At 34.5% G+C, this 120,176-nt stretch overlaps 9 protein-coding genes across 15 annotated transcripts; 5 read left to right on the top strand and 4 right to left on the bottom strand.

The window, feature by feature from the left end:
* Positions 1–28,222: 28,222 nt before the first annotated feature.
* On the top strand, positions 28,223–30,027 carry LOC140832943 (molybdate transporter 2). The gene has a single exon (XM_073197262.1). The coding sequence runs from the start codon at positions 28,399–28,401 to the stop codon at positions 29,806–29,808; it is 1,410 nt and encodes a 469-aa protein (XP_073053363.1). The 5' UTR covers positions 28,223–28,398; the 3' UTR covers positions 29,809–30,027.
* Positions 30,028–32,699: 2,672 nt separating this feature from the next.
* LOC140808751 (protein FAR-RED IMPAIRED RESPONSE 1-like) lies at positions 32,700–33,955 on the top strand. Its single transcript, XM_073165982.1, has 2 exons — positions 32,700–33,581; positions 33,878–33,955. Exons 1-2 carry the CDS (start codon positions 32,700–32,702, stop codon positions 33,953–33,955), a joined length of 960 nt encoding a protein of 319 aa, XP_073022083.1.
* Positions 33,956–50,353: 16,398 nt separating this feature from the next.
* On the top strand, positions 50,354–51,874 carry LOC140832935 (molybdate transporter 1-like). The gene has a single exon (XM_073197248.1). It carries the CDS (start codon positions 50,363–50,365, stop codon positions 51,740–51,742), a length of 1,380 nt encoding a protein of 459 aa, XP_073053349.1. The 5' UTR covers positions 50,354–50,362; the 3' UTR covers positions 51,743–51,874.
* Positions 51,875–56,372: 4,498 nt separating this feature from the next.
* Positions 56,373–64,890, bottom strand: LOC140832928 (katanin p60 ATPase-containing subunit A1). The gene is made up of 7 exons (XM_073197238.1): positions 64,568–64,890; positions 63,721–64,195; positions 61,682–61,879; positions 60,533–60,777; positions 57,378–57,536; positions 57,155–57,242; positions 56,373–56,820 (listed from the first exon to the last, which is right to left on the bottom strand). The coding sequence occupies exons 1-7, from the start codon at positions 64,687–64,689 to the stop codon at positions 56,539–56,541; spliced, it is 1,569 nt and encodes a 522-aa protein (XP_073053339.1). The 5' UTR covers positions 64,690–64,890; the 3' UTR covers positions 56,373–56,538.
* Positions 64,891–69,187: 4,297 nt separating this feature from the next.
* LOC140832911 (D-glycerate 3-kinase, chloroplastic) lies at positions 69,188–72,525 on the top strand. Its single transcript, XM_073197208.1, has 12 exons — positions 69,188–69,450; positions 70,143–70,474; positions 70,653–70,732; positions 70,820–70,871; positions 70,941–70,982; positions 71,059–71,137; positions 71,224–71,255; positions 71,330–71,398; positions 71,679–71,753; positions 71,842–71,958; positions 72,038–72,088; positions 72,165–72,525. The coding sequence occupies exons 1-12, from the start codon at positions 69,240–69,242 to the stop codon at positions 72,306–72,308; spliced, it is 1,284 nt and encodes a 427-aa protein (XP_073053309.1). The 5' UTR covers positions 69,188–69,239; the 3' UTR covers positions 72,309–72,525.
* Positions 72,526–72,673: 148 nt separating this feature from the next.
* On the bottom strand, positions 72,674–77,236 carry LOC140832917 (protein CDI-like). Of its 2 annotated transcripts, none has more exons than XM_073197225.1 (2): positions 76,075–77,236; positions 72,674–75,043 (listed from the first exon to the last, which is right to left on the bottom strand). In XM_073197225.1, the coding sequence occupies exon 1, from the start codon at positions 76,906–76,908 to the stop codon at positions 76,090–76,092; it is 819 nt and encodes a 272-aa protein (XP_073053326.1). In that variant the 5' UTR covers positions 76,909–77,236; the 3' UTR covers positions 72,674–75,043; positions 76,075–76,089. The 2 variants fall into 2 exon arrangements, with proteins under 2 accessions (XP_073053326.1, XP_073053320.1); XM_073197219.1 differs by lacking the exon at positions 72,674–75,043 and having other exon boundaries at positions 75,906–76,932; positions 77,019–77,235.
* Positions 77,237–81,509: 4,273 nt separating this feature from the next.
* On the bottom strand, positions 81,510–100,328 carry LOC140832881 (N-terminal acetyltransferase A complex auxiliary subunit NAA15). Its single transcript, XM_073197157.1, has 26 exons — positions 100,141–100,328; positions 96,663–96,741; positions 95,538–95,620; positions 95,286–95,435; positions 93,863–93,978; positions 93,229–93,334; positions 92,580–92,651; positions 92,382–92,497; positions 91,719–91,851; positions 91,292–91,369; positions 91,154–91,207; positions 90,987–91,057; positions 90,369–90,423; positions 90,153–90,248; positions 85,601–85,729; positions 85,407–85,489; positions 85,083–85,313; positions 84,765–84,894; positions 84,581–84,685; positions 83,954–84,085; positions 83,634–83,690; positions 83,372–83,469; positions 83,195–83,253; positions 82,998–83,109; positions 82,813–82,913; positions 81,510–82,185 (listed from the first exon to the last, which is right to left on the bottom strand). The coding sequence occupies exons 1-26, from the start codon at positions 100,189–100,191 to the stop codon at positions 81,977–81,979; spliced, it is 2,706 nt and encodes a 901-aa protein (XP_073053258.1). The 5' UTR covers positions 100,192–100,328; the 3' UTR covers positions 81,510–81,976.
* A 1,089-nt stretch (positions 100,329–101,417) lies between these two features.
* On the bottom strand, positions 101,418–105,450 carry LOC140832889 (DNA-repair protein XRCC1). 4 transcript variants are annotated; one of them, XM_073197170.1, is made up of 8 exons: positions 105,301–105,450; positions 104,632–104,882; positions 104,356–104,544; positions 103,515–103,626; positions 103,294–103,376; positions 102,877–102,969; positions 102,332–102,418; positions 101,418–101,842 (listed from the first exon to the last, which is right to left on the bottom strand). In XM_073197170.1, the coding sequence occupies exons 2-8, from the start codon at positions 104,821–104,823 to the stop codon at positions 101,531–101,533; spliced, it is 1,068 nt and encodes a 355-aa protein (XP_073053271.1). In that variant the 5' UTR covers positions 104,824–104,882; positions 105,301–105,450; the 3' UTR covers positions 101,418–101,530. The 4 variants fall into 4 exon arrangements, with proteins under 4 accessions (XP_073053271.1, XP_073053295.1, XP_073053278.1 ...); XM_073197194.1 differs by having other exon boundaries at positions 104,632–104,851; XM_073197177.1 differs by having other exon boundaries at positions 105,002–105,442.
* A 7,395-nt stretch (positions 105,451–112,845) lies between these two features.
* LOC140832871 (histone-lysine N-methyltransferase ASHR2) lies at positions 112,846–115,572 on the top strand. Of its 3 annotated transcripts, none has more exons than XM_073197136.1 (2): positions 112,846–114,125; positions 114,809–115,572. In XM_073197136.1, the coding sequence occupies exon 1, from the start codon at positions 112,941–112,943 to the stop codon at positions 114,114–114,116; it is 1,176 nt and encodes a 391-aa protein (XP_073053237.1). In that variant the 5' UTR covers positions 112,846–112,940; the 3' UTR covers positions 114,117–114,125; positions 114,809–115,572. The 3 variants fall into 3 exon arrangements, with proteins under 3 accessions (XP_073053237.1, XP_073053243.1, XP_073053252.1); XM_073197142.1 differs by lacking the exon at positions 114,809–115,572 and adding an exon at positions 114,707–114,724; XM_073197151.1 differs by lacking the exon at positions 114,809–115,572 and adding an exon at positions 114,246–114,263.
* Positions 115,573–120,176: the final 4,604 nt, after the last annotated feature.

Here is a 120,176-nt window from a genome sequence, read left to right as displayed (position 1 = left end):
GTAGGAGTCGTTAAATGCAAAATCATGATTAAGTTGGTGAATTTCAATCTTACTTATTATTATTTTTTCATAAACAAATTTTTTGTTTTGTATGGATTTTGTTAGTAACTACTAAATCTTATATATTAAGGGAATTTTATTACTTTGGTTATCAAATAAGCATGAGAGAAAGGGTGTATCTGCCAAACAATAAAATAATTGGGGTGAAAGTATCACATGAAAGAAATTAGGGGTTGAAATTCGAATTAAGCGGTTAAGTAGACTATAGGAAACAAACATGAGAGGCCACATAATGGCTAATGTTTGGTATCGATGGCTCAATTTTAATTCACAATTGGTACACTCTTCTAAATACTTTGTCTCTCAAGGGACCCTTTTGATGTGTGAATCCATGTGCTTTTTTTATATATATATAAAAATATTATTTTTAAAATTTTTTAGGGGAAATAAATTATTTGTCATGTTGCCTTCATTATTTAACAAGCCACCAGATGTTGGTCAGCATTAAATTTGTTTCCCCCTTATTTGGGGTAAGACAAAAATTTAGGTGAGACGGTTTTACAGGTCGTATTTGTGAGACGGATCTCTTATTTGGGTCATCCATGAAAAATATTACTTTTTATGCTAAGAGTATTACTTTTTACTGTGCATATCGATAGGATTGACCCGTATCACATGAGACACACTTTTCGGGTAAATAATGAAAACAACATCCTCTAATTTTCTTTGTAAATTTGTAAAAACTTCTCCTAAAAATCAATTACATAATAGGAGAACACATCTATATTTTTTTGTTACATAAAAAAATTCTTAAATTAAGAAAAATTACTATTTTGGTCCTCCACGTTTTCCATTTTGTCATTTTGATTATTGATTTTGAATTTCAATCTTGTTCATATACCTTTCTATTTTTTTATTTAGTTGATGTTTCGATGCACACCTCAACGTTATGTTTGTACCACATCGACGCCACATCAACACTCTCGAAAGAAAATAACAAAATGGGCATGAGATTTTAAATTTGATTTAATAGTGTATTGGAGTCGTGAACCACTCTCCATTGGATCTTTCATTGGTGAATCTTGTTCTGATTTTCGTGGAATTTCAGTATCTTGTTTGTGACGATGTGGGTATCAATCATTCATCTTGTTTCTGGAGAAGAACTTTTATACCCATTACATTTTATTAATGTATGATGTACGAGGCCTAAGGGTCCTGTGGTTTTTTTTTTTTTTTTCTTTCTAAATTTGAGAGTTTATGGGTCGTCATTTTTCGATATTTCTGTGGTTTATTATTTCTAAATTATTTGAATTGACTATTTGATTCCAAAAGAGAGGGAAAATTATTTATTTATCCCGCTGTGTGATTTTCTGTGTCAAATATTCATTGTTTTTCCCAAAAAAAGTGATATCAGAGCAAGGTTTGAGTAGATCTCTTGTGAGACGGTCTCACATCTTTATCTGTGAGACAGGTCAATCTAACCGATATTCACAATAAAAAGTAGAGTAGGTCTCATGTGAGACCGTCTCACGGATCCCAATCTGTGAGACGAGTCAACCCTACCTATATTCACAATAAAAAGTAATACTTTTAGCATAAAAAGTAATACTTTTTCATGGATTTTCCAAATAAATATCCGTCTCATAAAATACGACCCGTGAGACCGTCTCACACAAGTTTTTGTCTAAAAAGTAATGCTCTTAACATAAAAAGTAAATTTTTTTATTGATAACCCAGATAAGATATCCGTCTCACAAAATACGACCTGTGAGACCGTCTCACACAAGTTTTTGCCGCAAAGTTTATCTGGATGTTATTTTTGTGCTATTTAAATGAAAGAATCCGATAACATTAGTAACAAACACTATGATAAAACTCACAGATACTAATTATTCAATTTGGAAATCGCGAATGGAGGATTTACTTTGTTGTCTTCACTGCGAAGTTGAACATGAAATCAGTTAGTTGATAATAGTGTCTATCAGCATGTTGCCACTGAAACGAAAGTCAGCGTGGATTGCGAAATTTTGAGAGATATTTCGTTATATGAGAAGCAAAATGCACAAAACCAAGATTTTCTTTTCAGAAAGTTGATGTATTTCTGTTACATGTATAGAAGGAACTTCAGTTTTCTCCTGAATTTAATCTCCACTGATATAATTGATGATGGAGGAAACAATAACCACTTTGGTGAAGGTAAATGGAAAGCACAAAGGGATCTTTGATCGTCGCCGGATCGGATGAAAGAAATATAGTTCTCTTTATTTGATGGAGGCCAAGTCTTATGGGGGATGGTTGATGATTTGTCTTGAGCACATGATCTAGAATGATATGCATAAGCTCTCTCATAAACAAATTTTTCCTATCCTAACGCGGAAAAGGATCCAATGAATTTGAAAGAATTGAACGAGGAGTCATATGAGGTGAAAATCTCATGAAACTAATCCGCTAATGAAAGTTACAGATTCGGTCAAGTCTATAAATATGGAGGTATGAAACTCATTATCTAGATGAAAACAACACATAATAATTTTACTTATATTTATATTTATGTCATATCTTTTATCATATGATATTTAATGATTTAAGAATATTTTTTTAAGAATTTTTAGTTTTTTATTTATTTAAGTCATTTAGACTTTATATTATATAAAGTTTTACAAAAAAAAAAAACTATTTACTAAATTTTAAACTATATTTTAATTACTAGAGTAAATAATTGTCAAAACCGAATAAATTGAACCATTTTGTTGAAAACTGAACTGAACCGAAGGAAAACTGTTCGTATATCGGATTATATATTTTTAAAATCGAAAATAAAAATAACATTTCTACACTGAGAAGAAGGTAAGACATAGAAATATTTTTCTAAGTTTGAGTTGGATAGGATTTTCGAGGAGATGAAGTCGGTTTGTATAAATAGTTGTATAAATCAAAATCTTCAATTTAATACATTTCTACACTGAGAGGAAGGTATGACAAAAAATATTTTTCTTTTGAACTTCTTGAAAAAATCTCATATATTTTACTAACTGTCGTTTACTTTCTGAATTTATCAATACTATATAATAAAGCATCTATCTCTTAAAATAACTACTTTAATTATTTTAATATATGGACACAAATACATCTTCTTTCCGTCTATAAAAAATATTATAAGAGTCTACTTTAGTAAATTCTAAATATAATTAAATTGATCATAATTAATAACTTAAATTTTTTAAAAATAATTAGGTTAAAAATTTAGGCATGGGGGTGGACAGGGATCCGGTTTTCGGGGGTTACTCGATTAGGTCGGATAGTGATTTTGCTACCCAAACCTGGGTAAGTTCGATGTTGGGTGTGGGGGTAGTGCCCACACCTAGGATCAATGGCTAGGATTCAATCTCATGGGGAAAAAATTTAAAAAAAAAAAAAAAATTGGGCCAGAAAAAATTATGCCCTTGGATGTAACCCCGTAGGCACTGCCTACAGGGTAGGAAGGAATAATACCCAAAGGTGACCTAACTCTTGTGACTATCCGACTAGTTGGGTATATAAGCTTCTAATTCCTATCCCGATAAGAAAAGGAATTATGGAAAATTCATAAAATAAAACCCTTATCTCAACTCCAACATCAGTTTGAGCTTAATTTTTTTTATATTGAATACCAAAAAAAATTAACTTAGCAAAATACTAATCAACATTCTCACTACCTCAGCTCGATTTACTATTATCCAGGGGCGGAGAAATTACATGGAGCTGGCTCCATCCCATACTGTATTTAATAAAATAAATATTTGACTAAAAGTTTTAAAATAAAAAATATGTAAACATTGACTTCATGAAAACATGGAACATTAGTATTTAATATTTAATACCTTCAAAAACATGGAGCTAAAACACTAGTGAAATTGTGCTCTTTGATTTTTCTTAATTTAACTTATTATGGCTAACTAAATCAAATCAACATTGCCGACACTAAATAATTATTACTTTAATCCAGTAAACCTCGAACAATTATAATTACTCCAAAACAATTCCCGAAGTTAACATATAACAATCCTAAGATATAATACATTTAAATGTAACTCATTTACGTAATTTTGAATTTTTCAAAAAATCCTACAAAATTTTATAAATTTGCATTTATATTTTCTACAGCATCTAAACATCCAAATAATAAATAATCAACACGAAAAATTGAAAACCCTAATATAAAATCTGAAAATTCAAAATAATGCGCAAATAAATTCCGAAAAATTATCAATACCTCTAATCGCCTCGAATATAGTACCTACAATCATCAATATAACATATATCAATTATTGGAATTCAGAAAAACCAAAATACACCCGAATTTCGAAACACTAAAAATCTGAAATTACCTTTAAAATTCGAAATCTAAATTAGAACAACAAGAACGAGCTGTAGTAAGTTTAACATTAAAATTTTCTCACGATTTCCAGTGAAAACGACGATCGATAGGCGACAATCGATTTCAAGACGAAAAAGAAACTAAGAAAATTTGATATTAAAAGAAAGTTTATGTCGCATGATTTTCGAATCTACAATCGATTTTGAAAATCAACGATCGACGGTGAAGTTACGGTCATTTCAAGTAGCGAACATTGTGATGGCTTGGGAGAGAAAATGAAGATGCAGAGAGTGAATAAAAGAAAAAAGAAATTGATTGGGCTAGTCAACAAATTTTTAAAATAAAACATACCTATTATTTTTTTTAAAAAAAATTAGGTGAGGTTAGAGCCCAACCTAGCTCCCAACCTAGCTCCGCCCTTGCTATTATCAGCAGCCAAAATTATGAATTTTCCAATAACCGGGATTCCAATTAAATTCAAATCAAGAGCATATCATAACTTTGGGCCGCTCCATTCAAGACCAGTCCCATATCTTTTCAAAAAAAGAATTGATTTTATGGGTCCCGATCAGGTACTTTGAGTAGGAATTTTCTACTCGAACCCGATCCGACATCTAACTCGATTTATCCGAAAATGAACCAAATCGGATCAGGTACCAAAACTGCATGATCCTATTGCCCCTCCCTACCTGCGTGAGTTACTAGCATCTTAATCTTATTGTTAAATCTAGTTGGTTGTATACAATGTCGAGTCCGGTTAATGAGATCTTACCTATGTGGGCACTACCCTCATTTCATTTCATTTCACTAGTTGTCTGCTGCACTCGACTTATTGTGAATTAGAATTTGGTTACTAACCCAGCTGAAGTCACTTCAGTTTTTAAATCTGCAAATTTTATAAAAAGTTTATTCACTTCGTCTAAACTTTTTTTTTTTATCCTGACACCATATTTTTGATTCATTACGATTTTGTGACACTATATTTTTGATTCATTATGATTTTGGTTCGTGATCAAATTTAATTTTTAATCATATATATTTTTATAATTTTAATCATTTTTTTATCGAGATTGTTGATGTGACACTACACACGTAACCGTCACATTGGTGTCATATCAGCATCACATTGAAAAAAATGACTAAAATTGTCAATAAAACAAAAATAACATACTAAAATTACAAAAAGACAAACATATATAACCAAAAATACATTTTTCCTCATCTTTTACCTTTTCTTCTGTTTCAGACTAAAATGAGTTGTTAACTATCGACAAATACCAAGACTCCTTTTTTACAAAAGAAAGTTTTTTTTTAAAAAAATTAAGAATAAATGTGTAGTTGAACAATTATTTTACAAAAACATTTTTATAATTAAAAATAATTAAGAATGTGGTTGGACAAATATTCAAAAAAACCTTTTAATTGCATTTTTTTTCCTCATTTCTTCTTGTTTGCGTTTTATATCCTTTTGACGCTCATTTTTTGTTTTACAAACATAGAAAATGCCTCTCAATTATTTTTTGAAAACTATATTTGGAAAACATTTTTTAAAATAATGAATGCATAAACTTTTTACAAAAATCTCATATAAACATATACTTTAAGTTTTTTTTTCCACTAATAAAACACTAAAAGTTTTTAAAATATTTGTTCAAACGAAACCTACATGTTAGATTATTGTTGCTTCGAGACTTTGAAGTACATATATAAATACATATACTTGAGCTCGAGTTTCAAAAGATATCCACGAAAAATGTCATTTAATTTCTATGAAGATGATTGTTGAAATACATAGATAATAAGATTAATAAGGGCAAGATAGTAATTATAGTATTTTAAGGGTAAAATTATTTTTTTCAAATTTAATTTTTTTATCAAAATGCTCGATACGTCAGCAATATTTTTCGTCACATCAAAAATTTTCATGTTGTTCCAACACTCAAGCAAAAAAATATTAGACTAGGTCTCTTGTGAGAAGATCTCACGAATCTTTATACGAGTCAACCCTATATATATATATATATATATATATATATATATATATATATATATATATATATAGTTTTGATATCCTGCACACATACCATGCACACCTTTGTGAGCACCGATGAGATGTCACTCACCTATTGGATGCGCAATTTTTCTATATTTCATCACATCCAATAGGTGAGTGACACCTCATCGGTGCTCACATAGATGTGCACGGTAGGTGTGCATGATATTAAAACTAATATATATATATATATATATATATATATATATATATATATATATATATATATATATATATATATATATATAACAAGATGTGTTCTTCATTTGTCGGCCACGATAAACTTCACCTTTTGAAAATATTTTTTGAAGATTATTTTTTCAATAATAATAATATAAATTTTCTAGAAATATTGAAACACTGGTTTGGAATACAAGATCCTGTGTATTATTTGTCCCTCAACTTACATCTCTATGCATTTAAAATAAAAATTATGTTGGGAGAACAAAGGCCCCCACCTGATCACATCAACTCAAATTATAGAAGCTGGCAATGATCGAAATCAATTATTAATTAAAATGAAATTTTAATTATGCTCTCTAGTCTGAATTTTTTAAATTAGGAATGACAAAGCTAATCTTCGTAAAGGGATATATATTTGTTTTTTTTCAAAAATTTTATCATTTTTCTAATGTGACACTGATATAGCATACATATGCAGCACCGACGTATGTAATGTCACATCATCTTTTTCGTTGAAACATAACTAAAGTTGTCAAAAATAAAAAAAAAATATAGGACTAAAACTAACATTTGATAACATAGAGGACCAAAATCACAAAAAACATATATACATAAACAAAAATGTAATTTTCCTTTTTATTTATCCAACAAGTTAAAATTCAAAATGCATCATAAAATAAATATTACATATTATTAGATACAAGAAAAATAAAGAAACCACGAGTTACATGTGGATCTAGGCATGCTTAAAGGGTCGATTCGACCTGGAACCAGATCTGAAACTGAATTGGAATCGGAATTGGAACTGACCCATAAAGTCCGAAATTAGAACCGGTTCGCCCATACAAGTTTCGGAACCGCACAGAGCCCTTTTGTAAATGGGGTGAAGCGATTTTTAAAATAAAAACCCATTTGAAATAGGTTCCGGTTTTAGTTTCAGGTGGGATCCGGTTATACCATATTCAAACCAAAACAAGATATGGAATCAATTCGGATTTTAATTTAAAAAGAAGTAGCAGATGGCCCAACGGCTATGGCCAAATTTGTTTTGAAATTTATTTTAAATTTATTTTTCCTCCACACTTGTAAATATGTGATTATTTTTCAATATTTACACACAAAAATCTCATTCTTCCAATTCTAGATTTCTATTTACTCAATTTCCAATTTGCTATTATTTTTCAACGCATTTTCTATTTGTTTTTATTTTCTACACTCATTCACTAAATTTAATTTCAATAGCATCATCTTCAAATCGAAATTTTGATTTTGGGGAAGATTTTACCTAAATTCACGAATTTGCCAAAGTCGAATCTGTCCACGAGGAGAAAGAGACTATGGACCTTCTCAAAAAAGATGGTGGGAATTTTCGAACATCGTCGTCCTCCGGAGGAAGCAACACCATGATGAGTATGATGAACAGTGAAGGGCTGATCAAAACGAATCAAAGTTTAGGATCACTTCAATATTGAAAAAAAACCGAGTATGGATAACTCTTTTGTTGTGTGTAGAATTTACAAAAATCAACATTCTTATAAAAACAGGTGGTAATGCCGGTGGTGTAGGAAATTTGAAAAAAAAAATTGGTCAAGATAAATAAACTTGACCTCAATAATTTACAGTCACTCGATAGAGAACCAACTCAATAGAAATTAATATTTCCACTGTTAAAGGTTTTGCAATTACAAATTTTTTTTTCGAAAAGTCATTGTTAAGTTTTTTACGAAATGTTGTCAACCTTTTGTAATAACAGAACAAGAAAGTTTCGTTGAATTACTAACACTATTCAACTTGGTTTTAACAATATTTCTAGGCACATGGTTAAGAAATATTGTTTTGATATGTACAAGAAATACAAAGATGAAAAGAATATATGTTATATGATTAAAAATTAAAATTCACTATTGTTAGGATCGAAGGCTTACCATTAGGTTAAAAACTATAATTGTTAGTCAAGACGCAACTTTATTTTTTTATACATATGACAGCGCAGAGTACTTCTATTTGAGTACTAATGTGTCGGGCTGTTAAGCCCATGAGTTTGGAGATGTGCATATCTATTTTATAGTATTGTGTCATATCTCTTAGATATCGGTCTTACCCTTTCTCTATCGTCGGTCATCTCTAGCAGAGATAATATTACGCTGTTAAGATTTGATGTCACTTTTTTACGGCTCACCTAACTAACTATATCAAACGACACAATGTTAATAGCTTGACGCACTAAAACTGTGGTGCATTTTGAATTAAAATGGTTTTGTTCCAAATTAATTTCACAATAAATGATAGCAATTATGTCATAAATGAGAATTGAATATTAAAACATGGTGACTGTCACAGGGGTTATTCACGCATCACTTTTTTCCGAGTTTCTAACCCTTGTACGGCTTGAATCACGCACTGATTCAATCAGCCAACCTTTCAACACTCGTGTTTAATTATTTAGTGGAATATCCAACGCACAGAGCCAAGCAAACCAAGCCAAAATGTGCAGAATGTAAAGCACACAACAAATTACGGGCAATGCCCAACCTTTGCATTCATCCTCATTCAGAATTACAAAAAGAAGCCTAGGTTTGCACACAAAGAAGGCTCACACTCGTGAATCCCTTGTGCAACTCAAGGCCAAAGCATATAAACACAATACAATGCAGAAAACCGAAATTAATTGTCTAGGACACCTATCAAATCTGCATGGAGCCAAGTGTAACTGCCATGCACAACTGCCCTGTCTGCATGCCACTTGTTTCTGAATGTTGCCAAGTGTCTCTAACTCCCAACAACTGCTTCAAACCATCAGAAATGACTGTCATGTGTCCCCAAATCAGCCGACTCGAAATGGCAACCAAGCTCACTATTGCCAACACCTTTTCTGCACCAAACACATCCCCAGAATGTGCCAACTTGTTCATATACTTTGCCAACTCAATATGCCTAAGTTATGTAGGACATAAATAAGTGTTAGGCATCAACACTTTGCTTCATGGCACTCCGCATTCATGCCATGAAATCGAGCCAACTTTAAGGTCTAACAAACCACCCCCACTAGAAGAACTCGACGTCCTCGTCGAAACCCCTAGCAAGCTCTTCCTTGTCTCATAATCAGCAATCTCATCTTCAAATTGCCACAAATTAACATTTCGGATCCAAGTAGCATCTGCCTCAGAATCGCCCACCCACTGGACTAAGTAATCAACTCTTCGATTCTTCTTACTTTGACCCAAAACTCTGTCATCCAGAATTCGTTCAACTTTTCGATCAAACTCATACCGAACAACTGGCGGTGCACGACTTGTCTGCACTATAGTCTGATCTTCCTGAAACTTCTTCAGAAAACTCACATAAAAAGTTGGATGAATCTTCAATCTATCAGGCAGCTTCAACCTGTAGGCAACTTTCCCCACTTTAGTCATAACTTCGAAGGGACCATCATACCGAGGAACCAACCCACGATGCACCGTCTTTGCACTGATTTTCTTCCAAATTTGAGCAGTTAACTTCAAAAGAACTCGCTCACCAACCTGGAATTCAACATCCCTTCGACCTTTGTCCGCATACTTCTTCATTCTGCGTTGGGCTTTGGCCAAGCTATCCTTTGCTTCATCCAACAACTCTTGCTTTGCTCTTGCAAACCGATAAGCAGCAGGACAATCACCCCCACTTTTCTGCAAAGCAACTTCATGAGGTGTTGTTGGTTGAAAGCTATACAACAACTCAAAGGGACTCAAACCAGTAGCCGATGACTTGGGCAAATTATATGAGAATTGTGCAACGTCAAGCAAATCTGCCCAATTACGCTGACTTGCTGTCACATAATGTCTCATGTATTCCTCCAACAACTGATTCATTCTCTCCGTCTGCCCATCAGTTTGAGGATGATTGGCAGTAGAGAACTTCAACTCTGAACCCATCATGTTGAACAAAGCAGTCCAAAACCTTCCCGTGAACCTTGTGTCCCTATCACTCACAATATCTTGCGGAACACCAAAGTATTTGATAACATTCTTGAAAAACAACTCGACAGTAAGTTCAGTGGAGCATACCTTTGGAGCACCGATGAATACTGCATACTTTGTAAAACGATCCACCACAACGAGAATGGAAGCCAAACCATTCACTTTTGGAAAGCCAAGAATGAAATCCATAGAGACGGACTGCCACGGCCGCTCGGGGATAGGCTATGGTTGCAACAATCCTGCTTCTTTCAATCTTTCCGTCTTGTCCAGTTGACAAACAAGACATGTTTTGACATAATGTTCCACATCTTCTTCCATCTTTGGCCAATAATAAGTCCGAGACAACAAGGACAACATTCGAGCAACACCTGGGTGACCAGCCCATTGTGGATCATGTGTTTCTCGAAGTAATTCCTTTCGAAGAGGGCCGCTTGGAACATAAGCCCTATTTCCCTTGGCAAACAGAAGCTCATCTTCGATCCAGTATTTACGAATCTCTCCATTCCGCACTTGATCAATCAACTTCTGTTACACTTTGTCAAGAGGAGATGCCTCACGAATTCTGCCCAAGAAATCCGACTCAATAACTGTCAATGCTGCTACATAGTCATGTACAGATTTTCGACTAAGAGCATCAGCAACTTCATTATGCTTCCCGGCCTTGTGAACCAACTGAAAATCGAACTCACTTAGGAATTCTTGCCAGCGTGCTTGTTTAGGAGTCAACTTCTTTTGAGTCTGAAAATAAGTGTTGGCCACATTGTCTGTGATTACAACAAACTTTGTGCCAAGCAAATAATGTCTCCATACCTCCAAACAATGCACTACTGCCATCATTTCTTTTTCATGAGTCGAGTACCTCACCTCGGCATCCTTCAGTTTCCGACTTTCAAAGGCAATGGGGTGTCGTTCTTGCATAAGAACTCCACCCAAAGCACGGTCCGATGCATCTGTAAACACTTCAAATGGCTTGTCAAACTCAGGCAATCTCAGCACGGGTTCTGACACAATGGCCTTCTTGAGAGTTTCAAATGCCTCCACACACTGAACCGACCAAACATATTTGTTGTCTTTTCTCGATAAGTCAGTCAATGGTCCAACAATCCGAGAATACCCCATAATGAATCTCATGCAGTAATTGGTTAAGCCCAAGAAGGACCTTAACTCAGATTCTTTCGTCGGGACAGACCAATCAACAACCGCTTGCACCTTCTTTTTATCCATGTGAACCTTTCCATGGCTTATCACATGTCCAAGGAAAGTAATCTGATCCCTACAGAATTCACACTTCTCCTTTTTCACATATAACTCGTATTCTCTAAGGCGGGAGAATACATCAGTCAAATGCATCAAGTGATCTTCCAAAGACTCACTATATACCACGATGTCATCCAAATACACAACCACAAAACGATCCAAGTACTCAAACAGTACATCATTCATCAAGTTGCAAAACGTTGCCGGAGCGTTTGTAAGACCGAAAGGCATCACAAGAAATTCGTAAGAACCATACCTTGTGACACAAGTGGTCTTTGCCTCATCTCCTTCAGCAATTCTCACTTGCCAATAACCTGATCTTAGATCGATCTTCGTGAAGCATCTGGCCTTTGACAGCTTGTCAAATAAGTCTAGGACATTTGGAATAAGGTACTTATTTTTGATAGTAACCTTATTCAAAGCCCTATAATCGATGCACCTCCTTAGCGTCCCATCTTGTTTCTTTTGGAACAGCACCGGTGATCCGAAAGGAGCCTTAGATGGCTGAATCATCCCACAATCCAACAACTCTGTCAATTGTTTCCTCAACTCAACAAGTTCCGAGGGACTCATTCGGTACGGAGCTTTTGCAGGCACCACTGCACCCGGTTCCAATTCAATCTTATGATCAACAACACGTCGGGGTGGCAAGGACCTTGGCAACTCCACGGGCATTATGTCATGGAATTGCTCAAGTAAAACAGCAACTGCATCGGGCACTTCTTGGTACACATCGAGCTTAATTTCGACCATGGCTGCAACATAGGTAACATCACCATGTTTCAAGCCCTTCTCAATTTGAATTGCCGAAATCAGACCTGCCTTCCTTCCGGAGATTGTAATCACATCGTACACCCTTTTCACGAAAGAAGGATTATTAACATCCGCAATCAATAATCCACCCAAGTGTGGCATCACTGCAACTTGAGCTGCAACAAAGAATTCATTGCCTAGGATGACATCAAAGTCATCAAGAGGAACAGCCATCAAACCGCACTGTCCGGACCAACTCCCCACCTTAAGTTCCACATTGGTCACCCCCTTGATTGGCTTTGCTTCAGAATTCACTGCCTTTATTTGACTCGTGTGTTGGGCAAGTTCCAAACCCAATGACTGAACTTCTCTTTCAGCAACAAAGTTATGTGTTGCTCATGTGTCCACCATGGCCAGAATCTCACGACCATTGATGAGGGCTTTCACATACATTAAGCCCTTAGATTGAGACGAATTAGCATGTAGAGCGCCCAACCATTGTAAAGGATTCACCAACGAGGGACCATCATCTTTCTGTGCCTTCTCCTCTTCGGCCACCAATGCAGATAGTTTCTCCTTCTTTGGACAATCTCGCATTCCGTGGTCACCATTGCATATGAAGCATCCATGCTTCGTTTTATCAAAGACATAAGTTTCCTTGGTCTCTTTGGTGATGCTTTCACCGCCTTTCTTGCCCTTATTTTTCCTAAATTTGTCAGATTTGACAAACTTATGCTTGCCTTTGTCTTTCGTATCATTTCGCTTCGGGACAACATCAATAGCACCAATAGCTTTGAAATCGACCAACCTATCGGCAGCAGCACGGATAGCAAATCCTTGACTCCTTGCCTTCGCAATTCAGCTTGAGCCCAAGGTTGCAATCCTGCGAGGAAATTGAAGAGTTTGTCTTCCTCGGACATATCCCTCACATCCAACATCAACGAACTGAAATCCTTCACATAATCCCGAGTAGTTCCAGAATGCTTCAATTTTCGAAGTGACTCCCTAGCAAGCCACGAAGTGTTGCTAGGCAGGAACTGCTCTTTCAATTCTCGTTTTAGGTTCTCCCATGTCTCAATCTTGTCACGGTTTGCACTAGCATCATCAGATAGACGAGCCCGCCACCATAACTTTGCATCCTCGATCAAATACATGCTTGTGATCGATACTTTCTCTTCATCAGGGACTTTGGCAGCCTGGAAATAAGTTTCCATGTCCAACAGAAAGTTTTCCAACTCTTTGGCACTGCGTTTTCCACCAAATGGCTTAGGATCAGGGACTTTGAACTATGTTGAAGCAGATGCATGCCCGATCGTTCCAGTACCAACGGCCTTCTTCAACAAATTCAACTCAAGTTCAAATCCATCACATCTAGATTCAAGATCTTCTCCAACAGACACCATTCTTCGTTCCACAAATTCCGTCAGATCTGCAATGCTACCAACATTTGAATCTGCAATAGCATGCAATCCTTCAATTTGCTGGTAAAGCGTCTCTGTGGGTGATCCGGTTGGAACAACAAGGAGCCCTTCGATCCTTTGCATTCTAGTTTCAAGTTCTAGAATACGATCCCGCGCCGAAGTATTGTTCGTTCCTGAAGTGCTAGACGAATCTGCCATGATTTGGTCGTCTGCAACTTCAACAAATTCGAGCAAACCTGGCTCTGATACCAACTGTCACAGGGGTTATTCACGCAGCACTTTTTCCCGAGTTTCTAACCCTTGTGCGGCATGAATCATGCACTGATTCAATCAGCCAACCTTTCAACACTCGTGTTTAATTATTTAGTGGAATATCCAACGCACAGAGCCAAGCAAACCAAGCCAAAACGTGCAGAATGTAAAGCACACAACAAATTACGGGCAATGCCCAACCTTTGCATTCATCCTCATTCAGAATTACAAAAGGAAGCCTAGGTTTGCACACAAAGAAGGCTCACACTCGTGAATCCCTTGTGCAACTCAAGGCCAAAGCATATAAACACAATACAATGCAGAAAACCGAAATTAACTGTCTAGGACACCTATCAAATCTGCATGGAGCCAAGTGTAACTGCCATGCACAACTGCCCTGTCTGCATGCCACTTGTTTCTGAATGTTGCCAAGTGTCTCTAACTCCCAACAACTGCTTCAAACCATCAGAAATGACTGCCATGTGTCCCCAAATCAGCCAACTCCAAATGGCAACCAAGCCCACTATTGCCAACACCTTTTCTGCACCAAACACATCCCCACAATGTGCCAACTTGTTCATATACTTTGCCAACTCAATATGCCTAAGTTATGTAGGACATAACTAAGTGTTAGGCATCAACACTTTGCTTCATGGCACTCCGCATTCATGCCATGAAATCGAGCCAACTTTAAGGGTCTAACAGTGACTCATGTTTGGATATGGCCTAGAGACAAATTTGAATAAAAAGCATAATTGTTGGTTCAAGTTCCAACGTTAATCATTTATAAAACTGATATATGGAAGGGTTATATAGTCTTTAGAGTAAGTCTCATATGAGACCGTCTCACAGATCTTAACCTGTGAGACGGGCCAATCATATCCATATTCACAATAAAAAATAATACTCTTAGCATAAAAAGTAATATTTTTTCATGGATGACCCAAATAATAGATCTCTCTCACAAAATACGACCCGTGAGATCGTCTCACACAAGTTTTTGCCTAGTCTTTAATAGGTGCATGATTTAAAATTTTAATTATTAGTCAAAATCTTTAGACTTTATTTCATAAAAACTATTAATTATAGGAAAATTTATTAGTAAAAATCTTTAGACATTGTTTCAACAAAAAATTATTAATTATAGGAAGTAATCTTCATAATATTTTAGATATAAAATCTTTTCCCCCCAATCGTAAAAAATAATTACAAGATATATTCTATAATTTTCTAAATGTTCGTGATTTTCATATATTTGATATTCAATGCAGATTTCACGTGGCATAAAATTATATGGAGTCAATATTGTATTTTGGTTTCGTAAAATTTCACTTTATCTCAAAATTTTCATCACGTTTTTTGTAAAGTTTTAATTCAAAATGCACCACATTCTCAACATTTAGCACCTCGACGGAGAAAATCAATTTGGTTCAAATATTGATATTGGGAAGCCAAAAATAAATGTACGACTATGGTTTATTAAAAAAACAAAAAACAAAAATAATCTACTTCTCGACCCAAGCAAATCAATTGAATAGTAACAATAATAACTTTGTTCAAACTCAAATTTGTTCCCGAGCTTTTCGAGTCTACTGAAAAATATTTGATTTTTATTCGAAATTATTGAATTCGAGTTAAACTCAAACATTTTTGATTTTTTGTTCAAACCAAACTTGAGCTCAAGTTATTTTGTTTGATAGTTTGCGAACGCATGTGAATAATAATATTTTATTAATATAATATAATTATATATTAAATAAAATATATTTCAAGCCTTTATTTTCGAATACCTTATGAACAAGTTTTAATTTTTCGAGCTGAACTCGAACTCAAGATTTGATTCAAACTAAATTGGAGCAAAAAATATTAAAATTTTCAAGCTTCGAATCGAAATCGAAATCGAAATCAAGCTCGAATCACTTGTTGCAGGCAACGTCACATCGAATGAAAAAGATGTCGAATGAGTTGAAAGATAAAACCCGACTTCTTCTATTTGACATTATCATTGTACATTTTCTAAATCAATAAATTTAGTTCGACCCATTTACACAAATGAAGGAGGATGTGAATATCTTACATTTGATATTTAATAAAATTAAGCACTCCGGTCTTTCCTTCTCTTCTTAATACAAATATTTTCTTTTAGTACAACTAAGCATTAAAAGTTAATGGATTTAAAATTATGTTATATTTGAATATTCTGGGAACTAGTATTGGAACAAAATTCAATATTTAAATCCATCATAATTATTCGGATACTCGTAAATTCCATAGATCGGAAGTTTCATTCTTCCATATTTTCTTGTTTATAGGCTAATATAACGAATTTCGGATAATTTGTGCTTTATTTTTCAAGATTCAGTCCATTTTCACCACGAATTGGAATTCAAAATTAAGTTGTGACTCTGTTAGAGTTTCGAACATGAAAAATTAGAAGCGTGTCTCACTATTTAACAGGTGAACCTCAAGTCGAATTCAAGTTTCCGAATCGATTGTCGCAAAATTTTCATGTTCATTACGTATAAGAATTGATATCATGAACATCTATTGTGAACACTTAGACGAACACCATTGAGATGACTTCCACAAATCGAATATACAATTTCATCACATTCAATAGATGGATTAGATAAATTGATAACCACAATTGATATCAGATTATTTTTTCCATTTTTCTGAAATATTTATTTCATCTCATTAATAATATACCAAATTAGTTTTTAATATCAAAAATTTCAAAATAATAATAATACTACAATAGCATGTTAGCAATTAGATAGCGAGTATAGAACTTTGTTTTTCAAATGTTTTTAAAGCTTTCTTTATCTTAAGTTTGGTATAACAAACCAACTTTTAAAGATTGGATTGATGTCTCAATTTTGACAAAAACTTGTGTGAGACGGTCTCACGGATCGTATTTGTGAGACGGATCTCTTATTTGGATCACCCATAAAAAAAATATTACTTTTTGGCAAAAACTTGTGTGAGACGGTCTCACATGTCGTAGTTATGAGACGGATCTCTTATTTGGGTCACCCATGAAAAAGTATTACTTTTTATGCTAAGAGTATTACTTTTTATTGTGAATATGGGTAGAGTTGACTCTGAGACGGTCTCACATGAGACTCACTCTTACTTTTTATTGTACATATAGGTAGGGTTGACCCGTCTCACAGATTATGATCTGTGAGACGATCTCACATTAGACTCACTCCTCAATTTTTTAATTGATTTTCATAAAAAAAAATGATCTTTTGTAGTTTTTATTTTATTTTTTTAATTTTTTAAATAATAACCTCATTTAACATGATATAATCAAAAGAAAGATTCCAAATACAATCTAATTCATAACTCATAAACACTTACATGATTTTGTAGTATATTTCAGAGCTGATGAGACCACATAAAGTAACAAAATTTGAGAGAGAATAGAGAACTTTTATTATTGTGTATGAAAATGTTTTATTACCAGGCTTATGCCTCCTTATATGGTATTAAAATTAATACTATTACCAAAAGTTGGACTTCACATAATATTCTAGTATAGTGGATATATTATTCTTCAACTATAAGACATGACATAAAGCTAAATTATTTAAAAAACGAGACAAAAATGAGACTTAGTGGACACATTCCACAAATAATCTTTCGTGTACTATTTCTACTACCACCTCATATTATGTCATGACAATAGAAGAATCATTGTGGTTTTTTAGGAATTTATTAAAGCAAATAAGTTTTCATCTTCGTATGGATCTTGTGCATCCTGAGTTTCATCAATCATATTAGTGTCTTCAATAATTTTATCTTTCCCTTTGAAAGAAGATAATTGAAAAGAAGTTTGAGATATATCTCCAAAAACTTATGACCACATATCAGAAATTGTTCTTTTGTCCATGTGCGCATTCAAGAGTGTGGCATGTGTAGGAGTTTCTAAATATAAATTCTTCACGACTTCTTTTGCAAGTCCTACTGCAATTATTCAATGGCGGACATAGGTTTTTTTTTAATCATAGGTGAAAAAAATCTTCATTTCCCCTCCATTTGATTAGAATTTTTCGAACAAGAATAATAGGAGTGAATTTTAATTCAGTTTTTTTTTTTACTTGGTCTTGTAGACTGTATTCTCATTTAATAATCCAGTGAACATTATAATTAATTGAAAATTGTAATATAACAGTAAGTGCTTTAAGCTGAGTATTAGTTTGTTGAATTTTTTTTTCAAATATGTTTACATTACGAGATAATATAGTAGACATTAAGCCCTATAAAAAGAAAAAATGTTTTAAACTAGATCGGTATGAATTGATTATTATCTTCTAATTGGATTTTAATCCACTATGAATGTTTTCTTTAAGAGTTTTCATAAATAATAGAATTATCTCAAGTCTTAATATAATCATGATAATTGTACATATTTGACGAGTAGGTCTCATGTGAGACCGTCTCACGGATATCAATCTGTGAGACGGGTCAACCCTACCCATATGCACCACAAAAAGTAGTACTCTTAGCATAAAAAGCAATACTATTTCATGGATTACCCAAATAAAGATCCGTCTCACAAAATTTGACCCGTGAGACCGTCTCACACAAATTTTTGCCATATTTGACATAGCTTGAAAAGTATTTAGTTGTCATGCTTGTCCCAAAGATAAACCCCAATTGGCAGCCGATATTACTTTTTTAATAATTATTTTAGAAAATACATAGTCTTTAGCTCGATCCATATATTGAGTTTCAATATATCCAGTTTCAACTATAATTGTTTCAAAGTAATCTCTTGTTTTTCTCCCATAAATTGGTTGTAAATCTTTATTTAAACAACTTTGATCTATATGAATCGGAAATAGACCTTTAAGATAATTATCAACATGCATCAATTTATATATCCTGAAAGTATATAAAGATAATTATCAACATGTCAGCAATGTTAAATGAAGTTCATTATTTAAAAAAATTTAAAAAGAAAATAAAAGCTACAAAAGATCATATTTATTTGGTTGAAAATCAACTAAAATATCCTCGTTAATAAATTTTGTGAATAGAGATGCCAACTTGATGTGCTCACGTATATTATCCCTAAATTCAACATATTCTTTTGCTTGAATGAACTTTATTTGAGAACCCAGTTAAACAAATCCAGCCCATAAATGGAACATTGTCAGACCAAGCTCCAATTGCCAAAACGGGCCAAGTAGTGTAGAAAACTTATTTTTGGATTTGGTCCACAATTATTATTATTATTATTATTATTATATATAGCTGTGTCGTAGGATCATCTCACAAATACTTTTATGTTATATATATAACATTTTTTTATAGATGATTCAAAATAAGATATCTATTTCACAAAATTGTTTTGTAAGACTGTCTCACAAATACTTTTGTGTTATATAAATACAAGGTAAATATTTATCAAATATATATATGTGAAAAGAGGTCGTGTCTCGGCCACCACACGAGCGATCGGTTGGTTTCGAGAGTTTGGGTCTAGAACGTTTGTCCGAAGCTTCATTCAGTTCTACTAATGATTTCTAAGAACCCGAAGATGCTACACTGCACCAGGATATCTATATCTCATGCTATACACTAAGATGTATTCAAATATACATGGACCCTATGCAAAATTAAAGCGAGACACATATTTCATATGTCGTATAATCAATTATTTTTGTAAGAGCTATTTGAAACATTGTTTAAGGTAGCTCCTGTCCATGTACAAAAAAGTGAAGGACATAATGAGAAATAATTCCAAAGGTGGGAATGTTTTTGGGATTTTATCCATTTGAGGGGCATTTTTTAGGTTATGTCTTACTTTAGATATTTTCTTTTACACCAGTGGAGATTCTGATTTTTGAGTTTGTGACAGAATTTATCAGAGACCACATATTTTTTTTTTAATCAAATTTTTGCCCCCAAATCGACACAATATCGGCTAGATCCGATCGGACCGATCCACTTCGGAATGCTAGTCCGTTCTGGAGTTCTGACTTCGCTTTTAATTGATTATGAGAAACTCGTATAAATTACTTTCACACAGCTTTAATCACGTTGCACTGTTATTTATGAATAACAAAACATGAAATTTACACTAAAAATCCATTGTTCGCAAATCCAAACGGTACCAAAATTAAGTAGCAGTCGACGGATTATTAGTAATTTTGAGCTTACCTGAGGAGAGTCAACGAGAAACGTCGGACGCGAGCCTCGAGGCGATCGCCGAGTGGTACATGATATCGTGAAAGTTGGAAGTCTCGATCGTCTTTTTACGCAGTTCCCTCGCCTTGTCCTCCGTCAATCGCCCCCGCAAGCAGCTCTTCGAGTGGTACGTACCTGGATTTGGAAGTACCTCCTGATCCGGCTCCGTACTGAGTCCGCCGTTGATGTAGTCGGGTTCCGAAGACCAGCCGAAGAGAGGAGCCCACCATTTATTCGATTGGGCGGATCTCTGATTGGGGAAGGGTTTTCTGGGGTTAATCGGAGCAGCGGAGGAGAAGATTGGGGTGGTGAAGTGAGGAATCGTGGTGGCCATTGTAGAACCAGGGAGTGGGTTTTTGTTTGGGCTTGACGAAGAAGACGGAAGAAAATGGATAAGAGCTGCCTGCTCACTTTTGCGCTTTTTCTTTTGTCGAATTGATGAGTCAGCAGAGACCAACGCGATTATACTGTTTTTCTTTCGGTATTTCAAACCTAAGAATTTGGTTGAGAAATATAATGAAAATTATAGAAGAAATACATGAATACTGTCAAATTTAATTATACTGTTATGAACTCGATCAATATTTTTACAAAAAAACTAGAAAATAATGCTGAAAAACTAAAGGGATTCAACTATTGGAAGTTGAAATGAGAGCAACTAGTTGAGAGAATTTGCAAAAACTTTGTTGTAGTTTTTTGATGAATTTTGTCGAGAGAGATTTCTGCTCTTTACTGTTGGTTTTTGCTCAACTTCTCTGAGCACTTTTATGGCCATCTTCCACGATCATCAATCATGGTTCATGGGTTCGCTTCTTCAAATGTGTGCATCAACAAATTTCTTCATAGGCTTGTCAACTAGGCTTCTCACATTTGATGGGATTCCGTTGCCGGTTGGCTTCACATATGTTTGGCTCAACAATTGCCCTCTGAACCAATTTGGCTCGTGGACCAATTTGGTAGTCTAATAATTCAATCTATTATCTTAGCCCATTTACAACTATTGGGCCCAAATGCATAAATAAGAAATATATATGAGGAGGGGAAAAAAAAGAAAATTTGTTCTTCCTCCAAATTCAACTTTGTCCTATAATTTTCATGGTAAAAACCATATTTCAACCATTCCACTTCATCTTCTTCCCGCAAAATCCTCCAATTCTTCATCCCGTGTCCAGTATCACTGCCGAATACATCATATTTGTGACACTATCCAAGTTTATGAAAATCGCATGTTCAACCTCTTTGGCATCCAACAAAAATTTCAAGGAGAGTTATATTTCAACATTTTTTTCATTTTTTAAGCCACAAATGCTTTAGAATTTCTCATGTTTTCAGGCTCATGCACTCAAGTTATTTGGAATTTTGTGAGAATGAGGCTTTTGTTTCCAACTTTATGACTTACCTCATATTTTTTTGATTCAATAGTTTTGAAACTTCAAGCTATGATGTGAAACATTTTGTTCTTGTGGCTCATCATATTCAAATTGCTTGAGTTTTGTCTTGACTTGAGATCTTCCATGAACCGACTATTCTCATTGATTTCAACAATATGATTCATCTTCTGCAGAGCCTGATGTGTAGCTTTCCTCTTATGTTCTATTTTCTTTCTATCCTCTGCAGCAGCTTCTGTTTCAGCTTGTATTCGAGCCAATTCTGTATGCTTAGCTTTAGCTTGCAAACGTGCTTTCTCTTCTCTTTTATGCTTCTCAAGCTCCTCTTTCTCCGAACTTACATCTTAGACACTGACAACACCTGAGATACTGAAGTTTTCTTATTCAGCCACTGCCTCCACTGCTTGTTGGTAATATGAAACAGACCTGAGGAATAACCATTGAACGTTTTTCATGTATTCCCATTCATGTTGGTTGCACAGTCTTTGGACATTTCTTGATGTTTCATCGTGCACTTTCTTCGTGTTTTTCACTTGCTCGTGTGCATACTTATATCAATTACACCAAAACATTTGCGAAAGTTGCTTCAGGAATAACTTCAAATGCGTGAAAATTTTCTTGCCTCATCGATATTTCCACCCCACAACCTATTTTAGGCCAATAAAAACTTTTTTGGTTGATCTGTTTTTCTTGCATCCTTGGTAACCTCTTCACATCACATTCTTCTAAGTAAATGTCCTTTTTTGACTTTGTATGTTGTGCTACCATTTGATCATCTATTTTTGTTGATCATCACTCCAATTATTTTTCACCTCGTTCTCATTCTTTTTGCATGGAATTTAGTTGGAGAAATACGAGGAATTGAGAACCTCAAAGGCCAATGCTACCTTAAAAACCAATGATGATGAAAAATCTTGCTTTATGTGAGTGTCATTGGCCGATCCAAAAGAAAATTACCAAGCTTGGATGCATATCTTTGTAATATGTTGAACAAATATGTATGGAGTGCCATACACACTGAGAGGAAAATAAATACGTAGACTAGGGATAGAATTTATATTTTTTTGCACTTATTTTCCATGACTTGGCCAGTGTCTTTCTAATTTGTAGGCTTGAGAAAATGGCTTGAAAGTCAAACTTCGTTCTTGTAAACATATTGTTAATGATAGTCTCATAATAGTTTGTATTCTTGTTATAATATTTCTCATTGTTTTAACTTTCGATATGCTTAATTGATACACTTTTGTGATATTTTGTTAGGGTATATAATGTATAGTGTTAGGGTGTTGGAGCAAATTTTGGCTAAAATTGTAATTTTATTATATTTGAAGTTGTCTAGATGAAGCTTTAAAATAAGGACCAAAATAGAAGAAGTTTTGAAACTCTATATTTTAGAAATCCTAATTGTAGTATTTGATTCATTGGATATTTTGGATAGAAGAAAACTCTTATTATTGAGATATTTTTTTTTTTTGATTTTCTTACATATAGACGTTATATTTCCAAAGTAGGATTATATTTTATTTTAGAATTTTAATTTTTTTAATCATGTCTCCTCTATCTCGTATAGGAAAACACAAGAATTTATAAGTGGCTATCTCGATAATTCTATAATTAATTGTTTGAAACTGCATGAATGAATAATTTGTTGACTGATGACATATGGTACAATTGAATAGTGAAATATCTTTGAATCAAATTTTCGTAAGATTGAAGTCTTCCTTTATTACTCATTTTAGTTGTTTAATTCTTGTTTAGATTTTTTTTAGTACTTGCTAATTTTAGTTTCAGTATTTTTTTAGTTCACCAAAGAAATCTCTTTTCTTTTTTTAAAATTATATTTCCACGAAATAAAGAAATCCCCAGTTTACTATAGATCAGACTGTACTCATCATTATAATCGTTATATTTGAAAGTAGGAATTGAAATATAATGACTCGCCGACAGCAAATCAATATGAAATAAGTTATATAATTAACTTAAACTATTAATTAATGTCGAATGACATATCAATTTAACACATAAAATTTTCAATTAATCATCATATACTCATAGTGTGGGGGCCCGGACGCTAATCATGTTCTTAATCATCATTGAGACTAATTAATCAATTATAATAAACATGTTCTAATTTTTTTTTTAAATAATGCGGAACGTAGTGACATAAAAAAATATATACATCTCAGTATATAAACGTACAACTCCTATACCACATACATTTATTCAACTAAGGTTTAACATCTAATGTCAAGTGTCCAACCCTATCTCTAATCCAAGTCCGGAGCCTCCACTCTAATCACGATCTCTCCTCATCTCCTGGACCCTGAACCTGTCCAGCTGTTGTCAAGTACACATACAAACAAGACAACAGTCGGATAATTCCGGTGAGAATATAATCCAAGTATAAATCAACGAAGCATGCAATCATATGATAAACATAAAAGCATGGACAAATAACAGCAATATATATCAACAGCTGAAACATAATCAATATCAAACGGTCGACAATGCTCGTGACTCCACGACTCAGACTAGACTCGGTCCTAGCCTAGGGATCCCGGTTTCCAGACATTGGCATTCCATATCAACCAACAGTAATAGAAAAGACTCTAGTTCTATCCACGTCGATATAGTATCGATCACCAGTAATAGAACAAGCTCTGTTTCTCTCCACATCGGTATAGTATCGATCATCAGTAATAGAAGAAACTCCGATTCTATCCACATCGATCAACAGTAATAGAAGAAGTTATAATTCTATCCACATCGATACAGTACTGATCACCAGTAATAGAAGGAGCTATAATTCTATCCACATCGATAGCCAATTATCCGGTGACAGACAATGGCACTACCGCCAATACACTATCTCATGACATCGTGCAATGTGCCTGTGGCGATCCCACCACTATTAGGCACTTCTGTCATCAGATTACTCGACTAATACCTGCTATCTATGTATCAAGAGAACAAGTCATCGGATACCTGCTATCTATATATCAAGAAACAAATATATCAATCAAATACATGCAAATATCAATGCAATAAAATAAAGTATGTGATTTAGGGAAACTCAAGTCTAAACCGACTCAAGTCGATCTCCCAATACACATTGACTTATACCTTTCTTTCGTCGGTTTCCGGCTCAGTCGAAGTCCTGAACTCAAAGTCTGCCTGGCAATGACAATATCAAATAATCTCATATCAATATGCTATTCAAATCGATACAACTCTTATCAATCTGGATTTAATTCAAAAATCAACGGTATAACGGTACAATCTCAATATCCCCGTCAATACAACATCACCAGATAACAGTTACAATCCATAACCAATATCCAATGTGATCTATAATCCAGTCCCGTTTCAAATCTGTCCGGTATAAATCAATATACCCTAAAAATTCATAACAATTCCATAATCAGTCCGTTTCTCAATCTGACTTCGATTCTACGATGTCTAACATATCAAGAACATCATATATGAATCTATTCAATTATGACAATGAAATAATTTCAAAGCATGTCAAAACGTAGCAAAACTTACGTCAAGTTGTAGCCTACGTTGATAGGATTGCAGTACTGAAGTCAGATTACAATTCGGACGGACGGATTTCTCACAAAAGGCGTAAGGATTTTCAACACATATACATGAACCTTTTCTTGATTCTTTTTTGTTTATTCTGAAGGAAACAAACGTATATGTGTATATATATCCTAAGTTGCATGTTTCAGCAACGTGTCATTTTTTCTTGACTCTCGGTTGGCGCTCGGGCGGTCATATATTTTCGCCCGGGCGATTGCTCGGCGCTCGGGCGGTTGAAACTTGCCGCCCGGGCGCGAGGTGTTCTGCCTCCCGATTATTCCTTGGCGCTCGGACGGTCAAAAACTACCGCCCGTGCGCCACATCTTCTGTCCGAAGCATACACTTGTTGCACAATGGCGCTCGGGCGGCCAAACACTACCGCTCGGGTGCCACTAGTTTTGTCCACCACTTGTGCAACTTCACATGCATTGCTCAATCTGGTCTCGGGATAGCCCGAATATAATCACATCAATTCATAATCAATAAATCATATCAGATTAAAATGAATATAATAAATTAATATTTTTAATTAACCATCATAGACTCATAAAAAATTTAAAATCTTCTAGGATGACAATATAAATTTATTATATTCATTTTAAAATAATATTTTAGTATGATAATTTTTAAAGTTACTCAACATACGTATAACTTGGTGATGTAATTTTCAGAGAAAAAAGAATAAGTCGGTGTATTTTTATTATTTTATTTTATTTATTGTTATTTTAAAAAACATTTTAGTATACTGTATACTGATGGTCTTGTGTTCAATTCTTTCAATTGACATTAATACTATTGTCAACTCAACAAATGAGCCATCTAAACGAGCCGAGCTCGAGCTCGCGAGCTTATTAACGAACATATATGTCAGCTCCCAAGCTAAACATCCTTAGGAGCTCGAGCTCGCGAGCTTATTAACGAACATACATGTCAGCTCACAAGCTAAACATCCTTAGGCTTGAGCTTTGTGCTCGAAATCGAGCTCGAGCTTTGCTTGATATGATTAACAAATGAACTCAAACGAACTTTTTATCGAGTCGAGCTACGAATAACTCGCAAACGATATGATTCGTTTACATCACTAATTGGAGTAGTTTGAATAATTCGATTATAGTGTAATAAGTAGATGATGAATTTGAATTTACTTTATTTAGATTATGTGTTCGAAATGATGAATTTTAAATGACTTAATCCAAATAAGTGTAAAGGTAGAATGGAATAAATCGTTAACACGATCTTCATGCTAAATATCTAAAAGAGTAGCAGGATGAGTAATATACATGTATGTATATATGTATAAATATTGTATCAATATTATAAAATTTCTACTCACACGTACACATCACATTATCTTTGGAATGATTTCTTGTCTTGAAATTATATATAAAATTTAGTAAGATAAATTGAGTTGTTTAAATATTTCAAAAAATATATGATGAGATTATTTAACGAGTTAATTTTGTGAGACATATCTACTATGTTATCCAACCCATAAAAAAATATTTATTTTATGTCAAAAAGTATTATTTTTCACTACAAATATTAAATGAGTCAACAATCAACATGTCTCACTATATGTCTCATGTAAAACAGGTTTATATATCTATATCTGTGATATTGGTCGATACAGTCCATGCATATAATGCAATCTAATATTTTTAATATAAAAAATAATATTTCTTATTATCAGGTCGGGTTGGAGTTTTGTCTCACAAAATTGACATGTACCACCCTTTTTTCTTTTTCTTTTTTTTGTGTTTTTGATATGTACAAAAACCTTCTTATACATACATAGAAATATAAAAATTAAAAATTAAAATAAAATAAATATGCAAGATACATTATTTTGTTGCGGCAAAAAAAATTAAAACATCAGCAACAATCATATTTAAATCACTAAAGTATTTAATTTAAATGATAATGTATTTTTGCGTTCATCACACGACTTTTTCTGATAAAAGAGAAAAGTATTTACATACAACAATATATAAAGAAACAAATTGTATTCGTTTTCTTTATAAAAAAACAAAATGTGAAAATAAAGTTGGCAAAAACTTATGTGAGACGGTCTCACGGGTATTATTTGTGAGACGGTCTCACGGGTATTATTTGTGAGACGGATCTCTTATTTGGGTCACCCATAAAAGAGTATTACTTTTTATGCTAATAGTACTATTTTTTATTGTGAATATGAGTATTGTTGACCCGTCTCACAGATTATGATCCGTGAGACGGTCTCACATGAGACTCACTCAATAAAGTTTGTGTTGTTTCAAGAACTTATACGTTATGGTGCTTTATTTTATAAATAAACTATTAAAGTGTTAAAATTAACTTCTTTTAAACAACTTAAAGATATTAATATGTTATATTAAAAAATCTTTTTATGATAAAAAAGATCACTATAATATAATTTTAATATTTTAAAAAATAAATCTATTTTATATTTATGTTTAGAAAAATATATGTTCTTTGGAGAAAAATATTTAATATTATTTTTAATTTGTATAAATATAATGTTAATTAAAAAATTATAGTTAATAATTTACTCAATAAAATATTAACATTTTTTTTATATTCTAATAAAAAGTAAGAAAAAAATCGTATTTTAAATTTGATTAAAAAACAAAATCATAAAGTGATGGTTTAAAGAGCGAGGATAAAATGAAGATTCAAGAAAATATATAAAAATATGTTAGAGAAATGAAATATAAAAAAAATTCAGTCTCAAACAATTTATTTTAATTGTTTATAAATTTGTCATTTTTTATTTATCAAACAAACATCAACATGCTTTTGGAATCTTTCAAGAATCTATGAACCATGGATAAGTAAGTTGCCCCGATATTTTTTTTGTTTGGCTCAATCAATCGTTGAAGAGCCATTTCCCAACTACTTCCTCCGATTCTCCGCAGCACCGTGGAAAAATGATGAGTTTTTGTTGAAATTCACAATTCTTGATTCATTTTATTGAGTTTAGATTTTTACACAAATGGCTGAAGATTCCTCCACCACCATCCCTCTCCTTCACCGCCGCGTATCCGGGTGGTGCAGCCACCTCGCTGCTTCACTCCGCCCCAAGACCTCTATCTTATCCGAGCTGAGTGGCGCCGTCGGAGACCTGGGCACATACATTCCAATAGTGTTGGCGCTTACGCTAGTCTCAAATTTGGATCTTTCCACCACTCTCATCTTCACCGCCCTTTACAACATCGCCACCGGGGTCCTTTTTGGCACCCCGATGCCAGTCCAACCCATGAAATCAATCGCCGCAGTAGCCGTCACCGAGTTGCCACATTTAACGGTGAGCCAGATCGGCGCCGCCGGGATCTGCACTGCTGTCGTGCTCCTTCTACTTGGAGTGACTGGACTCATGTCCTTCATCTACCGCTATCTTCCCCTTCCCGTGGTCCGCGGTATCCAGCTGTCGCAGGGCCTCTCTTTTGCCTTTTCTGCTATCAAATATATTCGTTATAATCAAGATTTTACCAAAACCACGGCCACAAAAACCAACAATCCTCGCTCCTGGCTCGGGCTTGATGGGCTTATTCTGGCCCTGTTTTGTCTCCTCTTTCTCATTCTCACCACCGGAGATGGTGGTGTCAGCCGCAGCTTCGACACAAGTCCAAGTACCTTGTCAAACAAAGAGCGTAAAGTCCAGAGAAGAATTAAAATCTTGGCAAGTATTCCTTCTGCGCTGATCGTGTTTTTGGTAGGTTTGATTTTGTGTTTCATTCGTGACCCTTCTATTGTTAGCGACATAACGTTTGGTCCCTCGAAATTTCATGTCCTAAAAATCACTTGGGAGGACTTCAAGATTGGGTTTTTACGAGGCGCGGTGCCTCAAATACCCCTATCCGTTTTAAACTCGGTTATAGCTGTTTGTAAACTCTCCGATGATCTATTTCCTGGTACAGATTTGTCGGCAACAAAGGTTTCTATTAGTGTAGGAATAATGAATTTGGTGGGGTGCTGGTTCGGTGCCATGCCGGTTTGCCATGGTGCTGGAGGGCTGGCAGGTCAGTACAGATTCGGAGGGAGGAGTGGTCTATCGGTTGTGTTTCTAGGGGTAGGAAAACTGATTCTTGGATTGTTACTTGGGAACTCTTTTGTGAGAATTTTGAGTGAATTTCCAATTGGGATTCTTGGGGTGTTATTGTTATTTGCTGGAATCGAATTGGCTATGGCATCCAGAGATATGAACTCCAAGGAAGATTCTTTTGTGATGTTGGTTTGTGCAGCTGTGTCAATGACAGGATCTAGTGCTGCATTGGGATTTATATGTGGGATTGTGCTGTATTTGCTTTTGAAATCGAGGGAGATGGATTATTCGTGTTTTAGTTTCTGTAACACGACCAAGGGTGAGCCTTCAGGTGACGAAGAAGCTCTTGTTAATCCGTAATAGAAACTGGTAAATGGATTTGATCCGATGAAATCCCTCGTATCTTAGTTTATGTCAAATTAAGAAATGCAAACCATTAGCAAGTATAAATTGTGCTGTCAGGGAAGAGCATTCGCTTTTATCTGCTGCAATACATATAGATTCTGTTATGGGAATCAATCATGTGTATCATTTTTAGAAGACAACAAAGTTGTATGTTATTCAGTATTTTGTTGATAACTTTATCCAACAGTTAGCTTATATGAATTTGATTTTGATGTGTGGATTTTAAAATTATATTTGCTTCATAGTGATTTAAGATGATCTATTAAAAGACTCTGGTTGGACTCTTATTTTAAGTGTATTTCAAATCTATCCTAATTATTTACATAAATTAAGGAATGGGGGAATTTGAAATTAATCCAACATAAATTATCGGGAGATGGTAGGAATTATCTTTGAAAAATTGGGACCCAGATCACCTACTGTGCACAGCATCTTGCTGTGCACACATTGAATTTTTTTTATTTTTTTTATTTTTTCAATTTTTTCTCTCTCTTTCCATACGTAGTTTCTCTCCATTTTTCTCTCTCTTTCCCTACTTTGTTTTCTCTCTATTTTTTTTTTCTCTTTTCCACGAATATTATTCATACAGTTTTATATGAAATAGTATAAACATTTGTTTTCTTCTCGGCTATTTCATCTCGTCTTCTTTTATCTATTTTCTTCTCTTTCTCGTTTCTCCTCTCTCACTCAATTTTATTATTTTTTTTGCAAAAAATACTATAACATACAATGTTCGATTTTTTCTTCCTTTAAATATCTAAATCTTTTTCTAATTGTTTAGCTATCGAATTTTTTTATCTTCATCTTCCTATGGATCTTATGCATCTTGAGATACATATAGAGTATCAAACTTTGAGAGAGAATAGAGAACTTTTATTATTGCGTATGAAAATGTTACATTCTTATTACAAGCGTGTATGCCTCCTTATATGGTATTAAAATTAATATTATTACCAAAAGTTGGACTTGACATTATATTATAGTATAGTGATTATATTATTCTTCAACTATAAGATATGACATATAGCTAAATTATTTACAAAACGAGACAAAAATATGACTTAGTGGACATATTCCACTATACAAATATTTATTTTAACTCAGTGGTAACATTCCACAAATAATCAAATAATCGTTTCATGTACTATTTTTACTATCACCCTTATATTATGTCATGGTTATGTAAAAATCATTGTGTTTTTTTAGGAATTTATTAAAGCAAAAATATCTTCATCTTCGTATGGATTTTATGCATCCTGAGTTTGATCAACCATATTGGTGTCTTCAATAATTTAATCTTTCCCTTAAGAAGATGATTGAAAAGATGATTGAGATATATCTCCAAAAACTTATGTCCACATATAGAAATTGTTCTTTTGTCCATGTGCTGGACAGTTCTTTTAAGAGTGTGACATATTTAGGAGTTTCTGAATTTAAATTCTTAATGACTTCTTTTGCAGATCCTACTGCAATTATTAAATGGCGGTCACAGGTTTTCTTCTCGGCTATTTCATCTCGTCTTCTTTTGTCCATTTTCTTCTTTTTCTCGTTTATCCTCTCTGTCTCAATTTTATTATTTTTTTTGCAAGAAATACTATAACATACAAGGTTCGATTTTTTCTTCCTTTAAATGTCTAAATCTTTTTCTAATTGTTTAGCTATCGAATTTTTTATTTGATTTTGTTGGTTTGTATTTTTATGTTACTATTGATCTGAAACAAGCCAAAAAATTTATTCATACTTTCAGATTCTTGATGGATTTTAGTTCAAATATCGAATTCAAGCCTAAGATTGGTATGTAATTTGATAGTCTAGACGAGTCTTGGAAGTTTTGGGTTGAATATGGTGGGAAAACTGGATTTGGAGTTAGGAAGTATTATTTTAACAAGAACAAGAACACCGGATTTATAACTTCGTATAAACATGTTTGATGCAAGGAGGGTGTTCGTAAAAAAGACAAAAGAGAATCATCGACACTCAATCCTCGGCTTGAGACTCGAACAAAGTGTAAAGTAAGAATGGGCGTCACATTTGTGGATAGTAAATATAAAGTTAATGAGTTTATCGAAGAGCATAATCACCCACTCCATATTCAAGAAACAGTTAATATGTTGTCTTCCCAATGTAAAATTACAGAAGTTCAAGCCTATGAGTTTGATTTGGCATAGGATGTTGGGCTTAAACAAAATTCAAATTTGCAGTTGATGAGTAAGCATGCAGGGGGAATAGATGGTCTTGGTTATACAATGTTGAATGCTAAAAATTATATTCAATCCAAAAGACAAAGAAGTATGGTATATGGAGAAGTTGGTTGTCTGATGCGATATTTTCAACAACAATTATCTAAAAATCCATCATTTTACCATGCTAATCAGATGGATGTGGAAGAACAGATAACTAATGTTTTTTGGGCTGATGCGAGAATGCTAATCGATTATCAGTATTTTGGTGATGTTGTGTCACTAGATCCCATGTATTGTACGAACAGTGCATACCAACCACTTGCTATCTTCTCAGGTTTCAATCATCATAGAGGAGCAGTGACTTTTGGTGCAACACATTTGTATGATGAGACTGCATCATCATTTAAATGGTTGTTTGAAACTTTTTTAGAGGCACACAAGCAAAAAAAGCCTCTCACCATCTTCACTGATTAGGATCAAGCTATGGAAAAGACCTTACAGGAGGTGATGCCTGAGGTATTTCATGGATTTTGCACATGACATTTGATGCAAAATGGCATCACACTTGGGAAACTTGATGAAAGATGGTTCTCATTTCAAGAAAACACATGGCTGCAATCCACTTATTATATAAAGGAGAAATAGGTAGCTTGTTACATGAACATGGCTTTCACACTTGGTATGAGAAATACACAACTCAGTGAAAGTGTCAAATCTGATATCAAGAGTTGTATGAAACCCGACTTAGATATAATGCAATTTTTTAAGCACTTCGAACAGGTCTTGGAGGAAAAGCGGAACAATGAGCTAAGATGTGAATTTGAGACACGCCAAAAATTATCGAGATTAAAGCTAGAGAGTTCTCCTATGTTGCGTCAACTTTCTGAAATTTATACCCTCACTATCTTTCATCTATTTCAAGTAGAGTTTGTTTTGTTCGCAGCTGCTTACATAAAATATAAAAATGAAACTCAACCATTATTTGAATATGTTGTCGGGCGAATTGATAAAGAAGGAGAATGGAGGGTGACATTTAATCCTAGCACAAAGTTGATTTCATGTAGTTGCCGAAAATTTGAAATGACTGGATTATTGTGTTGTCATGCTGTGAAAGTATATGATGTGCATGACGTAAAAAAACTGCCAGAGCATTATATCTTGAATAGATGGACGAGAAAAGCTAGGAGTGGAGTGGTACACGATTGTATGGGCAATGAAGTCGAAGAAGATCCTAAACGAGAAAGTACAGAACGATATAGAAAAATTTGTATGATGCTCGTAAGACTGGCAAGCGAAGCCTCCGTCCACCCATCAACTTTCTCTTTGGTGCATAATTCGATATGTGATCTAACCAAGCAAGTCATGAAAATGCGTTTGACTGAAGTGAGTCAAGACAACAATGGTGGTGTCAGGACTTCATCGATAAGACCTTCTATGATACAAGCAAAAGGATTCAAGAAAAGAAATGGTGTGAAAAAGTCAAGAAGGTTGAAGAGTTGGGTAGAACTTCAAGCAAAACGAAGAAAAACAAATTTGAGAGTCGAGGTAAATTAACTAATGTTAATACTTTTTTGAAATAAAAATTATCTAGATTTCTTATTTTTACAATCATTGTAGGACATCGGAACACACGATGAATTATTCGTATCTTGTTCAGCACCTCCGGTACCTCATGCATGTCTTCAAGCAACTGGAAGTCAATTCAATTTCACTGAATTATTAATGATATGAACTTTAATGATATCTAGAAATTTTTTAGTGCGTAAAAATTTTAAGCCAAAAAAATATTAATTCTTATATGGTAAAATTGATTTTATAATATTTATTCTTATTTAATGTAGGCACAATTTGATCATCCTCACCATTCTCTTGAAGCCATGGATTTCAATAGAGATATATCCAATAATGCTCTTGAGTAGATTTTTATTTAAAGAATAGCCGATTAACATTATTAGTTGAAATGAAGTTTCAAAATGTATGAATTATTTATTTTTGATGGAAATGAGGTGTTGAATTTTAGTTTTTGATATTGCATGGTGGAATGTTCTAAATTTTAATTTAAGCATTAACATGTTAATAGTTTTATATTGTTAAAAATTTTGTTCGTTGCAAAAAAAATTAATAATACTCATCAAATTCGAAAAAAATGTTACGATTTTTCACATGTAAAAATTTAATATAGTAATTTTTAATTGTGAAATTATTAATTTAACATAAAAGAATTAAAATGTTTATATTATTTCATATAAAATTGTCTGCTAATGTTTGTGGAAGATGGAAAAAAATGGAAGGAAAACAAAAGAGAAAAGGAGAGGGAAAAAGGTGAAAAAATAAAAAAAAAATTCAATATGTGCACAGCAAGATGTTGTGCATAGTAGGTGATCCGGTTCGGAAAAATTGGCATCGACAGATTACCACACGCCGCATAAAATGAGATCGACAGCACGCTGCATGCCGTGGAAAACACAATATACAATAAAAACTATAATTTAATAAACCAGATAATAAATCGAATTTCAAATTATTATCAATCTATATGCAAACAATATCACAAATATCACAACATATTTCAAGAAACAATTAAGAAACGAATAGAAGCAAACTTCTTTATGTTTAATGTATTGTATACAACACATGGTGTCATTGTGTGTAATCAATACCTTTAACGAGTACATATGAGGCTGCGTTGACTAAATTACCAGCAAATCAATGATCTTTATCTATGCAGCATGAATGAGTATATAGATAAAGTAAATACCAAAATAAATATGAAACATAAATTATATTAAAATAAATATTGTTATGTGAATCAATAAAATCTTTAGCCACAAGTTAGCTTGCATGACATCCCTCTAACTATTTTTAACTTGCCTTATAACCAACTACCCATAAACTTTAATCTCATTGTTTCACGATGTTTCTCAAACAATGATACTGGCAAGGGTTTTGTCAGTAGATCAACAATATTATCTGTAGAGGCGACTCTCTCGACTGATATGTCTCATTTTTATACAATCTTCTGGATGATGTTGAACTTCTTAAATATATGTTTGGATTGCTAATGAGACAGTTTATTTGCTTGTGCAACACAAGCGTGTTGTCACATCACACCGAGACTAGATCAACTCCATTAGTAATAACACCTAATTTTTGGACGAAATTCCTCATCCATACAGCCTATTTCGCTGTGGTTGATGCTTGCAATGTATTCTCGGCCTTAGTGGTGGAATTTGTTGTGCTGTATTTCTTGAAACTCTTACAAGAGATAGCAGCAACATTGAGCATGAATACAAAAGTAGAGGTCAATTTTGAATAGTCCATGCTGATTGAAAGCTAGAATCAGTGTAGGCTTCCGATTTCAATTCTCCACCCCCATAACCATGAACAAATTCTTAGTCTTTTTCGAGTACTTAACAATATCTTTCACGGCTTTCCAATGCATTGGATCGAGATTCTTCTTATAGCTGCTAGTGACGCTAAGAGCATATTCTACATCAGGTCTTATAGATATCATACCATACATTATGTCACCCATAGTAGACGTATATGGGAGACTTGTTATTGTCTTTATCTTTCCATTTGTTTTGGGCACATTGACATAGATATAGTAACACCATGACATATTGATATATGTATCTCTTGGATTTATTAATAGAGAATCTATTTACTGTGGTATCAATATATGTGGCTTGGGTGAGCCACATCATTTTCGATATATCTTCATAGATTTGTATTCACAATATATATGATGCTTCACCCATATTTATATTTAAGAATTTGCTTGTTAGCCATACTTTAGTTGATTGGAATAATTCCTACCTAGTTCCCAATGAGGAGGATATCATAAACATAAATTACTAAGAATGTGACCGCACTCCCATTAACCTCTTATACACACACAATTTCTCATGATTTTTAACAAAACCAAACTCTTTGATAGTGTTATCAAATATGATATTCCAAATTCTTGATGTCTGTTTGAGAACATATATTGAAATCTGAAGCTTGCATATCTTATGCTCGCTTCTCACTAATATGAATCCTTCATCTTGATTATATAAATATCTACATTAAATATCTTCTACATCCATTTGTCATATTTTATAATCATATCATATTGTTATGACTGTCATAATCCTAACGAACTTGAAATTTGTGACTGATGAAAAAGTTTTCCTCATAAGACTCACTCTTTATGAAAACACATTTATTGGAATATAACTTAATTACTAGATAATTGATATACAATATATGTATATTGTAAAAACCTAACATAAATTATGATTAGCTATGATAAATTATGTTCTAGATAGTATTTTGACTTGACAGTGTCGCTTCATTATACTTGGCGTTTTCAAAACCTGTTATTTAATCTATTGATTTAGTCGTTGATATAATCCAAATTCTAGTAAAAACGAAAAGCATTTGTCTTTGTCTAAAGCATTTTTCAACCCTCTTCAACTTGTAAACCTTGAATTTTGAAAGTGACGTTTTGTGATACTTCAAATTTCCCCTAATTTAATTGATGGGGCCAAAATTTTACATTTAGCCTAATACCAACAAAAAAGTTATTAATCCTTATATCCCTATTCAATTGTACCAAACTAATTGATTATTTGATTGAATATATCTTTTTTTACGCTGTTCCAACCTCAAAATTTTAACATAGTCCATGTTATGGGATACATACACAAAAAATAATTTGTATGTATATGCACTCTGTTTGCTTCCCAGTTTCAACATAGACACAACGTGAGACAGAGCCAAAGAAAGTATTTTAAGTCCAATTCTTCAAGTTGGGAACCAACCTTAAACCAGCCAAGGAACTAGTGATCGCGCGTGTTGCTAACAACCAAAGGAATTTTATGATTATGAATTTCCATTGTTTTACAACAAAGAGACGGTAAAAAAATCATAGGTTAGTTGAGAGATATCTTTGAGAAGATACAGTTAGTTTTTATAACGAGTTAAACTCGGTGTAAATAGCTATATGTTTTGGTGCATAACATGATGGTGTAGCTATATGTATTATACTAGCGGACGATGCATACATGCATGCTGTTCGTGTAATGTCCGAGAATTAATCACTGTTAATTAAGGATTATTGATGTATAATTTAACGTGATTACGAAAGGGTCAACTGAGACACGATTTAAGATAATGTGTGGCCATTTATTTTGAATTTCAGAGTGTGTTGCCGAAGCAACACCGCACCCGCGCCCTTGCATGTACCGCACCCGCGGTGCATGGACAGAAACTTGGTCAGTTTTATCGAAGGGTGACCGCACCCGCGGTGCAAGTATTACCGCACCCGCGGTGCATGACCGCACCCGCGGTCTCGACATGTACCGCACCCGCGGTGCGACGTGTTGCGCGAAAATGAGGACACCTCATGACATGCATGCAATGATATATATATTGACTGTAATCCCTTCGAAAATCATTCAGAAAATTGAAGAAAAGGTCTGAGGAAGAAGAAAGAAAATCCTTACGCTTTTTGTGAGAAATCCGTCCGTCTGATTTCGAATCCGACTTCGGTATCGAGTTCCTAGCAACGTAGGCTACAACTGGACGTAAGTTTTGCTACGTTTTGATATGCTTTGAAATTATGATATTGTCAGAATTGAATGGAACTCATATATGTTGTTCTTAACGTATTAGACATCATAGAATCGAAGTCAGATTAAAAAACGGACTGATTTTGGAATTGTTATGATTTTCGGAATAGTTTTGGAGTCGACTTGATATCAGAATGTAATTATCATCGATTATGAGATATTGGAAGTGATATCTGATTGATATGATATGGCTGGATATATTGAGATTACGCCGTTATGTTGTTGAAACAGAATTTGATTGAATTCTGATTTTATCCAGTATGGATTGAGTGGTGTATTGATACTTGTACCCTCAATATTGTTATTGTCAGACTGAGTATTGACAGGCTTGGGGTTCGAGACTTCGACAGAGCCAGAGTATCAGAAAGAAAGGTATAAATTAATGTTGTGTTGGGATGACACAACTCGAGGAAGGTTTGACTCGAGTTTCCCTAAATCACATACTTAGTTTATTACATTGATTCTTGTAATTGATGAGATTGATGTTTGTTGTCTATTGATTTATAGCCACTGCATGTAATGACTGCTGATTCGCTAGTCATTGATTGATTTGCTTAGATACTGACTGTATGTATTGATTACTGAGTCGTTGAGTCATAGGCTGATTCGCCTAGTCACCGGCTGATTCGTCGGGTTATTGACTGATTCGTCTTATTATAGGCTGATTCGCCTAGTCACCGGCTTATTCGTCTGGTGATTGACTGATTCGTCTAAACTTATGCTGATTTTCTTAATTACAGGCTGAGTTGTCTGATTATTGGCTGATTCGCCTAATTACCGGCTGATTCGTCGGGTTATTGACTGAGTCGTCAATTCTGCGGCTGATTCGCCCAGACACTGGAGATATTAATTATATCGATGCCGTTTAGGGATTGATTCATTCCTATCGACTGAGAATCGATATAATTACCTATATCCAGACATCGGGATCCCTAGGTTAGAGTTGAGTCGAGTCTGGGACGACGCGTCGGATGAGTTGAGTCTGATACGACATGTTGATTTACATTGTTATGTCATTCATGATTATTGAAGACCTGAGATTGATTTATGTTTCTGATTTGATACATGTTATGAATATTTCTTATATGCTTTCGTATATGCTTTTATATGATTGCATTTATACATTGTTTATACTGGGATATTTATATCTCATCGGAGTTATCCGGCTGTTGTCTTGTTTTGTATGTGTGCATGACAACAGGTGGGGCTGGATCAGGGTCAAGAAGAGGATGAGAGAAGATTAGATAGCGTGGAGATCCGGGCTTCGAAGCAACATAGGGTTGGACACTTGATATTAGTTGTTAAACCTTAGTTGATTAAATGTATGTGGTACAGAACTTGTACTTCTATACTGAGATGTATATATGTTTTATGTCACTACGTTCCGCTTTGTATTTTAAAAAAAAAAATTAGAACCTGTCTTATAATTGATTAATTAGTCCCAATAATAATTAAGAACTTGATTAGTGTCCGGGTCCCCACAGTTCGTGTAGTGTAATGTAAAAATAAAAAAAAATTTATATATTGTATGTTGTTAATACTTTTTATTATTGTAATATTTGGTTTTATTTATGTACGAACAAAAACTTTGATCTTCTTCATCAAACCCTCTTTTTTTTTCTTGAAAGTTGCGATTCTTTTCTTATTGGTCCCACGTGCGGAATTTGAGATAATAAATCCGAAAATAAAGAATAAACTGGACACCGAGATTTACGTGGAAAACTCCTAAAAGTTATTAGGGTAAAAACCACGGGCAAGATGAAAAGAATTCCACTATAATATTTTGTGATGTACAATTCACTCACTGTGTTTCCAAAGAGAACACGCACTCTTTTAATACAGGAGAACAAACACCTCACAAATATTATAGAACTAATAGGATGAGAGAAAACTCGAAGAATAGATGATTTCAGAATGAGGGGAGGGGGCTCTATTTATAGAGTTTTTTGTTCGTGTGAAGACGATATAAAACGCGTCTTCTGAAAATTTCTTGTCATGCCAACTCGTCAAATATGCCAACCCCAATGTTTTTTTCAAAACATGAAAAACGTTTTGTCCCTACCTCATTTAATTTTTGCCGACATTTCTCCCACTTGGAGATTTGATTTAGAATCAAACACATCTCCACACATCTTTTCAATCTTGTCATTCACTGCTGCTTATGCTTCTGCTAGGCCACTTGAGGATCAACACCACCCAAACTTTTCAATGTTCACTGGCCTGGTCAGAACATCAGCATGTTGTCCTTCGTATGGATCTTCTGCATATCCAAGCTTCCTTCTTCTACTACTTCCCGTACAAAGCTAAATTGGACTCCAATGTGTTTCGTCCTGGAATGAACGAGACAAAGTATCTCGCTCCTCCTGGGGATACAACCGGTGCTCGCCAAACATCCGAATGAATCAGCTCCAATATACTTTTGCTCCTGACAGTAGAAATTTTAAACTTTAATCTGTGTTGCTTACTGGTAACACAGTGCTCACAAAAGGGTAGTGACACTTTTGTAATTCCCAACAGCAGTTTCCGTTTTGAGAGAATTTTCAACCTTCGTTCTGACATATGCCCGAGCTTTCTATGCCATAACACCGTTAATTCTTCTCCTGAACCAATTGATGCAACAACTAGTAACTGTCTCTTTGTGTGTTTCTCTCAAAAGTACATACAGATTTGCAGCAACCTTTTCTGCCTTCATAACCATAAGCGCGCCTTTCACAATTTTCATGATCTCATTCTCGATACGGGTTTTGCACCCGATATCATCCAATTGTCCCAAGGACAAAAGATTTTTCGTCAGTCCTCTAACATGTCGTACCACTTGTATGGTGCGAATGGTGCCATCAAACATTTTAATTTTGATAGTATCGACCCCAGCGATTTCCAAGACATGATCATTTCCCATGAATACAGATTCTTCTGAGATTGGTTCATAATGATCAAACCATTCTCTCTGAGACGTCATGAGCCAGGTCGCTCCTGAATCCATAATTCATGTGTCACAAAATTTGTGCCTGCCTTCTGCAACAGTTGCTGCTTCGCTGAATAATATTTCACCACCGCCTGAAGCACTTGCCAAATTTCCTTGAGAACTTTTCTCGATACTCGTACACTCTTTCTTGAAGTGCCCTTTAACGCCACATTTAAAGCAGTAAATATTTTTCTTCTTACTTCTAGACTTTGATCTACCTCGTCTTTGACTCCCACTGGAGTCACGGTCCATGAATCTTCATCTTATTATCGGTAAAGCCTCTGCCTGCTTCGAGGTTACCAACATATCTTCCTTATTCTTGCGCTGGCTTTCTTTTCGAGAACCGCAGTTAAGACATCGTCGAATCATAGAAAGCCCATAAGAATATTGTTGGTTATGTTGATGATAAGTTGATCATATGGATATGGTAAACTTTGAAGTAGAAGTTCCGCACGCTCATTTTCTCCTATTTTATGCCCCATGGAACTGAGTTGGGAAAATAGAGTATTTAGTGTATTGATATGGTCGGTCATCGATGAGGGTTCCGCCATCCGAAGAGTATAAAGCCTTCTCTTTAGAAAAATCATGTTGTGTCGCGACTTGACCTCGTACATCTTTGTCAGAGTATCCCAGATAACTTTGGTTGTTTTTATCTCAGAGATACTTGACAAAACTTCGTCTGATATAGCCAAGTGTAAATTGACAACAACATTATCATTCATCTCGTTTCACTTTCCATCGTTCGTAATTTCCACCGTCTATCTCTAATAGCCGCCAAACAATTCTTCTTTCTTAAAACTGCTTGTATCTTTATTTTTCATATCATAAAATTGTTTCCGTTGAACTTTGCTATCTCGTACCTGCCCGTCATTATGTCTACAACAATTTTAGTAGACTGAAAAAAATAATCTCGCCTTAATAAAAAAATTTCAAAAAAAATATTTTCTGATGTGGAAGATCAGTCTAGGCTGCAACCACAGAGCATACTCATAATTTTAAGAAATTTTAAACCTAGGCTCTGATAACACTTGTTGGTCCCACATGCGGAATTTGGATAATAAACCAGAAAATAAAGAATAAACTGGACATCGAGATTTACGTTAAAATCCCCTAAAAATTATTAGGATAAAAACCACGGGCAAGATCAAAAAATTCCATTATAATATTTTGTGGTGTACAATTCACTCACTGTGTTTTCAAAGAGAACACACACTCTCTTAATACAGGAGAACAAACACCTCACAAATATTATAGAACTAATAGGATGAGAGAAAACTCTAAGAATGGATGATTTCAGAATGAGGGGAGGGGACTCTATTTATAGAGTTTTTCATTCATGTGAAGATGCATATAAAACGCGTCTTCTGAAAATTTCTCGTCAAATATGCCAACCCCCATGTTTTTTTTCAAAACATGCAAAACGTGTTGTCCCTACCTCATTTAATTTTTGCCTACATTTCTCTGGTTGCCGGTCTATAGGTATTGATTTAATGTAATGATATATTTACATATAACGAGATTTAATTAACAAATTATAATATTTTTTCCATAAGAGAATAAGTTAATTTGCAATGGTATAAAGAAATAAGTATCTGTTCTGAGTTTATTAGACAATTTTTTAAAAATAGAGTAAAAAGAAGTATTGGTTAATTGAGAAATTTATCATTAATACAAATAAATAGACTTTCAGTCCAATGCACAATTGATCTTCTTCATCAAACCCTCTTTTCTTGAAAGTTGCGATTTTTTTCTCTGGTTGGCAATCTATAGATATTGATTTAATGTAATAATATATATATATTACATATAACGAGATTTATTCAACAAATTATAATATAATTCAATAAGAGACAATAAGTTAATTTGCAGTGGTATAAAGAAATAACGATCTGTTCTGAGTTTATTAGACAATTTTTTTAAAAAAATAGAGTAAAAAGAACTATTGGTTAATTGAGAAATAATTATGTCACTAATTTAGAATCACGGCAAACTCTTGCAATCAATCTAGGTTGTCTTAATCACATACATGCATCTTTGGTTGTCATGAAAAACGAGGAAATCATCTTAGGATTTAATAAGAAATTGATTTTCTATTATAAAAATTAGGACGTGATTGGATTCACAAATGAATTTATTTATTTTCTACATTTCATATTTGATTTGTGATACAAATTATTTTCTAGAATTTAATATTTGGAAGTTATGTTAAATTATTTTGTTTTGTTTTCAGTACAATAAATAAATAAATAATTATATAGAAGTGTACGTAGTAGTTCGTATAACACAAATATATATTGAAGCCCTAACTTTCGTCAAAATCCCTTTTTCTCCCATGGATACAACCAATCTGTTGAATTATGTTAACGTTGATGGATCAAGCTTGCACTAGATTAGCTAGAAGATATTTTTCCGTTGAGAAAGGGGAGACACCAAGCGTCGGATGTCGATAGTAGGGAACCTAATTACTTTAATGCACATCTCATACTATAATAAGATATTACAGGCACTATTATCTCATTGGATTGCATAGGATATCAGCGGCGACAGACGGCTGACAAATCCTCGACTACAATACAATATCTCCTACATGTGTCACAACTACCCAATCTCACCACTTAATGACCCTCATGGAGTCTGTAAACTCGTCAAAGTGTGCCTAACATGTAGAGTCATAGTGTTGTCTCGGGTCATAAATACTAATGGTGTATAATCATAACCACATAATTATCGATTCGATATATTATAACCACTTGGAGTTCCTAGGGAGGGTTGTTCAGTGAACTGATCAAGGGAGCACTCATCTGTATGTTTGAACATTTCTATATCCTTACCAATGAAACATGATTCACAATATCAAATATGCTAGTATCGAGCTCTAACGACCTTTATTCTTATTTTGGGAGGCTGAATATACTAGGAATTTGTTTATGATATATGGTAACTTAAGAATATATTTCATGAGTGTCATCATATGCACAACCTTATATTTATTGCATTATGGTATATTCAAGATCTTTATCTATACACCTTGCATTAATATACATATAAAGTAAATGCCAAAATAAATATGAAACAAAAATTATATTAAAATAAATACTGTTATATTACAAATGAATCGATAAAATCCTTAGCCACAAGTTAGCTTTGATGACATTTACTCTTAACAATTTTCTACTTGCCCTATAACCAACTACTCGTAAACTTCAATCTCACTATTTCGCGATGTTTCTCAAACAATGATACTAGCAAGGGCTTTGTCATTGGATCAACAATGTTGTTTCTAGAGGCGACTATCTCGACTGATATGCCTCATCTTCCCACAATCTCCCGAATGATGCAGAACTTCCTCGATATATGTTTGGAGTGCTTATGAGACCTTCGTTCCTTGCTTGTGCAACGACACCAGTGTTGTCATAGTATACCAAGACTAGATCAACTCCATTAAGAATAACACCTCATTCTTGGATGAAATTCCTCATTCAAACCGCCTATTTCGCTGCAGTTGATGTTGCAATATATTAAAACTTAGTGATGGAATCCATTATGTTGTCTTTCTTGGAACTCTTACAAGAGATAGCAGAAATAATGAGCTTGAACACAAAACTAGAGGTCGATTTTGAATTATCCATGTTGATTGAAAACTAGAATCAGTGTAGGCTTCCAATTTCAATTTTCCACTCCCATAACCATGAGCAGATTCTTAGTTATCTTCAAGTACTTAAGAATATAATTCATGGTTTTCCAATACATTGGATCTAGATTCTTCTGATAGCGGCTAGTGACGCTCAGAGAATTTGCTACATTAGGTCTTATAAATATCATATTATACATAATGCCACCAATAGTAGACACATATGAGATACTTGTTATTGTATCTATTTCGCCGTTTGTCTTGGGACACATTGACTTGGATAGAGTAACACTATGACACATTGGTATATGCCATCTCTTGGACTCAATCATAGAGAATCTACTATGGGATCGATATATGTTGCTTGGTGAGCCCCAATATCATTTTTTTATCTATATCTACGGAGCTGTATTCCAAATATATATGATATGTGGCGTCCCAAAACTCGTCACGTAATCATACAACATGTGATGGCATATGCATAAAATTTTCTTTTCAACGACATAATAATATAATGCATATATGACAAAATACTGCAATCATCACATTATCTACATCGCTGTAGCCGAAACAGTATAATAAATACACACATATAACTCAAATAAGACAATAAACTATACTGTCTCTATCTACTATCCACTACAGGACTGTTTGACTAGACACACCTAGTCCTTCACCTCTATCATGTCTCACGGCGTAGTTATGTAACATGTCCAACAGAAACAGCCCCCAAAGGGAAGCATATACAACAATCATTATCGTAATGCATAACAGTCATATTAATAACAACATACAATATAACTGAAATCATTACAGAAATACCCCATTTGCTGTTTTTGAACAATCAAACCATCAACAATATCAATGACATCACTACCATACTACTACAACAACAACATCAACGATACGTCACACTCCTACTCCGGCGACAGCAATATCGTCGATCGAACAACATCAACGATACATAACACTCCTACTCCGACGATAGCAATATCGTCGATCGAACAATATCAACGATACGTCGCACTCCTACTCCAGGGACAACTATATCATCGATCTAGCAACATCAAAGATACGTCGCACCCCTACTCCGGCGACGACAATATAGTCGATCGAACAACAACAAAGATACGTCTCCCAACAACGACAACCAACAACATCAACAATAATAAGCAACAACAAATATAATATCAAATCACTCAATTCCGGTGATTTACCATCGTTCAACATAATATTATTTATCAATACTAAACAATGACAATATATGCTCGTGCGTCAACACGTACCTGATAATCGAGTATATATATATAATATGGTTACATATTTGATCCTGAGGCTAGTGATGTATCTAAATAATTTAACAACAATTATCATATCATTGTCATCGTATCAACTTAATCATAATAGTCTCAATATATAACATCAAATATCCCAACAACAATTAATTCAACGAAATATAAAAATCGATTATAAATTCTTATCGTTCAACAATTTAATATTATGATGTATTTAATTTACAATACTACCATCAAATACACCCAAAATAACTAACTTCAAATAATATGCTATTTTACAATATCCGTTAAACTACGAAAACTTTATATCAACATGTAGCATATACTTCGTAGACTCTGAATATATAATCAGAATTACAAACAACTAACAAACAACTCTCCAATTTCAATCCAACGATTAAAATCTCTAATTATAAGAAATTACGAATAAATCAAAATAATATCAATATATTCTTCTCTACTTTGTTAAAATCATACACTATTCAACAATTTTCGATTTCTATATGATTTAACTATTTATCGGATTTATTCCAAAAATCGACGATTTCAAATATCACCAAAAAATATAAAATTAATGCCTCAAATTGAAGACCTTGTATCAACGGTTCCAGAAACGAAGTCGGTTCATCAATTGGATAAACCGATAAATCACAAGATAAAAAAAAATATAAAAACCCTATTTGTTATTTCTCTCTCCCCTCTACTGTAAATGTCGACGAATGAATTCCGAATTCATTTACAGAGTAAACTTTCAACTTTATCTTCTTCTTTTTTTCTCTTTTTAATATTATATTATATTATATTAATAAAATAAAATAATATAATATATAATATTTAACCTTTCAAACGCCGATATATCCATTTGACCAGTCAAACGATCAAATTTATCAAAACTCAAAACATGAAATTTCTATATCTTTGAGTTTGTATATGATCAAAATATATCATCTTTCATTCTTTAAAAATCATTACTTATTTAGTAATATCACATTACTAAATCAACAAATTGTGATATTTACTTCAAATATTACATGATACTTCACCAATATCTATCATGGAGAACTTACTTGATAGTCATATTTTAGTTTATTGCAATAATCATACATCATTTCCAACTAATAAGATATCAATCTTGCAGCTATAGATCTTCCCTCGAGATCTTCACCAAACCCTCTTTTCATTTCTTGAAAGTTGGGATTATTTTTCTCACTTCGGTGATCATATATTGGACAAGTATTTTAAAAACGTCTTTAATGTTTTATAAATAAAAAATTTAAAGTATATGTTTGGACAATATTTTTGTAAAAACCTTATGAATTTTTTTAGTGAATCGTTTTCCAAATATAATTTTTAAAGAATAACTTAGAGTTTTTTTATGATTTTAAAATAAAAAACGGATGAAACGAGTAATAAATTGCAAACAAGAAAAAAATGAGAAAAAATAAGTTTATAATTAAAATGTTTTTATACAATAGCTGTTCAAACATCTTCATAATTATTTACGGTCATAAACATTTTTTTTAAGAATAGCTCTTCAAATACATATTTATTCTTAAAACAATTTTTTTAAATATTTTTTTTAAAAAAAACTTTTATAAAAATATTTTATAAATATTTTCCCCAACGGAGTTTTATAATTGGAAAATGTGAAAAATATACGATGAAATCCAAGTATCTTGTTTTACAAAAAAAAGTCACACGAGATTGTCTCAAAAGTCAATTTTGTGAAATGAATATTTGACCAAACAAGACTCATAAAAAATATTATTTTTTATGTCAAAATTATTATTTTTCACTCTAATGTCCAGATATGGATCAGGTCACATGTCTCACAGTTATAGATTATTGAGACTACTCCTTATTTTATTTTTTGTGGTAAAAATTTTGGCCGATTATTAACATAAAAGTAATATATATTAATTCAATTAAATAAAATAATTTTATTGACCAATTTGTGTCCTCCATTTATCTTCAAAGTTTAATTAAAATAACTTCTGTGGAACGAGATTAGGGGGTGGGTATCTTCACGGGGCAAAGTCATATATAAAAGCATGAAATATGCTGGTTCTCACTGAGTTTTAAACTTTTATTTTATTTATTTTTATTATGGAGTAAAAATTGAAAAAATTAAAGCATGTTGCTTTCCAGTCTTCTTGTTAAAAACAAGTATTCAAAGTTTGCAAATAAATGAAATATAATTCTTGTTATAATTTGTATTGATTGACATAAATCGTAATTTTTAAAATATTAATGCACGGTGAAAGTTTTTGTTTTAACAAGGATCTTTAGATTTTAAAAAATTATTTAAAAGCTAAAAAAAATATTCAAAACGAACTCCTCAAATATATTTAAGTTAAAAATAAATAAAAGAAAACTCGATTAGATTCCCAAGAAATGACACCTTCTCAGGGTTGACATTTTATTCATTGTTAAGTATTAATGATTTAAGCATTATTCTCTTTCGTTTTTCAATCAATTAAATATTAAAAAAATGGATGTTAAAACTTAGAAGAAACCAAATTAATTATTGGGCCATTTGGAATGTTTCATCTAGAAGAATAAAAAATAATAATAAGATTTTACAATTCTATATTTTTATCATGTAAAAACATTAGTTCATCTTAATTAACCGATCAAATCCACTTTTAACTTATGGGGTAAATGTTTGTTGCTTCCCTGACTTTTTTTTTTAGAATGAATTTAGTTTGTTGGTTAGATTTCCGTGTATATTTCAACTCGATTTGATCAAATATCTTGATTTTTTAGATAAAATGTAACGTCTGAAAATCAGTTCATGTAGACCGCATGCATGAAAATTATTAAATTGCTAAAATATTTTAATTAAATGATTTTGGATGCATGAATGATATATTTTGAGTCCAAAGGTAAAATGGTCATTTTACTTTCCGGGTAGTACGAAAGGTCGGGCAGTATCCCGAAGAATCATAATACATGCTAAATGATATTTTAAAATATTTATGATGAAAATATGGGATTTTTTATGATTTATGATAAAGTTGTGTAATTTTTACTGTTAAAATGTTATTTTACGAATTTGGAAAGGACGCGATATTTTATGATTAAAAATTAAAGAGACACATTTTGAAGGATGTGAATTGACTGTGACAAAAATGATATGATATATGATTATTAGAAATATCGTGAGAGAAAAGGTCTCAGAGGGATCCCAGCGATCGTATTTCCATTTACGTCGGTGCCTAGTACCCGTCTCATGCACAATGGTGAGCTAAGACTGATCAGTCAACCGGAGATATAGTTAGTCATTTTCAAGGATCAAACTTCACCCAAAACGATAAATGATGGAAATTTTTATAATTTGATGATTTATGATTAAAATATGCTTACAAATATATGCTATCTTATTTTAAAAAAGTTTGATTTTTAATGCATGTGCTTGTATATGTATTATTTGCTACTCATGTTTAGAACATGCTGAGTCATCAGACTCACTAGGTTTGAATGTTGCAGGTGAGGATGAGATCGAGAGAGACGCTGACGTTTGAATAGATCGAGTCCAGCAGTACACTCCCGAGAGACATTATTTTCCACATTAACTTGATAGTTAAAGTTTTAAAGATTTTGTTAATGATTTTATTAGAGATTTTCTTGCTTTATTTTGAGATTAGTTTGATTTTGTTAAATGTCGATTTAGGGTTTTTGGTTAATTAACGAATTAAGGATTTTTATTCACTTGAAATTTCAAATGTTAAATTATTTTGGATGAGAGAAATGTTAAGTTATTTTAAATATGAATTTCGAAATTTATGTTTCAAAAAAATATTAATAGTATTTTAAAAGTTAAAAATAGTGGACGTTTCATAAAATATCTCTCTTTTTTTTAAGAATAAAATATAATTCCAGATATTTTGTGGCCTGAGAGAAAGTCAAAGCTTTTTCGATGGCTCAAACACGTTAAGTGGCGATTAGTGTAAAGTGACCCATCTCAACTATAAAGGCCATTTTATGTTTGAGTGATTTCTTGACCTTTAATTCCTTGTGTACAATTGAATGATTGATGCCAAAGTTTTTTTTTCCTTTTTTTTAAATGAATATATATATATATATAGTTTTTTTTTCCTTTTTTTTAAATGAATATATATATATATATATATATATATATTTGGCATCAATCATTCAATTGTATATATAAGAAATTGCATCAATTTACAACTCATAAAAATCAAACAACGTGGCTTTGTTATTGATATCAATTATCTATTACATTCAAATAAATGTATTTTGATAAAGAGTGAGTTTTATGAGATGCATACCCGGCTCTAGGGGTAGGCGCCCTAGCCAGCCGCCTAGGGCCTCTCTTTTTGTTAGGGCCTCTAATATAATTAGGACTTTAGTTTTGGGTTTTTTTAAATTTGAAAGTGGACTTAATCAATAAGAAAATCAAGCCCGAAAAAAAAATCATCAGTTTTTATGTGATATTTGTATATTTAATTTAAAAAAATTATATAAAACATTCACCTAAAAGGCCTCCAAATTTCTGAAGACGGCCCTGATGAGATGGTCGGTGAAACATGTTGACTTCATTCATAATTATCAAAAATAGTAATACTTTTGATACAAAGAGTGATATTTTTTAATTAATTGAGTCAGGTAAGTGATTTTTATCACGAAAATGACCTATGAATCTCATATTAGTTTTGTGTTTCATAAATTATAATTATCGATCCAATGTAAAAAAAAATATTTTCGAAACAAATAATTTTAAACTGAAAATAAATAGTAAAAAAGAAACCTTTATATAAAGGTCCTAAACGCATTCGATGCTCACAACAAATTCAATGGAGCCGCAATTCCAAAACCCGTCTCAAGACCCCGCCGAGAAGAGGTTTATTCATATTCCCAGCCCACTGCATGTCGTGCAAAAGGTGAAGGAAAACCTGATTTTTAAGTCCAAATGGGCTGAACTGAACGGCGCAATGGGGGACTTGGGGACGTTCATCCCTATTATTTTGGCCTTAACTCTGGCCAAGAATCTTGATCTCGGAACAACCTTGATATTCACCGGTGTGTACAACTTTGTCACCGGTGCCATCTACGGTGTCCCGATGCCTGTCCAGCCCATGAAATCAATAGCCGCGGTAGCCATTTCGAATCCCGGTTTCGGGATTCCGGAGGTCATGGCGGCCGGGATTTGCACGGGGGGGATTCTTTTCGTGTTGGGCGTGACAGGTCTGATGAGGCTTGTGTATAAGCTGATTCCCTTACCTGTCGTAAGGGGAATTCAGTTGGCACAAGGTTTATCGTTTGCTATGACCGCTGTTAAGTACATTAGATCTGTGCAGAATTTTGCGAAGTCGAAATCTGCTGGGGATAGGCACTGGTTGGGGCTGGATGGATTGATTTTGGCTATCGTTTGTGCTTGTTTCATCATAATCGTTAATGGTGCCGGTGACGAAAATGATGATTGTGAAATGAATGATACGAGGAGAAAGGGAAATTGGAGGAGAAAATTGCGAAAAACCATAGCTTCACTTCCTTCTGCATTCATCATCTTCTTGTTGGGTGTGATTTTGGCTTTCATAAGAGGGCCTAAAGCTGTTAAAGGCTTCAGATTCGGGCCGTCTTCCATAGAAGTTGTCAAGATATCCAAGCATTCATGGAAGGAAGGATTCATCAAAGGGACAATCCCCCAACTCCCTTTATCAGTCCTTAACTCGGTCATTGCTGTCTGCAAGTTGTCCACTGATCTGTTCCCCGAGAAGGACGTCACTGCAACATCCGTGTCGACGACCGTAGGGTTAATGAACTTGGTCGGATGCTGGTTTGGTGCCATGCCAAGCTGTCACGGGGCCGGAGGGCTAGCCGGGCAGTACAAGTTTGGTGGGAGGAGTGGAGGATGTGTGGCATTACTTGGTGTGGCTAAGTTCGTTTTGGGATTGGTCTTAGGCAGTTCTTTGGTCAAGATTTTGGATCAATTCCCTGTCGGAGTTTTAGGGGTCCTCCTGTTGTTTGCGGGTATCGAGCTAGCCATTTGTTCGAGGGACATGAACACGAAGGAAGCGGCGTTTGTGATGCTTGTTTGCACCGCGGTTTCGCTCGTGGGATCGAGTGCTGCACTTGGATTCCTGTGTGGGATGGTAGCGCATTTCCTCCTCAGGTTGAGAAAATGGGACAAGGGGCAGTCTTGTGCCACATTTTGGCATAATGAGAATCCATAGAAGAATGAATGTACGTGGTTTGCATTATAAGTACATACACCTTTGTCTTGTAATTTTCTTGTATTGTGTTTTGACTGCATAACTTAATTGTTGTGCCATCGTAACTGAATAAACTCCTACGTGGCATTTTTATTTATCTTTCAATTAACTTTTACTCCTTTAAAATAAGAGCGAGAGAATTAAAAATAAATACATTTTATAAACAGATCAATTTGAGAAAATATGATTTTTCAAAAACAAAAATTTAAAATTTAATGAAAATTTTAGACGTTACATAAATAAAGGAGAATGTTAATTGAATTCCAATTTTTTAAATACGCTCTCTAAGAGTCTCTTAACTAAGTAATATATACTACTGTTCATGTGCTTGCAAGTTTGTAACCACTTTTTGTTAAATACACTCTCTAGCTGGTTCGGAACCGGTTCCAAGATTTAATCTTGGACTGGTTCGACGACTTTTAGACCGGTTTTGGTTCGGTTTGGACTAGTTCCGGTTCCTTGACCGAATATTATTATTTTTAATATATAATTAATTTTGTTAATGAACATTTTTTTATTTAGTATTTCGACTGGAAACAATACTGAACAATCATAAAAATAAAATAATTGAAAGATTTATTTTACAATTGAAAGTCTAAAATTCATCACGATTTATTAAAATATATTTTGAATATTCCGGACCTTGATCAGAAATGGAGCTTTGAAATTCATTGATTCTGCAAGATTTCCTTTTTTTTTCGTATGCAAACCAATTTTGTAGGCACATTTAGCATGGAAAATGTTTCTAGCTTTAAATTAGTTCTTTGTTCACCAATTATCCTTCCACATACTGAAAATGCTGATTTGGAAGCAACACTTGAACTTTGAATTGGTAGGATATCTATTGCAATTGAAGCTAACATTGATAAAGTTTAGAATTTACTTTCTACCGATCAAGAATATCGAAATTCTCCGTAGTTTCAATATATTGACTTAGATAAATTTGAATCTCGTTGTAATTGGTTGTTGTCACCGATTTTCATTTGAACTTTTGTCGTTTCAGACTTTGAAAGAAGTTCAGTGCTCCACTTTTGCTTTTATATGTCGGCATCTCCTCCGGCTGTGCACTCGGTTCATCACATTGTTCACTAACATACAAATCAAACAATTTTTGGAGCGAATGCATGATTGACTTCTTCTGATCGTCAACATTCTTCCGAAGAAATTTCGTATAATATTAAAAAAAAACATCTGATCCTCCTTGATTTTGAGTAGGAACAAGTAATATTGCTAAACCATGCACAATTGGTATAGTTCCCCAATATTTTAAAAATTTGTTTTTTATATTTGAAACAAAATCACGCATAACAGAATCATCATGATATTGAATAAATTTATAAAACATATTAAAAAACAAAGCTAGAAACATCGTTGAAATAAGGTAGTTAATGCCAGAAAATTTTTAGGTTGCTTCTTTAAAAATTTCCAACAAAGAAACACATTTACTCAAAATATTCCAATCGTCGTCAGTTAGATTAAAGGTTGTATCGCAATATTAATATAATATGGAGTAACTAAAGCTTGAAAACGTAATAAAGTATGAAGCAAGTGATATAAAGAATTCTATCTAGTTTCAGTAGGAAGAGGAAATTTTTTAAATTTTATTCTGTTTGATTCGACTAGTGTTTTCCAGTCACGTCCATATCTTTTTTCACGTAATAATTTCTCACATAATTTGAATTTTTCTATTACAGTGGATATTTGCTCATCACAGGCACATTTACCACATAAGTTGATAATATGACACGCACATCTAGCATGAAGAAAATTACCATCTAAAATTAGTTTTAGTGAATCTTTTAGATATTTAATTGAAAGAGTATTGTCACTCGCATTATCTAACGTTATCCACATTATTTTATTTTGTATGCCATAAATCTTAACAACATTTAAGACATATCTAGCTATAGTGTATGCATTGTGAGACGATTCTAAATGATCTAGTGCTAAATTTTTTTTTACACAGTCCACGTTTCATCAATCCAATGACATTTAACAACAAGATATGATTCATATTTTAAATTAGTCCAAATATAAGTTGTCAAACTAACTCTACAAGAAATATTTGAAAGATGCGATTTTAGTGTTTCTTTGTATTCTTTATAAATACAAAACAATATTTCTTAAGTGTGTGCCTAGAAATATTGTGAAAACTAGGTAAGATAATACTAGTAAATTCAACAAAACCTTCTTGTTCAACTATTAAAAAAGGTTGACAACATTTGGTAACAAACTTTACGATAGCTTTTCAAGAAATTTTTTTTGTAATTGTGAAAGCTTTACCACTTGAAGGATTAATTTGTTGTTGTGTTGGTTCCCTAGCGAATTGTGGCGTATCAGGGTTAAGTTTATGTACCTTAACTAAATGTTTTTTCAAAGTACCGGTACCACCGGAACCACCACCCGTTTTGTAAGAATACCTCCTTTTGCAATTTTACAAACAGCGAAAGAGTTATTTGTACCTTGTTGTTCGATATCAAAGTGATCCCAAACTTTGCTTCGCTTTGCACGGGCTGTCGTCTTGCTCGTTGACATTGTGTTGCTTGCTCGATTAGACGATGAAGTCCCTACATCTTTGTTGGGGAGTTCCATGGCTTCTTCATCCTCGTGGCCAGGTTCGCCTTCATCAAAGTCGAGGATGTAGCCAAAATATTCGCCAAAGTCGGAGCGTATTCGCCACCACCACCAAAACGGTTTGAAGATGATGCCATTGAAATTCGAATTATTTAAATGAGTAAATTGCAAAATAGTAAATAAATAACAATAAAAATAATACTGATTATAAATAAAATTATAATACAATTATTGAATATATTTAGAGAAATGATAGCAAAGAAAGATATTGATCGTATAGAAATGAAAAGTTAAGAGAAAATTGATATGTGAAATATAAAAAATGACTTGTAATATAAGTGATTTTTGGGGTAAAAAAATTATATTTATTTTGGGGGTCAAATTGAAAAAAAAAATTGCACATTTCAATGGCCGTTGAACGGCTACTGAAATGGCTACTGAAATGTACAGCAGCCGTTGGCCCAAAGGCCTTATTTTTATTTGTTTTTTAAAAAAAATCGGTTTCCGGGTTACGGGTCTTGGTCCGGGTCCGGATCGTCCGGAACCCGTTGAACCGGTTCAGAACATGCTGAATCAGTTCAACCCACCAACCAACGGATTGTACATTGTTTCGGGTCCGGTTCTTCCATACTGGATCCCGTTCCGGGCTTAACGGACTGGTTTCCGGTTCGGTTCCGGCCCGAAACGGTCCATTAAGCATGCCTAGCTCAAGGCTGCTATTTCTTTAAGAAAGGTCAAACTCGTGCTCATAGACTAGTTATACATTTATTTAAAGTTTTTAAATATTGCTCAAGTTGCTGTTACATTCTGAATTCTGTTGTTTTGAAAAATAATTATATAAGACTTCAAGGGAAATTCACTATTTTATACAGCAAAAATATTGTTGAAAAATGAAAATAAAAAAAGTATATTTTATAAATTAGCTTATGGCCTATTGAACAATCAAATTTGAAGTTCGGTTTCAGTCAAGCTGGCTGGGCTTGCACTTGTGAGTTGAGTTCGAGTTTGAACTTGTATGCTCAACTTAACTTGAGCTGGGCTTGATAGCTAAATATTCGAGGTCAATTATGAAACAGTTTGAGCTCGAGACAATTCGTGTGCACCCTTAGTAGCATGCATGTAAATGTGCCAGGAATTTGCAAGAACCACCGACAGGTTTCATCTCTTTTCTTTCCTTCTTTTTTTGCATTGTATGCCACAGAGCATACCGGGTTGGTGGAGATGGTGCCACTGGGCATGTCTTGTGGCATGGATCATGTAGGGTTTATTTGCTTCGCAATTCGGAGATGTAACAGATCAGCTCAACGCGAAACAATCGGTTAGAGATTTTGCTGCTAGTTACTTAGGTCAGACACGACTATTTTATCATTGCTGCAGCCATGGTTGTTGGATTGGCAGTTCTTTTCGGCCTTGGGTTCGGATTCTTCATCAGGGCACTCAATTTCCGAAGGCGATAAGCGTGTAATGCATCAATCTTATTTAAGAATTAATTTTTGTGTTACAAAGTTATATGTGATCTTCTGTTGTTTTGTGTAATTTGATGTGTCATACATAGGCTATAATACAAGACTGCCAAATTAAAGTTCTAACAATTTCATGTTTCTGCTAATCACATTTATTTATTTATTTATTTACAAGCTACTAAATATTCTGAACTTGTTAGATGGGAATTTGGTGATGTTTTTGAACTTATCCATTTTGCATTGTTAGACATTATTGTACTACTAGTCCAAATTATGGGTATTTCGACCAATCTTCATTGATCGCAAGATCATCTATTTTATGAGTCTACAATTTGAACAAGTAATTTTATTTATATGTAAAATCAATTAATTATGAGGATTAGCATTTGAATATGATATGTTTGTTTCCCTGAGTTTTGAGGTATCTGTAATTTATTTTTTAAACGATTGTCAGTTGGCTTTAGAATAATTGTATTGCATTTGAAAAAATAATACATAGTATGTTGGTATAAATTTATATAATGAGTCGGAAGCCTCATCTCTCTCACAACACAACCAAACAACAAAAGATTGATATATTATATGTTATGTCCAATGTTTTACTGCCAAACAAGAAAACGTTGGAGGAAACAAACCAAAAGGAACCCCCACAAAACATTAAGACAACAGCCTAGTAAGATGGAACCCTGCTGGTACGCCCATGAGTACTAGTTGAATGAGCTATGCCGATCCGAATTCAGAAAACCACTTTTCGTGCTTTTCAATATCAGCAGCAGAAACACTCGGTTGGACTTTGGCTATGGCTTCCATGAAGTCACACATGGCAACAGGATCATTTGATATCTCGTCTTTGGACATGTTCTTGATCTCATCTCGTGTCTTTCCAGCTATTTTGCGTCTCATGCCATTCAATGAAGCGTCCCGACAAACATTAGTTAGATCGTCTCCACTGTATCCTTCAGTCTTACGAGCCACTTCATCAATATCCACATCAGCAGCTACCTGGTAGTGAAAACCCAACTCATAGAAGTCCACGAGTAGAATATAGCTAACAGGTCAAATGAAGAATCTATGTACTTGTATTAGAAAATTCAGGACAAATTTCTGAAGTAATGTATAGCATTTTAACGCTTTTGTACGCGATGGTGTGTCTTAAAGGTGTAACAAAGTAAGATTAACAAATAAGCTCAATAATGATAATGTTTCGGGTCGTATTAAAAATATATAGCATTTGTAGATGGGAATACAGTTCGAGATAGTGTCCAACGAATCGAATGCGGTTTGCTATCTCAGGGTAAAAATTAACGGGAGACAACAAACATCTTTGACATATTACCTCAACAGTTTTCAAATTGATGCGTATCAGCTCCTTGCGAGACTCAAAATTCGGGAGCGGGATGTATATTCTTTTTTCCAGCCGCCTCCTGCATATATATATTGATGAATCAGACAAAGTGACCACTCCTATTTAGAATGTTTTTAAACCACACTTCCATCAATTTTGGACAACAATGATAAATCCTGCCGAACAAAAAGGAGAGAATAAAGTAAAATGCAACCTCAAGGCCTCATCTATATCCCAAGGGAAATTTGTAGCTGCTAAAACCATCACAATTTTGCGAGTACCGTCTTCATTGGTGGAAGAAGCATTGACACCGTCTACCTGAACTAGAAGTTCAGATTTCACCCTTCTGGATGATTCATGTTCTCCCGAAGCCCTGAAAGATTGAAATTGCCCACATATCATGAAGAGTTCAAACTAGATGTCAAGTATGACAGCTGAGATTTCTACAGAAGCATGCCAAAAAAAATATAGAGTTCAAAGTTTGAAAGCAGAGTCATTCATCTATTTCATGGAAATCACAATTAAAATGGCACTTCACCAGTTTCCAGTTTCATTATCAAGGCTGCCGCGTTAGGAAATGGAAAGTTATTTTATAGAATCACAAGCTACACAGACAATATGAACTGAAATGCACAACTGGTGGGTTACAGGGAAGAGATGATCCACTTTGTTCAAATGTAGCATACATTCTAACAGACAACTCACACGATGCTCAATAACCATACTGAGAGGGTCAGTTTACCTAGAAGAATCTCATAGTAAAGGCCACACTCATGGTATATGTAAGGTCTAAAAATTCGAACGATGTAACCTAACTGCATGCAAATTTAGGGTTTTGCTAAAATATGTGTTTGATTACTTTTAATGCATTAAATGCATGATCACGACATGAATATGTGTTTTATTTCATGATTCGTTAAGATTTCATTTATTAGGGCTTTAGAAGTATTTCACGCTTGAACGAGGAATGAAGATGGGGGACAGTTAAAGAAAAATGTTTTTATTAAATATTTATTTTTAATTATTTAATATATGGTGTATATATGTGAGATTTTCGAAAATGAGCTTTTGTAGGCTATTTTTACTCATCGAGTCGTATTTTTAAACCGGTAGGCAATTTTTAGAAAACGGAGGACTTTTTGATGGTTCGAGCCATATTTTCAAAAACGTACCTAAACGAAATATTTTACGAGAGTGTTTTTGGGCTTATTAGGCCTACTTTAAATATATTGGGCCTAAAATCCTACACATCATTATTATTTTAATTTAGGGCCCAATATACAGTTTTAAAATAAGTAAACCCTACCCTCCCAAACCCTATTCTCTCCCTCCCATTTTCGGCCGCCCCTCTATTATTCCAACAGCTGCTAGTGCTCCTCCATCAGCCCTTATGTCGACTTTTGCAAGAAAAATTCGTAGAAACTCCTCCCTCGTCCCTCCGGTGTCCGTTCTACGCAATTATATCGAGGTTTTCGAGCGTATATACGCAAAGACACGCCCTATACCTCGTTTCTTGCATCACTCACATCATTATATGTTTATTTGGGCGTTTATACATGAACAATATCAGATATATCATGTTGCATTGGATTTACACGACTTTGACACGAAATATGCATGTACTTTGACATGATACTCACGTTTTCCCTTGCTTGTGTGTAAGGGGATGCTAGATTTCGACTCCTAGAGGCTATACACGTCAAGACCGAAGGTGGCTAGGTGTGTAGATCGGCTTTGGGGTCGTTTTACAGGTGGTTGTGTAAGGGTCGAACCAGGCCATGGTGCAGACCATAGGGGCTCTGAGTCGTTGTCCAGGATAGCTCGAACACTGCTGGTCACAGCCTAGGGGCAGATCGAGGAGCTAGGGTCGAGTTGGGTAGGTTTTTGGCTTGCTTTGTGTGGTTCTCGCACGCTTGCGTCCATGGGGCTAGGGTCCACGGTTAAGTCCGTCCAGGAGGGTCCAAAGGTGGTTTAGGAGAGGTTGGTTCGAGTCTGGTTCGAGTCTAGTTGGGAATAGGGTAGGGTTTGGCTTTGAAAGTCGAATTTGGGATTTTTCCCCTAGGGTTGGCGCCGTGGCGCTTCCCCTGTGCGCACATGGCCCCTGGGCCCTTACCCAGCGCCGCAGCGGTACATTGCAAACGCTTAGGCGCTGGTACTGTACGTGTATTGTCGAGATTTTTGTGGATATTGCTCGTTTTAGGGTTTCCAGTAAGTTATACCTACATGTTTGTAGTTATAAATGGTTTAAGTTGAGTCACGGATCAAGTCTCGGGTTAATTCGGTTAAACGGGACTCCGATCTAAACCCTGAAACAAAATATAGAGGTTAATGCGAGGATTCGGGTTACGTTTAAGGAAACAATTAGGAGTATGTTTAAGGAGTTTGTTAAGTTCGAGCGGGTCGAGTTAGCATTCCTGGCAGTGCCCTGATAACCAAAATTACATGTTTAAAATGTATGTGTTTAATATGAATATGATTTTTTATGAAAATACGTTGCATGATTGGCTTTAAGAAAATGTACGAATATGCATGAATTTTATAAGTGATGAATACGATGACATGGTTTTGAAGGAGGTGAGTTGGTTGTGACTATTACGAACACGAACACGAACATGAAAGCCAAAGTTCAGTGGATGGGTAAAACAGTTGCTGATGTCTCCGCCGCGGGTACTGCGGCAATACGTAGATGGATCCATCGACTAAGAGCTGATACGAAAGTCATAATTAATTATCTAAATTCAATAAAGGAAAAACAATCATGTATATGTTGATATGATGAGATATAATATGGATACGTTTATGCTTTGTCATCCTATATTTAAATTCACGTTTCTAAGATCATGAAGTTTATTTTAATTACAGTATTTTTCATTGTTGCATGTTATGTATATGTACTTATTATAACGGTTCAGGTGTGTTGAGTCTTTAGACTCCCTATATGGTTAATGCAGGTGAGCACGATGAGGTAGAGACTGTAGGCGCCGAAGACTGAGTAGGCAGAGCCGGGAGTGCGCAATAACCCAGGACGTCACGTTTTTCCGCACTATATGTTTATGAGTCAGGAGTGAAACAAGGTTTTTATACATTTTAAACCTTTTGATATGTCGATGATTTGGCAGGCTTTTGAATATTGCATTTGAGTTCTTTTAAAGCAGTAGTCTAGGATTAGGATGATATTTAAATTTTTATTTAACTGGGGCTGTTTTTGTGCAGTAGTTGAATGACATTTTAAAATGTAAGATTGACTGCTTTTATTGCATGTGTGTGTTTGAGAAATTTCGAAAATAGCTTACAAAAAAATTTAAAAAATTTCTAGCAGTATTTTAATAGTAGATGTCACAGTATAAGTAACAGAGTTCAAAATCTTACCCTCGAGCATTGCAAAGAGAATCAATCTCATCTATGAAAATTGTACTTGGAGCATAAGCCCGTGCAAGATCAAACAAGCAACGGACCATTCTCTCACTTTCTCCACGCCATTTCGAAGCCAGGGTAGCAGAGGAAACGTTGAAAAATGTAGTGCCACACTCAGTTGCAACTGCTTTGGCAAGCAGTGTCTTCCCAGTACCAGGAGGGCCAAACATGAGTACACCTTTCCACGGCCTCCTAATTCCCTGCAAGCAAAGATATTTTAAGGTTGAACTAAATAAGCCCATGCATGAAATATTCTCACATTTGATAAACAACCCTGATTTTAAAGAGTACACAGAACAGCATCTGGTCAACACCGGTCCACTATATTGACAAGTTCAATCACAGTTCACACAAAAACAAAAGTCAAAGCTTTATACCTTGATATGGAACTTTAATAAAGCAAAGAATAAAAGGCGTATACCAAGCACTTTCAGAATCCATCCATCTACCACCAAGTGTATTGTGAATGTCACAGATTTCAGTAGGACAGAACTAAACATGTACAATAACGAAAAATAGAAGTTTAAGAATGGATTTTCCGAGTAGACCCGACCAGTGACCACAGATCCCTTGAACCATCTTCCCAAACCAAAATCGAACCATTCCAAAACCGGAAACATAACCGATACTCAAGGTTTGTTTCCGTTTCCTAGAAATATGAAATCAGAACCAAATCTGAAACAAGAATTGTGTGGAACCCTAAGCTGAATTATAAATTCATCTTAAATTTGAAGGTCACAGAGCATACAGACAACCCCTATTTGTATTTTTTAAACAAATAATAAAATATTCATAACATTTTTTCCATAAAACTGTTAAAATTAAATTAACTAGTTTGATGACTTCGCAAACCATTAAGTTATTTTTTCTCAACCATTAAATTCAAAGATTTAGATTTATCTGACTGTAACCAAATTGGAATCAAAACCATCAGGAATAGAAAGCAAAACCAAACTCAAGCAGTTTGATTCAGGTTCTACCTTCCACTAGAACCGACACCCCCGATTTCAAAACCGAAACCTTCAGTTTTAGAACTGCCTATTTATGAGGTTATAAGAAATAAAAATGGTAGAAAAGAATCAATTTCTATACAATTTCTAATACCTGGAAATATTCAGGCATCCAGAGTGGAAGAACCACAGCTTCCTCTAAAAGCCTTTTTGCTTCACTCAGCCCAGCAACATCGTCCCACCTAACACCTGGACTAGAATCCAAGACATCCCTTTCAAGCATAGCGGCCAAGTCAGAGTCAGGCCCTTCATATTGCACCTTTTTGGGTTTTCCATCCTCAGAGTCACCATTCTAACAATCACAAGTGAGATTGGAAACAAAATCTTTCAGCTAAAAGTATAAAAATATTGAAAGCAAATAAGATCAATAATTAAGATCCCGATAATGGTTTTCAATCCCCTCAATTACAGCATGCTGAACGTGAGGACATTTCTGAAAAACTTTCGAGTTACGCTTTGAGCCGAGGAAAACTGAACATGACCCGTGAACTTTCTCCAAGTAGTAATAAATTTAAGGTATCTAAGGAAAGAATGGCGAAAGAAAAAATAGAACAAAAGAAGCATCAACCGAGAAGTGGGAACATTAAAATAACAGACGTTATGACAACCTCTCAATAAATATAACATTTCAAAAACATATAGTGCCAATAACATTAGTTTTGAATATGAAATCTGTTTTCTGACATTTGAATATTCGAATATAGAAGCATCAAAAGACTGTTCAAACTGACTTGCATACTAGATTGGCTTGAGTATCTCATCAAGCCATCCAAGTATAGAACCCCCCAAACAATACTGCCATGTCACAATTAAATGCAATTGGAAACTGACCTGGCTAAGGGGATGATAGGGTGATTACAAATGTAGTTATAGATCATATAACTTTGTATGATAAAAACAGCATAATAATTAGTCGATTGGATATGAAACTAAATTTACACTTTCATGTAAGTTGACAACATTGCCCTTGTAAAACTAATTACTTTTTTTTAAGTATCCATTTACCCACAATATCTTTGTTTCTCTCTCCTTCCATTCTAACACATGCGTAAACACCATTCATTTTCTGTGATCGCTTTTTCTCCATTCCTTTTAATCTGTTTCCACCTTCTTCTCCTCTCCGATTTTTGTTATGCATTTTTTATAAACTCTTATCTTCAGTTTTTCCTCTTTTCCGAAACTTTCACTGAAAACCATACTTTGAACAGTGAGACACTCACTGCACATAGGTTTTATGTCTTTTGCCAGCCCCAAAAATGTGAAACTGAGAGATGGGAAATCCGAAAATGTTGAGATCTATGTTGCAAAATTTAAGTATGAAGTACTAAATAAGGGATTAAGATTTCTAGTCAATAAAATTGGTCAAGTGCGAAGATACCGGAAAGCATGGGATAAAGTTATAACAGAATGAAAACCCCTGAAATTGCAGTGATGTCTAAAATCTAGTTAGATTTTAGTTTGAATAGAGAACTGGGACATTAAAATAATCCCCATCACTAGACCTGCTTCCAAAACCGATATTTTTGTGCCTTTCACATCACACATGTTACACCTTTCATCTTCTCCGCTGCTGCAGATCCCCCCCTGCCACAACCATTACCGCAGCCACCATAGATGTGGATAATTGGGAAAGCATTGAAAAATTGGTTTGAGGGTATTTGGTCATTCATCCCACTTATCCTCTCTAATTCTACTTTTTTATTAATATTTAGCACCAGGCTCACAATTTCGTAACCCAATACAGGATAATGCTGTATTATGAAACAATCCTCACGTTACGTATCTACCAAACGCTTCATGTCGTAGGTCTACATTTTTCCAAAAAACCAACATTAATACTTAATGAGCAACAAAATCAATTCTTACTCAGAAGATATGAGTGCTAGTTGGAGTGTTTCCCTTTCTACATTCTGGTGTCCCATTAATCACCAGTCATACTTAAATCAATAGGAATTTAATCTCTCAAGTCCCTTGTCCTTGCAGAGATCACAAAGGAAGTAAATAATCAATTTCAATTTTATTTTCTTCTAAACTAGAGCATTGTTAAGTAGCCTGTACAACAAAAAACACAACTTTACGAGCAAGAAGAAAAGCTAAATTAAACAAACTGCAATAACTAGAACAATAACTTACTGCAGAATCTGGCTTCCCAGAGGTGGTGGATTTCGCAGAAGCTTTCTTTCCAGTTGTCGATGATCTAACTCCCGTATTGACCTTACTAGAAACTCCTGTCTTTCCTCCTCGGCCATTTGTTCCTGTTCTTGTGGAAGCTCCACGAGCCCAAGCACCATCTTGTGGAGACTTTCTGATGCCTACTTGACCACCTCTTGCAGATCTTCTGCCCGTAGGGTCCCGACTAGGAGGCCTCCACACATCAGGGTCATCCATTGGGTTGCCAGATGACGATGGGTACTCATCCAATGGTTGATATACGAACGATGACTTGGTTGAAATGGGTGGCGAATTAGGTCGCCTACCCACGGGAACCTCCTTGAAAGACCTTTTCTCAGCATCTAATTGCTTCACGACCTCTGTTTCTTCTAAAATTGCTTTCTTTACATTCATCCATTTGGTACGAAGCAAAGAATCGTCAACTGTATTTAAATGCCTGAGAAGATTGAAGAGGATGGAGGAGGAGGAACAAACAACGGAATTTTACACGAGATCTCAATCAGATGAACTATTTCAATAAAATCAACTTAAATATTAATAAAAATAAATAAATAAATTGTTTGCCTCCCTTATCGATTGCGTCAGCTCACAAAATAACTTCTGCAGAAATACAATAATTCCAGCCCTCCAATAATCATCTTAACCTATGAACTACTAGCATTCTCTAGTCAAAATGCATTATTCAACCTCACTCATTTTCATTATTTAATTAAATAGAGTAAAACATGACGATCCAAAAAGCTTATCATCACATCTGTACATAAAAAATAATAATAACTCAGTCCAAAAAACAAAGGAAAGATTTTACTTGTTGATCTGAGCAATAGCACCATCGAAGAAGATGATGGAAGTATCATAATGTCCTTCCACTGCATAATCTCTTGCCAACTTGACATGATCTTGCAACCCCACCAAAGACGAGCCTGCCATTTTCAAACCTTCTGTATATTGCACAAATTTTGTGCAGGAATTCAGAGTTTCATATTAGCAGGCAAATTCCCAGGAATTAAAAAGGTGGGAAATGAAATCCAATTTCAACAGCAGGAGAATTCACGGATTTCTTTTGCTTGCATTTTCGGGTGCTGGAGCTTGGGGAAGACACGACGTCGGGCGATGGATTGTTGTGAATTGGCCAATTGTAGAGTGAACTTTTAAAAACGGGTCGGGTGGTATTCCGGTTGATGCGTATGTTTGACCCGATCACTTGAATGAAACTTAAACTAAATAAAAGCAGTTGAAACTGTAAATTAAATCGTAAATAAACTTTTAGATTTACGTATGCATGATGAATTTGAAATATATAAATTTTGATTATTATTTTATTGTTAATAATAAAATAATAAGTAAAATCTTAAATTTATATTTTATTTATTTACATATTATTTACACATAGTAAAATGAATTTCAAATGTTTTTATTATTTGGTGAACTCGAAATTCATGTCTCATGCTAAAATGAACTCTCATCGCTCTAGCTCTATTCGAAACCTCAGGAAAATCATTCGGCAACATTTTTCAAGTTTTCATTGAATCTCAAGGTCAACACAGATTCATAAACATACTATATAACACTTAAAACATCGTTGTACCATTGAATTTGTCAAAAACACTGACATAATATTTCTCATGTCTTGTACATTCGCACCCAATTATCAATTGTTCATGAAATAGTATGGTTAAGAAATTTGATAATGCCCGAGTAGATTGGGTCGGGCGAGAGTATTTTGTTCAAGCTAGAGTACATTGTCTAAATTTTACTCATGCTCTAATCTCTCCAGTAAATTGGAATTTGACTCGTTTAAGTTTTTTCGTTCCGTCCGATTCCAAGAATGACCTGAGTCTTTTAATTTTCAGGATATCAAAATTCTATTTGATGACTCGTGAGATAATAAAATCAGAACATTCTAAAATATTTGTGCACATAACCAAAGGAAGAACATCGTGTAATCTTCCAAAAAAAAAAAATCAAAGATCGGCGAAAGATTGTCGGAGGATGGTCGTTTGTCGTGCCATGCAACCTTCTTGCTTCTCTAAACTATTTACAGGGGTGTAATCAAGATTTTACATTAAAAGATGCTAATTATAAATTTTTGTTTAAAAAAAATTGCTACTAAAAAATAATGCGTCAAAATGCATAATAAATCTAACATATCATGATGGATAATAATAATTAAATATGGCCGATAAAACTATATCAAAACTAAAATTCTAAAATAATAACCAACTTAAATGGCGATATGATGAAAAATCACAAATGCTTTTATCATGCCCTGGAACCAGGCGTATAGACATCGACATTGTTCGATCATCACCAAATAACAAATGACAAAGATTTGTGTGAGACGGTCTCACGGATCGTATTTTGTAAGACAAATATCTTATTTGGGTCATCCATGAAAAAATATTATTTTTTATGCTAAGAGTATTACTTTTTTCGTGAATATCGGTAAGGGTTGAGTCGTCTCACAGATAAAGATTCGTGAGGCCGTCTCACAAGAGACGTATTCATAACAAATCTCGTAGCATAATATAAACCAAACCTATAATTTTCATGACCCCTGGACCACTTAAGAATTGTAATTTTCATGTGCTTTGATGAGTCAATCTTGAATCTTGATATATACTAAAATTTCTCCCAATCTTGTGCTCCTTTATCTTTATCGAGAAATTCTATGTCACCTCATTCTTATCTTTTTGTCTAATAATAATTTATCCATACACTTTATATACGCACTATTTTCGAAATTTATACATCGATATAGTTGAAAGTTTCGAATTTCTTGAACATAATTTCCAACAATTCTTGATAATTATCCGGTGCAAATCTTGATAATCATCCAACATAAAATATCGGTAATTAGGAAAGTACCGAGATTGAAATTCGCGGGTTCTAAAGTTTTATCCAAAAAATTTAAAGTGGAAGTTTAATATATTAATTTTAAATTAAGCATAAATAATAATGTTAAGAACTATCAAATTAACGAAGTGGTTAAAAAAATGCAATAATTAAATTATATTTGAGATTTTGATATCACAATGATAACATTTTCTTAATTTAATCTCATTGCACAAAATTGAATAAATGAAATAGTTAAGAAAATATTATTTAAATTCTCAGATTATATAAATAATTAAAATAACTGACAAAACGAAAACCAATCACTAACCTGAAAAAAAAATATTTTTTTGAGGTAAATCTTGCTCTTCCCTTAAAAAATTAAATAAATTGGGAATATGTATTTTGTGGGACGGTCTCACAAATCTTTATCTGTGAAACAAGTCAACCCTACTGATATTCATAATAAAAAATAGAGTTAGTCTCATGTGAGACGAGTCAACTCTACCCATATTCACAATAAAAAGTAATACTCTTAGCATAAAAAGTAATACTTTTTCATAGATGATCCAACTAAGAGATCCGTCTCACAAATACGACCCGTGAGACCGTCTCACACAAGTTTTTGCCTATTTTTTTATAGATGACCCAAATAAGAGATCTGTCTTACAAAATACACCATGTGAAACCGTCTCACACAAATTTTTGTCGTAAATTGAAATGCGTAGGACATCATCGTATATTCAATCTTCAAACATGCATCATATTCGTAGACGACATATAATGTAATTGTGGTAACCGTTCATATGACTTCATATCGTGTACATAATCAATTAAACCTTGTATATTTTTAAAAAAAAATCCGAAAACAATATCCGGTCATAACTTATCTTCAGGCTCATACTTTATGTTTACAACCGATTTTCATATTTGACTAATATCGATTTCTTTTGTCATTCGTATCATATCTCATATTCAAAAAACTTATAAATACTCCTTATATAAGATTTTTTTTCTCGTGCAACACATACAACACATTATCTAAACGTTCAAAAGCATAAAAACACATGCAACACATAAATTTAAATATAATAATTGGTTTCCTAGTAAGTGGTCACACACACACACACACACACACACACACACACATATATATATATATATATATATATATATATATATATATGTGTGTGTGTGTGTGTGTGAGAATCATACCGATATTCACCATATATGTGTGTGTGTGTGAGAATCATATCGATATTCACCATAAAAAGTAATACTCTTAGCATAAAAAGTAATATTTTTCGTAGATAGCGCAAATAAGATATATGTCTCACAAAATACGACCTGTGAGACCGTCTCACACAGATTTTTGTCAAAAATTATATCAAAAAAAAATGTATGATGTAAACTACAATGAATTTATAAAAATAAAAAAGAAGATCTCAGACCTTCGATGAATAAAGTACAGAGTCCATTTCCACCCATATTTTGCAAACTTGAGAATCAGAAAATTTTGGGGGAAAATTCCTAGCTCCTTCCCATGTCCATTTCTGTTTTTCAAGCCATCGTTGTAGTTAAAACGTACGTTTGAAATAGTCACTGTCAAATTACAACTGTTTTTCTAATTCATCGTTTTTTTTTAAAAGAAATGATACCAACGAAAAGGAGATTCTTTTGTTTTTTGATAAGGTATCCAAACATTGCACAAAGAAAAGATGATATTTTTCTATATAATATAAACATTAAAAAAGAATAAAAATATAAGTTGATAGCAAGGTTTTAAAAAGCATGAAGCGCTCCGATACGCAGATGTCGAGCTCCAACTTTTTCAAGCTTAAGCGAGATTAACACAGATTTAAGCGTAAAAATGTGTTTTTTTTATCTTTAGTGTAGTTGTAATTATCTCAAACCAATAAATAGATAAAATAATACATAAATATGATAAATTTTAGTCTGATGCATTAATTCTCATATTTATAATAGCATAAAAATCTCAAAATAACAATCTTTTTTTGTTTTTGGAACTATACCACATTAAAAAATATTAAATATTTGTCAAATCATTATCAAACATGCTTAATCATAATTAAAATTAAAAGATAAATATCTAAATTATAAATCTAGTGTATTATTTTAAAATAAAAAACTATACCTTCAAAATAAAATAAAAATAAATAGATACGATTAATTTTGCTTAATCATACTTAATTAAATATCTTAATTACGTTTAATCCGGTCAAACTATATTTTAACCGTTTTTTCCCGCTTTTCTCCGAAACGGAGCGTTTTTGTCCAATTTCAAGCTTAAACGAGTTTTTTAGAACACTGGCGGATAGTCTCAATCAATTTTTTCTTTTTAAATTAAAAAATGTATAATATTATTTTGTGAAAAATAATTTAAAATACCCTAGTTTTGTTAAAAAAATAATAATAATAATAATAATAAATAAATAAATAAATTTGACCAGTTTCGACCAAACAGCGCAAGTGGCTCATTTTACGCGTCTCTCCCGACAACCACCCATTTGAAACGGCCCAAAATCCTAAAAGGGGAAGCCCTTTTTAGTAATTCAACATCCATGTTTATCGGATGACACGCTGAAGATCCTTATAAAGGCTTCGGTTTTCTGGTGGTTACTACAATGGCGGCTTTTAACGTACTATCCCCGCGAACCAGAACTTGTCCGGTCCCAAGTGGTTGTATCAGTGATGGCGCCTGTTGGAATTATAACTGCAGAAAACTTCCCAATTGCGGCCCATTTCCGTCGGTTGTTGCTGTATCTGAGGCTGAGGATCGACGCAAGTTGAATTCCCTGCCGTCCGCTAAGGTTTTTGGCCTTTCCAATTCATACGGTAATCCGGGAAGAATAACTTGTATTGGTTTTTGATGAAGTGTTTGTGTTTTGGCCCTTTTTTTCTTTACTAAATGGATTTAAAAGCGTTACTAAACATAAAGAGCTCGGTTCTAAATGTGCTCTTTGATTCTTTATTTCGCATCGCCCAAAGAACAAAGCTGAAAAGTCATTAAACTGGTATCTGTCTAGTAATTTCTGTGGCTACGGTATCTGTTGAAGCAGAAAAGGTTACAACATCAATCCAAGGATACGTTGTTTCACAACTCTAGTTATTGGGTTGATGGGAAAATTCTGTTAAAGGTATCTGGTAATTGCTGGAACTTAGCAATAATCTTGGTTGAAGTAGTGACAGATCAATGCGGTCACATGCTTTCACAATCAGGGATCCCTTGTCAGAAAGGAGTGTGAATGCATTAGTGAGGTGAATTATCTTGTGTTGGTTACTGAAGATGACCTTAACTTAACTTCCTGGTCTTCCTAAAATTCGGTTAAACCAGGCTTTACTAACAGAGATATATAAGGTTGTAATCATAATAGATGATGCTGTTGTATTCTTTCAAAAATTTATTCATTCATTGTATCATTTCTTTCTCACTATCTCTTTCTTTCTTCTACTCTTTTTTTTTTATATATGTATTTTGCCCATGGAATCTGTGCCATTGTTTCATTATTTTCTTCATGCTTATGAAGGCAGTGGAAGAAAGTCAGGCCCATTGCACGCCGTGTTTCCTTCAACGCCAGCAAAAGTCTCTTCAGTCAGGGAGCTTTTTGAATTTATATGTACAGGTCCCCTTTTAGAAAAAATTGGCATGACCTCGGAGAAGATTGCCGAATCCATAGACAATTGGATACTATATGGATCCCAGCTCTGTAGATTGTTTGAATTAAATGAAATGTATTTAACAGAGCCTCAGAAAATTCGAATATACCATTACTACATACCTGTCTTCTTGTGGTGCACACAAGAAATTTCCCATCACAGTTCATTGTTCAAAGAAGAAGATCAAATCCCACCTTTAGTGGTACATTTAATGTTCTTCTTGATGATATTTAAGGGTCAGAACCTTATTTTGTTTTCTTTGAGGCAAGGTGTGGGAGCTAGAAACACCAAATTTGCTCATTTGTATTTTCAATGAGAAAATTGCGTTTATTTTCTGTGGGCATATAAACACCGTTTATGTTTCTTTATTTTTGTTGCAGATTGGTTTCAGTGCCCCACAAGGTTGCGGAAAAACCACCCTTGTCTTTGCCCTGGATTTTCTTTTCCAGCTTAATGGGAGGTAGAATATAGAAAAATGGCAATGTTTTCGAAAAATCATGTTGACATCTAAAAAAAGATGCTAAAAAGCTGGCAAATTAAATCTCAGGAAGTCTGCAACTATATCCATTGATGATTTTTACCTGACGGCAAATGAACAGGTAAAATTAATTAATTGCCAACCCTTGTGCAAACCGATAAATTTTTAATGGTTTCCGATATCTTTCTAGGCCAAGTTAAGGGAAAGTAATCCTGGCAATGGACTTCTTGAGGTAGTTTTAACTAAATTTGGTGATTTTGGAGTTACTATTGTTCCTCAATAACGAAGAAATCTTCATATTGGCTTAGTTCCGTGGGAATGCTGGAAGCCATGATCTTCAATTGTCTGTTGAGACCCTGACTGCCCTAGGAAGTTTGACCAGAAAAGGCTAGTTGTAACCACTTATTTTTCTATCTTCCATGTTTTAATCATTTTTTCAAGCATGGTGTAAAAACTTTGTTCTTGATTTTCAGGTGAAAAGATTAAGATTCCTCGATATAACAAGGTTGACATTTGTGACCATAGTTCTTGATCTTGGTGTCTGGAATGTGAATTAGCTAATTTTGTATTTATGTACAGCATGCATTTAATGGTAGAGGTGACAGAGCTGATCCTGCTACATGGCCAGAGGTGGAGGGCCCTCTAACGGTAGGTGGCCATCCGGCATACTAATATCCAAGCTATTGACATCATTGTTAAATTTGGAAAAGTTCTTGGTGCCCTTTGTTATTTTTGGATAAGATGTTTTTTTCTGTCCTTTATTTTAAGACTAGTTAAAATGTCATTGGAGGTTTACAATGAAAACACATTCAGTGGCTTCAAATATAAAATTTCTTGAATTGTTGTACGCTTGTTTGGTTATGGATTAAACTATTGCCTTCTGATTCAAGTTCATTCTTATTATCGTAATACTTTACTTGGTCAATAGGTTGTGTTGTTCGAGGGTTGGATGCTCGGTTTTAAGCCTGATCCAGTCGAGGTCGTGAAATCAGTTGACCCTCAGGTATGACTATGAGACCCAACTTTTAAAACTTGTTACCTTCTCAGTAGAACTCGTTACTTGGCATCACTATTGAATTTAAAACTTGCAGCTGGAGATTGTTAACAAAAACTTAGAAGCTTACTATGATGCATGGGACAAGTTCATCAAGTCCTGGATAATAATCAAGATTAACGACCCAGTTTATGTTTATCAGTGGCGATTGCAGGTTGTTCTTGCATGTCCTTGTTTTTAAGCTTTAAGAAAATTTCATGATCCATAACCAGTTTGATGGGGATGACACACAGGCAGAGATCGCGATGAGGAATGATGGAAAGCCAGGGATGTCTGATGAAGAGGTAGGGAAAATGTCTCTACCCTTGAAACCAGCATATTACAGTTTTACGACAAAAAAAAATCCTCCTTGTCACACAGGTTATGGACTTTGTTTCAAGATACTTACCTGCATACAAAGCGTATCTTCCTACCCTTTACTTGGAAGGGCCTAAAGGTGCTGATCTGAAGCATATACTAGTCGTTGAAATCGATGAAGGCAGAAATCCCATCCTTGGAAATTAGCTCAGAAGCATTCAGGTGAAATGTATCCTGTAATTATGTATATATAATTAGTGACATTAAGAAAGTTCACGTGCATTGCGTGTTAAATCACATCAAATATGATCTTAAAAAACACTAGTCAAAGATCTAAGTAATACCATTTTAATGTGATACGTTTTTTTTTATATATAAAAAAATAAACATAGAGTTATAAGCACCATATTGGTCTCTATTGTTTTATTTGTTAAAGTTCATTTTTCTAGAGAATGTACAATTAGTAATGTATGACAATTTAAATACTTATCATTTTTCCTTTTTCTAAGTAATAAGAAAGTGAAACAATTGCCGTTCTCTTTCTCTACCAATATCGACCTTCTATTCTCTCCCAAAGTCCCAAGAATTTAGTTTTGAGTGGGTCTCATATGAGATAGTCTCACAGGATCTTAATCTATGAGACGGGTCAACCCTACCCATATTCACAATAAAAAGTAATATTCTTAGCGTAAAAAATAATACTTTTTCATGGATGACCCAAATAATAGATCCGTCTTACAAATACTATCCGTGAGACCGTCTCACACAAATTTTTACCTTTAGTTTTTTAGCTTCTTTATTTTGTTTTATGTTTAGAAAAAAACCTTATATGACTCATATGCCAAACTCAGAATTAAATTAGTTTAGTTTGAGATGAACATGACAAATTTATAAGCTATAAAATTTACTTCAGTCATGATCAACAACTTTATTTTTGCTTGCACAAGAGGATCATATACTAATTATATGAAATCGCGGTATAATTTTAAATTTGACTAAAACATTTTTCATCTGATCAAATTAATACATAGTTTCACTGTATTATATCAACATTTTTCCTTATTTTATCTTCTCTCTTATCATTTAAATTTTAAAATTTTACTATTTTTATTTTAATTGTTTTTGAAAAAAACTATTACATTCTTGATTTTACGAAATATACACATTGTGTGTGTCACGACTCACGATTCACTACTATTTAATAAAACTTGAGAGTCCTAGAATATTTACAATGGTGTCATGTTGGGACATTTTGTTTACTTCCCAAAATGCCTCCTCCTTTTATTTAGATGTAACTTGGCATTTTCTGTCAAGTTTTTTTTTTGTTTTTTTTCAAATTGGAAATCGAGAATGTACAATATCTTATTTCGAAGGGAAATTGTCATTATTTTTAAATATCAAGTGAGAGATTCTATTTGTTTCAAAAATTAGATTAATAAATTAGCCACTGAAATAGAAAGATTAATGATATGGTTCTTAAAGAATTTTGCTTGCTCGGATGAGATTTCCATCATGTCATTTAGAGAATGAGGCGTGTGCAAGGTGCTGGAAGGAACCCTTCGGACACAGCCTTAGCTGGAAAGGATACATCGTTGGGTCCCCTATTCGTCCGTTTGGTTCCTATTAGGTGCCACCAAATGCTGTCCGCCTGCTTCTCGTATTGTCATTTTTCTATTATCGGTAATAAAAATTCAAAAGAATGATTGATATGGTCAAGGAGGGAAGTCCCACCAGGAACTAAAAACCTGGGGTGGAGGATGGAAGTCTAAATAACATCAACAATAGATGAAACGTCTGCCTTCCTTGCAACAACTAGGTGTTCAACCCAGGGATAATTCTTAGCTTTGATAGTATAATGACGGGGACGATGAGATGGCCGAGTGAAAAGTAAAGATTGAAAAAAAGATAAGGTCTTAGCAACAGTAAGATCACTTTGGCAAAATAAAATCTCTCTCCATGATAGGTTCTCTCAGTGATGTGGCCTGGGGCAGACTCTGGGAAATACGAAAACAATCACATTTGAAGAATCCGCATAATATCGTTAAGTTTGGACAAAGGGGCTTCGTTTTACAGTGACAAACAGCCATCGGTAAATTGACCCTAAATACATTACACCAAGACCGTGGACATGCCCAACACTCAAAGACCTAGCAAGAGCTAAATATTCCATAGTAGGCTTGCAAGAGGGAGAAAACAAGTACTTACATATCAGTACCCACATGAATGAAATGCGCTCATCACTAGTGGGGGAAGTATTGAGCATATACCAGGGTCTAATGACTTGAGAATATGAAAAGGGGTTTAAAAATGGTTCAACGAGCTGAGGTAGATTTTGAGTGTCAACTAAGCCGGCAAAGTCATTCTCAAGGAGCGGAAGCCCGGTGAATTGAAGGATATCCTGGAAAGTGATGGACATAGGGCCGCAAGGGAGTATGAAAGAATTACATAGATGAGCCCATAGCCTAATGACCCCATCAAGAAGATTCAAGATAAATGTAGTGTCAACTGTGGACATTTGGATTAATTGACAGAGGCCTTGTTTGCGCCACATACCACCATCAAACTTTTTCAATCAATCAACTCAGGCATTCCCATTTGTGTCACCTCTTGGCAAAGATTTGATCTTATAATACTCGAAAGGGGGTGCTACTTTGCGGTTCAGATGCAAGGAACTAGACCTCAAAGATGATAAAGGAAACAATAAGTCGCTCATCTCAGTGACTAAAGGAATGTAACTATAAGAAGGATCAATGATTGGGTTGAAAACTTCCACCAAGATAGAATCTTCAGGGATTCATCGAGCACGAGTTAGTTTTTATAGTCAGATAAGACAGAAGACATACCTAGGAGGCTAGGAGCAAGCATGGTTTGGGCAGCCAGAGGAAGATCAGCTTGTTTGTCGGAAAGAATTGTGCCATAGGATGGAAGATCACTAGAATTTCCTGCAAACAAAGCTCACAAATCAATACATACTCGAGTCAAATACTCAAAAGACTCTCCTCATTTAGCAGCGGTATTTCTTATTGAACAAGCCAGATCAAACAAACAAGACGATTGATTCTGTTTAAAAGAAGCCGAGATCAAGCTAATTAGATACATAGTTTATTTAAATGAAAGCGTGCGCGTGATAATAAATACAAACAAGTTCTCCATCTCCAAACATAAGCAAAAATCTTGGGACAAAAGATCGCATAGAAGGACCTGATTTGTCGGATCCATAGCGGTAATTTGGTTTAAATATCCATAAATCATCAAATATCTTCAACCATCAAAACCCACTAGAAATTCGGTTGGTTTGAGAAGAAAGCTGCATGAACGATTGAGAAAGATTGACCCATGATCCATGATGGACGATCGTAGAAAACGGCCAAACAAACACGGACAGAAGCGCTGAACAATTTTCATAAAAAAACCTACCACAAAACTCTCTATCTCAATTTTAGCTTGATGATATCCATATTTCCAGTAGAATTTCATTTGTTTCCTTCAAAATTTAGCATATTTATTCTTTTTTTCAATTTTTGTCGTAAAACTATTATCCCAATTCATAATAACATAATTAAATTATATGTTATTCATCGATTTCTCCTGCAATTTTTATCATATTCCTCAATTAAATTTGTAGCTTTGTGGCTGACAGAGAGAGTTAAAACCAAATTACTATCTACTACGCTTGATGGAAAGAGTCGGATTCATCACAAATTTGACATGATTACGTGCCAAACACGCCATAACGATTTTCTGTGCAAATAGTTAAGCTAATTAACTACTAATTCTAATATGAACTAAACAAGTACCATGTACTACAACCAACTTAACACGGAATGATCTTTATTTCCTCGAATATTAACAAAAGCAAATACAATATTACAATCCCCAATGCCGCAGCTGTGAAGGGACAAATACAAATCAGATATTAAGACTACAACACATGCTAAAGAGATTTAAAAACGAACAAACAAAGGTCACGAACCAGCACATAATATGACTAGGACACGTTCTTCTGATACTCCTCCATTTCCTTAAACCACAGATCCCCGAACTCACAATCCTTCCATTGCTCAAACCATGGCCCCCCGAGTGTATAATGTATTGCCTTTGGGGACGTGGTTGGATCGCCCTCTACGACCTTATTATGCCCCACCAAGAAATTCCATACAAAAGAGATCTCCCCAATCTCATCATCCTCCAACCATTGAAACCTATGGAGGAATGCGCCACTCTCCTTATTCACCACTTCTGGGGTTAAAACTCGATTCTTTGGGTGACCGCAATTGTACAACACCATGGATGACCAATTCTTCCTCGGGTACACGGTTTGCATCGCACCATCCATTTTCGTAGTCTCTTTAGGCGTATAGTCGTGTTTCACACACATCACAGCGTATTTATCATCTACCATATCAAATAATTCCTTAATATCAGCCAAGTACAAGAAATCACAATCCACAAACATAGCCCATCCTTGATAATTGGCTAGATATGGGGTCAAGAATCTGGAAAATGAGAATTCAGTGCTCTCTAATTTACCCCTCTCACGCCAGTAAACACCTTTTTGCCGTATTTCAGATTGCTTAATGGGAAAAATCTCAACTGGGATTGAGGCTCTCTTCAACAAGGAATAGCGGCATACCTCATAAGCAAGATCCTCCCTTTGATCATATCCTACGAATATCTTGAAATCCTTTCCATTTTTATCAATCTCATTTACCAATTTTGCATTACCATTGCTCAAATCCTTCAAGAAAACATCAGAATTTTTCCCCTCTACGCTACCATTTGAATGCAAATATGTGCACCCTGACATAATTCTCAGCCAAGAACTTCAAATCTACAAGAACCCACAAAATCAATCCACGAAACGAACTAGATCAAGCTATTTCTTCCACTAGCTAAGCATATAAAAGCAAAACGTACCCGTACGGCAGATCTAAGAAGCGCAATGACGGAATGTGGAAAAAAGAGAAACTTCAAATTTCTTGAATGGAAGATAAAGGATCCAAGATTTATTTGCTTTTATAGAAAAATAATAAGCGTCAGGGAATCGCGAATAAGGCCGTGATTGAGTGGAATAATTTTGAAGGCAGAATTGAGGGATGAATGGCTGTCGGTGCTTCAGTGATTTAGAATTAGCTGGATAATAAAATCATCATATACAAATTTGGACGATTTTGTCTGCCGGATATCCAAATACGATCCATTACTCATTAGCTAGGCCCAATTATCAGTCTGACCCATTTTAGATTCGACAAAAATTCGTCTGAGAAGGTCTCACGGGTCGTATATTGTGAGACAGATCTTTTATTTGGGTAATTCATGAAAAAATATTATTTTTTATGCCAAGAGTATTACTTTTATTGTGAATATCGCTAGGGTTTGATCGTCTTACAGATAAAGATTCGTGAGACCGTCTCATAAAAGACCTACTCTATAGATTCATCTCAAGCATCCATTAATGTTATGAATTTCAACTCGACTCGATCCGACCGAACCTGACATCACCGACTCAACTCCCAAAAAATATTGTTTTTGATAGGATCGGTTAACTCAAGGTGAAAGTGTTTAGAAAGGGGGGTTTGAATAAACACTTGCTAATTAAAACTTCTTCGAAAGGTTGGGTTCAGTTTTGTTACAAACTGACTCAAGTATCTCGTCGGTCGATAACAATCAGTTAAACTGAATAAAACAGTTGCGGAAAACTAACTGACTGAAAGATAGAATGGATAACTGAAAGTAAATAACACAGGAAATGTTTCTGGATGTTCGGAGACTTGAATAACTCCTACGTCACCCCTTCTATCACAAAGATAGGATATTCACTAAAAGACTTTGATCAAATACAATAACGTGTACTGACCCACTTCAGTTTGGACTTATCTATTGCCAAAACTGAAACTCTTAGTTAACAACTCTTTTACAGATCACAACTGATCTTAGCACAACTTGTACAATTTATCGAAGATTACAAAGTGCTTTTTCTAGCTCAAAACGTAGCCTGAATGCTACTGATAAAACTGATAAGCTTGAGCTTTGATTTGACGAAGTTGAGAGAATATTTTCGCAGAGTAACAGCAAGTAAAATGAGTAGTTCAGAATCGGTAGTTCTTCAGCTGCTCTCTTCGACTATTTATAGGCTTCTGTCAACGGTAACATTTATTTGAATAACAGCCATTGTTTGCCACGTCGATATTCTCTGACAGATCGTACACTGCAACTTTCTGAAATGCGGCGTTCCACTACTACTGTTGCAGTTAGACTGTACTATATGTCGGTTGTCGCAATCAATTGATGACGTGTTCAGTTAGGAACACACTTTACTGATCGATGGTTGAGGCTCTTAAATAATAGCTGAACGATCAGTTACGTAACCAGTTAGTAACTTCAATGCGTAAATCAGTTGCTTGATTCAGTTACTTGGTTCAGTTGGTTAATTTGTCAAACTCCGGAATAAGATTTCCAACAGTTTTTTTTTTATATCAAGCACAAAAAAGACTACTCTTATAAATTATAAATATAATGTTTTTTATATTCTAGGATGCTCTTTCATTAAGCATTAGAGTTTGATCACTTCTTTAATCAAGTATAGAATTTACCTTTAAACGAAAATAGTTGAAATCTGGAATTCCGAATTTAATAATGTTATAAATACTCATTTAGTTTTAAATTCCTAATTCATTTATAATTAATATTATTTTCCACGGGCTATTTTAATTTCGATATAATATTGAGCTTTTATAAGTTGAAGTGTCTATCAACATTTGTATTTTTTCTTACATATAATTTAACGACGTTAGAACTAACTTCAAAATTGTATTTTGATTAAATAAGTTTAAAATGATAGATTATCAACATATGCAGCTAATCATCCCACTTAATCAACTAAATTATCATAAAAACTCTCGTGAGTTCGTCTCGCTGATCAATTTTACTATACGGATCTCTGACCCGACCCAACTCATAAAAAGTATTATTTTTGTGCCAAAAGTATATTATAATTATGGATCGGGTCAACTCATTACTCATCTCATGGATAAAAATCTGTGAGACTGTCTCGCAAGAGACCTACTCATAAATAGTTTGGTCTATTGTTACATGCTAGTAAAACATTATTGATCAAATTTTCAGAAGAAGAATTATATATTAAAATTACACTTTAGAACTCCAAAATATTAGCATCTTAATCCTTAATATATTTCTCCTTCCGTAAATTTCGTGCATAAGCATTGAATTTGTTTAAATATGAACCCAGAACCAATTTGATGTTTGATAGAGAACTTTAATACTTTTATTATTACTTGTTATTACAATTTTGTTTTTACAATTTTTTTCCGAAAAGATATGATTGAAAAAATGTTGTTTTTTTATGTTAAAAATATTATTTTTTACTATAAATATGGGCCGTGTTGACCCGTATAACAAATACAGATCAGTGAGACCGTCTTATATTAGATCTATTCAAAATAAATTTATCATTAAACTATATGTTAGAATGATGATATTTTCATTCCCATATTGTTGATCACATGCTACTTCACGTCACAAAAAATAAAAAATTTAAAATGTACACAACATCACTCGAAATTTTATACATAAAGTAGCATGGTGTGATCATCAAAATTTGAAGTGCATAAAGAATAGTCTATATTTTAATCAAATATATCATATTTCCGAGTTTTAAATAAATTGGGATAACAGTAAAAAATGTATAAATAAATAAAGAGTAGATCTCTTGTTAGACGATCTCACGAATATTTATCTGTGAGACGGGTCAACCATACCGATATTCACAATAAAAAGTAATACTCTTAGCATAAAAAGTAATAATTTTTCATGCATGATCCAAATAAGATATTCATATCACAATATACGACTTGTGAGACCGTCGCACACAAATTTTTGTCATAAATAAATTGGAATGAATCCAATCAATAGTAATTAAAAAGAAAAAAAAAAAAGATCACGTGAAATAAATAAATCAATCAATCATAAATGTACCAAATATATTAGGTTTTTTTTTTTAAAATTATTAGGGCGAAAATAAAGATTCACTAATAAAGATTAACACTCTAAATAAGAGAGTAAACGAATCGAATGAGTCGAATACAACAAAAATTTGAAGGCTCAAATTACTTCTATTCGAGCTCGAGCTCGATTTGAAATTAGGAATTTTTTTTAAACTTTTGACTCGAATTCGTTTCAAATTAAAGCTCGAATTCGAGTTCGGCTTGAAATATTCGAACATGTCTACGAACTAGTTGAATCATTGCTCGAAAATAGGTACTCGAAAAACTCGAATTTTATTTATTTAATATATAATTGTATTATATTAATAAAATACTAAAGCTCTAGATCGACTTACGAACTATCGAACAAATTAAGTTGGACTTGAGTTCGATTTGAAAAAAGTTTGAACATGTTCGAGTTTGACTCAAATTTGATAAGTTCAAATACGAATCAAATATTTTTCGAGTCATCTCAAAAAGCTCGTGAACCAGCTCGGTTCTTTTTTTTTTTTTTTGACTGAGACCAGCTCGGTTCCTTTACACCCAATTACGTATGGAGATTATAATAGAGACCCCCCCGCATACCAAATTACAGCTCATTTCATCCCTCTTCCTATTTCTGCCTCAAATGTCTTTTTCTTTTCTTTTTTTTTTTGAATAATAAAATGTCATTTTCTTTGTTAACACGGCTACCTCCAAATTTCATTTCATTTTATGAAATTTCAGTCGAAATTTATGAGCTTTAACCGTATAGAAATGATATCTCACTAGTTATATTTATTTCTAAAAGTACTTTTACATGTAATTTGGAACATTTCCCGGAAATATTGAGAGAAATATGAAAAACTTGCATAATTTTACGTTTGTCATCGTCGTAGTCTAATAAAGATTTGGCATATATGGTTTACTATCGCAAGAATCTAAAAAAAAAATTTACCAGTATAACCATATCTTAAAAATCACTCTTGAGAAGTTGGCTTTTCCTAGTATAGGACCATAATAACATTTAATCTAAAGTGCAATATTTTTAAAGTGTGGATTTCACGTCTGAAATACATTAAATTATCTAGCTGATTGAAAGATATACAAGAGATATCTTATATAAACATATTTTTATATGGAAAAAAAAATCATTTACAACATTTTCGTAGAGTTTTTATTGGCGTAGAGTTCTTGTATGTTGTAACTTTGTGTCCGTAAAGATGGTCATGAGATATTTTGCATTACAAGTTCATTTTAAACCAATGTCCAAGAAATAAGTTGGAGCTTGATCAGACCTTTTAGCTGGTGAGGTCTCTGATAAGATAATCATGGATGAATTTAACAATGAGTTTTAATGATAAAGAGATTCAAGGATAAATGAACACTTGCTAAAATAAAATAAAAAAAATTATTAAAAAAACTCTTGTAGAAATTTATTTCTTGGTCATATGCTAACAAAATTCCGTAACTAAAAGGAACTTGTACATCACAAAAATATAGATGATTTAACAAGTAATACATTTTTTTGAGGTTTAATACCCCTATTGATTTGACGTAGGTTTATAAGCAGAGTATCCGAAAAGAAGAATTCTTGCAAATTTGCCTCCAAATCACAAGCCAAACACGAGCCTCTCACGGTCGAGTAATCGAGAGGAAGACAAGATAATACAAACCAACACCGAATGAGCTTATGGTATACGTACTTGCAACATAGAGCATACCAGAGTATGGTGAAATCCGGGTCGATGAAACTTCAGAACCAATATTGCAGAAGTTTCTCCTCTTGCCTGGCCATATTTCTAAGTTGGGCAGATTATCTTCACTTGATCATCGTAGCCTGATAACCATTTTTCCAAGGAGAAGCAGCCATGTCCTAGATCCAAATAGACACTATCGAATGACAAGATTTTTTAATGCCTCCAGTTTTTCTACATTTCCGTTTGATGCAACTGGGAATGCACGGTGGTTAGCAACTGAAATGTCGCCACCATTTTCAGTTACGTGAAATGGGTGGTTAGCTGAATTGGAGATAACAGAGCTGTGTTTGCCCTCAAAGTACGAGGAGTGTGGGAAGTACTCAGCACATCGAGCCTTCCATCCTACAAAGCACGACAAATGAAGTCACGTGAAGGAAAGATTTTTCTTAATCTGGTGAAATTACAAAGAGGCTTCCATTCTTTTGTGCTTTTATAATTTGACTATTTCTACCATCAATAAACACAATCACATAGGAAGTATATGCTTGAATAAATTGTCCCAACGTCTTGAACCACGTCCATTACTGAGATCGGAGACTAAAGAAGTCAATCTATAGATTCTTGTAAAAATATAAATCTCAACCTTAAGTAGCTAGTACAAGTTCAATTTGTCGTGAATATTTGTATTCTTGCTTGTGACCTAAAACAGTTCAGGACCTAAAATCTGGTACATAGATCAACTATATGTGTTCCTAATTGCAGTCGTCAAATTTCAACGTTCCACAGGATGTATCATTAAGCAAACAGTGTTGAAGCAAATTTTCTTCATGTGGATATGAGATAATATTAAAAAACCAAAAGACTACAGTCAAAATGTAAAGGAACTCTATAAAGGGCTACAAGTACGATGGATGCAGCTCATACTGATATATCAACAATTTTACTCTGGGCATCTGATGCTCCTTGTGTTAAGAACAGAAATTATAAGACCGTAATCTACGGAAACCATAGATTTAACTAATGACTTACTTGATGCAGCACTATGGTCATCAAGAGTCGACTCTAGTGATGCGTGGACTCTAATGCAGTCCTTTAGTCTCCAGTTTCTGATAGACCCAAGTGCTCCATTTCTGAGAGGGAGAAAAAAAAGCTACTTGATCGTGCAGGAAATTGTGGATTGATGGTTTAAAATACATTTTAATAACGCGACATACAGTGAAACTTGGTTGTTAGTTGATTCTTCTATCAAGTTAATAGCCTCATCCTTCTTGTTTGGCTCCGTAACAAAAATCATTTCTGCTACAGCAGCTCTATGCCTCAATGAATCTATCAAAATTATACGAAAAATGTAATATTACGGACAAATTACTGTAATAACTAATAATCAATATTTAAATTGGTAGATTATGACCTTTATGTGCCTCAAGGAAAAGGGTGTTTGCCTCAACAAGAGATTTTCCACGCAACTGGCTGCAAAACAAAAGGAAGTAAACAAATCTATGATCTCACTCAGTGCACCAACAACAGTGAAAACTGAGTAGCAGAGATTCACCCAATAAGTGAAGAAAAAATAGACATAAGAAAGTACCTAAATAAAGGACGCTCAGCTTCTAAAACACCGCATACAAGCTTTTCGGTATAAGTTACAGGAGCTGGTATGGTTTCCACTTTATGGAAGAATTTTATCTGCAAAATGCAAGTATCAAGGACAGCAAACAACAAATCATTCCATCCGGAATCATAAGAAAGTGAATTAAAATCTAGCAAAAATACTATGCACATATAAGATAATGTCTTCACGCGAATGCATATTATATTGGTGAAAATGATACAATATATATCTACCATACCAGGCATCGATGTGTGTCGGGGTCATCGGCATCCAAACGCTGCATATGCTTTACTGCCTGTGGTAAATAATGAGATGATTTCCATCACTCCCCAAATTAAAATAAAGCTGAAGCATCAAAGGACATAATCCGGAGACTGAGGCAGCCCAATGTTAGGTTAATAGAGGAAGGAAAGATATTAAAAAAAAAAAAGCAACACCCATCATGATGCACACAAGGTTCAATTTCCGCCTGACAAAATCATGCAAAAAAGATAAATAATGGCTTCCAGGAGAATTTTAGAAAAAGTTTGCTGCAAAACTATGTAGTGAAGACTTCACCTGCAATGCAAGTACAATTTTCTGCTTTCTCATATAAACTTCGAAGGAGAGCAGGTGTGTCTCCAGGGAATTAGAGGAGTGTTTCTGAAGTAGCTTCAAATACTTTGTAGCTTCCATCAAGGGATCTTCAACCTACAAGTATAGATTACAGTATAATAGCTCCATATCAATTTTGGCAAGTGTGTTTTCAACAATCTGTTACTATTTATTAACTGCGACAGGTGGACAAAAGCTAGCTTCTTGCATAAAATGTTTTACTAAAATTAGCCTCAACTCCCCCACTTGGATGACAAATAAACAGATAATAAACAAAATTAGGAGTCCTTGTGTTTCAACAACAATGCCAAGACTTCACAAGTCCAACTTTAAATATCCAAAATAATGTGTATTACCTAAATTTCCTGGTTTAAATAAAATATATCATCATTCAACCACAGCAATAAATTTAACTAAAAATTTAAAATACAAAAATAATTTCATTAGCGACTACTAAAACAATTTCCTTTAATGACGAAGAAATAAGATGACCTAAGCTGATTAAAGAAATTTGAAGGCGTCAGGATAGATATCTTGCCAAAAGGAATTTTTAACAATAACATGTAATCCCACGAAAGCATACAAAAATACCTGCAATAACTTCTCTCCATGCGGATCAGTATCTACTGATTTTGCATGGCGTTGTCCAGATCTTGAAACAGTAGGGGCATTTGATCCTTCCTTGACTTCTGCTTCCTGCACCATTGCAATTAATGAGTCAGAAACTATGTTAAACTACTTCTTTCAGGGAAGCTAAGGCTAGAAAGCTGATCACTTTCTTAGCTCGGGCCTCAGCTTTCCTCTGCTTTTGCCTCAACTTCTTTTTCTGTGAAGTTGGCAACTTTGATATCTCCTCGTCTTCTGCAGATGACTTTGAAGGAGAATCAAACAGTTTTAAGTAGCATCTGCAAATCATTTCAAATGTCAGTAACAAAGGTCGGAAAAGAAGACACCAAATCTGTACTTATTAGTCACTGATCGAGATGGCAATATGAGAAGTACTTCAGTCCATAGGATCCCATGTTACAAGAAATATTATTGAGAAGATGATGAAGCCAGAAAGTATATCAGCAGAGAAATATAGAAAGAGTACTCGATTACTCCAGCAGCTGCTTTATGAAAATAACGATATGAGTGAAGACGATCTTGAAATTTCAGCATTTCTACATAAGTTCGGAGAGTCATTTTTCTTAAACAATAGGCATGGAAGTCAAATTGGTCCTCAGTAATGTCAGCATAATGCTTTTCCACAGATAAGAATTTCTTCAAAGCCCTTCCAAGGTCCCCTTGGCGTAGATAGCTTTCTCCCGATGCTAGCTCATACCTTAATAATAATGGGTGAAAAACAGCTTATGTATATGTTTGTTTACTTGAAAGAAGTAAAAAAATTAGAAATTTGATAAAAAAAAAGACATACCACATGCACTGCATATCATAAAGGTTATTGTGCTGTTCCCCATCTTTAGTGAACAAGACAGCTGTCTTTTCTGCCAAGACAACCTAGAACAAAATGTCCAGGATAAGGGCATAATGAAAGGGAAAACTTGCGCTAATGTAACAAAGAACTATCTGAGTAAGGTCATGTAAAGGAGGAATATAATGACATTGAACCTGATCAGATTGTAGCATACGCTTAACACATTGACTATTGACATAGCGATCTGCAAGATCCATGCATCTTGCTTCATCAGCCAATGCAGCCGCTGCTACCAGGTCACCAGCATGCTTAAGAATACGGCTCTGTGATAATAAAGCCACAAAAATATATTAGCGATACAGCAACCATGTAATCTCCAAACAGATATTAATAGGTTCTTAACCAAGGGTAATTGAGACATATGAATCTTATTAGTAAACAGGAATTCGAAGTTTAATAAGTAAACAGATTGAAACCAAGATATTTATATTTAAGTCATATGTTATGAGGAATGAAGGACAACAAACCATATGCCAAAACATCATTTACTCAGGTCAAAGAAGCTTTCACAAATAACTCAAGTCAAAACACTCTGAAGCAAATATACTACCATCTTGTGGGGTGCGCTGTGTGTGTGTGTGTGTGTGTGTGAGTGAGTGAGTGAGAGAGAGAGAGAGAGTGTGTGTGTGTGTGAGAGAGAGAGAGAGAGTGTGTGAGTGTGTCTAAGAGAGAGGATTAAACTGAGATATTCATGGACCCAAATCAAGAATGCATACAGTTATAGAGATGACACACAACATATATGGAATGGAAGAGAAAAGAGCATTATGCATTAAAAAACCACATTATAGGAAAAATAATCTAGCTTCACCCCTAATATTGTTAGCTTTCTTTTAGCACAATATTGGATTCAACATCTCCAACCGACAAATTGCAGTTTTTATGTGAATTGCACTCATACACACACTTTCATGGTACAGCCCATATGATAGTCTTATTAGCTGTTCAATAAAAAATTATCCTCCCCCGGGTCTAATGGAACATAATCTTACTAATCTGACAAGTTTTTAGAGATCTTTTTTTTATTGTAAACGAAAATTTTATTAGAATAATATAACAAAGTACAAAAAAAGCGATAAGAAATACGCAAACAAACCACAAAGAAAGAAAACTACTGCACTTTCGTTAATAGCATAGAAATTTCCAATCTCTCACTACGTCTGAAAAAAAAGGTGGTTAAACTCTAGCAACTTTGTCGTCCAACTCGCGACTCTGAATTTAATCTTCTCTCATACTTCGTCCGCAGACTCGGCTATGTCTGTGAAAATTCTGTTGTTCCGCTCAAACCAAATTGACCAATATCGGCAATGAACTACCAAATACCAAAAATTCCTAACTCTCCTCCCGGTAAGTAAGCTTGGCTCCAAAAGAAGCATGTCATGCGTCTTTCTTGAAAAGATCCATTCGAAACCCAATTCCTACAATACTTTTATCCAAATTCCGGTCGTGAACTAACAAGCAACAATAGATGGTCTTGATCCTCCTCTTTGTTCCGACATATGCTACACCAGTGCAGGCTTAAAGCACAGACATGCCATCGTTTTTGCAACGAATCGCAAGTCGGCAATTTTCCCAAAGCCACAGTTCATGAGAAAAATTCAACCTCATGCAGAATAGGTGCTTTCCAGATAGGAATAAAAGAAGGTTGTTGATCGTAAAAAAAGAGTCAAAGAAAGAATTAACAGAAAAAGACTCTGAAAAATCCCCCAACCAAACCCTAAAATTCTTTGTGCCCAACTCCAAATTAGCTGTATCTAAGACCCCTAATAGAGTGCTGAACTCAACAATTTCGACCTCATTTAAAGCTCTTCTGAAACGCAGATCCTAGTCAAAGTTGGAGTTAACCGGGAAGTCCACGACACTGATGAAATTGCTAACATGTTTGCTAAGAGACGTGGAAATCTGAATCAAAAAGTGGGGAAAATGTTCATCCATCCTCTAGAGAACATGTATCTGTCTAAACGGCAGCAAATCGGATTAGCCCTGAAGTTAGACCACGTGCACTTTGTGTTCAATAAAGGCGGGTCATGCAGTCCCAATTCCCTGATCAAATTGTCAAAACACGACATGCTCGTAGTATTTGAAAGGCCATTCATCTTTGCTCCCGTGTTTCTGACTACATTAAAGTCTCCTCCCAAGCACCATTTGTCACCACATATTGATTTCAAGCCCGCCAGTTCGTCCGAAAAGAGTTCTCTATCTCTTGGCTTGCATGGTCCGTAAATAGCTGAGAACCCCAATTTGATATCATCTTTCCAACGAATCTCAATCGAGACCGAAAATTCCCCTATCAAATTATCACTGGCCACCACCACTCTAGGATCTCACATCACTAAAATACCCACAGATCTTCCTAATGCCTGTAAGATTACCTAATCAACAAATCTGAACTTCCAAACTTGCAATGAATCGATTATCCACTGTTTGTTTTTTGATTTCTAGAAGCGCCACAATATCCGGTTTTACGTTGCGTAAAACAGTGCGAACTAGTTTCTGCCTTCTTGTTGCCCTTCCACCCAGTAATGTTCCAAGAGCATATTTTCATATTAACGCATTTGGACCCTTCGAAGTCGAGCCTTTCTCGTAGTTAATCCCGCACTTCAATCTGTTTAGTTCTCTGCTTAAGACGCCAGTTGATTTCTTGACACCTTCCCAACACTTATACTCTGAAATACACTCCCGGAATCGTACTCTCAGCACAAGACTTGATCTCCATCTCAGCCCCCTTTGGAAATTAATCTCTATACTCGTCTTAGCATCTAACCTCATTTGCCCTCCTCCTAGAAAACAACCAAACAACCCCAGAACAAAGAACGACGCAGAGAGAATAGAATAAAGCTTGATTGAGTGATTAAGAAATGATGAATGAAAACAATATAGTACCTCTCCCACTATAGGTTTCACATTTTCCGGTTGAAGTGACACGGTAGCAGGCAAAGGTCCCAGAGATGATGAGAACAGCCCCTTAAGATCCGCTACCTCTTCCTCGGTGTGAGCTGAAGACTCTGATTGACAAGAGACACGGCTATCAAACTCAGAGAAATCGAAACCATCCTCCAAAGAGTCGTCTTATTATGTATCTATGAAAATTGTTTCTTCTCTATCATCCAAATCGAGCACCCCCAACTTACTAATGTCCTCCTGATTCAATAGACTTGAGTTTGGTAAACCACTATCTTCAGGGCCAGCAATACCCTCTTTGATACTCCTGAATTGTCTTCTGTTGTAAGTTTTCCTATATGTAGGCAGTAAAGTCTTTGTGCCTAGCTTGCTCCTCGGACTCGTGGTTTATCAGGGATTGAATGGGTGATCTTCTGAATTCTTTAACTTCTTTAGGGACAATTCTTTTTGAAATCGTAGTCACATTTCCCCCCAATGGGGTGCCAACGTCGCGCCTTCCTCTGATGCCTAGTCGTCGTGCTTCTGCTATTCCCCACTATTGCCAGCCAGATCCAAAAAATTTATCTTGTCTTCTATGTTTAATACTTGATCTCGTATAACGTCCGATTCCTTGGCCCCTTTGATAGAGCAGCTGATAGAATCTGCGACTCTTTGTTTTCTACGAATGTTTGAATTACCCCAACCCGTCAAATTCCTTTTGCCATTAACCACGACTTGAGCATATGATTGTCGTTCGTAGTACTCACAGGCTGTTATGTCAAAAGTATCAACCTGAATTCGAATCTCTGTAGTCCCCCCATCCAACAGAATCTTCATCCTACTTTTATAAACCTTCCTTCGGTACCTTTCACCTTGATCTTAGTTGCCCCAAGATCTCTGAAGTATAACATGTCAACGCTAATGTCCATCAAACCCCCACAACAAACCCCGACAATTTTAAAAGTATCAGGCGACCATAATTTCCAACGTAGGCCAAAGATCCTAACCAGCTACTGCAGCAATTATAAACCATGTCTGACGTGTTGATTTCTGGTCTCCACTCCTCAAAGACCAAAGACACCCCTTTGTCGAAGAACCGTCTAATTCTGACAAATTGGAAGGCCACCACACGGCTTTATTAGCTTGAAACGGAAATAGTTCAACCCTCTTGTTTACAGAGTTACCAAGAGCAAGTTGTATATGCTCCCACGAAATGTTGACCTTTCCTTTGGTAACAATAATTGCTTCATGCCATTTCTTATCCACCATTTGCCTACCACTATCCTCAATGACCTTCGAAGCTCAATCTCGTTTAGTCTATCTTTCTAATATACGAAGTTACCTCTACCTGGAGCAGTTGCCGCGATTGAAGAAGAAAAGTTACCGATGGAACATCTACTTCAATACCTAGATGCATCTAGAGCAATAACAGAAACATTAGTTCTGTCAGACTCATTACATATTTGCAATGGTAACCTCGAAATAAACTTTATAACTTAAAATAAAATAAAAGCAAAGAGAGAGTGATGGGGATTCTTTCCAATGCTAGACCTTTACTTAAATTTCCACTTCTAAGGAAATATGGCGACCATATCAAACAAAATGCAGACAGGAAATTATTCTCCACTAACAAACACTGAATAACACAAGATGCCTTTTTGCGAAACACAAACATCTCCAATGCTTACTCAAATCTCATCTGAGGAACTGATTTTTCTCAACTGATTTCAAGGAATAAAACTGTAAGAAAATATTCACTAAAACATCAACAGTGCAATAGATAAAATAGTACTAGCATATAATTACCTTCACCAAGTACAAATCAATAACAGTTGGAGTGTGTTCTATGGCCTCGTCAATTTTTTTGAGAGCAATATCATATAGACCGCGTCTGTCATAATGCTGGACAAAGAAAGCAAATCAGCAAAACAAAGAAAGCTTCTTTAACAAACTCAAGACAAAATTCAGCAAAGCTATTGTGGGAAGTGAAAACATCATATGCATCAAAGAGTAACAGCTTACCTGAGACAAATAAAACAAAGTCCACAGAAGTGTTGGAGGTGGCTCCTTGTCAACACTGCACATACCATCATATTTAATTTAAATGACATTCTGTATAATGGAGAAACTAAAAATCCAACCAAGGGGTTGAGGTCAATGAGCCTCTAGTGACATGCAAATATGAACCATAAAAGAGTTTGAAAATACGGTAAAATTTAAAGTCATTCCGAATCTAACTATATGCCAAATATTCTCAACATATCAGTAGATATATAAAAAGGTAAAAAATAAAATATCCAACATGGGCACCATACAAACTTGTATGCAGTTGTGGTAAATCTCCATAGAACATGCATGAATTTGAATTATTCACCCTATTTATAAAATTCCATCTATAGATTGACCTCACAAAAGCGCTAGAATTTGAATGTAACCTACAAAAAGGATAGTTCAGAATGAGAAAAAAGGAACTTCAAAGAGAAATTTGGATATGCATGAATCATTGGACCACGAAAATTAATTTAGTATAAATAAAGGTAAAGTCAGGCAAGAACATGTAACCAAAAAGTAAATTAGGCGAGAACAAAAAAAGCTCATCTCTGCACACATCCATACCAAGAAATGGCATAGGGAAATTACCTCCCTGGAAATCCACCTGTTGTCTTGACAGAGTGCTCTACCTCAAGAAATAACTTCTCCAAAATATCTGCCTGAATAAAAGTAGTATGGAAAGTTTAAACATCATCAACCATACAACTCCATGCATCCATGCAATTATCAATATTCATATAGAAGAATTCACTGACCTTTCCAGGGTGATCATAAAGAGGAGAAAGATCAGAAAATAGAGAGGGGATGCCCTACACAAGAATCAAAATATATGTGAGTAGAACATCTCCCAAACTAGCCAACAATTTAGTAAAAATAACAACTGAATAGGGTACCTTTGACAGAAAAGGTCGAATGTAATGTCCAGCTGCCACATGAAATTTTTCAGCACTTAGAAAATCAAGTGGAATTCTCTGTCCAATGGATATTCAAGAAAATAAAATAATTAAAACAAAATCTGGAAAAATCAAAGGCCCAAAAACATTTCCATGAGATTCTAGACTTCCTTTCCGTGGGAAAACTTGATACAAATTTGTAAAGTAAAAGCATGATCAAAAGAAGCCGAAAATAGGTTCTAAAGTAAAACGTCAACAGACAGTTCCTGGAAATTAAATTATAAACTGCGTGACTAGACATTTACAAACGGAATAATTGCAACCTTAAATTTTTAATTATGTGCAGCGTGACTGATTCACATAGAATTTTAGAGGAGATGATGCAGTTTCCAGGAAGCAGATAACAAAAAAAAAAACAGTGTGTTACCTTCACAGCAGATGACCTCTTATATTGTTTGCTAAGAGATTCATACAAGGCCTCCAACTGACAAATTTCATCAGAAGAATAGTGACCATCAACAGAATATAGTTGCTTACACCTTTGGAGGCCTTCATAGTACCTAAATAGGCGAGAGATTAAAAGTACGACAAGAATATATGCGGAAACTTCTAGAAATGTGATGATAAATCTAATCACTCAGGTGAATTGAAATGTTCGATAAAAACAAAACTGATAATTCAAATAGATTGAATAATTGATTATTCAATAAAAATCAATCCTAAAACTGAACAAATAAGAGCCGACTCTCAGCAGCCACTTCTCCACTTGTATCAAAGGAAAGCACAATGTATTTTGATATTTTTTAAATACTGTTGGCAAAAATTTTGTTGGAAAAGAGCTGTTTTGTCTCAAGCTTTGACATTTAAAACCAACCAAGGAACAAGAAGTAAAAATAAATTTTCACAACATTTCTCCTGTAATATTAAAACAATAATTTCTCCAAATCAACGGATCAAAATAGGAACATGTAATGATCACACTGAAACACCATGTTTCACAAGTTTACAAGGATGTAACAAACCAATGTAGTAACTAAAACCTTTGAGAGTGATGTGTTTCTGATAGGCGAAATTTATTATAATACGATACCTGTAATTGTCAGGATTCATAGAAAGCAGCACGATGTACAACTCCTCTGCTTCGTTAAAGAGGCCAAGCTTTTCGAGTAGAGAGACCCGCTGCTCCTTGAAAGATAATTTATCGATCTACAGTACAGAACTACAAAATATTAGGTGTCTAACAACAAGATAAAATATCAGTGCACCTAATTCTTTTACAACCACTTACAATTTTGGATTCTTTGTTGCGCAACTCCTCAAGAGCCCTCTGAACCAACCCACATTCTTCCAACAAAGAAATCTGTAGCAAATATTACCTCCAATGTTTGATTAAACTATAAATAGATATGTAATAATCACATAGATATTTGTCAGAAGAATTCTATATTTTAAAGATGCACAACTGCGAAGCAAGAGGAAAACCCAAGAATCAGAGGAAAGACATAAATTTCTGTCCCCGTATAATATTAGACAAAGTTAACCAGATGCATTGCAGTTCATTCAACACTAGCTCCGGAACCTGCTTTGTCGAGAGCATAATATCCAATATCTAATTTAAACAAGTAAAAAAGTAAATTAGAGACCAAATTCTATGCCAATGTGCAAGTCTCGAAGAGAGCAGTAAAAGACTGCCTCACTGTGAATAACAATAAAACAGCCAAATTCCAGGAAACTAACAAAAGAAGTGCATATGGTTCAAGCACTTGTACGCCATGCAACGTCAAACTCAGCTCCAAAGTACAACAATTATATGCTAAAACAATATGTTCTACATCTACTACACGAAATGTAACAAAGGTAAAAGAAAATATTTCAAGGAATTTATAGATACACGAGTAGCTTCCAGTCAACAACCTAAAGTTAATCATGTCCAGTACCTTGTACAAAAGCATTTCGTTATGCTCGCAACGTTCATTATCAGGAGGATAGTCATCCTCGAGTGTCCCTTCATAGGCTTCGAGGATATCAACCGCCTTCAATGCACTAGAAATTAAAAAAGGTAAGTACTATCACAAAATGAGAAACCAAATGCAATTAATTAGGCTTTCAAGATTTCCGAGTTTTTATACTATACTTAAATATCAACATTTACGAGTCGGTATTTAAGTATACAAAATAAACTATCAATCTCTTCCATCCAAAAATAAGAAGTTTGTCCAAGTATATGTTACCACATATACCATGAAGAATTTGTCTCTGGTCATTGACTTTGTGAATTATAATCCTCAATTACAAAATAGCTTCAAATATGTCTGATACTCCAAATGGATTACCAATTAGACACATGGATTTACTTTACTTGCTAGTAGTTTTATTTAATTTGAGTAAATTATTTACTAATATTCTTTATATTTTGAAGAGGTGGGGTGGAGGCTGAGCAGAAAGGCTGCAAAAGAAACCATAGAGCTCTAAAGAAGAAGGGCAAAATAATATATCCTCCCTCCAAGGTGTTTTAAAAAAATCAGAAAGAGATGCATGAAATATTAAGACAATGAAATAACCACAACATACTTGAAATTCAGGTGATGTGCAACAGCAAATCCAAGCCAGTTCATTCTATGATTAGGTTTCAAGGTGAGCAATTGTTGCCTCGTCTCAATAAAACCAGACAAGTCGCGCATTTGTGCCTGGAAAACAAATATGGAAACAACATGGCACAATATTAGCTGGACAATGTCCAAAAAAAAAACCTAAGCTACTAACAAGTTAGAGCAGAAAGTTTTAATATATTATTTTTCTACTTTGTAAGACGGGAAAGAGTCCAAAGAACTATAAACAATTTAATCTCTTTTCTCCTCAATTGTTTAGAAAATTTTGAAGGAATCATTTGAACAAACACTCGTGAAGACAGATCCAGAGGACAAGTATTTGATTGTTAGAACAGTATGGAAAGATGACTAGTTCACAACCTTTGAAAAATGCATTGCATGTCCAACAGCATACTAGACATTTTATGGATTACACAACAGAACACATCTAAAACTAACATAGGTAGCACAAGAAGAACACGGTGCATGTCAAAATTAGGCAAGGTTTTTGAAGAGAGATCGAAAAAGAGGCCCTTTTGCCAAAATCCGAAGGGCGATTGTTGATATCTATTGAACTGTTTTAAACTTGTGATAATAAGAATCTCCACAGAGACACTCATGCCCTATTGCCCTCTCTTTTTGAATAATTTCCAGGTTCATTTGTCGAAGTTAACTCTAAACAAGTTATTTAAACTCCATGGTCTCACTTTAACCAAGCTATTTGGCTCAAGCGATTTAACTTTTTAAAAGACATAAAAAATATTAGCAAGGGTACAGATTGCGACTTGCGAGACAATGTCGTGGACATCTGGGAAACATTTCAATTGGCACTCGTGAAAAGAAAAGTTTATACTAAGTTTACACGGAAATTGAGTTTCTCAATCAGATTCACAAACAAATCTACTTAGGTGGCGTTTGCAAATGCTTAAAAGGTGATTTTTCTTTTATGAATTGCAAAAATTTGTAAAAGAAAATTTTGTAGACACGTTTTTTTAAGCATTTTACAAACACTAAGTTAATCTGTTTTGATGATCTATTATTCTGTTAGTAATCAAGTCTCTACACTGTTTTGTATGTCTAGCATATGATCTATTATTATGTGACTAATCAAGTCTCTACACTGTTTTGTACATCCAGCCTGGTATGACTTTTTGTTGACTAAAAAGACAATACAGGAAATAAAAACATGGGTATTCATCATTCCATCAACCAGGCCTAATTAAAAATTCAGCAAGGGATCAAAATGTACATTCCCTCACAGAGGGGTGAAGAGAAAAAAAGTTAATTTGAGAACAAATACCGTAACAATTTAATTTTCAAAATATATATTACATCTCTCGCTTCTAGCATAACAAGACTTCCCGTTCAATAAAATATCACATAAAAGTGCTTATGATGTTGCATACCTGTAAAAGAGAGAGATCCCGAAGTATTTCAATATTATCAGGATCAATTTTAAGCGCATTGCGATAACTCTTAATCGCTTCCCTATATTCTCTGTCCGACCGATACAAAAGACCATAAACATGCCAACAAACATGACTCTTAAGGTCATTCTGCACAAATGGGAAGTGGATTTGATGTGTAAACAATAAGGTAGTCAGTTAAAGCATAATGGCCTTTACACTAAATTCAAGTAACGGTAAATATGAATTAACCTTTAATCCAAGCTTAACAAGTTCATATGCTTCTGACTTGCGATCCATGCAATTCAAAATCAAACCTTTCATTGATAGAGTTTCTACAACCAAAAAATAAAAACAAGAAATGATAATAACACAAACGAGTATCAAGAGTGAAAAACTAGCATCTATGGACAAAACCCAAAGCAGTCTGCTTGGCGAATAAGCACCTTACCAGCTCTTATCCTGTTACCCCCCTCATCCCATGAACAAATATAAGTTCAGTGCGCATTATCAAAACTATCATGAATGTCACAAAGCAAAGAGCATGTAGCTCAAGAAGCCAAGAAGATTTTTGGTATTTTTACACGGAGACCATTGGATCGCTCAACATATAACATTTTCAATAGAACATGAGTGACCAATTTCTATAGGTTGATCAGAGCAATAGACATAATCCACCATTAATTTCCCAACAAAATAGAGAAGTTAAAGGTGAAATCAGAAATACAACAGACAAGAGAAGCTCCCCGCTCAATGCATCCTCAGGTTCCATAGCAATTTATATTCACAACAAATCAATATATTATTGACAAAGATTTTCTACATCAATGGACATTTTGAAATATGCAATCCAGTTTACATCTTTTTACATATTATCCTATCGTTGAGGGTGTACCCCACAAGCTATACAGAGCTCTGGAGAATTGCCCCCACGGTATAAATGTCTAAATCACATGCTCGGTAAAATTGAAGTGGAGGAAAATTGCATGCTTTAGAATGTATGAACAGCTCTTTCGGGTCCTAAAAGATTCGAAATAAGTTTATATCATAGTTCAACACCTTGAGGAGGTTATAGACACTTGTGGGAATCACCGGGATCTCAAATCTCGCCATACATATTTTAGCTCAACTTGGGGAAAATCCAATAAATAAAAAAGCTTTGGAATATAATAATGGTAGACAAATATTCCCATAGCAAATACATTGTGCAAATACCTGATCCATACGCTCATATACAATTAAACGAAAAGAAACAAGTAAGTTGTCTGAAGGATGATGTTGAAATGTTGCCTGGAACCATTACCCCTCCCACACACTTATAAGCACAATGAAAAGATAAGAGAAGAGAGGTGCGTGATCACTGTGACTGACACATACCTCCATGATCAGGGAACTTCTTTAAAATTGCATCAGCAGTCTTTAAACCCTTTTTATACTGTTTTGTTTCATAAGATTTCTGCACTTATCAAATAAAGATTATGACTCAAAAAAGTCACGCTAGCTGTAAAACCATGAGAATCAAAACAAACATGTCTTACAAGAAAGATATTGTCGAAATTTAAATTGATTTGACTTGCACATAGTTGAAGATCAAATGATATTCATTGTATATGATAGCTAGTAGAAAACAATTCTTGCAGAGAGCAATTTTATCAACACCACCATCTCGGTTGCTGATGCACTGTTAATAATACTTCAAACAGTCCAAATTCTATGGTACACTCAGAAGGTTTACTACCATACTCTTATGAATTTAACTCTCAGTTTATATATTCCATCTTCCTTAATCCTTTTCCTTTTGTTCATTTAAGAAACTCAAGATCAATGACAATCGTGTTCCAGGAATTTTATTAGTATACTACATCAATTATCACTTGAAATTTCACGTTATGAAGCATCTAAAATCTTTATTCAGATTTTTATTATATTTTGGCGTTTTGGAATTATGACAAAACTTATTTAGAAGTTTATTTGGCGAGTAGGTTGTTGAGAAGAACATATAGGTTAGTATTCATTTAATCTTAGAACAAGATTCAGTAAAGAAGATCTACGAAAGCTGTAGCAGTCAACTGGCAGGAATGATTGGCTGGAACTGGAATACAGCAGTAGCAGGTGGTTGACATCTAAACGGTTGAGAGAATAACTAGCCAAGATAGTTTACTGCATAGTTGTTAAAAGCGAGCATCTGGCTGCGTCTAGGTGGTGCCAGGCACACCCATTGCGCAAGGCCTGGGTGAGGCGCAAAAGCGAGCACCTCATGAAGTGGTCTGTAAATCTTGTACGTAAATAAAAATTAATTCAAGCCCAACCAAATTTGAAGCCCTATTGCCAAAGCACAGAGATATTTAATGATAAAAAACCCAGTATTCATGTGAGTTTTAACGATGTGCAACAACTTTTGAGCTCCCTCAACTTCTAACTGTGACGCGCCCTACAGTTTTGGTTCTCAGTTACTAGTGATTCAAATCAGGTAACTGGCTGCCCTTATTTTCTTTTTCTTTTTCCAATTGCTTTTACAGCTTACTGCTTCCAATTTCTTTCAATTTCAGAAGTTCTGGTTTCTTTCGACCAGAAGTTTTTTATGTTATTGATTTATGCTACATTATCTATTAATGAATTTTTATTTATATTGTTTGTTGTTTATGTGAAATATATTTAAATTATTTGATATTATAGTATAAATCACTTCATATATATTGAATTTTAAAATTTACATCAAATGTGTTTTTCTTTGATAAAGCTTGTGCCTCAAGCTCCAAGGTGCTATAGCGTTTTAGTGTGTCTTGCATCCTAAACTATGGTTTATTGTAAAGATTCGTCAGAGCTGATTTGGATCAAGAATCTAACTCACTTAACTTTTGGATATGAATATCGTCTAGTTTGAATATTTTCGGAGTTGATCAAAACAATTAATCTCAAAATCAAGAACTTGATAAAGACAGAAATATTGGATCTGGCGAAATCTTTTCCGAATTAAATTAAATGACCTCATCACTACCAAACGCCAAAGAAAAATAAATGAAAAAAATACAACTATCACCTTCAAATCATAAATAAAAATCTACACAGTTCTCAACTAAACACATTGAGATTGTTCAAACAAGAAAAACAGAATCCTACTCAGTGGCGGACTGCAAATGGGAGAAAAGAAAATGTATTCTTAAACCAAAAATGATGCCTAAATCAACAAACAAATCTAACCAACAGGGGCCTAGTTCATGCACATACAAGCTTTGACAAGAGACTTCTTTTTGTTAAAAATATTTGAAGATTAATCTAAGTATCCAAGCCCACAGCCGATTGAAGGAGCTTTCTATTCTAAGATAACTTACATTCCTAGATTGATTTCAGTTATACAGCTTAGTGACCAATATTCCAGAGTCTTCTACAACTCATAGGATTCTTGAAAAGGATTTAAACACTCCAATAGATATGAGTTTGAGAGTAGTCTGTCAGGAACAAATGCTCAAAACAATTGACCCATGTTGTGTCAAATACGCTACCACTGATATGACTAGGAGCAAAGCTCAGACATGTGTTTGAAACCTAAAAGAGAAAAAAACATCGGACATGAGGAGGATACAGCTTGGACATTGTTGTGAAGTGTGTCATACACGTTTTGAACACGATTGTATGGATTGTCACACATTTTGGAGATGTTGAGATTTAGCGCAAAAATTTTGAATTTTGGGGTACAAAGTAGAAAAATGAATCACTTTTTTATAATTTATTTTATTACATATAAATTACTTTTGAATAATGATTTCAATTTCAAATCGTGAAAAAAAAGTCATACCTTTTTATTTTTTTAATAAATCGATTATTTGTTGGACCATATGTAATTTTAAAAGCTGATATATAATTACTGATATTTTCTTAAATTTGGATACATTTAGTGATAACGTGCTAATATATACAATGTATGTAGACATATGTGTATATAAATATGCAGCTGTTTCATTGGCTTGTTGTATCCTAATTTTTGTAAGAATCCATGTCGCCTAGTCTTTTCGTGTCCTTGTCAGTGTAACATTATACAGTCTATGAAACCACAAACTGAGCCAGGAGCTGCAATCACGTGATCTTAAAAAGGTCATTGTAAACTGTACTTCACGAATAAAAAATTCTAACAAGTTCCCTTTGGAGTGGAAAAGGAGAGGACATTGATGAGCTACAACACCTTTGAACACTTGTTATCTCTCTTCAATGCATACATTTGTTTACTTTGTCAACTATTTGTGTCTTAATTATAGTTTTGCTCATATTAAGTCCCTGCTGACTTTGCTAGAGTTTAGCACAGTGTTAAATATTCAAGCAAACACAAAAAACTCAAAATAATTCCAAGAATTTTAAAATCTTAACAGACTAACAATTAAAATGCTTTCAACAAGACCCAAACATTCTATATATTTTAAAATCATAAAGATCAATTCAGTCGACTAGAGACTATAATATCCTCAAGATACAACCTTTACTTGATTTCAAGCATGCAGCATACATAAAACAACTAAAGAACAATGGCTTCTGATATAAGCCTCGTTAATCTCAGAATGGGCCATCTATTCTTCCTTCAAGTAAAAAAACGCCTTTTCACACAAAAACAACTTTCTAAAGCAGAACAAAAATCTTAACCGAAGTGTAATGACCAAAGACAGAAATTTGAATAAGATGTAAATTGCACAAAAATGACAAAATCATAGCTTCCTGATCAAACGACAAAAGGGATTACGCATAAGCTAACAAGCACAAGCCGCATGCTAAACGCAAGGAAAAAACCGATAACGTATAGTGGAATGAATAATCATGATCAAATGCATAATAATCCTAGGGAAATTTCAGATTGATGCAAACTTACAACGATGAGTTTGAAGAGGTTGGCCTCTTTGGGAGGAAGTGAAGCCCCCATTGAAAGTTCGCCGGAGAAATTACGAGGGGTCGGGAGAGAAATGAGAGGAGGGTTTATCTGGCGCAAACCTACTGGCAACAGTGACGATTCTGATAGAGAGACCAGCACAGTAAACAGCTGCAAAGGATAGTTTTGTTATTTTACATTTTCGTAAGATATTTATTTACCTCAATTATCTTAGCCTAGAATTCAAGCGAGTCGTTCGATCAAAATTCGACTCTAGATCAATGGTCGAAATTGAGTTTTAATTGTTTTTACGAAAATATTTGAGTAATTATTATTAATTTTTTAAAAATATATATACTTTACAAGTATTTTTGTTCGTATAAATATAAATTTTAAATCTTAAAATTATGCTATCATTATTTTTTGGTTTTCATTTTCGTGAAGCAAATTCTTGAAATTTTAAAAACCCACAATATTAATCTTTATTTTATATCTATGCTTCGTTGAAATTTTCCAAACTCGCAAGTAATTTTTTATTTCCCTTTTTTCCCTCTAATTTTGTGTTCTTTGATGAGAACTATGATGTTTCTTTGGTGACATTATCGTTATAGCAATTTGTATATGTTCTTTAATTGTTTAATAGATCGATCTTTGTTTGTAATATATGTTGGCAACATCGGATTAATGAATTAATTGATGAAGCAACATATAGATCGATCTTTGTTTGTACTATTTGTTTATTCTTGTGGTTTCCTCGGATTTAATGAACTAATTGACTTCAAGTATTGTTGTACAATTTGTAAGTAACTTGAAAAACAAAATTTCTTTTTTATCATTCAATGATCAGTCATTTCGTTTTAAGTTTAATTTGCTCTAATTCCAATCTTTTGTTTATACTAGATTCCAAATGTTGTTTCTAGTTTTTTAATTAATATAGGAGAAAACATATGTTATATTTATTGAACGTGAACCATGTGTTTATGGCACGTTGGGAGAAACGTCTCCTAAAATTACATCCAGTACATTATTATTAAACAAAATATCCATATAGTAACTACAATTGGATTCAAAAACAAACAAATATAAATAAGGACATGAAGAATAAAAACTCAAGAACAAAATTCAATGTGAAAATATTATTTCGATATAATCCACTCTATACAAAAAAAAAAAATTGTACAAAAATCTTTTAAATAGATAGATATATATTTTATTTAAAATTCTAAAGGGTTTCGTTAGAATATTTAAGCTCAAGTCAGAGATTATGTATTTGCTTAATCTGTACATGAACGGGCCCTGTTTGTGATGCTCATTTATATAAATAAGGTCAAATAACAAGGAATAATATAAGAAAAATATTTGAAAAATGCAGTTTAAGGCTTTTTTAACAGAGTTACAGGGTAGAAGCTATGGAGTTATAAGCTTCATCAATTTCCTCTTCTGTCATCTCAATCGTTTCATCACTGTCATAAGAGGCGACATCTCTGGCATACTTCTCTTGATCCTTAGGAGCTTTCTTGTTCCCATAAGATTGGGGCTGCACGTTGAGAAATTCGAGCTCGTAGATCTGTTTGCAGACCATTGCTTCCTTGCAGAGATCTTCTTTGCTAAGTGAAGCCTTAGAGTCTGTTGCTGAGTCCAATTCTGCCAGCTCCTTGACTAATCGAGGAACGCATGCCCATGCTTCAGCTATAGCTTGGATGTCCTAAAAGACAACAAATGTAATGCGTTATATAAAAAATTTCAGACCAAGATATCCAAGAACGAACTGAACAGGGGGGTATGCCCGGGAACAAGTAACATAGTTCAAATTCAAATTTTACGTGTTTTTCCTAATAATGCATAAAATCAGCTGCCTCAGAAGATATGCATATTGGGTAACAATGACGTGTAAAGGACATTGTAACATATGATATAAAGTCACACTACAATATCTCAAGCGAGCAAGAATCAGTATAGAAACAGGAGTATATCAAGTTTTATATGCCCATGATAACATCTTGGAATATAAAAATGTGATGGGAGTGCAAGAAAAAATAGATAATCTATTGTTTCCAAGAACCGCATTCATTTTAAATCTATGCATGCAATATTAAACTTTATCAGATCAAATATGTTATCACGTGCCAAAGTATTTGGCAGAGGCAATTAAATCATGGAAATAGAAGAAAAAACAAACTAATTAATGGTATACCTGTCCTTGCTTGAGGGCATCTACGGCATCTTGCAAACATGTTAGGATTCCTTCAGAAGCTATGTTATTTATCTCGTGGGGATCTGGCTACAGAAATATAAAAACTCAATAGCGCTAATGACAAGATAAAAGTATGGTTTAAGAACAAAGTACAAAAATTATGATAAATCCAGGACTTACATACATGATACATAGAAGTAAACAGCGTTGGTAAATAAAAAATCTTCTTATGAGTTTATAAATTCAACACTACCACAAAGATTTAATAACTATTAGAGGTCTAATCGTACATAAATGAGATGGGAACAGACCATTATAATCAATGAGGAAGAAAGAAGACAAATACTACTAAATATTTTAAACAATGTTTCAAAAAAAAATTCCAGGTGAGAAAAAATATGGTCCAACATTATCTGCAGCCATATTGTAAGTACAAATATTTTAATTAACAAATTGTTCAGATAAAACTGGCGTCACAGTATCAATCTCCAGTAAATTTTAACTTTTAAGACCATTAAAGAACGGATACTAGTATTGCAACTAACCTTTTCGTCTTGATTTTCAAGCCATGATATGGTTCGTTTCAAATCTTCAACAGCCCACTTCTTAACTTTTTGAGGAGAAAAGCAACCTTTCATCTGGTAAGAAGAAACCCCGTACTTAAGACATGAGATAAAAACTAATAGTGGATTGTGCATGAACAATCACAAGCACCAACAGGTTACGACTACATCTTATTCTAGCCTGCAAATCTTTAACAAGAATGCAACTATCAGGACAACGTGTATAATATCTATATCCATTTCAAGTATAATCACCATTGCAACAATTTATGATCCTCAAGACCTCAACTGATCAATAACTGGTAGATAGATGGCTTCATCTGAATGCAAGAAAATTTAATGTTCTAGCAAAATGCAATACAAAAATGCATTTTTCTAACAAAGGTGAAATATAAGTACCTTGGAAGATGCAATACTCTTCTTCGAATGTGAGCCCTTCTCTTCTTGTTTCAAAGATTTCTTAGGCATCGGAATTTTTACGTCTACAGGTATAGCTTAGTAGTGTTACAAAATAACAGTGTAGCATGCATGTGTGTGTGTGTGTGTGTGTGTGTGTGTGTGAGAGAGAGAGAGAGAGAGAGAGAGGGTGAGCGTGTGTGTGAGCTGAGAGAGAGACAGACCTTGGCTGGTTTCATGAGAAATGTGTTGCTTCCTCCATGGTTTGCCCACATTCAATAAATATGATTCTATATCGACAAGTTTTCTTTGATTATAACACTGTGATATCCAATCCTGTAAAGAAGATTTAAAAAGGAAATAAAAGAAAGTCATGTATCATTCTTAGGGGTAGAGTATGGACAAACAAATATGAGTAATATCTCCGCGGGGAACATTAATAATGATAGATTTTAGTTAGGGGCTCGTTGTAAGCAATAAAACAACTAAAGCATGTTAAATGTGAAATGTAATTGAACAATAAACTGAAGATGTGAGTTTATAATATGAACTAGATCTGCAATAAATCTTTAGTGCTTAAGAGACAACTGCATGTGGATTTCTATATGAATAAATTACTTGATAATCCAAAAGCTTAAAATTTCTTCAAAGCTAAGGAAATACAAATAATGAAAGAACGTCATTGAGCGGTGTTTTACCACCAAGATCTGCATAAATAGAATGAGAAATCATAGAAAGTACCACGCAAGGGGGAATAAGAAAGAAGAGAGGAGTAACAATGGACACCAAACTGAGAATCTCACACGATGTATCACTGGCTATCCAAAGCTAATCACTGTAATGCTAGATTTCAGTTTGTAAAAGTTTTTTTTTCTGCTTCTTTTTTTGATAAAAAGCCAAAGTTCAATCACATATTTCTGATATCATATACAAGCCATTGAATAAATTGTGTTTAAAAAGTTTTAAACCGTTCATCTTTGGCAAGGTTGGACAAATGCCTTCACCCAGCAACCTTACTGTGCCGTACATGAAACAAGAAATCATGGCTTAAAGTAAGCATTGGACCTTTGATATAATAGTTCCATCGTCAGCTTCAACTTGCCTAAACTTTGGTGTATTAGGAAAAGCACATACTAAGAGGGTGCTATTCGAATCCCAATCAGGTTGATATTCTGCACCCATTTCTAGCATCTGTGACCGTAGAATACCACGCTCTGGATTCACAAAACCTGATAGCACAAACACTACTCCTTCCTACACGATAAAAAACGACTTATTAATGCTATGGCTCAAAAACAGAATTTCATAAACACGTAATGGATACTCAAATAACTATAGTACCATAAGCTTTGAGAAATCCAAACTGCCTTTCCTTTCTACCTCAACGGGGCTTTGCTCCTTCTTGGATTTGCCCTTGCTTCTTGGTTGGTTGGTTTTTTCATCACTATCATTTCCATCTTCTTTAGAACTCATCCATGAGGGTAAATTACGTTTCCTTGCAGTTCCATGACTATTGCCACCTCGGCTCGACATTGTCCCGGCTGGACTTGATGATAATTGCCTGATAAAACCCCTCAAGCCTCTGTGTCTCACTTTAATCCATAATATTGCACAAAGTTAAAACAATCAGAAAAAAATACAACTTTCTTCATAGCTTCCAAAACAAAGACATCAAATGAAAATAATCTACACATGTCTTGTCATTAGCTACCTCACATGACAATGTCGTGTGGTTTCATCTAGACAGATGAAAAGAAGATTGCAACGCCATTTGCTAAGTTGTTCATCCTGATGGATGAACAAAGCATTGCAAAACAGAAAACTGGGAATGCCCAAAGCAAGAACTTTCAATTCACATCAGTTATCATTAGTGATAATGGTAAAAAACAGGTTCAATTAGAAGATTAACCAACCTTGTTTGACCTTAAACATGGAGTCGATCTAGCTAGGGAAAAAACCCAGAAAAACATACATATATAATCAACGACTCATAACTTTAAGTGGGTGTACCTTGATGGAAAAGATTGGGGGAGGGAAGAAATTCGCAATTGTTGGGGCTTCGTTTCAATTTCTGCTTTCTGCCATAATCTGATGGTCGAGTTCGCTCGCGTGTACCTTGGTTTTGCTTGTCGACTGGACTGGGGAAAATGAGGAAAACGGGAGAGAGTGTTTATTAAGAAAAAGGAAGTGCATGTAATTTAATTTTTTATTTTTGTTTAAAATTTGTTTAAAAACTAATTTTTTTATTAGTATATTTAAATTTTTAATTTTATTTTATATATAATAAAATTTATAATTTAATTAAATAAAAAAACTTACTTGACTCAATTTTTTTATCTTTCTCGACTCAACTAGTTCTCATTTCATTACTTATCTTCACAAAAAATCTTTTTCTTCTCAACATTTCATCATGTATACATTGTTTTTTATTTTTTGGCTAACAATTAACCATGATTCTATAAACTATTCTTCTGCAACAAATCCAACAAAAAAACCACGTATTAGTAAAAAAATTATTTTGAGATATGAAATTTATTGGGTATCGTCAGTGTTCATCACCCTCCCATGGGTCGTGAAGACACGACCTACGGCTTCACGACCCATGGGTCGTGTGGTCGTGAGCGGCTTCACGACCAATCCAAACACCTGGGTCATGAAACTAAGAAGAAGTAGTTTGTGGATTTAGAAAAGATCTTGAAAATAATTTCAGAAGCTATGAAAATTTGGTAGCACGCTGTAGGAATGATCCACATTTAATAGGGTTCGGTAACTTTCATATAAATGGATTTATTCATCTTTTACAGGTAACTATATATTGTTCATTAAATGAAATATCCTTGTTATTTTATATCATACTAATAATGTGTTTATTTTTTTGCTAGATTTTGGCCTATGAATATTTTCCAGTAATTGCTGAAGTGTTCGCTAGACATCGAGAAGGTCTCAATGTACCGATACCTCGGATGTGTCATTGATTGACTAGAAAATTGAGTAAAAATCATTCTCCTTCCATGACGGATGTGAACAAAGATATACTGATAGGATCGATTAGGGGGGCAATCGTTGAGCTAAAATAGCTCGGTTCTTGAAATATTGAACACCGATGAATTAAATCGAGTTTGGTGTTCAAACCAAGCGGAAAATACTCGAAATAATCCTTCGTAGAAACCGAATAAATATTTTGTAAACCATTTAAAATATATGCACGTTGAATGAGTTAAAATATTCAGTTGAAGCATTTTATCAAACACTTGGTGTACAATATTTTGGTATTTGAAGAACACATAAAATGCTTCAACAATGCATCTTTAAAACTATGAAATGATAAGTAAATGCAATAAAGAAATAGACACGAATTTGTTTATGGATGTTCGGAGATTTCAAATACTCCTACGTCACCCCTTCTTCCCCTTGGGAAGGATCCACTAGAAGACTTTGATTTATACAACTCATTGTACAAACCCATTCAGTTAGGACTTACCCACTGCCTAAAACTGAACTCCTAGCACTCAAGATTGTAGGCAGCACCTCACAATCAGCATATTGTTTAATGTCTCATATGCAAAGACTACAAACACAATGTTTTACGTCTTTGTGTAAAGACTCACTCAACTAAACTTTTCAGCTCAAACTCTCTGTATATGTGTGAGTGATTGTGTGTGAGGAATTTATCAGTTACAATGTACATCTCAAATGTTTCCTCACACAAGGGCTTGTGATCTCAACTAGCTGATATATTCATGCTAAGTGCCCATGCTTTGAATCCACTTCAAAAGCTTTTGTTTGATCTTCAATATGTTGTATTTATAAGCCCCAACAATGATATATACGTTAGACACAAGAATATGACCGTTGGGAATGTTTCTGTACTGTTTCAGGAAATGCAACGGTCAAATTCGTCTTCCTGGAAAATTTTCCGACTGGTCAACTCTGGTCAACTCAACTGGTCAATCAGTTCAACTGGTTCAGTTGGTCTGGTTCAGTTCAACTGGTTCAGTTGGACTGGTTCAACTGGTCTGGTTCAGTTCAACTGGTTCATTTCAGCTGGTCTGGTTCAACTAGTCTTCAGCTGGTCTGATTCAGTTCAACTGGTTCAGTTGGTTGGTCAACTGGTCAGCAGCTGGTTCAGTTTCAGCTGGTGTGCTGAAATCAGTCTAGCTGATTTCAGTTTGTGCAGAACCAGTAGCTTCATCGTCATTTATCAGCATCGTAAGCTTCGATTCAGACTTTGACTTATAAGAATGATTTGTAGATCTTTGTCTTATATTTCCAACGCATACTTAATCGCTTCGTTTCGATAACCGAGCTGAGAGATATGACCAAAATACCGCAGCTGCTCAAACCCAACTGATTGCTGTTTTCGTGCAGTCAGTTCGTCACTCAGCGATCAGTTAGCCCTTGATAACATTCGATTTTGCCCAACTGATGTGAAATATGACTTGTTCCAAATTGAGTTTTCTGATCAGTCCAGTTGGCGGATTGTCGTTTGGATTATCCAGCTGAGAGATATCATCAAAATACAGAAGCTTGCCAGAAATTCAGTTTGTGCAGAATTCAGTTTCAGCTTGCTTCTTGTGTTTGCAACTTCACACTTGAGTAAATATGTTAGAAACACAATAACAAGTTTTGTTAACATCAAAATCAAGATTACGAACATGAAATGTTCCAACATATACCAAGGTAAATACAAAAAAAATCATTTTATTTAGTTTTCGTATTATCTAATATATTTTTTGTTAATTGTTAATGATTAATATAGGATATTTTGGAGATGCTCATTCCCACCACGGAGGAGCTGTTGTCTGTACATTATAGCTATTTTGTTGATTATAATAATGTGATAATCAATCTCATTACGGAGTTAATTTGTCAAGGTATCAAAGTAGCTTGCAGTCAAGATCCATTGGGCGACCCAGAGGATGAAGTGGGGTACAGACTGAGACTGAGGATCGACCGTTTCATCAGCTGGTTTCGAGTGATTTCAATGGGGGCGGAGAGAATAATATAGAATGTTTGATGCCCTATGTGATAGCAGAAATTGGTGAGTGACCGGCTATTCCATGGAACAAAGCCAAAATAATTTTGATACCCTTTCATCTTCCCGGACATTGGGTTTTGTTAAAGGTTTTGCCTCGTCGTAAGAATATCACAATCATTGATTCAGACCGCAGCGTAGATAGGTCGGGCAAGACATTGCATGAACTTATTAACCATTTGTCCCCTTATGCTTCCACATATGTTGGGTGTTGATGCTTCAGAAAGATGAAATAGTTAGGCCATAAAATTTTCCTACTCAAAAGATCAGGTAAAATTTTTTATTTTAAAAATTATTATTTTATTATTGTTTAATGTATATTTAATGTTTGTTTTTTCATTGCAGCGGTGAATGTGGAGTATACTGTTTAGCGGCAACAGCTTATACCATGTTTAGGGAAAATGCCTATCAACTTAACGATGAGAAGATTGAATAATTTAGGCATTATTGTTGTTGTTGTGTTTGGGATAAATTATGGTCGTTGGATTAAAACAATTATGTGATACATTATATTGATTCTTAGTTACATTATATTGATTTTTAGTTAATGTATGTGATCATATACTCAATCTATTTTAAACAATAAAAATTGGTTCATTCATTGGGTAGAGGATGGGTCGTGTAGGTCGAGGGTTATGGGTCGTCGTGTACAATGAAAATTGATTCATTCATTTAGTCGAGGATGGGTCGTGTAGGTTGAGGGTTATGGGTTTTGTATGGGCGTGTGGTCGAGGTCACAAAATTGGTTCGAGATTATACTCGACCCACGCAACCCAATTTTGGTGGGTCGAGTGGGTCGAGTGCTTCTCGACCCATAAAAGCTAGCTATATAATTGTAAAAGCTATATATATTTTAATATATATTGTAATAGATGGGTCGAGAAGTATATATTATTATAAAATTTGTTAAAAATTTTAGTATAATTATAAAATTTATAAAATTTGTTAATATTTATATATAATAAACATTAATTTCATATGCTTCGATATACATTCGTTACATTAAAGTGAATATGTAATGAAATTCATTATGAGTTTCTTTAGTTCTATTATTATAAAATTTGTTAAGAATTTTAGTAGAATTATAAAATTTGTTAATGTTTCTATACAATAAACATTAATTTCATATGCCTCGATATACATTCATTAAAGTGAATATGTAATGAAATTTGTTTTGAATTTTTTAGTTCTATTATTATAAAATTTGTTATAAATTTTAGTGGAATTATAAAAATTGTTAAGATTTTAGTCGAGTATAAATTCAACCCATATTATTAGAATGAGAGATACATTCTTCTACTTGTTATGAATTTTTTAACTAACATACTTAAATTATAACATATAACTAATGTTTACACAAATAAATTTTTTATATATATTTACATTCTAATCATATATAAATGAATTATATATTATAAACTGATCAAAACTCAAAAATATAAAAAATTTCCTACCCACTCGACTCATCACGATCCAATTTCGTCCCAAACCCTAAACCTAAACAAAACCCTAAATCAAATCTCTAACATTATTATTCGACCCACTCGTCCCAAAATTGAAACAATTTACCACCCGCGCGACCCAAATTTAATAATCTACTACACATTACAATCTTGTCCACTCCACCCACACCAAAATTAAAAATTCACCACAAACACATTACATATTAATAAAATCAAATCGATTGTCTTTAAATTCAAACAAATTACATATCATTCAATCTTATCTTCTACCAAATTCTCCTACAGATGGAAATCTGTATTGTTTTTTCTTTCCACGTCTTCTCTTGATCACAGGTGGCAGTACTAACATATCATCAAGTGGCCATTCGTTCTGATTCAGAACAGGATAAATTGATTCAGTATAGGCTAAAGACCATATCATAACAGAATAACTGTTGACATAACCTACAAAACATAGATAATATTATTATATTATATACAATATTATGTATTTAAAAAAATATGCTATATTATAAATATGCACAATATTATGTATTATGTGGGTGGAGGTGCATGCGTGCACCTCGACCCACTCGAGACAATAGCCAGAACTAGCACTCTCTACTCACACTCCACTATCCAGACCTAGCACATACGATCATACTCGACTCATACTCCATCCACCTTTTTGACCTACACAATAAACACGTTCCTCGACTGTAAATACTCACACTAACTCCACTCACAACAATTCTATAAAAAAATCAGAACTAAACTGAAACAAATCTAGCAATACAGAGCATTCGGGTATATACTTACTTCTCTACAAATCTTCAAATTTTCAAATGATTTTTGATTATTTTGTAGTGAAGAATACAAAATTAATGGGAATAAATGAAAACTCAAATCGGGGAGGGATATATCAATTTAAAAAATATTTTTTTTTAAAAAATAAAATCTAACTAACTAATTAATGACCTAATAAATGAACTCACCTAATTAACAGTAGTCAACTCCCTTTTTACGATTTAAAAAAGTTAAAATTCTTTTTATGTAATTAAATTTAAAATGAGTCGTATATTTTTTATTATCTATGTTTTTTTTTTACGAGATGATCAACTGTCATTTCATTTCATTTGATAATTTTTTAAATTTATATGAGTGTATAAGGTCGAAATGTATGGTACAATTGCTTTTGTTTTCGGCAAGAGCAATCCAAATGCAAATAATTTCCCAAGGGCATTTTTCTTTTAGCTCCATTTCCTGATTATAAAAAAAACCCAGGACAGATCATCTCCAATCATGACACCTCATTGGTGCCACACTATTGTGGTGCCATGATTTTTCACTCCAATCCAACACCAAAACTGACGCTGGATTGGAGCAGCTCTACAAACTGCTCCACAAATTGCTGCGCCACAATTTTTTTTTATTTTTTTTAGTTTTTAATTTTATTGATTTAATATAAGTGTTTAATATTTAGTTAATTCATATTTTTTTGAATATTTTATGGGAACAATATAGTAATTCGAATATTTAATATTGTATTTTTGTTGTATTATTAATTTAATATCAAATGAACGTGTTTTTTTCAATGATATTTTGATTTTATTAAAATATAGTTTGTATTAAATAATTGTACGTAAATCAAATAATTATTTTGTTAATATGAAATAACTAATTCAAATTTTAATATATTAATTAAATTAAAATATTTAAATATATAAATTGTAATATATAAATTATAATATTTACGGGGGTGTATTGGTTATAGACTTTTAATGACTTTTATGGATTTTAAAAGTCTAGATGTATTCAAACTAGACTTTTATATACTCCATAAAAGTTTAGTGATATTCAATGTAAACTTTTGTTGAATTTTAAAAAGTCATGTGGTTTTCAAACTAAACTTTTAAAAACTCTACAAAAGTCTATAGGTATTCAAAATGTCAATAGAATTTTAATGACTCTGTAGAATTCTATTAAGTACAAGAATTATAGCCTAAGGTATAACAATAAAATCTCAACAAAAATCTTTGATTCAACCTAAAGATTTAGATGTACATTTAATTGAGAAATCTCCCAAATTCAATACAAACTTCCATTCTTTTATCATCTATATTTTTCTTTTTATTTGTACTTTTTAAAAACATAATTAAAATTTAATTTTTTATTAATTATTATATAACATTTTATTTTTAATTATTTTCTTTAATTTTAGTTAATCTATATCTTAAATTATTGTATAAACAAATTCATATCGATACTGTACCAAAATTTTCGGTATACCGAACCAAAAAACCATACATTTTAAAAAAATTATAATTTAGTTTTAAAATATTATATATTTTAAAATTTTTGTATATTTTTCCAGTATTTCGGTATATACAAAAATTTTCAAATTGGATATCGTTACCGTACCTAAAAATTCGGTATTGTTACCGTACCAAAATTTTTGGTATATTTAAAATTCGGTAAATTCAATATTTTTTTGTTACGATAATCTCGGTATACCGAAAATTCGGTATTTTTCCCACCCTTAACAGAGCTTGTATTGACATGTGCTATATTACACAATTTTATTTGAAAGAATTGTCAATTTGATGAATTTCAAATTGAACTAGATAATGAAGCTCAATTGTTTTGAGTGTTCTTTTAGTAAAATTTTATTATGAACTTATAAAAATATTATTCATTAATACGTTGAATTGACATAAAGAATTGAAATTTTGATTTCAATAAATTGGATAGTTCATTTGTCGTTTTTCACAAATTAAATTGATTTAACTTTTAAGTAAGTAAAATTCATTTACATTCATATATAAAAAATAATAATTTAAAATTGAAGAGGTTATCTATGTCCAATAATTATTTTAAAAAAATTAATAAAAAAATAAATCACAATTATAAACTACAAAATTCACATAATTCTATGAAAAAATTTACAAAAGTCTACAAAAATCTTGAAAAAAGTCTATAAAAATCTATGAAATTTGTTTTATAATTCTATGAGATTCCATAAAAGTCAATAAATATCCATCGACTTAACACCCGTATATTATAGAATGGAATATCGGAGATGACCTAAATCCCGCCGCTGCCATTTCCTGCCGTGTTTAAGGTGGGGATTTCACTTTCAGCAACTTCAAAACACTTGTTCGCTGGAAGGAAAAATGTCTGAAAATAATTCATTGATTAAATTGGTGGGTATGAAGGACAAAGGAAGAGCTTTGGTCGCTTCCCAGCCGCTAAAAGCTGGCCAGATTATCCTCCGCGACTCCCCCATCCTCCTCTACTCTGCCATCCCTCTTGGCGGAGGAGGCGCCGCCGGATGTTACTGTTGCCATTGCTTTAGAACAATTCCCCCAAACTGCACGACTATCGCATCTTGCCCTCGTTGCTCAAATGCATCAATTTTCTGCTCTCCACAATGCCTTTCCGTTGCGATTTCCACCTCACACTCTCCTTTCGTCTGCCAAGCTCTATCGATCATTCAAGCCTCCAATTCTCCGCTTCTCCATCACAACCACGACCGCCAGTTACAAGCCCGTTTCCTCGTGGCTGCGTACAATCTTGGAATGGTGTCCCCTTCCCATTTTCAGACTCTTTTGTCACTGCAAGGTGAACCCATGATCGATGATGCATCAAACTTCCTGCATTCTTTGATTTCTTCAGTTTGTTACCCTTTTCTTGATAATTTAAAAATCGGGTTCTCATTGGACCTGACTGCATCTCTTTTGTCTAAGGACAAACTCAATGCATTTGGATTGATGGATCCCTTTAATCAAGATAAAGAGAGGTCTGTTAGGGCGTATGTAATTTACCCAAGGGCCTCGTTTTTCAACCACGATTGTCTCCCTAATGCTTGTAGATTTGACTATGTTGATTCGAACTCTGGTTGTGATAGTAATACTGACATTGTTGTGAGATTAATTCATGATGTTCCCGAGGGTAGAGAGATTTGCGTTAGCTACTTCCCTGTCAATCTTAAGTATTCTGAAAGGCAAAAAAGATTAAAGGAAGATTATGGCTTTTCGTGTGACTGCGATCGATGCAAAGTCGAGGCTAATTGGTCTGACAATGAGGAGGAAGGAGAGGAAGATATGGAGGCTGAGGAGGACATGGAAGATGATGGTGATGATATTGGGGAAGAGGATTCTGTAATGGATCAAGAAAACAACGATTTCCCCCATGCTTATTTCTTCATGAGATATATGTGTAATATAGACAATTGCTGGGGTACGTTGGCTCCTCTTCCTCCTACCGATGCTCTAATTTCAACAGTCATGGAATGCAATGTTTGTGGCAATTTGAGCAACTCGGACGATCTGATGAATGGGAATTTGTAGTTTTTCATGGTTGGTACAAAGTCGGGCTTATGTTTTTCTTGTAGTTTTTCATGGTTGGTACGAAGTGGAACTTATTTTTTTTGTGTTGTTTGAGGATGCATGATATGCTATATTGTTGTTTACATTTAGGTATATGATCTTTGCAAGTCTCCAAATTCGGGATATTGTAAACCAGAGAGCACCAGGATTTAGAAAGATGAAAAATATAAACTTTGGGATTACTTCAACTTCAATTTTTAAAGAAACTAAACATAAAATATTAAAATTTTCCGTTTCAGGTAAATAATATGTGTTTTTCCTTCATAATTTTTCAAGAATGTGCAATTTTAGTAGTTTACCTACACCTCTTCTTCTATTCCCAAGTATTTCTTTTGGTTGTGAATTGTTAGATTGGCTTTTGTTACTATATTTATTTTTTCCAGATTTTAGTTTGCTGCACATTTCCTTCTTGTCACACAATTAAGTCTAAAATTGGGTGTACATGTAAAGATGAATGCAAGAGAAATGAATTTTGGAAGATGATTAATTTTAAATTTGGATAAAAGGAAATCCAGTTTGGGCTTACTTGAATTTGAGTATGTCTCACATAGACTAACTCATCTCACATATATGTGAACTAAATGAGAGAACCATAACTAGTTCACGGCGCATGTCAACGGATAGATAAATCTAATCTCAAAGCATCTTGCTAGGTCCCCCATTGATCTAGACAAATGGAGAGTGCTGATCTAGAGGACACAGAGTATACAGAGGGTTGGATAAAATGTATGTGAAAAATCATTGATAAAGCTCCGGAAGGTAACTTGCCCACTTACTAGCTCTCGTTGATATTTAAGTTCTTCATCTCATATGTTTCTCCACAGTATAGTATGTCTCATGAAAATGAGATGCATACCTGAGTAGAATAAATGAATGGAAATGAAGCACATGAGGCGAATAATACATGAGCTGCATGTGTGTATGAACAAGTCTAATATCAGCCTGTTACGTTCAGTTATAGAATTAGGTCCGTCTTTTTTGCAAAACTAGGTCTCTCTGAATAAATCTTAAGAGTGTAAAGTAATGATCCCAACACGAACAAGTCATTTTACTCGTGAAACAGTCACGCCTCGTAATCCTATCAAAGCCCTCTGCTGTATGAGTCGAAACCATCACCGTACCTGTACCCCATTCGACCTTGCTCGGGGGATAGAGCTCATGTCGAAGCACAACAATCTGCCCTTCAGGACAAGAATGTGATACAAAGCATGACTGTTTCTCGAGTACACTATTATATTTCAGACTTTCATTTTCTTGATTTATTTAAGTGAATTATACATGAATTTCAACAGATTTATGATATTACAATCTAAACTTGTATTGATTGAGCACTGTCTTTAAATCATGCTTTGGTTTTTGAACTCATACATCGAAAGGAGCGAAACCGAGACTTGGTCTGAAGCTAGAAAATAAATTTTGCATTAGTTCGAGATTTTCAGTTTCTTATGTGCTGAGACAATTTCATTATGATTTAGGAAGCAGCAAACTGTCGGCAAGAAAAGTCTTTGTATTAAATGCATGTCGGGTCAAAGAAATTGGGCAGAAGAAATGAGCAGACAAACGCAATGCAAAGTTGGAAACGGAAGCTTTTGTTCAGATGAGGAATTGCATCTATAAATAGATGCATTCCTTCATCAATTGGAGTATCCCATTCTCAATCAAGATATTGAGTTTTCTCTCTTTCTCCTATTAGTTCTATAATATTTGTGAGGTGTTTTGTTCTCCTGTATTAAGAGAGTGTGTTCTCTTTGGAAACACAGTGAGTGAGTTGTACACAACAAAATATTATAGTGGAAATTCTTTTCATCTTGCCCGTGGTTTTTACCCTAATAATTTTTAGGGGTTTTCCACGTAAATCTCGGTGTCCAATTTATTCTTTATTTTCGGGTTTTATTATCTCAAATTCCGCACGTGGGACCAACAAGTGGTATCAGAGCCTTGGTTTAAAATTTCTTAAAATTCTGAGTATGCTCTGTGGTTGCAGCCTAGACTGATCTTCCACATCAGAAAAGATTTTTCGAGATTTTTTATTTAAGGCGGGATTATTTTGTCCAGTCTATAAAATTGTTGTAGACATAATGGCGGGAAGGTACGAGATAGCAAAGTTCAACGGAAGCAATTTTATGCTGTGGAAAATAAAGATACAAGCAGTTTTAAGAAAGGAGAATTGCTTGGCGGCTATTGGAGACAGACCGGTGGAGATTGCGGATGATGGAAAGTGGAATGAGATGAATGACAACGCTGTTGCCAATTTACACTTGGCTATAGCAGACGAAGTTTTGTCAAGTATCTCTGAGATAAAAACAGCTAAAGTTATCTGGGATACTCTAACAAAGATGTACGAGGTCAAGTCGCTACACAATATGATTTTCCTAAAGAGAAGGCTTTATACTCTTCGGATGTCGGAATCTTCGTCGATGACCGACCATATCAACACACTAAATACTCTATTTGCCCAACTCACTTCCATGGGGCATAAAATAGGGGAAAATGAACGTGCGGAGCTTCTACTTCAAAGTCTACCAGATTCATATGATCAACTTATCATCAACATTACCAACAATATTCTTATGGGCTTTCTAAAATTCGACGATGTCTTAACTGCGGTTCTCGGAGAAGAAAGCCGGCGCAAGAATAAGGAAGATAGGTTGGTATCCTCGAAGCAGGCAGAGGCGTTACCAATGATAAGAGGAAGATTTATGGACCGTGACTCCAGTGGGAGCCAAAGGCGAGGTAGATCAAAGTCGAGAAGTAAGAAGAAAAATATTTACTGCTTTAAATGTGGCGGTAAAGGGCACTTCAAGAAAGAGTGTACGAGTATCGATAAAAGTTCTCAAGGAAATGTGGCCAGTACTTCAGGAAGTGGTGAAATATTATTCAGCGAAGCGGCAACTGTTGCAGAAGGCAGACACAAATTTTGTGACACATGGATTATGGATTCAGGAGCGACGTGGCACATGACATCTCGGAGAGAATGGTTTGATCATTATGAACCAATCTCAGGAGGATCTGTATTCATGGGAAATGATCATGCCTTGGAAATCGCTGGGGTCGGTACTATCAAAATTAAAATGTTTGATGGCACCATTCGCACCATACAGGAGGTACGACATGTGAAAGGACTGACGAAAAATCTTTTGTCCTTGGGACAATTGGATGACATCGGGTGCAAAACTCGGATCGAGAACGGGATCATGAAAATTGTGAAGGGCGCGCTTGTGGTTATGAAGGCGGAAAAGGTTGCTGGAAATCTGTATGTACTTTTGGGAGAAACACACAAAGAGGCAGAACTAGCTGTTGCATCAATTGGTTCAAGAGAAGAATTAACGGTGTTATGGCATAGAAAGCTCGGGCATATGTCAGAACGAGGGTTGAAAATTCTCTCAGAACGGAAGCTGCTGCCGGGACTTACAAAAGTGTCACTACCCTTTTGTGAGCACTGTGTTACCAGTAAACAACACAGATTAAAGTTTGGCACTTCTACTGCCAGGAGCAAAAGCATATTAGAGCTGATTCATTCGGATGTTTGGCAAGCACCGGTTGTATCCCTAGGAGGAGCGAGATACTTTGTCTCGTTCATTGATGATTTCTCTAGGAGATGTTGGGTGTATCCAATCAAGAAGAAATCAGATGTTTTCCAGGTCTTCAAAGATTTCAAAGCGCGGGTTGAACTTGATTCAGAAAATAAAATCAAGTGTCTGAGGACTGACAATGGAGGAGAATATACCGGTGACGAGTTTGATGCATTTTGTCTACATAAGGGCATCAAAAGACAGTTCACGACGGCTTACACACCTCAACAGAATGGAGTGGCGGAGCGGATGAACAGGACCTTGTTGGACAGAACAAGAGCTATGTTGAGGACTGCGGGTCTAGAAAAGTCATTTTGGGCGGAAGCAGTCAAAACCGCTTGTTATATTATTAATCGTTCTCCTTCAGTGGCGATTGATCTGAAGACTCCGATGGAGATGTGGACCGAGAAGCCGACAGATTATTCTCATTTGCATACATTTGGAAGTCCGGTGTACGTTCTGTACAATGAGCAAGAAAGATCAAAGTTGGATTCGAAATCCAGAAAATGTATCTTCTTGGGTTATGCTGATGGAGTAAAGGGGTTTCGCTTGTGGGATCCTACTGTTCACAAGCTTGTCATCAGCAGGGATGTTATCTTCGAGGAAGATAAAGTAAAGGGAGACAAAGGCACACAGAATTCAGAAACTACTATTTTTCAGGTAGAAAATAAGACAGACGAAGGTCAGGTTTCTTGTGAAGCAGTACTAGAGCACGAAGAACAAGTACAAGTTGAGTCTGAGGTTTCCAATGTGAGGCAGTCAACTCGAGACAGAAGACCACCAGGTTGGCTTTCAGATTATGTCACTGAAAGCAACATTGCATATTGTCTATTATCAGAGGATGGTGAGCCATCGAGTTTCCACGAGGCTACTCAAAGCTCGGATGTATCTTTGTGGATGATAGCAATGCAAGAAGAGTTGGAGGCATTAGACAGGAATAAAACTTGGGATCTTGTTACACTACCACGAGGGAGGAAAGCTATCGGCAACAGATGGGTCTATAAGATCAAGCGAGATGGCAATAACCAAGTGGAGCGGTATCGTGCTAGATTGGTGGTAAAAGGGTATGCTCAGAAAGAAGGCATTGACTTCAATGAGATATTTTCTCCTGTGGTTCGGCTTACAACAGTCAGAGTAGTGTTGGCATTGTGTGCGGTGTTTGACCTACATCTAGAACAGCTAGATGTGAAAACGGCATTTCTTCATGGAGATCTTGAAGAAGAAATCTATATGCTCCAACCAGAAGGTTTTGCGGAAATAGGCAAAGAGAACTTGGTTTGCAGGTTGAAGAAATCTCTGTACGGTCTCAAACAGGCGCCGAGGTGTTGGTACAAGAGATTTGATTCCTATATCATGAGCCTTGGATACAACAGATTGAGTGCAGACCCTTGTACATATTTCAAGAGGTCTGGTGATGATTATATCATTTTGCTGTTGTATGTGGATGACATGTTGGTAGCAGGCCCCAACAAAGATCAGGTCCAAGGATTGAAGGCACAGTTGGCTAGGGAATTTGATATGAAGGACTTGGGACCAGCAAACAAGATTCTAGGGATGCAAGTTCACCGAGACAGAAGTAACAGAAAGATTTGGCTTTCCCAGAAAAATTATTTGAAGAAAGTCTTGCAACGCTTCAACATGCAAGATAGTAAGCCAATATCGACCCCTCTTCCTGTTAACTTCAAGTTATCCTCCGAGATGTGTCCTAGCAGTGAAGCAGAGAGGATGGAGATGTTTCGAGTACCATATGCATCAGCAGTGGGGAGTTTGATGTTCGCCATGATATGTACAAGACCGGACATTGCTCAAGCAGTGGGAGCAGTTAGTCGGTATATGGCGAATCCTGGACGAGAGCATTGGAGCACTGTCAAGAGGATCCTTAGATACATCAAGGGTACCTCGAATGCTGCATTATGTTATGGAGGATCGGATTTTACACTCAGGGGCTATGTCGATTCAGATTATGCAGGTGATCCTGATAAGAGGAAATCTACTACTGGTTATGTGTTTACAATTGCAGGGGGAGCAGTAAGCTGGGTTTCAAAACTGCAGACAGTTGTGGCGTTATCTACAACAGAGGCAGAATACATGGCAGCTACTCAAGGTTGCAAGGAAATAATATGGATTAAAAGGTTACTGGAGGAGATCGGACACAAACAAGAGAATGTTTCTTTGTTTTGTGACAGTCAGAGTGCCTTGCACATCGCAAGGAATCCAGCCTTTCATTCCAGGACGAAACATATTGGAGTACAATTTCACTTTGTGCGGGAAGTAGTAGAGGAAGGAAGTGTGGATATGCAGAAGATCCATACGAAGGACAACATAGCTGATTTTATGACCAAGCCAGTGAACATTGAAAAGTTTGAGTGGTGCAGATTCTCAAGTGGTCTAGCGGAAACGTAAGCAGCAGGGAATGGCAAGATTGAAAGGATGTGTGGAGATGTGTTTG

This window comes from Primulina eburnea, chromosome 1 (assembly GCF_022965805.1).
Source record: "Primulina eburnea isolate SZY01 chromosome 1, ASM2296580v1, whole genome shotgun sequence".
Lineage (NCBI taxonomy): Eukaryota > Viridiplantae > Streptophyta > Magnoliopsida > Lamiales > Gesneriaceae > Primulina > Primulina eburnea.
The sequence above is the reverse complement of the archived record's forward strand: the minus strand, read 5'-3'. Positions and strand labels throughout refer to the sequence as shown.

Bases quoted from the DNA above. Each gene is read 5' to 3' on its own strand.
- LOC140832943 (XM_073197262.1), top strand. From the start codon at position 28,399: ATGGCTGAAGATTCCTCCACCACCATCCCTCTCCTTCACCGCCGCGTA.
- LOC140808751 (XM_073165982.1), top strand. From the start codon at position 32,700: ATGGCTTTCACACTTGGTATGAGAAATACACAACTCAGTGAAAGTGTC. The intron at 33,582-33,877 runs GTAAATTAACTA...TATTTAATGTAG, and splicing joins AAACAAATTTGAGAGTCGAG to GCACAATTTGATCATCCTCA.
- LOC140832935 (XM_073197248.1), top strand. From the start codon at position 50,363: ATGGAGCCGCAATTCCAAAACCCGTCTCAAGACCCCGCCGAGAAGAGG.
- LOC140832928 (XM_073197238.1), bottom strand. From the start codon at position 64,689: ATGGCAGGCTCGTCTTTGGTGGGGTTGCAAGATCATGTCAAGTTGGCA. The intron at 64,196-64,567 runs GTAAAATCTTTC...CAATCTTCTCAG, and splicing joins GCTATTGCTCAGATCAACAA to GCATTTAAATACAGTTGACG. The intron at 57,537-60,532 runs GTAAGATTTTGA...TCAATCTTTCAG, and splicing joins TCTCTTTGCAATGCTCGAGG to GGCTTCGGGAGAACATGAAT.
- LOC140832911 (XM_073197208.1), top strand. From the start codon at position 69,240: ATGGCGGCTTTTAACGTACTATCCCCGCGAACCAGAACTTGTCCGGTC. The intron at 70,983-71,058 runs GTAGTTTTAACT...ATATTGGCTTAG, and splicing joins CTGGCAATGGACTTCTTGAG to TTCCGTGGGAATGCTGGAAG. The intron at 71,138-71,223 runs GCTAGTTGTAAC...CTTGATTTTCAG, and splicing joins AGGAAGTTTGACCAGAAAAG to GTGAAAAGATTAAGATTCCT.
- LOC140832917 (XM_073197225.1), bottom strand. From the start codon at position 76,908: ATGTCAGGGTGCACATATTTGCATTCAAATGGTAGCGTAGAGGGGAAA.
- LOC140832881 (XM_073197157.1), bottom strand. From the start codon at position 100,191: ATGGGGGCTTCACTTCCTCCCAAAGAGGCCAACCTCTTCAAACTCATC. The intron at 93,335-93,862 runs GTATGTTGTGGT...TTTAATTTCTAG, and splicing joins GCACATCACCTGAATTTCAA to TGCATTGAAGGCGGTTGATA. The intron at 83,254-83,371 runs GTACTTTCTTAT...TTTGTTTTGCAG, and splicing joins GCTGAGCGTCCTTTATTTAG to CCAGTTGCGTGGAAAATCTC.
- LOC140832889 (XM_073197170.1), bottom strand. From the start codon at position 104,823: ATGTCGAGCCGAGGTGGCAATAGTCATGGAACTGCAAGGAAACGTAAT. The intron at 103,627-104,355 runs GTCCAATGCTTA...TCTTCTTTACAG, and splicing joins ATGGAACTATTATATCAAAG to GATTGGATATCACAGTGTTA. The intron at 102,970-103,293 runs GTACTTATATTT...TCTTCTTACCAG, and splicing joins AGAGTATTGCATCTTCCAAG to ATGAAAGGTTGCTTTTCTCC.
- LOC140832871 (XM_073197136.1), top strand. From the start codon at position 112,941: ATGTCTGAAAATAATTCATTGATTAAATTGGTGGGTATGAAGGACAAA.